The 128,244-nt window shown below is 58.4% G+C and overlaps 7 protein-coding genes and 1 non-coding gene across 17 annotated transcripts in view; 4 read left to right on the top strand and 4 right to left on the bottom strand.

Moving 5' to 3' along the window:
- Positions 1-11,744: 11,744 nt before the first annotated feature.
- Positions 11,745-16,632, top strand: LOC128918883 (transcription factor E2F2-like). Its single transcript, XM_054223681.1, is given in 7 exon segments — positions 11,745-12,006; positions 12,979-13,066; positions 14,101-14,320; positions 14,436-14,490; positions 14,492-14,595; positions 14,797-14,911; positions 15,181-16,632. Coding segments are annotated over 7 exon segments (1,119 nt in total). The 5' UTR covers positions 11,745-11,955; the 3' UTR covers positions 15,667-16,632.
- Positions 16,633-19,891: 3,259 nt separating this feature from the next.
- ASAP3 (ArfGAP with SH3 domain, ankyrin repeat and PH domain 3) lies at positions 19,892-40,246 on the top strand. Its single transcript, XM_054223985.1, has 26 exons — positions 19,892-20,241; positions 24,184-24,256; positions 24,646-24,791; positions 27,204-27,278; positions 27,629-27,678; positions 27,911-28,037; positions 30,391-30,476; positions 31,269-31,344; positions 31,471-31,557; positions 31,908-32,017; positions 32,916-32,985; positions 33,501-33,588; positions 34,005-34,053; positions 34,164-34,351; positions 34,488-34,621; positions 35,023-35,117; positions 35,417-35,597; positions 36,437-36,522; positions 36,647-36,762; positions 36,853-36,920; positions 37,099-37,206; positions 37,314-37,557; positions 37,657-37,945; positions 38,509-38,653; positions 38,877-38,999; positions 39,282-40,246. Exons 1-26 carry the CDS (start codon positions 20,116-20,118, stop codon positions 39,354-39,356), a joined length of 3,015 nt encoding a protein of 1,004 aa, XP_054079960.1. The 5' UTR covers positions 19,892-20,115; the 3' UTR covers positions 39,357-40,246.
- A 1,117-nt stretch (positions 40,247-41,363) lies between these two features.
- On the top strand, positions 41,364-49,146 carry TCEA3 (transcription elongation factor A3). Its single transcript, XM_054223994.1, has 14 exons — positions 41,364-41,526; positions 43,296-43,358; positions 43,500-43,605; positions 43,951-44,122; positions 44,419-44,487; positions 44,688-44,756; positions 44,874-44,954; positions 45,236-45,313; positions 45,429-45,583; positions 46,265-46,326; positions 47,268-47,417; positions 48,009-48,155; positions 48,265-48,336; positions 48,473-49,146. The coding sequence occupies exons 1-14, from the start codon at positions 41,458-41,460 to the stop codon at positions 48,479-48,481; spliced, it is 1,302 nt and encodes a 433-aa protein (XP_054079969.1). The 5' UTR covers positions 41,364-41,457; the 3' UTR covers positions 48,482-49,146.
- A 25,695-nt stretch (positions 49,147-74,841) lies between these two features.
- OPRD1 (opioid receptor delta 1) lies at positions 74,842-76,411 on the top strand. Its single transcript, XM_054223901.1, has 2 exons — positions 74,842-75,184; positions 75,879-76,411. The coding sequence occupies exons 1-2, from the start codon at positions 74,845-74,847 to the stop codon at positions 76,409-76,411; spliced, it is 873 nt and encodes a 290-aa protein (XP_054079876.1). The 5' UTR covers positions 74,842-74,844.
- A 2,968-nt stretch (positions 76,412-79,379) lies between these two features.
- On the bottom strand, positions 79,380-86,438 carry LOC128919024 (uncharacterized). Its single transcript, XM_054223971.1, has 3 exons — positions 85,655-86,438; positions 84,967-85,264; positions 79,380-79,581 (listed from the first exon to the last, which is right to left on the bottom strand). The coding sequence occupies exons 1-3, from the start codon at positions 86,436-86,438 to the stop codon at positions 79,380-79,382; spliced, it is 1,284 nt and encodes a 427-aa protein (XP_054079946.1).
- Positions 86,439-86,478: 40 nt separating this feature from the next.
- RCC1 (regulator of chromosome condensation 1) lies at positions 86,479-96,118 on the bottom strand. 2 transcript variants are annotated; one of them, XM_054223899.1, is made up of 12 exons: positions 96,067-96,118; positions 95,475-95,520; positions 94,759-94,824; positions 90,993-91,077; positions 90,697-90,884; positions 90,244-90,423; positions 90,060-90,156; positions 89,415-89,537; positions 89,044-89,199; positions 88,558-88,677; positions 87,966-88,118; positions 86,479-86,954 (listed from the first exon to the last, which is right to left on the bottom strand). In XM_054223899.1, the coding sequence occupies exons 4-12, from the start codon at positions 91,066-91,068 to the stop codon at positions 86,779-86,781; spliced, it is 1,269 nt and encodes a 422-aa protein (XP_054079874.1). In that variant the 5' UTR covers positions 91,069-91,077; positions 94,759-94,824; positions 95,475-95,520; positions 96,067-96,118; the 3' UTR covers positions 86,479-86,778. The 2 variants fall into 2 exon arrangements, with proteins under 2 accessions (XP_054079874.1, XP_054079875.1); XM_054223900.1 differs by lacking the exons at positions 94,759-94,824; positions 95,475-95,520; positions 96,067-96,118 and adding an exon at positions 91,750-91,794.
- Positions 95,651-95,855, bottom strand: LOC128919059 (small nucleolar RNA SNORA73 family). Its single transcript, XR_008469805.1, has one exon. It is a non-coding gene; the product is annotated as a small nucleolar RNA SNORA73 family (small nucleolar RNA).
- Positions 96,119-96,358: 240 nt separating the features above from the next.
- Positions 96,359-128,244, bottom strand: part of PHACTR4 (phosphatase and actin regulator 4) — an 80,811-nt gene continuing 48,925 nt past the window's right edge. For 7 of the 9 annotated variants that reach the window (XM_054223887.1, XM_054223893.1, XM_054223888.1 and 4 more), the window contains 12 exons: positions 111,771-111,947; positions 111,241-111,321; positions 107,908-108,072; positions 107,418-107,777; positions 103,415-104,006; positions 102,487-102,701; positions 101,866-102,016; positions 101,195-101,250; positions 100,257-100,318; positions 99,309-99,446; positions 98,538-98,614; positions 96,359-97,901 (listed from right to left, as the gene is read on the bottom strand). In XM_054223887.1, the coding sequence (XP_054079862.1) occupies positions 97,886-97,901; positions 98,538-98,614; positions 99,309-99,446; positions 100,257-100,318; positions 101,195-101,250; positions 101,866-102,016; positions 102,487-102,701; positions 103,415-104,006; positions 107,418-107,777; positions 107,908-108,072; positions 111,241-111,321; positions 111,771-111,947 (2,090 nt within the window). In that variant the 3' untranslated portion in view covers positions 96,359-97,885. Of the gene's footprint in view, positions 97,902-98,537; positions 98,615-99,308; positions 99,447-100,256; positions 100,319-101,194; positions 101,251-101,865; positions 102,017-102,486; positions 102,702-103,414; positions 104,007-107,417; positions 107,778-107,907; positions 108,073-111,240; positions 111,322-111,770; positions 111,948-120,439; positions 120,888-128,244 lie in introns of those variants that run through there. The other 2 variants (XM_054223886.1, XM_054223891.1) reach the window with 2 other exon arrangements.

The raw sequence follows: 128,244 nt of genomic DNA, 5'->3' as shown, positions 1-128,244 counted from the left end.
TACACACGTGTATATGCACTTACACACATGCCTACAGACACACACATGCCTACACACGCATGCGTATGTGCACGTACACACGTGTATATGCACCTGCATTTACACACGCGCCTACATGCTTGCACACATGTATGTGCACTTACACACATGTATATGTGCTTACACACATGCCTACAGAAACACACACGCCTACAGACACTTACACACGTGCCTACACTTACACACATGCCTATGTGCACTTACACACGTGCGTATGTGCACTTACACATGTGCCTACAGACACACACGTGTGTATATGCACTTACACACATGTCTACGTGCACTGACACACGCACATATGCACACCATGCATTTGCATGTGCATGCATGCCCCTGTACACACACACACACACGCTTACACACACATGCAGACATACATCCTCCAATGGCAGTATGTGCGTGCGCTTATGGGCCCACGCATACACGTATGCGCACATGCCTATGTGCACTTACATGCCTACAGACACTTACACACGTGTCTATGCACACTTACACACACATGCGTGCACTCACACACACATGCTTAGCACACGCGCAGACATGCAGACATACATACCCTCATGACAGTATGTGCGTGCACTTAGCGTGTGTGCGTGCACTTAGCGTGTGTGCGCACAAGCGCTCATGTGCACGTGCGTGCACGTATGCAGACATGCCTATGTGCACTTACACGCATGCCTACAGACCCTTACACATGTGCCTATGCGCACATACACACACGCGTGCACTGATGCACACACATGCATTTGCCACTCACACACACGCTTACGCACACATGCAGACATACGTGCCCCAACGAGGGTATGCACATGCGTGCACGTGCACGCTCTGGCAGACACACGTGTGCGCACACACACACACACAAGGCACCAGCCGTGCACGCGCTCCTCCAAAACACGCGTGTGCGCACGTCCACATGCACCGAGGCGCACGGGGCTGCAACGAGGGTGCAAGACGTGCACCCCCCCCCCAACAGGGACACATGCACACACGTGTGAACACACGCACACACACACACGCACCCCCCGATCCAGACAACAAGGACATGCATCCACACGCGTGCAAACGCACAGCACCCCAAATCCAAACACGCAGCCCCCCCCCCTGCACTCTGCTCCCCCGCCACCGCTCCCGGGTGCTCCCAGCCCTGGAAGGGGATCCCAGGGGACACCCCGCGGCCGTTCCAGCTCCTCCCAGCCCCAGTGACGGGTGCCGGGGGGCTGGAGCCCGGCCTGGCTCCGGGGGTGGGGATGAGTCAGGGCCGCGGGTGTATTTTGGGCTCAGCTGGGGACAGCACCCGAACCTCAGCCCCATCCTGCCCGGCACAGGGCGTTCCCGGCGCCCTCGACACCCCGCTCACGCCTCGCCCTGCTCCGGTTCCCACCCTGCCAATGAGTGGGGAAACTGAGGCACGCTCGGCATTTCCAAGGTGGGAAAGGGGCGAACAAAACCCCAGCCTCCCCCGCCACCCTCCCAGAGCCCCCCCAGATTTCCTTTGGCACCCTCCACCCCAGAAGCTCTTCATTCCCCAGCTGGGAGGGCTCATCCTGGTGGAGCTCAGCACCCTTTTGGCTGGAGCTCCTGGAGGTGCTGGGGGATTGGGGGGGGGGGGGGGGGCGCTATTCCTGCCCCCTCCCTTTAACAGGGAACAAACAGGGTTGTCCCCCCCTCATCCCACAGGTGGGGAAAGCAAAGCCCTCTCCTCATCCCCCTGCAGACCCCCCCAGCGTCCTGGCAGCCACCCCCCCAGTGCTCCTGCCAGCCCCTCGCCTTCCCTTTCCCACAGGTGACATGGGGGCTCTGTCCCACGGAGGGACGGGGGTTCCCCCACGCAGACCCAAAATTCGCGGGGGCTGGGGGGAGGCAAAGGCTGGAGCAGAGGAAGGAAGGCTCGTTACTGCTGGGTTTTAATTAACAGGGGGATTTGGGGCGTGGAGCTTTGTGATGGGCTTGGTCACCTGGAGAGACCTGAACCGCTGACACCCATGGGGACTCGGTGGTGCAGCCACAGGCTCTCGTGGGGATGGCCCTGGCCGCGGGTGAGGATGAGGTGGGTGATGGGGGAGCATCTGGGGGCTGGATGTGATGTGGGGAAGGTCATCCCGGTTGTGGGGCCGAATCAGCCGAGAAACCTGGTTCTTTAGCCACAAAAAATTGTGCCTTTGGGTCCCTGAGCTCCCTCCGTGCCTCAGTTTCCCCATTCATATAGGGGGAAGTGGCTGCAGCTCTAGGAAGCAAACTGGGACAGAGGAAGGGTGCTGCTGGGATAACTGGGAAAGGCTCATGGTGATACCGGCCCAGCCTGGCTCTGGGACACTGGCACGTGTCCCTTGTCCCCTCGCATTTCCCTGGCTGTATGGGGGCACTGAAGCCATCAATGTCCCCCTGGTTTTAAACTGGAGCCAAACCAGTTTGGGGAATGGAGTCCCCACTAACCTCTCTGCCTCCACAACGCTCCCCTGGTCCTTGCCCCCCTCCCATGTCCCCACCCCCCCCCCCCCCGCCCCGCGCCGGGGAGCAGCAGTGATGTCCCCGAGTCCCTCCTCCATCCCTCGGTCCTTGTGCTCCAGTGTCCTTTCCTTCATCCCTGCACCCCGTGTCCCCCTGTCCCTCCTCCGCCGTGTCCCTCCATCCCTGCGTCTCTCCATCCCACCCTCCCTCGCCGGCTCCGGCCCCGGCGGCCCGGGGATGCCGGCGCCGGGGTGGGGGGGGGCCGGGACAGTGCGGGGATGCCGGGGCCGGGCGGAGGGGGGACCGGGGCGGTGTTGGGCCCCGCAGCCGCGGCTCGCTGCTGCCGTCTCCAGGGCAGAGGAGGAAGAGCCCGGCTCGCCGCCGGGCCCGCCGACAAGGACCGGGACCTCCTCCGGTGCCACCCGCCGGGAAGGACCGGGACCTCCTCCGGTGTCTCCCCGGGAAGGACCGGGACGTCCTCCGGTGCCCCCTGGCAACGACCGGGACCTTCTCCGGTGCCACCCGCCGGGAAGGACCGGGACCTCCTTCGATGTCTCCCCGGGAAGGACCGGGACCTCCTTCGGTGTCCCCCCTGGGAAGGACCGGGACCTTTTCCGATACCCCCCAGGGAAGGACCTGGACCTCCTCTGGTCTTGGCCAACGGGGTCCACCACTGGCCACAGCACCTCCGGGACTGAGTGGTCACAGAGCCAGCAGCAGGACGGTCCTTTCCCACCACGTTGGTCCATCCCACCTCCCTGGCAGGCTCGGGGGTGCCGCGGGGGGCGGGGGGGGGAGGTTCAGCTCCCAGCAGGGAGGCTGAGGAGCTTGGCCAGACCCTGCTCATGCCAGGGACCCCTGGTGCTGGGGGCTGGAGGATGGAGGATGCTGAGCGCCTTTCCCAGTGTGGGGAAGGTGCTGGGACCCCCATCACTTTCTCCATGCAGATCTTCTCGGTGCCGGGCACCATCCTGTTTGACGAGTCTGTCCCAGCCCGTTTTGGTGACCTGAGTCTGGGTGACCCTGTACTCGCTCTTCACCTGCATCATGCTGGACGGCTGGTTGGACATCTATGAGACCTTCCAGTGAGCACACAGTGGGGTGTGAGCCCACCATGGGGCGGGGGCTCGGGGACGGCTGGGGCTGAGCCTCCTCTGGGAGGGATATGGGGTGCACGGGGGGCTCCTTCCCTGTGGATGCTGAGAGGATCCTCTGGGGCTTGGTGCTGGGGTGGTGGCCACCACCAACTGTCAGCCAGACGGTCCCTGTCCCCAACAAGGTTCTTCAGGGCAGACCCTGAAGAGGATGGCGGCCATTTACTTCATCATCTTCCTCACGAGCGAGGCCTTCATCTGTGCCAACCTGCTGGTGGACATGTGACATCCAGCCTGTGGGAATCCCCGTTCACCCATGCCAAGGAGGAGCAGAGGGAGCAGGAGCCCAACCGGGACGAGAGCCAGGGCCAGGCACCCAGGGCAGGCTGGCACTGCCGGCCTCCGAAATGGGGCAAGGGTGGACAGGGAAGCATCCGTCAAACCCACCCTGAAAGGTTCGGTGGTTCCCTGTAGGCATGGCCTCAGTGGAGAAGGGCTGCGTGGTTCTTCCTCCGCAGCCAAAAGCCAGGAGAATTTTGATAAAATGGGTGTTTCTTACAAAACCCCATGGATGGGAGGAGGCTGGAAGTGGAGGTTTTCCAGCAGTTCGAAGCTGGTTGTAGCAGAGATCTGCACTTTGCACCCACCAGCAGCATTTAAAGGCCGGGATTTCCATCTCCATAGGACTCTGAGCTTGGCTTGTTTGATGACAAGGGTTAGTCCTTTTGTCGCTGCGTTAACCCTTTCAGCCAAACGGTGGGGTGGCCAACACGAACCCTCAGCTCAGCCCGAAGGTGATGGGGGATGGAGCCTTCATGGACATCTCCCAGGACCCGTTCACCGGCAGCGAGCCAGGCAAGCTGAGCGAGGAGACCTCGCGTGAAGTCCATCGCCTCCTGGAAAGCAGCAAGGAGAACATCAGGGAGTACAAATAGATCCGTGAGGAGCTCGATGTGTAAGACCTACTGCAGACCTTCCTCTTTGCTGGCTTGGTCGTAGGGTGGGTGGGGTGGGATCAGCCCATTTATCCCTTGCCAAGGCAAAAGCTCTCCAGAGAGAGCTGTGTCTTTGGGTTGGGGGGTGGAAACTGGTGGACCTCCACCCGGAGGTATTGCTGAGTGACATATCAGCCTATGGCTTCTGGCATGGGAGAGGACTTTGCTGGTGGAAGGACGTGGCTGGAAAGCCTGGAGAAGTCTTGTTGAGCAGGTCTTAGGTACTGGAGGAGGAAGGATGCTCCTAACTCCTCCCTTGGCTGTTCCTCCAGCATAGGGGAGGAGGTGAGGGCCATTGGGTTCAACGTGGCGCAGGAAACACGAGCTGATTCAGCAGAAGATCTTCAACACCACCTTCTTGGACAGCCCATACCCCAGTGAGGTCACATTAATGATGTCTGGGGACATCGCCTCCAGTTTGTCCAACCTGCAGGAGGTAGGGGAACAACCTGCCAGCACCAGCCCCCAAAGCCCAAGCTCTCCCCACAACCTGATATCCCTGTCCCAAGGGTCACCCAGCCGAAGCCAGCCCAAGGCAGCCAAGCGACACGGATTTATCCGCCCCGCCGGGCACGGCGTTGTCTTTGTGCACTGAAATGGAGACAGCCGTTGCCTTCTCCCCCGTAGGGGAGAAGATGAAGGTCTGGGTGGGTTGAGCTGCCAAGTTCAGCCGTGCTCCTGGCAGAGGGACACGGTGCCCAGCCGCCCGGTGGCTTTACTGCTGCCAGGCTTTGTGTTCTGCCTCAAAGCCCTTGCCCGGTGGGAGGCACGCGTCTGTCCTGGATCGGAGGCTCCTGGCAAAATTTTTGTGTGTCATCCCCCAAGCTGAGTTGGAGTCCGGGGGTCTGGTGTCCATCCTGACCCACAGCTGAGGCGACAGTGCTGGGGCGTGTGTCTGTCCATCTGTCTGTCTTCCAGGAGGCTTCTTTGCAAGAAAATCCATCTCTGCAGCTGAACGTCCCCATCCCAGGCATGGACGTGAAGCTGCCTGATGCTGGAGGAGAGAACGATGGAGGAGAGAACGATGGGGAGGAGAACGATGGGGAGGAGAACGATGGAGGGGAGAACAATGGAGAGGACAACGATGGAGGGGAGAACGACGGAGGGGAGAACGATGGAGGGGAGAACGATGGGGGGGAGAACGATGGAGGGGAGAACGATGGGGGGGAGAACGATGGGGAGGAGAACGATGGAGGAGAGAACGATGGAGGGGAGAACAATGGAGGGGAGAACGATGGAGAGGAGAACAATGGAGGAGAGAAGATGGAGAGGAGAACGATGGAGGGGAACCAGGTGATGGAGAGGAACCAAACAATGGAGAGGAACCAGACAATAGAGAGGAACCAGGTGATGGAGAGGAACCAACCACTGTGGCTCGGTGGCCCCAGCAGGATTAAACAGTGTCTCAGCTGAGTGACTGCGGTGGCCTTTTACTGGTCCCAGTTAGTCTCGCAGTTGCCCTCACCCATTGCCTCGGTGCTTCCCGCCACTGCTGCACCCTGAAACACCCCGTGGGCCAAACGGGGGGCCCGGCACCCCCTCCTTCCTCCCCCCCCACCCCTTTGCCAGGCAGACCTGGAGCCCTCCAAGGACACGTGATGGGTGGCCGGTGGCTGGGACTGGGGGGCTAGTGGGTGGAGGGTTGGGCGAACTGGTGTGAGTGAGCCGGGGGCCAAATCTGATCACGCTGAGCCCCTCGGAGGTCCCTGCCCCCCCCCCCCCCCCCCCCACCAAACAGCACCGAGCCCTGCCCGCAGTGGGGGTGTGCTGCCAGGCAGCCTCTCGCTGGAGGACCCCAAAATATCGTGTCTCCCAAAATAGATGCAACCACCCCCCCCGAGAAGCTGGGGATGGGAATGGCGGCGGGGGGCGGTGGGGATGGGGGGGTCACAGTGCTGAGCCTGGAACCCACCAGATTGGGGGGAGGGGGGTGGTGCTTTTCAATAAGTAATTAATTAATTAAAAAATCAATCCCAGCCCCAGTGACGCCCCCATCCCAGCCCCCCAACAGGCCACGCCCACTTGATTTGCATACAGGCCCCCGCCTCCCCCCCGCCTCTGCGCGGCCCCTTTAAGGCCCCCCCCACCCCCGGCGCGGCGCCGCCGGCTGCCGCGGGAAGGGCGGGGCGGCGGCCAATCAGCGGGCGGCATTTTCCGCGGGAAATCCGAATTTCGCGGGACGGCGTTTGGCGCTTAAAAAAAAAAAAAAAAAAAAAAAAAAAGAAGACAGAGAAGAGAGAGAAAAAAAAAAAAAAAAAAAGAAGAAAAAATAAGGCGCGATCGGGGCCGGGCACGATCGGGCAGGAGCGGAGCCCGGTGGGGGGGGGCACCGGACCCAACCTGCCCCGGCCCCATCCGGCCCCAGTTTTGGGGCTAAAAACGCTTTTTCCGCCCGGTTTTGGTGGCGCCGCCGCGTTGCTTCTCTGCAGGTTTTTCCGGGGGGTGTGTGTTTTGGTTTTTTTTGGTTTTTTTTTTTTTTTTTTTTGGAAACCGGCGGGTGTCAGCGCCCGGCGGACGACACCCCCCCCCCCCCCGATCCCCCCCCAGAAAAATGCCGCCGCTGAGATTGTGACCTGGCTGGGGTGCTTCTGTCCCCCTCCCCAGGGCCGGGCTTCTCGGAAAGGACTTTGCAATGCTGCGGCTTCCCAGGGGAGTGTCCCCCGCCCCGGGGAGGGGGGGCACCGCCCTCCCTCCCCCCCCTCCCCACCACCACCCGAAGAAGGTCATGTCGGTGATGGGCTCTGTGGAGCGGGGGGCTTCCAGCCTGGGCAGCCCCCCGTTATCCACCGGCTCCTTCACCCAGGTCTACACGCCGGCGGCTGTCAGCGTCCCCGCTGCCCTGGGGGGGTGTCTTTATGCCACCCCCCAGGGTCCCCAGCTCAGGACCCTCCGCTCGGCCTCGGCGGGACGGCTGCAGGTAAGGTGTCTGCACCCCATCCCCTCCCCGGGCTTCGCCGCCGTGGGACGCGGGGCTGGGGGCTCCGTGGGGACTGGGGAGCAGGGGGGTGGGTGACCCCAGGATGCAGAGCCCCCCTCCCCTTCCAAATTTTGCGGCCGATATGGGGGGGGTCCGTACCCCCCCTCGGAGGTCCCTTTGGGGTGGGGGAGGGTAAGGTTTGAAATCAGAAGTCGCAGTGAAATGGCTCGTACGTTTCTCAACTTCCCTTCGCCCCTGCGGGCCTGCAAAGCTCCCGGCTTCCGCTTTTCAGCCTTTTTCGGCCTTTTTTACCCCCCACCCCCCCCACCCCTCTCTCCAGCTTGCAAACAGTCTGGGTCGTGCCTCCAAACCTGGCCGTGGCGCTGAGGCCCTTTGCAAAACCTCTTTTTGTATCAAGGGAACGGGTTTCATCATGTGGGTGGGGGGCACCGGCCCTTGCTCTGGGGCTGTGACCCCCCGGGGGTGACCCGTCACCCGGGGAGGTGGGGGGACACGGGGTTCAGCGCCGCTGCCCAAGCTTGGTTCCTGCCTGCGGTTACAGCCGGGCTTGCAATGCCTTTTTTTGGCTGGGGGGGGGGGGGGGGGGGGAATTTGAAGCAATCCCCATCCTCCATGGGACACCCCAAGGCTTTGAAGCAGGGACCCTGATGCTGGCACAGGGAGGGGGTTGGTGGCCCTGGCTGTGTCCCTGTCACCGAGCCAGGGGACAGGGCTGTGCTTGCAAAGCCTGGCACCTGCCGTCCCTAAACAGGGAAACTGAGGCCCAGGTCCGGTGTTGGCCCCGTGCCCAGCATCGGGGTGCAGGGGTGGCTCGGCCCAGCCCGGTTCTCATCCTGGGCCCCCCGCCGAGCCCCCGGCCGGTCGTTCCCGCTGGCAGCTGGCATTTAATTCCTGCCCGCCCCAACCCGGGCACGCATCCAGCCTTCACTGGGAGCCTCTGTTCTCCTCGGGTCCTGGGAGGCATCCCAGACCCCGCTAACTTCGATTTAGTTTTTTCAAGGCTTGATTTATTTATTTGTTCCCCCCCCTTTCCCCCATCTCTGACGCTCGGTGGCAGCTGGGGACATCGCGGTGGCTGGGGGAGAGGGGGTGTCCTTGCTCCCCCATCCGTGCGTCCCCCCCCACCCCGAGGCTGGCTGGGGCCGTTGCAAGCCCCATCCCGGGGGGCTCCGGGGCCACCTGTCTTTTCCCTGCTCTCTTTGTCTCCGAAACGCGTGAGATGATGAATCCTGCGCTGCCGGGGGCTGTTGTGGAGGGAGAGACCCGTGCTGCCACCCCCCCCCCCCCCCCCCCAAAAACACCTCACAAACTCACAGTCCTGTTTCTCTGCATCGCTGCGGGGCTGGTTTGGGGCTAGTGGCCTCTTTGGCATCACCACCATCATCATCGTCACCCACACAAGGCCCCAGCCAGGGAGGTGTTCAGGGTGCTCCTGCCCACAGCTGTTTCCTGAATGGGGTCTTGGGGGGCTCGTGTGGCACTTGGGGACATGAAGTGACACTTGGGGACAAGAGGGTTTGGGCTGGTGGCCTTTTTGACATTACCATCATCATCATCATCACCCATGCCAGGAGATGCTCAGTGTGCTCCCACCCACGACTGTCCCCTGAACGGGGTCCGGGTGAGCTCATGGGACGCTTGGGGACATGGAAGTGCTCCTGCATCCCCCTTGGTGGCTGGCAAGCGGTGTTCCGCTCTGTCCCCATCCCATTCCCTGATGCCGTGATCCCACTCCCGGTGCTGGAGATCCCATTTCCAACCCCGGTGCGATGACACTCCCAGCCCCAGCAGCTGGGCGCCCCCCCCCAACCCCTGCCCCCCAGTTTATGGGCACAACCTTTGTGTGCAGATCCGGGGCAATCAGATAATGAGCGTTTCCTCCCAATTCCTGGCCAGGGCAATTGCGGCCGCTCCCACTTGCTGGATTTGTGCCGTATAAATGCTCCAGGGTCACCTGGTGCAGTTGGAGGGAGCCCATCACCCCGCGTCCGGCCGCGGGAAAGCGGGATGCCTTGTCTCTCATGGTCGAAAACCATCTTGGATTTCCTTTAGTCTCTGATTTGAGGGTTCTGGAGCAGGAAAATGCATTTCCCCCCATGAACGTGTGTATTTCGGAGGGGTTTTATCCAGTGCCAATCCCACCCTGAGTATTTGCCCAGCTCCTGGCTCTATGGGGTCCCTATAGGGGCCATGGGGGCTCTATGGGGGCTCAGGGCTGCGAAGGATCCCCAGAGTGAGCGGAGTCCTGGCTCTCTGTGCCTCCTCTGTGCCGGGACGTTGGTGTTCAGAGTCCGCCGCGATTTCGGCATGAGCTGGCAGGCTGGGCTGCCCGTGCAAAGAGCACCCAGGGTGGCAGGAGGGTGGCAGCCCCTGTGGGTGCTGGGCTCTGGAGCCCTTCCCCAGCGGGAGAACCGCTCGGCAGCGCCACGGTTTCTGCTGGGGTGACCCAGGGTGATCCCGTCCCACTTTGATCCCGTCCCGCTTTGATCCCATCAAGGCTTTTTCTGCACGGGCTGGAGAGGGGATTTTTTTTTTTGGGGTGCAGGGAGTTGGGAGGAGGGGAAGGATGGGTGGGAAGGTGGTGGCTGTCATGTCACCCTCGGAGGCGTTTTACAGCCTCCAGCCCCTCTCTGCCGGAGAACATCTCATGCCAGGCCTTCCCCCTCCATCCATGCTGGGATGGGGCTGTCGGAGGGGATGGAGATGCTGGCTGCATCTCGGAGTGGTACCCAGCGTGGGGGTCCAGCCTCCCCCCCACCACAGGGAGGGCTCCCCATCCCACAGCCAGGGCTGGGCTCAGCCTCCCTCCCCGCCCCACGATGGCGCTGAAAACCCCTCTGACCCCCTAAATCTGGGGGTTCTGCGTCCCCCCGCTCCGTGCCCTGCCATCCCAAAGACAGGGAGGGGCGCATCTGGGGCGGGGGGGGAGCTGATCCAGGAGCCCCTTGGCATGAGCAGCATCCCTGGCGCGGTGGCACGATCCTGGGGTGCCCGGTGGCCCCCTGCCAGCTCCGGGTGCCCATTCCCGGGCACTGCGTTCCCACGCCCCGGGGAGGGCGGAGGGGCTGGCACAGGGCGGGGAGGGGGAAACCGGGGTGTGTAGTGGGGGTGCAGAAAGGCCGGGCAGGGCCCGGGCAAGCCCGGAGAAGGCAGCGGGTGCTGTTGAAAGGAAGCGTTGGCAGGAGGAACCCGCCGTGGCCCCCCCGGGGCTGCTCTGATGCTTGGGCTGGGTGCAGGGTGTAGCCCCTGGCGCCAGGGCTGGGCTGAGGGTGCTTGGCAGGCAGAGCTGGCAGGGGGCCCAGCCTGCCCTCCCCCCCCTCCACTTTACACCCCCCCCCCAGCAGGCTCCTGCCCTCCCCCAGGTGGGGGTCGAGCCTCCTTTCCCACCCTCAGCATCATAGCGGGGTCCCCCCCCTGGCCCCGCATCCTGGGAAGCAGTGGTTAGGGGCTGGCGAGCAGCGTGGGGGGGTCCTCGCAGTGCTCTGGGGGGGGGGTGCCGGGGGGGGTGTCGGGGTTTGGTCCCTGGCCCCCCCCCCCCACCCCCCCGGCCCCGTCTGCTCTGGTTTGTCCTGCCCCCCACCCCCCCCCCCGCCTCTCCCCAGCCCTGGCAGGGCGCTGGGAGCCCCTGGCTGTGCCCCGCTCAGCTGTTGTGTGCCTAATCCTGCCCAGCCAGGGGCGGGGGGGGCAGCAGCTGGGACACAGGAGGGACCCCCTTGTCCATTGTCCCTTCCTGGTGTGCCCCTGCCCGAACCCCCCGAGCTCCCCCGCTCCCCCCCCCCCGCCCCCAACCCTGAACGGCAGGGGGTCCCCCTTTGTCCCTTCCTCCACATGGGGACACCCCCTTGGTGGCCGTGGCTGTGGCCCTGGGGGGTGGGAGGTGGCTGGGGACACCAGGACCTGCCCTGGGTTGCTCCTGTGCCTCAGTTTCCCCATTGCTTGGGCAGCTGGGGTGCAGCCAACCCCCCCCCCCCCCCCCCGACATCAGTGGTGGGGACACAGCCATGGGTGTCTGGAGAAGCAAGGGTTTGGGTGCCAGCAGGAGGAGGGGGGGGGGCCCAGAGGATGCCCCCCCCTCCCCTCCTTGTCCCAAATGGTGCTGGCAGATGCTTTGGGGTCTGATGTGGGGCAGGTGTTTCCCATGGGCTCGGCGTTAACCGTTGGGGTGCCGGCAGCTCGGGGGCAGATCCGGGGGCGCGGGGCCGGGGATGGAGGCGCGTTCGCTGGGGAAAACCCGCTGGGGGAAAGGGAGGGAGGCAAGAGATTCCCACAGGAGCTTGGGACCAACCTGGCTCCCTGGGGGGGGCGGAAAACAGCCCCCGGCGCCTCTCCTCCCGCCGGCCCCCACGGGTGGGAACGCCGCCCAACCCTTCCCCGCAAAAGTGGGGTGCGCTCCCCTCCGGGAGCCACTGTCGGAGCCGAGCGCGGGGACCCGGGCACCATGCGGGACGTGCTGGGGGGGACCCTGTGGGACAGCCCGGCCTGGGAGCAGGTACTTGGAGTTGGGGGGGGGGACGGACGGAACGGGGCTGGGGCTGGGGGGGGGGGGGGGGCTGCTTTCTACTGCTGACCAAAGTCCCCCAGCTCATATGCAGGGGGGGGGTCCTGAGGGATTTGCACCTGTTGGGGGGGGTGTTGGTTTTCGTGACACCCCCCCCGGGTCCTCTCTGCATCTGCTTTGCTGCACCTCCCTCCCCCCCACCCCCCCCCTTCCCTTCATCTTTTCTCCCCAAGTGATGCTGGAGCTGGGGGGGGGGGGGAGGGAATGTCCCTTGGGGGCCATTTCAAAGGAGTCGCTTGCCCTGGCGAGGGGACAGCGTATGCGGGGACATGCCCCAGGACTGTGTGCCCCCCTCCCTCCCCCTTTCCCCCCCCCCAACTTCACCTCGCCCCAGTTTCCCTCCAGCTGGGTGCACGTGTCCGGGGCACCCACGGGTCCCCGGGGAGGGCTGAGCCCCAGCCCCAGGTGCGGCGGTAGCAGCTGGGTGCCCTCGGCTGCCTCCAACCATGGCGGGGGGGTGTGTGTTTGTGGGGTGAGGCGGGGGTGAAACCCTGCACCCCAACGATCCATCTGGGAGGGTGAGGATCCGGCCTGGGAGCTGCCGCCGCGTTCCCAAGGCTCAGCCCCACGGAGCCATGCCAGGAGCTAGTGGAGGAATCCCAGTGGGTTCCCCGCGGCTGCCGTGGGATCGCTGGGATGGGCTGGGGTGCTTTGGCGGAAGCGGGCAGGAAGCCATGGTGGGGGGGTGCCGGGACCCCCCCATCTCCTCCCCACCCATCTCCATCGCCCTCTCGGGTGTGGAGCCCTTCCCAGAAGGGGGGTGGTTTGCAACTTGATGAGTCTCTTGCAAGATCCACCCCCCCTCGCCAACCCTGGGCTGTGGCACCCCCGGGGGGGGGTCTGGGGGGGCTCAGGGAGGGTATCTGGCTCTTTCCCGATGTGGGGGTTTCTCTCCTTTTCCAGGCCAAGAGGAAGCTGGACCTGGAAGGCCCCGAATTTCGCATGCCCAAGGGGAAGGGCAGGACGCTGGTGCAGGTCCCCAGCCCCAGGAGTAAGTGGCGCTGGGAGAGATGTGGGGGGGGGGGGAAGCTGGGGGGGGGGACAGACCCCGTTTCTCTCCCCTCTTAATGCTGCTGCGATGTCCCCTCTAGCACCACCCAAAGTGACCCGAGGTGGCCCCGGCTCCTCAGCCCCTCCTTGCTTCTGCTCGGCAGCTCTTTGAGGTGGTTGAACTCACTGCGGCAGCAGAAAACTCCTGGGGGGGGTGAGGGGGGGGTATTTTTGGGTTATTTTCCCACCAGGTTAGGGATTGTACAGTGTTTAATGTCCCCAGCGGGTCCAGCCCTGTGTCACCACCATCCCATGGCCCAGGCTAAGGAGAAGGTGGGGAGGTCTCTCGTGTCTGGCCCCAAGTCACCTCCATCACGTGTCCCACACTAGGGAAAGGATGGGGGGAGTCTCTTGTCTCCACCCCCCTGTCACCTCCATCCCATGGCCCAGGCTAAGGAGAGGATGGTGGGGGTCTCTTGTGTCCAGCACCGTGTCACCTCTGTCCATGGCCCACCCTATGGAGAGGACAGGAAAGTCTCTTGTGTTCAGCACTGTGTCACCTCCACCACATGCCTATGCTAAGGAGCATATGGGGAGGTCTCTCGTGTCACCTCCATCACGTGTCCCACACTGAGGAGAGGATGGGGAGGTCTCTCGTGTCACCTCCATCCCATGTCCCACACTGAGGAGAGGATGGGGAGGTCTCTCACGTCACCTCCATCATGTGTCCCACACTGAGGAGAGGATGGGGAGGTCTCTCACGTCACCTCCATCATGTGTCCCACACCAAGAAGAGGATGGGGAGGTCTCTCGTGTCATCTCCAACACATGTCCCACACTAAGGAGTGGATGGGGAGGTCTCTCGTGTCACCTCCATCACGTGTCCCGCACTGAGGAGTGGATGTGGAGGTCTTTTGTGTCACCTCCATCACGTGTCCCACACTAAGGAGAGGATGGGGAGGTCTCTCATGTCACCTCCATCCCATGTCCCACACTAAGGAGAGGATGGGGGGGGGGTCTCTTGTTTCCCCGCAGCCCCCAAGTCTCCTGGGGAGAAGACCCGCTACGACACCTCGCTGGGGTTGCTTACCAAAAAATTCATCCGTTTGCTGAACGAGTCACCCGATGGCGTGGTGGATCTCAACCGGGCGGCCGAGGTGCTGGAGGTCCAGAAACGACGCATCTACGACATCACCAACGTGCTGGAGGGCATCCAGCTCATCCGCAAGAAGTCCAAGAACCACATCCAGTGGATGTAAGTGATGCTGGGGGGGATGGACATGGGACGTGGGGACGGGGCAAGGTGGGGGGACGGGTGGCTCGGGGACGTGTAAAGTGTGCTGTCACTCAGGTGCTGTCTCCACTGGCAGGGGGACGGGGATCTTTGAGGACGCGGCGGTGACGGAGAAGCAGCAGGCGCTGCGGGGGGGAGGTGGCCGAGCTGGCCAGGACGGAGAGGACGCTGGACCAGGTCCTGCAGGACTGTGCCTTGCAGTTCCACCAGCTGACCGATGATGAAGCCAACCAGAGATATCCTTGCTGGGGGAGATGGGGAGGGAGGACGGGGTGTTGGGGACAGGGGACAGGGTCTTGGGGACCCCTCTGAGCCACTTCTCCTCCAGTTGGCTTCCCCTGGGATGGGGCGGGATATTCGGAGGCTGCTGTTGGGATGGGGGGGTTGAGCCGTCCCACTCGCAGCCCCTCTTTTTCCTATACCTGGTCCCCGTCCACGCTGGCCTATGTCACCTACCAGGACCTCTGTGCCATCAGCAGCTTCCAGGAGCAGACGGTGATCGCCGTGAAGGCTCCTCCGGAGACGCAGCTGGAGGTGCCGGACTTCAGTGAGGTGCGTGCGGGGCCGGGACGGGGGTCGGTCCTGGGGTGCGGGTGCTGCTGTATCCGCGCCACCCTTGATGGCTTCATCTGGGGCATCCCAAGGGTGCAGCCCAGCATGGCCCTGGGGGGCTTTGGGGTGTCTCCGTGGGGCTGTTTGAGCCTGAGCTGGTCCTTTAGGGGTTGCGATACCCTGCCTGGACCCCACCCGGGTTGGGGGCAGTGGGGTGGGATATGGGTGCCCATCTGGGTGCCCCGCTGAGCCTTGCTCTGCCCCCCCAGGACAACCTCCAGCTCCACCTGAAGAGCACCAACGGCCCCATCGAGGTGTACCTCTGCCCGGAGGAGATCACGGAGGAGAGCCCCACCAAGGACCACGATGTCCCCCCCGCTGCCACCTCCCCACGGGACCACGCCATACCCCCTTCCCTGCCACACAGCCCCGGGACAGCCCCTCAGCCGCCCCACACCGCCCTGCAGAGCTGGGGGGGCACAGGATCCCCCTCCTCACCATCGTCTCTGCCTCTCGCTGTCCAAGGGGGGCCCAGTTCCTTGCTGGAGGTGGAAGCCGGTCTCCTGGGCTCGCCCCCACACCTCTTGCAGCAGACGGAGGACCAGCTGCCCTGCACCCCCTCCCACCTGGACTCAGGACCCTTCGTCACCTTCTCGCCCCCCCTGGAACAGGACGACTATCTCTGGGGGCTGGAGGGCGAGGGCATCAGTGACCTCTTCGAGGCGTACGACCTGGGGGACCTGCTGAAGCACTGAGCAACCCCCCCGCCCCCCACCTTGCCATTGTCCCCTCCGGTCATTTGTGTCCTGAGCGTGTGGGGTCTCTGCGGGGTGGCTGGAGAGCGTGGGGTGGGTTGGGGGGTGCTGGTTTTTTTGCAGGTGGTGGGGGAGGGCTTGTGTTGTCCACCCTGGGTGGCTTCTTCTCGCTCTCCTGGGTTGGTTGTCACCTGAGGGCTGTGTTTGTTACCTCGCTGGGCTCCGGGAGTGCCCTGGGGTGGTGTAAACCCCTGGGAAGGATCCGGCCAGGTCCCACCCCAGCTCCCCACCATAACCCCCCATGGCACTGGGGGTGGGTTAGGGGCACCCCTGGGTGGCAGAGAAACCCCTGCCCGGAATGGGACATGTCGGGGGGGGTGGTGGTGGCATGTTTTGGGACCACTCCCAGTTGCTCCCAGTTAGACTGGTTCTTCGGGGTCATGATGGGTCGTTTCCAGCGGTATTTCCCGCGCCCCCCAGCTGCGGCTGGCATCCAAAATCAGTGGCTCCGGCAAATCCCTGTCCAGGACACGGAGATGTATTTCTTGGGGGGCTGCAGCCCCTCTCCCCCAGTCTGTACCAGCTCCCTCCAGCCTCTCGGAGCTATCGGTACTGGCGGGGGGGGGTAATGAAACTGGAGTGTACTGGGAGGAGGGATGCTATCAACTGGTGGCTGGAGCATCACCTGTGGAGAGGGGCTTGGGAAGCAGCGCAGAACGAGCCCCTGGACACGGGGCTGGACGCGGCTTTTAATTGTGCCATTGCAAAATAGATGTAATTATTGCACTGTATTTATACGGGATCCCCCTTTTCGGCACAGCGCTGGCGAGGGGCGGGTTGGTATTTTGATTTTTAAGCGGGCGTATTTAAGTTGTCCTCCTTGGGGTTGGTTCTCCTGCGGTTTGGCTGGGAGGTGGCGTGGGTGGGAGTGTGTGTTTTGGCGTGGAAAAACTTGTGGCACTCGATGTTTTCTGCCTGGGAGGGGATGAAATAAAATGAAACTTTGGAGTTAGAAGGGGCTCTTTCCCTTTAAGCGGCGAAACGCTGGGGCGGTTTGGGAGGACTGAGGTGTTGGGCTGGTTTTGCTCCTGTTTTCAGCGTAAAAAAGCCTGGTTTGGGGCCTTTTAAGTGGCCAATCGGCTCTGGAGGAGCTGGTGGAGAAGGGAGTTGAGATGAATTTGTGGCTGGAGCGAGGGAAACGGGTCTGACCTGCTGCAGATCGGTGATTTCCAGCCCAAATCCGGCCGGGATGAGCCTTCGCCCGAGCTTGAGCCCCTTGGGCATGGGAAAAGCGCCGGAGTCGGGGCTGGGATGGGTTTGTGCACCCGGATTTGAGGGCAGGTTTGGAGGTTGCAGAGCGAGACCCCGGTGGGGCCGTGCCCATGGAGGGTCCCTTCCCTGGGGTACTGCCCCAGGTCACCGGCCCCTGCCAAGTCCTGCCGTGACACGGTGGTGACAACAGTGCTGGTGGCACGGTGATGGCTAGTGGTACCCAGTGATGGCCGGGGTATCTGGGGTACCCGCTGATGTCCGGTGGTACCCAGTGGTGACTGGTGGTCTCTGGGGTACCCAGTGATGGCCGGGGTATCTGGTGATGGATGGTGGTACCTGGTGATGTCCAGTGGTACCCAGTGGTGGCCGGGGTATCTGGTGGTCTCTGGGGTAGTCAGTGATGTCCGGTGGTACCCAGTGATGGTCGGAGTATCCGGTGATGGATGGTGGTACCTGGTGATGTCTGGGGTACCCGGTGATGATCGGTGGTACCCAGTGATGTCCAGTGGTACCTGGCGATGTCTGATGGCACCTGGGGTCACGACACATGTTGCAACGCTCATCTGGAGGGGCAGAAGAAGAGGAGGAGGAGGAGGAAGAAGAAAAGGAGGAGGAGGAGGAGGAAGAAGAAGAGGAAGAAGAGGAGGAGGAGGAGAACGCCGGGCCAGGTGAGCCGGGTGAGGGGCACAGACTGCTGTAGCCACGATCCTGTCCTCTGTCCCCCTGCGTGTCCCGGAGGAGCTGGGGGGTGTCCCCTGGTCGTGTCACCCCACCCCACCCCCGCAGTCCCCAAGCCCGCCAGGAGGTGGCAGGGCCACCCCAGCAAAGGGGCTGTCGCCAGCCCCGCGCCGGGAGGGACCCCGCGGTGCCCCCGGGAGAAGCGGGGTGTCTGGGGGGGTCTCGGTCCTGCCCGGGGGTGGGGGGGGCTGCAGGCGTTTGGGGGGGGTCCAGCCCGCCCCACACTGTCTCTGTCCTGGGCTGCCCCTGTGGCTGCTCTGCTGAGGCCAGTGTCGCCCCCCTGTGTCCCCCAAGGAGGCTCCGGGGGTGTCTGTCTGCTGGGGGGGCTCCTTCCCAGTGGGAACCCCCGAATTCCCCCCGTTCCCGTCCTGCCTGGGCTGCAGCCTCTTAACCCTGTGTCTGCCAGAGCCCTGCTGAGGGAGATGACCAGGGACCTCAGTGGGTGCTGGTCGTCCCCCCCCCCAAATTGGGGTGGGCAAATTGCACCCCAAGGCTAAACCGTGGGCACTTCTGCTTGCTGGTGCCGGGGGGACCGAATATTTAAAGTACAACCGTTCACCCTATGGCTCTTCCCATGTCCCTGTCCCCCCCCAGTGACACTGGATTAGAGCAGGGTTTGGCCTGGCTCCGCCAGATCAGGCACAAACCCGAGTTTTACTGACCCCCCCTCCAGGCTCAGTAAAAGGGACGGGGGTCTGTCACCCCCCGATCTACCCTGGATGAGGGTTGCTTGGTCTGGGAGGCGGGAGCGAGGGGCCTGGCGGGGGGGTTGCAAAGCAACCTCACACCCACGTCGTCCTCTCTCGTGGCAAACCAACCCCGCAGAGCACAGCTGAGGCTTTTTGTCCCTTTCTTTCCAGTTTGTCACCAGCCCCATCCCCATGGCGGGACGCGCTCGGCGTGTGCCCGGCCTCAGCGCCTGCCCGCGGAGCATCCGGGCTCCCCCATCCTCTGGGAATGGCAAATCACCAGGGAATGGGACATCAGAATCCAGCCCCTTGGACCTGCGAGGTGAGGGGCTGGGCGGCTGCAGAGGTCCCCTCTGTTGGGGTGACGTGGCCCCTGTGCTCCCCGGCTGTGCTTCCCGAGGGCTCCGGGAATCACTCCCTGCCTGAAGAGGGATCGTTTTCCTTTGGGGCCGAGGAAGGGCAGGATGGGGATGGCCACCAGTTATACCAGTGCTCTGGGCAGGGATTGGGTTTTTATCCCAAGCCATCCCTGCGTGCCCAAGGTGGCTTTGGGTGTCACCTCGCTCCCCTGCTCCTCTCCATCCCGCATCCCACCGGGACAGGAGGGGCCTGTCCGGTGCATTGTCACCCATCTCTGGGTGCTCGCCAGCCTGTCCCTGGGAGAGCTGGGTGCCGGGGCGAGGCTGGGGGGGTGCGGATCCGGTGGTACTCCGGGGTTTTCCCTTCCTCTTGCCCCCACACCCCGAGACCCTGCACCCCCCAGCTCCCGGCACTCACAGTGAGGGTCACCGGGGGGACAGAGTGGGGACCCCTGCCTGCGGGGTGTCCGGACTCCCCCATCTTCTGGGAGTGGCAAATCACCAGGGAATGGGACACCAGAACCCAGCTCCTTGGACCCGTGAGGTGAGGGGCTGGGTGGCCATCCATCGGCATGATTTGACCCCAGATGTGACACCTTCAGACACGGATGAGCTGAGGGCTCTGGGAATTGCTCCGTGCCCAAAGAGGGATTGTTCCCTCTGGTGCTAAGGAAGGGCAGGATAGGGACGGCCACCAGTTATACCAGTACTCTGGGCAGGGATTGGGTTTTTATCCCAAGCCATCCCTGCGTGCCCAAGGTGGCTTCGGGTGAGACCTCGCTCCCGGTCCCCCCAGCTCCTCTCCATCCCGCATCCCACGGGGACAGGAGGGACCTGTCCGGTGGATTGTCACCCAACTCTGGGTGCTCGCCAGCCTGTCCCTGGGAGAGCTGGGTGCCGGGGCGAGGCTGGGGGGGTGCGGATCCGGTGGTACTCCGGGGTTTTCCCTTCCTCTTGCCCCCGCACCCCGAGACTCCCGCACCCCGATACCCGGGACCCCGCATCCCCCACCTCCCGGTACGCGGGGTGAAGGTCACCGGGGGGGCGGAATGGGGGGTCTTGAGGGGGGGGACGCACACCACCGGGGCTGTTCGCCTTTAACGGGCGGGCGGGCGGGGCCTCCCACGTGACGGCGGCGGGGAGGGAGCGAGCGAGCGGGCGGGTGGAGGGAGAAAGTGTCCGGCGCGGCGCGGTGCGGGGCTCCCGGTGCGGGGCATGGGGCGCTGAGCCGGGCCTGGCCGGCACCCCCGGGGCGCTCCGCTGGGGAGCTCCCGGTGCCCTCCCGGTGCGCTCCGAGCGCCCTCCCGGTGCTCTCCCCGTTCGCCCCCTGGTGCGCTCCAAGCGAACTCCCGGTGCGGTTCCCGGTTGCCCCCGCCGTGTCCGCCCGCACCATGCCCGAGCAGCTCAGCGTGGCCGAATTCCTGGCCGTCACCGGCGAGGACCTCAGCTCCCCGGCCGCCGCCGCCTTCGCCTCCAAGATGCAGAAGTGCCGGGGGGCGGTGGGGGCTTTGGAGGAGGTGAGCGGGGATGGGGGCGGGAGGTGGTGGTGGTGGTGGTGGTGGGGGGGGGGGGGGGGGGTGTGTCGGCCTGCGCTCCCCGACTGGGAACACCCCCCGCACCCCGCGCTGGGGCAGCCCCTGGCACCCAGAGGTGCCCAGTGCCCACCCCGGGGGGGGATCTCCCTTGCTTGGACTTCTATTTATTGGGGTCCCCCCCCCCTCCCTTCGCCCCAAGACCTGGCGGGCACCCTAAGCTTTGAGTGGCCAGGGTGGCCGTTTGCATCCTCCGAGCAGCCCCAGCGTGTGCTTTTTCGAGGGCAAGGCCTGCAGAAATGGGCAAAACTCTCCTTTAAAGCCAACTTTGCCTCCAGTTCCTGGTGCTGCCCAGGGCCAGGCACCATGGGGTCGGGGGGGCGGGGGCCAGGGCATCCCCCCCGGGGCTGGGCAGAGCATCCACTGCTCCAACCGCTACCAAGGAGCCATCCCTGATGTGGTGTGGTGTCCCTTGGGGGGAGGGGGGGGGTCCCCCATGCGATTAAAGCCAGAGGGGTATTGGAGTATTTTTAGCCTCCCCCCCGAATCCCCGGCAGCGTTTGCGGGAAGGGCGGAGGTGGTGGGGTGCCTTCTTCGTCCCCCTTCTCCCGCCTGGAATAAAGGCGGTTTCCAGCTGGTCCCGTGGCTTTTGCCAACTCCTCTTAGCGAAGGAATGGCTTTGAAGGAGAGCCAGGGCTGGTGGGGAGCGTGGGGGCCCCAGGCGCCGGGGCTGCCGGGATCCCCGGGGGCAGCAGGATGGGGGTCCCCAGGCTGTAAATCTGGGGACGCACCATGGAGCATCCCTGTCCCTGCCAGCGCGTGCTGGCCACTGCCATGGATCTTCCTCTCAGCCGGGAATGGGGAGGCAGCTCCAGCCAGGAGGAAACAGCAGGAATTTCGTTTGGCTGCTCAGAGAGGCTGTGGTTAAGGGGGATGGGGATGGGGGGAGAGGCATCCCCTGGGCATGGCGGGGGTCTCTGCGGGGTTTGCTTAGGAAAGCTCTCAGTTGAGAGATCAGACTCGTGACTGCCACTGGGGCACAGGGCTGAGCCCCTCCCCAGTCCCACCGGAGGCTGCGGGGAACCCTCGTGGGGGCTGAACCGCTGCCAGGCCTTTGGCATCCCCGTGCTCCAGCGCGAGGGGAAGAGGGAAATCCAACCGAACCAGCCCCAGCCCCACGCCGCCCTCCGAGCCCTGATGGGGCGATAGCATCAGGCGAGGGAAATAAATGGCAGCGGCTTTGGTGAAGGCTGGGGAGTGGGAGAGACTCTCTGCGACCAAACTGAGCCGTCGTCTTCCCTGTTACCACCCCAGATCCCGGCTGGTCGGTGGCTTGGTGAGCAGGAGGGAGCGAGGATTCCTGGTCTTGCTCCAGTGGCTGCTGGGTGGGAAGGGGTGACCGTATCCCACCAGGTCCCCAAGAACAGGGCGCTGCCACCTTCGAGGCACGGCTGCGTGCACCCGTCTGGGAGCTGGTCCCGAATGGGGGGACAGGAGAGATGTGGGTGAGTGGGGTGAGGGCTGGAAGCTGAAGCTCGCCATTGGGGAAACATCAAGAGTTTGGCTCGGTTATGAGGCTGGAGCTGCTCCGTGCCTCAGTTTCCCTCCTGGGATCAAAGAGGGCCCTCCCCTCCCAGGGGTCTCGTGTGACTTTGGGATCCTTGGAGGTGCTGCAGAGGCAGAACCCAAAGTCTCTGGAGTGGGCTGGAATGTCGGATCCAGCCCTTGGTGGTTGGGACTGGGTGCTGGGTGCATGTCACACAAGACCATGCACCTCCGGGACGGGGCAGGGTGACATGGCAGAGGCCTCTGGCACGTTTGGTGGCAGAACTGGCAGCCGGGCTCCCAACTCACCCCATCACCATGTAAATAATACCGTGTCCCTGCCACGTGCTGCCCTTTGCACCCAGGACAGAGCCGCCAGCCCAGCCCCTGGCACCCGCGGCGGCTCCTTCGCCGGGCGGCACGAGCCGATGCGGGGGGGGGGGGGGGCGGAAGAATGGCCCCCATTGAGCATCCTGCGGGGGGTGGTGGTGGCGGCTGCCCGGGGTCCCCAGGCTGCCAGCCCATGTTGTCGTAGTGCAGGTGCGGATCCATCCCTTCCTCCATCCCTATGGGGAATCCCTCGTCTCCAAGCTGGGCTGGGAGGTGATGGGTGCTGTGGGGGCTCCAGACATCGCTGCCCTCGGCTCCGGAGGGCTGTCCCTGTGCAGCCAAGGCCTGTGTCCCCAGCAGCCAGCCCGGTACATCGGGGATGCCAGCGATGCCCGCAGCTGGGGCAGCACCGTGCAGTGATTTCCTCTGCATTTACCACTCCGGTGCCCGGCTCTGCCTGCCCCATCCCCACCAGCTGGTTTGCAGACCCCTTCCTGAAAGCCCCAGTGACTGTCCCCAGATCGTCCCCTGTCCCTGTGTTCAGCCTCCTGCGGCCGTGAGCTGACACTGGGGTGGGTTGCCCTATCCCGGGCACTTGGAGCAGCTTCTTCCCCTGCTTCCACTTTGCCTTGATGCATCCAAAGCATCTCAAGCTGCCTCAGTTTCCCTTTCCCAGGGCTACGCCAGGTTTGTGAGCCTGAGGCCACCAGGCATCCAGCCCCAGTGTCCCCCCCTGCCAAGGGAGGGGATGCCACTATCCCAGCCCACAGCTCCGGAGGGCCTGGGGCACCCAGATTTGGTGCAGAAGGGGGCTATGGAGCATCCCAACATCCTCCCCGTTGTAGATGCCTTGTGAGACCCTCCTCTGGGGGGAATTTGGCTCCTGCCTCAGCCTGCTCCCCTCCCAGCCAGCTCATCCCAGCCAAAGCTCGTCCGCAGCATCCCATCCAGCGAGGAGGGCCTCGGAGAGCGGCGCCGAAGCCAGGCTGACCCTGCTGTCAGGAAATCGGCCTTGACATCAGCCCGAAAACCTTCGGCGAGAGCGCGAGCGAGAGAGAGAGAGCCTCTTTATTGTAATTCCTCCGCGGTTTCATCCCTCGCCCTTCTTGCCGTTCACGCCCTCGAAATATTTCCAGCCTGTTATCATGCCTCTGGTACCTGCAGCCAAGCCGCCCTTAACCCTTTCCTGATGGCTGGGGCCGGCGTGTGTTTGGGCTACGATGCTCCGCGGGCAGCGCCGCGGGCAAGTTGGCATCGGGTTGAGTTTGCCCCGGTGCTCGGTGGGGGCAAGCGGGGGCTGCCTGCGTAGGGAGGGATGGAGCGAGGATGGGGGGGGACCAGGCTGGGGATGGTCCGAGCGCAGGATGCAGCTGTTGGGGGCTGCGGGAGGGAGGGGGGGGTCCACAGTGCCGGGGGCCACGGCCAAGACCCTGCATGGGCTGGGGGGTGGTTGTGGAGAGCCGTGTTTATGTGGGATTATGGGCGTTGATGCGGGATTGAGGTGATTTAGGTCCCTGTCGGGCATCGCGGCGGGTGGGTCCCGTTTTTGGCTCTGCCGTGGACCCCTGCGAGGAGCTGGGCACCCTCGGAGGTCTCTGGCCTGGCCCCGCGCTGTGGGGACGTGTGGTGGGGTGGCGGGGACGGGCTGGGGTATTTGTGCTACGTGATGCTTTGTCCCTTCCTTGGTTGAAAGAACCCCTGAGAGATGCGGGGAGGCATTTTCCATGGTTGCTGGAAGCTGCTGGGATCCTGGCCGAGCCTCTCGCCCCCCTGCTACCCTCTTGCTCGAACCCGCCTCTCCGGGGACAGCCAAAGCCCGGCCTGGCAGCCAAAGCCGCGGGGACCACAGGCCTGGCAGGGGACGGGCTGGATACTCCGGTGTCCCTGGGATGCCTCCGGCTCCTCTCCCAGCCCCGGGAGCTTGGCCGTTGCCCCGCACATCTGCATGGCAGAGCAGCCGCCTTTTCCAAGGGCCAGCTGGGCTGGGGGGAGCGGCGGCGGCGCTTGGCAGGGCTAACGAGCTCCGTTTGTTTTCTTTCTTCGCTTTCGCAGAGCCTGGATGGGGACCAAGCCGTACTCCAGAGGATCAGGAAATATGTGAAAGCCATTCACGTCTCCGGGCTCAGTGAGTTGTGCTTCGAGAGCTGATGGGCAGCCCTGGGCCACCGGGGTCTGTGATGGTCCCGTCCTCCGCCAACGCTGGTCACGTCTGTCCCTGGGGTGATGCAGCCGGACGGTTGGGTGGCCATGGGTGCTGGCCAGCTAGCCAGCCAGCCTGGGCAACGTGATAGGGTGCCCACAACTGGCTTGAAAAGGGGTAAAAAGGGAAATCAAGACCCTTTGGGAGGTTGGTTGGGCACGGCGCTGCTGTCCTGCAGCAGGATCAGCCCAGCTCTGCTACGGAGGGATGGGGAGATGGGTGCTGGGTGCTGGTGGGACCTCATGATGGGACCGTCTCCATGGACGGGGTGCTGCAGGGCCACCCGTGTCCCTCACCGGTGTCCCCCCGCGCAGCCCATGTGGAGAACGAGGAGCAGTACAGCGAAGCCCTGGAGAACTTCGGCAACAACCACCTCTCCCAGAACAACCACGAGCTCTCCACCGGCTTCCTCAACCTGGCCGTCTTCACCCGCGAGGTCACGGCGCTCTTCAAGAACCTGGTGAGCCGCCCCGTGTTCCTCCGGCACGCTACTGGCATCGGGGGGAGGCTTTAACCCCCCCAAGAGATGGGATCATGGGGTTCACGGCGTCTCCAGTGCAGCCTCAGGCTGTTCTCTGCACCCGGCTATTGCCAAGCTGGGGAAAATCTCCAGGATCCATCTGGATTTGGACAAACCACCCGGTGCAGTCCCCCTCCTCCTAGTTTAGCTGCCCTCCACCACAGCTGGGAATCCCCAGCTCCCATCCCAGGCTCGGGAACACGCTCCTGGTGCTCCCAGACCATCCGATACCCCCGTTGCTGGATTTACAGCTCATTCCCAGCTCCGCTGGAGACGCCGACGCCGGGGATCCGATGGGCGGTTGGGTCTGCTATTTTCTTTTTTCCCTTTCTTTCTCTCTAATTTTTTTTTCTTTTTTTTTTTTTTTTTTTTTTTTTTTGCATCAATTGCATCTCTGATCTCGCTTGCCAAGAAGTAAATCAAAGCCATGCCGAGCTGCGCAGCGGGGCCTTGGGGAGCCGCGGCCGCGCGGGAAGCAGGCAGGGCAGGCAGAGAGCAGGCAGGACAGGCAAGGAGGGCGGGCAGGCAGAGGGCGGGCAGGCAGCAGGTAGAGGGTGGTCAGGCAGAGAGCAGGCAGGACTGGCAAGGAGGGCGGGCAGGCAGAGGGCGGGCAGGCAGCAGGTAGAGGGTGGTCAGGCAGAGAGCAGGCAGGACTGGCAGGCAGAGAGTAGGCAGAGGCTGGGCAGACAGGCAGGCAGGGGGCAGGCAGGCAGAGAGCAGGCAGGACAGTCAGAAGGTGGGCAGGCAGAGGGCAGGCAGGACAGGCAAGGAGGGCAGGCAGGCAGGCAGGGCAGGCAGAGAGCAGGCAGGCAGAGGCTGGGCAGACAGGCAGGGCAAGCAGGGGGCAGGCAGGCAGAGAGCAGGCAGGACAGGCAGAGGGTGGGCAGGCAGACGGCAGGCAGAGAGCAGGCAGGACGGGCAGAGGGTGGGCAGGCAGACGGCAGGCAGAGAGCAGGCAGGCAGGCAGACGGCAGGCAGGGGGCAGTTAGGCAGACAGCAGGCAGAGGGCAGGCAGGCAGAGGGCAAGCAGACAGGCAGGGCTGGCTATGAGCCGCACCGGCAGCACCTTCCCCACCACGGGAATGGCTCTGGTGGAGAAGTCGGTTCCCGGAGGGAGCTGGGTCTGTGCACACCCACAAAGCCTTTTTGGGGGGGGGTGGGGGGGGGTATGTCCCATGCCGCTGGCCCCCTCTTGCATCCCTTTCGAATCCCCCCTCCACGGCGTGTTTTTGGCCGCTGGCCCTGCTTAAGGAGGAGATTGATTTCTGCTGCCCTTCCCCCAGCAAGAATTTCAGATTTCGGCGTCTTCCTTTCCCAGTTACCCCAGTCTGGGCCTCCCCACTCCTCCCTTTCCCTACTGTCCCAGCCCGGCTGGACCCCCGCGCTCCGGGGGGGACTCTGCGGGAACCGTCCCCCCCCCGATGGAGGAGTCGGACCGGTTCCCGGGGGAGGGCAGCACAGGTCCCCCCACCTCCTGCCCCATGTGCTGCTGGCGTGGGAACAGCCACCACCATGTCCCCCCTCTGTCCCCGGAGCGGCGTTACATGCCGGGACCATCGACTGGATCCAAAAAGCCAGGTTTCCCCTCCTGGAGTCCCCCCTGAGCTGTCGGAAGCGGGGTGCCCTGTCACCCCGGAGCTGTTGGAATGGGGATGCCCTGTCCCCCTCCTTGTTCAGGGCTGGTCCTGTGCCCCACAGCTGGGTTTCTCCCCAGGGTTAAAACCCCTCAGGAGCCTTTAAAATAAATCTGGGTGTGTGTGTGGGGGGTCCCACGTGGGTGCTGGAGCTGCTCTAACAGCACTAAAATGGGATGCTGCCCCCGGGGGCGCATGGAGGGACGCGGGGACCAGAGCAAGGTCCCGTGTCCCCATCACAGACCCCTGCATGGTGCTGGTGGGGACGGCGATGGCCGCGTTACTGTCCCCAAACCCCAGAAAAGGGGCTTGGGGGGAAAAGAAAGACATTTTGAGAACCCCCCTTTGCATTGTGGGGGGGCTCTTTGTATCACGGGGCCGTGGAGGGGCCGGTGGCATCGCCGGGTGCTGTAGGGGGACGGGGACAGGGACGGGGTGGCGATGGCGAAGCAGGGGAACAGCTTTGGTTTTGGCAGCCGCGGCGCTGATGTGGTTTGTGGGAAGGGCCCCGCGTCAGACATCTTGCAGCCAGCTTCGACAAGCCCCAGCCTGCCCCGTGCCTGGATCCGGCCCCGCTTCCAGCCTCTTTAACCCTTCCCGGGGCAGCGATGGAGCTGGGAGGGGGACCCCAGCGCTGGGAAGGACCTGGGGCTCTGGCTCCATGACCTGCCCTGAGGTGGGGACCCCCGTCGGGTAACCCCGTCTCTGCCCTTCGCAGGTGCAGAACCTGAATAACATCGTCTCCTTCCCCCTGGACAGCCTGCTGAAGGGGCAGCTGAAGGAGGGCCGCCTGGTGAGTCCCCCTCCAGCGCTGTCCCCAGGGGCTCCGAGCCTGCAGGTCACCCATTTGGGGACATATTGCAGCAAGACCCCCCCGTTAGGGGCTCAGCTTGTGCCCATGGCCAGGAGAAGGAAGGAGCAAATCCCTGAGGCCGGGAGGCAGCAGCGAGGGCTGGAAGGGACTGGAGCAAGGGGTGAAGACCCAGTGGGGACGTCCCTTGTCCCCGAGGAGCGGTGTCCCCTCCCCAAGGAGCAGGGCAGGGTGCAGTGATGCAAAGCCCTTGGCTGTGGGACACTGCTTCGGTGCCACCGGGTCTTTCGCTATCCCTGACGGTTGCCATCCCCTCTCTCCTTTTGCCGCAGGACTCCAAGAAGCAGATCGAAAAGGCCTGGAAGGATTACGAGACCAAAGTGTAAGGAACCCCCTGCCTCCGGCAAAATCCGCCTAATCCCGCTCTGCACAAAGGTGTTTTGTCCCGGGGCTGGAGCCGGGCACCTATTGGTGCCAGTTTGCCGTCGGGTGGGCTCCGGTCCAGCCTTCCCCAGCTAGAGAGGGTCTGGAGATGTTCCTCCTGATCCCATTCCCGCCATGGGACACCCCTCAGAGCAGGGTTGTCCCCAGCCCATCGCCATCCCGTCCCGCAGGGGGAAGATGGAGAAGGAGAAGGAGCGCGCCCGCTTGGCGGGGGTCATCCAGGCGGAGCCGTCGGCGGCGGAGGTGGCCGAGGACATGCAGAAGGAGCGGCGGCTCTTCCAGCTCCACATGTGCGAGGTAGGGGCTGTGCCGGGGCGGGGAAGGGACGGACGGGGACCGTTCAGCCTCAGGAGGTCACAGGGGGCCGCTCCGCTCAGAGCAGCGTGGGGGTGTCAGCCTGTCCCTGTCCCCACCACCAAAGCAGCCCCACGGGGCTGCGGTGCTGGGCCCTCGGTTGTCCCCATCCCATCGTGTCCCTGCACGGTCCCGGCTCAGGGACGCCCCATTCCCGAGTTGAGGACCCTGCGGGATGTGAATGGCACCCGTGGGTTACCCTGCAGCGAGGCACCCGGGGCTTGCACCCGCGTCCTCCCAACCCCGCTCCCACCCCTCCACTGCAAAGCCAGAATGTTTGGGGCAAAAAGTGAGCTTTTTGGATAACGTCCCCGAGGTTGGCTTTGCGGTTTCACCCTATTCTCAAAACTGTTCTTGGTTTTGGTTAGGGGGGGCTCACAAGTGGCCCCAGATCCCCCCCTGCTCCTATCCCAGGGGTCCGTGCTCAGGAGGTGAGGTGGGAATAGGTGAAGGATGGAGACCCAGTGTCAGCCCCCCGCAGCGAAGAGGGGACCCAGCCATCCCGGCTCCGGACATCCCAGCCGCCCCCTAAACCCCTTGAGAGTGACACAGACCAGGGGACAAGCCCTCAGTGAGTTGTCCCGGGGGTTTCCCATGTCCCCGAGGGCCCGGCAGCAGCGTCGGAGCCCGATGCCGCCCCACGTATTCCCCCTCCGGCAAAGGGCAGGGGGTGCGGGGAGGAGGCTGCGCCCGCCGCAGCGGGGCCGGGGAGCTGGGACCCGGCCAGATGAGTCACTGCCTTGAATAGCACCACTATGAAACAAATAACAGCACATGGAAAAGCAGGAGCTGCAGCCCGGCCGGGGAGGGGCCGCTGAAAAGCGGCTTCGTGTGTGTGCCCCGGCGTGCAGGAGAGCTGCTGCTTTCCCGGGGATCCTGCTTGGAAATGGTTGGGAGTGGGGGGGTGGGATGCAGCTCTTTGAAGGGGCCGGCCAGGGCTGGGGGGTGCGTGTCGTACGTAGGTTTGTAGGTGGATGGTGTTTGCTGCTTCCTGGGGTGGGGGCGCGATCCGATTTCGCCCCAGGGGTGATCATGGAATGGTTTGGGTTGGAAGGGACCTTAAAGGCCACCCAGTGCCACCCCCCTGCCCTGGGCAGGGACACCTCCCACCAGCCCAGGTTGCTCCAAGCCCCGTCCAACCTGGCCTTGAACCCCTCCAGGGATGGGGCAGCCACAGCTTCTCTGGGCAACCTGGGCCAGTGATGGGAGGGGGTTGTTGCATCTCCCCATCGTGGGCCATCTCACACCCCCAGGGGTGAATGGAGGCAGCTGGACCCGGACCCTTTGCTTGTGGGTCTCAGCGTGGGTGGCAGCGCAGGGAAGTCCCACGGGAGCCTGGCACACGTGGCCTTTTCCAGTTGGGACTTTGTTCAGGGGGTGCAGTCGGTGCCTGGACACCCCGGCGCTCCGGCTTGGATGCTACGTTGGCTTTGTGCCTTCAGCGTGGAGCGATTTCCCAACCCTGCCCAGCCCAGGTGACCCCTCGCTGGACAGAGGTGCCCAGAGTGCCCAGGGCGCCAGGAGGCTCCATCCCGGGGGCTCTATCCCGCCGTGGTCCTTCCCCACCATGGAAAACTCAGGGCTGCCTTCCCCTCCCCTCTCTTCCCGCTCCAAACCATCCTCCGGCAGCTGCGCCTGGAGAGGAGCTCGCAGGGGGAAAATTTTTTCCCCTCCGCCTTATTTTGCCGGGGGTGAGCAAGGCTCCGTGTATTTTCTGCCTGCAGCTGATGGATGGGTTTGATGGAGCAAGCTGCGATTTCCCATCCCATGGGATACCTCCGCCAGGACTGTGGACCTCCGGGGCTGATGCGCTACAGGCGCTTGCTGCTTAAAATCTGATTTTTTTTATTTTTTTTTTTTTTGGGGGGGAGCAAAGGGGTCATATCTTAAAAAACATTTGAGCTGGTTTGTTGGGTTTTTTTGTTTTGTGTTTTTTTTTTTTCTTTTTCTTTTCTTCGCGAGCTGCCTTGGGCCTTGGTTGTTTATTAACTCCAGAAGGAATGAGCAGCGGGAGAAGCATGCTCGGCTGGAAACCCCGGGGCCATGCCTCGGTCCTTGAACTTGCTGGGGCTTGGAGGGTTTCCAGAGCCAGGTTTTTCTGAGGGTGGTCCCCAGCGAGCTGCCTTCGAATCCCAACGTCGTGACTCGACTTCTTGAAACCCAGCCAGCGTTTTAACCCTCCTCCCCGCGCGGGGAAGGGAAGGCGAGGGCCGAGCAGGCCCTTGCTCTTTCCTCTGGGATACTTTCGGCCGTGCCTGGTCTCCATCACTTAACCGGGTGTCTTCTCCTCTTCCAGTACCTGCTGAAAGCCAGCGAATCTCAGATGAAGCAGGGACCAGATTTCCTGCAGAGCCTCATCAAGTTTTTCCACGCTCAGCACAAGTAGGTCCCACCTGGGTCTAAGGGGGCTCATCCCCGGGGTCGGTTGTCACCCATGGGAGGTCCCACGAGGGACCTTCTCCCATCCCAGCTCGACAAAGCTGTTGATGAAGAAGCTGGGCAGATCCTGTCGCTCTCTTGTTGCATCCAAGGAGTCGAAACGTGCTTTGTTGGCTTGAGGAGCTGTAAACGTGTCTGTGGGGGCTGGGGGAAGGGGGTTGGCTTGGGATATATCCGATGATTTGGTTTCTGGATAGATTTCCAGGGATGAGTTCAGCCGAGCGGCTCCGCTGTTAGCCGTGGGGCTCGTAACGAGAGTGGTTTGGAGCAAGGGATTAACATCCCCCTAGCCTTTCCCATTGCTCCCTGAGGCTGGAGTAGCAGCGTGGCGGTGTCGTGTCATCTCCTCCAGCTCTCGAGTGGGGAAACTGAGGCAGGGAGGGGGCAGTTGGCCAAGAATACGACCTCGACTGGGGCTGTGACCCAGAGATCTCCAGGATCTGGCTTCTAGCAGGGCTGGTCCCCAGTGAGATGAGCTTGCGTTGAACAAGGGGCCAATCCTGGATCCCAGACACCCCAAATATTTGGGGTATCCAGACCCCATCGGCTGGGCTTGGCCCCTCCAGGGGTCTCTCTAGGTCCCGGGAGCAGAGGAACCATAAAGCAAGAGCAGCTTTGCCGGGGGGTTGCTATGGTCTCCTGCCACGTTTTCTCTGAAAAAAACCCCACCTCTTTTTTATTTTTTTTCCTCCGTCCTCCCCATCTGCATCTCAATCACGTTAAATAAATGCCCAGTTTCTTCCAAGACGGCTGGAAGGCTGCCCAGAACCTCTACCCCTTCATTGAGAAGCTCGCTGTCTCCCTCCACGCGGTAAGTCCCCCAGGCTGCCATCCAGCGTCGCTCAGACGTGTCCCCCGAGACGCCACCCGCCCCGTGCCGGTCCCTGAGAACGCCCGCATTCGGCGCAGCGGTGAGGGCAGCTGCCTCCCTTTCCAGCTCCACCAAGCGCAAGAGGAGGAGGTGAAGCAGCTCACGCAGACCCGCGATTCCCTCCGCAGCATCCTCCAGCTGGAGAGCAAGGAGGTGAGACCCCGGGATGGGCAGGGGAGAGCCGGGAAGGAGGGTCGGGAGGGTGCTGGCTGCTATGGAGGGGTGAGAGCCCCGGGTTTAGCTTGGGGATGGGGAGCAGCTGGAAAAGGGGAGCTGGGGACCAAAGGGGACATCCATGGGAGTGGAGCAGGAGAGCTGGGAGATGCTCGGAGGCTGGGAAGGGACGGGGGTCTCTGGCATTCTGCTGGGCGCTGCACCCATGTAAGGATGAGGTCACTTGGGGGCAGCACCCACTTCTGCACCTCTCACTTTGCTTTTTAAATGTTTGTGGTTTTTTTTGTTTTGTTTGTTTGTTTTTTTTTTTTTCCCCCGGGTGAGCTCAGGAAAACCTGAGTAGGAAGAATTCCGGTAGCGGCTACAGCATCCACCAGCACCAAGGGAACAAGCAGTACGGGACAGAGAAGTCGGGATTTCTGTACAAGAAGAGCGATGGGTGAGGATGGGTGTTATTTGCCCAGAGAGCTCCCAGCTCCATCCCAGTGTTGCTGTGGGCTGGGAGAGCACCATGCTCATGGGAGGCCCCAGAGCTGGGACATCCCAAGATGGAACTGTTTGGGTGAGGATTTTGGTCGCTGTTAGCCAGGTCTTTGGGTGCAATTGGTCCCGTCTGATCTTGAGCATCCATCGATACTTGGAGAATAGGATTTTTCCCCAGGCTGGAGGAGACCTGAGAGCTGGTGGTCAGGGTTTGGTGGGTCTCCAACTGCAGCTGGGGAAGGAGGAGGTTTGGAGGTGGTGCAGGGGACCTTCCCCCAGGATGGTTTGGTGTCATTGGCCCATTTCTTATGTGAAGGCCCCCAACAGGCTCTGGTACCTGGGATGCTTCTCCCGTGATGCTCTCCGGGGTGGCTGGCTGGGCACAGTGGCTGGTGCTGCGTGGGTGTAGTGTCCTCGCATACGGGTCTCCAGGAACAGTGCCAAGTTCACCCTGAAGAGCTGTGTGCTGTGTGTGCTGTGGGAGGGAAAGAAATTCCTTGTTTCTTGGGCATGGAGGGAGAAAGGATCCCGGTGGGATCATCTAGGGTGAAAAATAAAGCCCTCAGAGCCCCAAAGAGAAGGTCTTCACCTTCTCAGTGGACCTCTGGGTGTTGGGCACCAGGTTTTGAGCATGTGCTTTGCCGAACTGGGGCTACAGTGATGCTGTAGCCAGCACGGCCCATGGCCAGCCCCCCCCAGCAGGACATTTCGTGCTCTCCGAGTTACAGGAAGCACAACCCCACATCCAGAAAGCCATCAGGCCGAGGGCTGCCGTGGCTGGTTTGGGAGGCGGAGGGATGTGGGTGATCAGGGCTGTGCAACGCGTCCTCACTCCTCCTCTTCTTCCTCCTCAGAATCCGCAAAGTCTGGCAGAAGAGGAAGTGCGGCGTGAAGTATGGCTGCCTGACCATCTCCCACAGCACGGTGAGGAGAGCCGGGGGGACTGCAGCCCTGACCCTTGAAGTCACCCTTTGAGCGTTGGTTTCCATTGGATTTCGGGTTTAGTTTTGCCCAAACTGGTCGCGAATCTTCCTGGCTTAAAATTTAGTATGAGCTGGGACTAAATGGGCTATAAATATAAATACGAGCTAAATGGGCTCCCCCATGTTTGCTAGGTGTCAATGGGAGGGGACGGTGGGTTTGGCCGGGGCAGCGAGATGGGTCTTGAGGTTCCAGACAAGGCCAAAAGGGGCCGGGGTGGTTTGGGAGGTGGGTGCTGCCCCCTGGCGGTGGAGGCTGCGAACTGCAGCGGGGACAGAGGACACGGCTCGGGGGCGTCGAGTTCTGCAAAGGGTCAGAGAGGGTCCCACTCGCCTGGTTGTCCCAAGAGGGACCGTGGTTGTTGTCCCGCCGGAGTTGCCATCGGAGGTACGCGCTTGGTGATGCGCGTCTCACCCCTTTCCCAGTCCTTCAACCTGCTTCACCCTCACACCCTGCAGATAAACCGTCCCCCCGTCAAGCTGAACCTCCTCACCTGCCAAGTGCGACCCCACGCCGAGGAGAAGAAATGCTTTGACCTGGTGACGCGTGAGTGCCTGGAGCGGGATGCCAGGGCTGGGGTGGGCGGGTTTGACCTGGAGGCGGCCGAGCTGCGGGTGGGAACTCCCTTTTTGGAGGCGAGCATCCCGAGTGGGTTTTTCCAGTGGCTGGCTGGCCTTCCACCAGCCCTGACATGGCACCTGGGCACCCTTTGCCCTTTTGATCCATCTCTGGGCATCTCCCTGCCTGCTTTTATGGAGGAAACCGACCTCTCCAAGGAGATCTAGCAAGCTCAAAGACAAAAAGAGGTCGCAACAGGGCTTGCGTGATGGAAGAGTGACGTGCAGGGATTTAATTTTAGTTTAAAGCAGCCCCTTTGGAGTAATTTCAGCCCCTTCCTGTGGTCTTTGGGCATCCCTTAATCCCCCTCCCTCACCTTCTCCCCGCTCTCCCCATCCCTGCAGACAACAGGACGTATCACTTCCAAGCGGAGGATGAACAGGAGTGTGTTGTGTAAGTGCCGCAGCCCATCCCCACTCCTTACGGTGCCAGATCCTTCTCTTCCTTCCCCATCCTCCTTCTCCTCCTCTTTCTCCTCCTGATGGGGGCTCCCTCCTGCCCAGGTGGGTCTCGGTGTTGCAGAACAGCAAGGACGAAGCCCTGAGCAACGCCTTCAAGGGGGAGCCCAACGGCGGCGGGGCGGCGGCGGGCGGCGGGGCGGACGGCGGCGTGCAGGAGCTCACCAAGCTGGTCATCAGCGAGGTGAAGAACATGCCGGGAAACAAGCAGTGTTGTGACTGCGGGGCCCCGGGTAGGTCAGGGCTTGGGGTGTCCCCCCCTCCGCTTCCCCGTCCAGGCGTGGGTTGGGTACCCGGGGAGGGGGGCGGTTGCAGCGTCCCGCGGGGCTGGGTGGGGATGCTGAGCCCTGGCATCGCTCCCCCCTGCAGACCCTACGTGGCTCTCCACCAACCTGGGCATCCTGACGTGTATCGAGTGCTCCGGCATCCATCGGGAACTGGGCGTGCATTATTCCCGCATCCAGTCCCTCACCCTGGATGTCCTCAGCACCTCCGAGCTGCTGGTAAGTGTCTCCCCGAGATCTTGCCCCCACCGGGAATCGCCCTCTGGCTCCCAGACCTCCTGAGGTGCAGAGTTTATCCCTCCTCTTCCATCCCGTCTGTGCCCAGTTTGCTCCAGCACTCGCAAACTTGCCTCAGTTTCCCCAGTGGCAGTTTGCAGCCCCCAGCATGGGGGTCCGGGTGAATGGGGGGGACGCTGGCAGCCCCCCAGGACCTACTCCTTGTTAAAACAGACTTCTGCCGTGAAAAAACAGCATCCCCAGGGAGATGCTGCTCTGGGAAGGTCCTGGGTGGATCCGGTGGATTCCTTCCGGGTGCCTCCAGGATGGGGATAGGGATCTGGCTGGGGCGGGGTGAGCGTGGCCACGGGGGCTCGTCTCCCTCCGTCCCTCTCTCGCCGCAGCTGGCCGTCAGCGTCGGGAACACCCGCTTTAACGAGATCATGGAGGCCGTGCTGCCCGCGCAGGACTGCCCCAAGCCCTCGGCCAGCAGCGATATGTGAGTTGGCCACTGGCCGCGGGGGCTCAGGGTGGGCCGGGAGGAGGAGGAGTGCACGGTGCATGGTCTGTCCTTGTCCCCGCGCCACCGCCCATCAGCTCTGAGACAGCCCGGGGATGGGAGAGATGGGGATGCTGGTGTCATCGCCTGGATTTTGGTGGGGACCTGCAGCTTTTTTGGAGATTTCTCCCCGATCCCGAGGCTTCGGGAGGAGACAGGAGCCCCCGGCTGTGGTGGGCGCTGGAGCGGGTATGGTCTCCATGCCCAGTCAAGCCGATGCCATGCCGCCCTTCCCACAGGGCCGCCCGCAAGGAGTACATCGTGGCCAAGTATATGGAGCGACGCTACGTGCAGAAAAGCGGCCGCGATGATCCCCACCGCCTCTGGGAAGCCATTCGTGCCCGCGACCTGCTGGCCCTGCTCCAGGCCTTCGCCGAGGGGCACGATCTGGCCAAGCCCCTGGCCAGCCCCGAGGGCCAGGTGAGCCCCACGCCGCCGTGGCCATCCCGCTCCCTCTGCCCGGCAGCATAAATGGATTTTCCCCCTCTGGGTGCCCATGGTCAGGGTTTTGGGTGGAGATCTGCCCTTGAGAAGATGAGCATCCTCGGGTCCAGCTCTTCCCTTCCCCCCATCTTGGGGGAGATGAAGCATCCTTGGGTCCAGGTGTCCTTTCCTTTTGTCTTGGGGTTGATGAGCATCCTCAGGTCCAGCTCTCTTCTCCCCTTCATCCTGGGGGAGATGAAGCATTCCTCAGGTCTAGCGCTCCTTTCCCTTTGTCTTGGGGGAGATGAAGCATCCTCAGGTCCAGCTCTCTTCTCCCCTTCGTCCTGGGGGAGACAAGGCGTCCTTGGGTCCAGCTCTCCTTTCCCTTTGTCTTCAGGGAGATGAGCATCCTCAGATCTATCTCTCTTCACCCCTCCATCTTGGTGGGGATGAAGCATCCTTGGTTCCACTCCCCCTTTCCCTTTGTCTTGGGGTTGACGAGCATCCTCAGATCCATCTCTCTTCAGCCCTCCATCTTGGTGGGGATGAAGCATCCTTGGTTCCACCCCCCCTTTCCCTTTGTCTTGGGGTTGATGAGCATCCTCAGGTCCAGCTCTCTTCTCCCCTCCATCCTGGGGGAGATAAGGCATCCTTGGGTCCAGCTCTCCTTCCCCTTTGTCTTGGGGGAGATGAAGCATCCTCGGGTCCAGCTCTCCTCTCCCCTCCATCTTGGTGGGGATGAAGCATCCTCGGGTCCAGCTCTCTTCTCTCCTCCATCTCATGGGAGATGAGCACCCTCAGGTTCAGCTCTCCTCTCCCCTCCCATCTCACGGCAGGACCCGGGCGAGCTGGCGCTGCACATGGCCGTACGCCACGCCGACAGATCATCCCTTCCTCTGGTGGACTTCATCATCCAGAACGGGTGCGTCCCCAGCTGCCGGCGGTGTCCCCTGCCCGCTTTCCTGCGGGAGGAGCGTGCGCGAGCGCGAGGGACTGATGCTTGTGTGCTCTTGAGCCTTGAATTTCATGCCGGTGGCCCTGCGCAGGGGGACGCTGGACCGGGTGACGCAGGATGGGAACACGGCTTTGCACTACGGCGCGCTCTACAACCAGCCCAACTGCCTCAAGCTGCTCCTGAAGGGCAAAGCCAGCTTCTCCATGGGTACGGGGCTGGGATGGGAGGGTTTGGGGGAGCTCTGGTGGGAGCGGAGAGACTGTAACCTGGATCCGTCCCCTTTTGTCCCTCGGGCAGTGAACGCGGCGGGCGAGACGGCTTTGGACGTGGCTAGGAGGCTCAAGCACACGGAGTGTGAAGAGCTGGTAGGTGGGATGGAGGGATGGGGGAGATGCTCGGGCTGGGGAGAGGGGACCAAAGCGCCAGGGGAGGGCTGGCACGGAGGCGGGGGGCTCCTGGCACCTGTCCGTCCCCCCCCTGACCTGCCCCTGTCCGTCCCCCCCATCCCGTGCTGAGACCCCTCTGACCTGCCCCGTCCCGCAGCTGGAGCAGGCGCAGGCGGGGAAGCTCTCCCTGCAGATCCACGTCGAATACGACTGGGAGCCCCCCCAGGAGTTCCCCTACGACAGCGAGGACGAGCTGGAGGAGAAGGTACCCGTGGGACGGTGGCAGGGGGGACACCCCCCATCCCCAGCGAGGGGTCCAGACCCTGTTGGGGGGGGGGGTGGGCAGCCCTGGAACCGGGTGTCTGCCCCCAGGTGAGCCCCCTGCAGCGTTCCTTCAAGGGCACGTCGCCGCTGGCCGCCAGCCCCCCGCCCGCCTGTCCCCAGACCCGCTGGAGCTGCATGGGGATGGACATCACCAACAAGACCTACGAGAGCATCCTGGTGCCCTCACGCCCCGCGCCCCGCCGGGCCCACAGCGAGGAGATCCCCCCGCCGCTGCCCCTCAAAAACCCCACGCGGGGCGGCTCCCGCCCCAAACCCGGCCACAGCCCCACCGGTGAGGCGGTGTCGAGGGGGGGATGTCACCCGTGGTGGGGCTGTCCCTTCACCCAGACACCAGGTTTATTGTCCCCATCGTGTGTGTGTCCCCCCGCAGAGCGCCCCGAGCTCCCCCGGCAGGCGTCGGAGCCGCACTTCCCTGGACCAGCGGAGGCTCCGGCACCGCGCAGCCTCCCCTCTGCCGGCAGCACCGGCACCCTGGATGGCCCCCCCGGACCCCCAGCACCCACTACCCGCAGCCCTACCGAGAGCCGGCGGGCAGCGTACTGGGAGACCCGCTCGGAGACAGAGAGCAGCGGCACACGGCGGGGGCCGGAGCTGAGCCCCCCGCCCGGGCAGCCCCCACCAGGCAGCACGGCCCCCGACATCCCCCCCGTCAAGTTCAGGTAGGGACACCCCCCCGTCCAGCCTGGGGGTGCACTGGGTGTTGGGGGAGGGGGTCATTGCGTGGTGCTGGCGGGTCAGCTTCAACCCCTGCTGGGTTGTTCCCCCCCCTCCCTGGGATAGGGAACCTCAAATTGTCCCTGGGGGGCATGGAGCAAAGGGGTCCCCACCCTGAGCTGAAGTCCCCAAGGGAGTCGATGCTGGCCCTGGGATGCGGGAGGGGACAAGGGCAATCGCAGGGGTGCTGGGTTGTCCCTGGAGAAGGGGACTCAGATTATTTGGGGGTGACACCAAGACTGGGACCCCCTGCAAGTTGTCAAATATATATATATATATTTTTTTTTTCTCTCTTTTTGGAAATTGTGGTCAATGGGCTCGTTTAAGGGAGGGTGGGTGCTGGGGCCCTTCTCCATCAGCAGGCTGTGGGTGGCATCTTGGTCCCTTGGGTCCCATGGAGGGGGGGGCCCTAACCCCACTGAGACCTTGTGGGAAGGGGGACGGGCGGGGGAAGACGCCAGCAGAGAGGGGGTGACGCTGTCCCCTCTGTCCCCACTGTCCCCGGCAGCTCGGAGAGCACCCGCTCGTACCGGCGCATCAGCGGCGTGGTGGGCAAAGCAGGGTCGGCCGTGTCCCCCCAGAGCCCTGGTGGCCCCGAGGACCCTGCGCAGAGCAAGGTGCCCCCCGTGCCCATGCCCAGGAGGTTTGCTCCGGTAGGTGCCACGACTCGGGGGCGGGGAGGGGGGGGGGGTGTGGGGTGGGGGTGTCTCAGAGGGGCTGCGATGACGGGGGCGGGGGGGGGTCACCCTCTGCATCCCCAAGCATCCCAGCTCCCCTTATCCTGGGGTGGCAGATGGAGGGATCAGGGGTGTCACATCCCTGTACCCACCTTGGGGGGGGTCTTTCACCCCCTTTCCCCCCCCCACACCTTTGCAGGCCAAGGGGAGGCAGAAGCGGGTGAAGGCGGTGGCTGACTGCAAGGGGGACAAAGCGCGGGAGCTGACCTTCTCTAAGGGAGAGGTGATCGTGGTGACGCGGGAGGAGGATGAGCAGAGCTGGGTGAGTGTCACCTGGGGTCCCAACCCTGGTCCCTTCCCTGTCCCCCCCCCTTCCGCCCAGTTCTCTTCTGGAGGAGGCTGGGTCTTCACAGGGGGCACGGACGGGTGCCCCCTGCCCTGTCTGTGCATAGAGGAGGGAGGGGGAGGCTCCCACTGATGTGTCACCATCTCTGAATCCCTCTGGGAATTTGGGAATCAGCCCCAAAGCTTCTCCCCTGCCTCAGATGGGACTCCTGACATCCCCCCCCCGCCCCCACCTTGGGCTCCTTCTCTGCCCCTCCAGGTCGGCTTCATCGAGGGCGACGGCTCCCGCACTGGAGTCTTCCCAGCCAGCTTCGTCCACCTCTTGCAAGACTGATGGCGTGGCGGTGGCCCTTTTTGTCCCTGTCCCCTCAGCTGGGACCCAAGGCAGCTCCCCACTGGCCAGCGGGTGCTCGGGTGCAGCCCCAGCCCTGGGGGGGCTCGGCAGAGCCAGGCCACGAGGGACATGTACCCGGGACCTCGGTGTGGGACCATCCAGCCCGGCTGGACACTGCCCTCTAAGGGGGCTCGGAGACCCCCCCCCCCTCATTGAGAAGACCGTCCATGGATGGCGGCTGCGGGGAGCTGAAGGGCTGCCGCCTGCCCTGTGGGTAGGGCAGAGAACGCACACGCTCGCTGCACCAGTGGGCTGAGGTTTCTGTGCTGGCCCCCGGTGTCCCCTGTTCCTGTGGGCTCTGCCCATCCCTGGGGCTTTCCTCTCCCCTGTCTGCAAGGACTTGGGGATGGCGGAGCCGCACTGGCTGCCCCCCACCCTCCTCTGCCGGGGGGCCATGGACGCCCCCCTCCCCGGCCTGGGGGGAGCGGGGCTGGGGGGCAGCCGTGTACCCCCTGGCCGCATCCTCTACCCCAACTGTGAAGCCTTTGGGATGGGCAGGGAATAGGAAAGGGCTTTTATTGACCTCGCCTGGGGGGGGGCTGGAGGGTCTCTGGCCCTATCCCCCCCCCTCCTCCAGGCTCTGGGAGCTGCCTGGGCTGGGGAGGATTGGGGATACTTCAAAGCTTCCCCAAAACTAGTAGCGAAATGCCATTCCCTGATTTTTTTTGGGGGGCGGGGGGTGTTCAGGTGGCCCTGCAGAGCCACTGCCCCATGTCCCTCGCCTGGGGTGGGTGCTGGATCACTGCCCCAGCCCCGGGGGGGTCTCCGTGGGGGGGATTTCGCAGCTTTTTCTGGGACCAATGTCTCCCTCATGCCAGCGTCCCTCACGAGACACCTACCCCCATGCCCCCCCCCACCTCCAAATTACCCTCTCCCCCTTTTTTGTTTGTGCGTCAAATGTTTCATCTCAAAACCAGCCTTTTTTTTTTATTATTATTATAAATGTTTTCTGTCTCTGGTTTCTAATAAAGCCATCAGTTTTGTAAGTGCTTGAGAGCGTGTTTGGGGGGGGGGCGGGGGCACAGCCCCTGCCCTGGCGCTGGCAGGCCCCAGCCCGGGTGATGCTGGTGCCGTGCTCCGGAGCCTCCCAGGCACCGGGATCTCCGTGACCTGCTGTTGCCCATCGGGAATGTCACCCTGGGCTTTGGGGGTGTCGCGTGGTGGTGTGGGGGGGCGGGGGGGATGATGCTCTTTTGGGTGGGTGCAGCAGGTTGGGTTTTGGGGCACCCTCCCTGCGTGCCGGCATGGATCCCGCCCGGCACAGAGCGGGATGCTCACCCTGCGGCCACCCCTGGCGGGACAGGCGAGGGGGGCTCGCTTGCTGTCACCCACCCCATCCCCACTGCCCGGGGATGGCACCCCTCCCTTTTCCCCCCCTATCCTGCTGGTCCTTGGGGGGGCTCCTGGCTGTTCCCGGGGCTTAAAAAGCCGCGGGAGGTGTTGGGGGTGTCATTTGTCACCGCAGCTTGTTCCCCCGAGGAACTCGCTACCGCCGGACACCGGCTTCGGAAAGGGGGACACCCTTGGGACCCGCAGAGCTTGCACCGGGCGGCATCGCACCCCTCGGGAATCCCCGGCAAAGCCGTCCCGCTAGGAAAACCATGGTCCCCGGCCCTCTCCCGGCCAACACCGGGCTCCATCCCCGGGGCATCCGGCACCCCGACACCCACCGGGGTCCCCTCCGGCGGGGGCGGCCGTGCCTCCCGCTGCACCCCGCTGCACGCCTCCCCCCCCCATCCACCCCAGCTCCTGCACTCGTGGCCCTGCCCGGCGCTCTCGACTATATTTAGCCCTTCCCCGTGCTATTTGGCCTGCCTGGCAGGAGTTTATAACTGGCCGGGACGGCCCCACCTCCTTTCTGCTTTCTCTCCTTTTCCCTTCCCTTTCTTTTCCCCACGTCTCCGCTCCTTTCCGTCCCGTCCACCCCTTCGCACCCGGCCGCTCTCCCACCCCCCCCCAGACCCCCCGCCCCCCATGAGCTCTGTCTGCCGCCGCTTTGGTTTCGCTCCACCGACCGCCGAAGCCCGGCCGAGCCGCCGGCATGGGGCCCGCTGAGGAACTGGTCCGGATTGCCAAGAAATTGGATAAGATGGTGGCCAGGAAGAGCACGGTAAGGTGGCCGAGTCCCTCGGGGCGGGTGTGCACGCGTGTGGGTGTTTGCACACGCATGCACGTTTACACGCGTGTGCATGTTTGCACACATGTGCAGGCGTGTTCGGACGTTGCAGCGTGGCTCGGGACAGGGGAGGGAGGGGAAGCGGTGGTGGTGGTGGGGGGGGGATTGCTCTTCACCCCCTCCCCTCTTGTTGCTGGTGGTCCCGGGGGGGGGCTGAGCTGGTCCGGAGGGTGCTGAACACCTACAGGTGCCACCAGCACCCCAGGGTGCCGTCGGCCACCCCAGCCTGCCCTTGCAACGTCAGAGATAGCACCCAGAGGTATTTTATTTTGCCTCCGATTTGGGGCTCTCCTGCACCCCGTTGCTCCCAGCCGTTGGGATCTGGGGACAAGGCTGGGGGGTGTGTGCGTGTGTGTGTGTGTGTGTGTGTGTCAGTCCCAGGGGTGGCAGCTCTGGGCACCCCTCGGCGGTGCGAGACCGCGGGCAAACGTGGGTGACAGGTGCTTGGCCACCAGCCCGGCCACCAACACCCGATCAGGGCCGGTGCCACAGGCTCAGCCCCGTGCAAGAGAAAACTCCCCGGGGGGGGTGGTGTGTGTGTGTGTCTGGCTTGGGGGGGGGGGGCACGACCCCCCGCCATAGACCCAGACGCAGCCCTGCCTGTTGCACAAGCGCGTGCAAGCGTGCAAAGGGAGGGGAGGGGGCCAAGTGATGGTTCCCGGGTGGCTTTGGCCATGGCGAGCCAGGGGGGGAGCCAGGATCTGGCCCCCCCGGCCACCCTTTGCGCCAGGTGAGGATCCATCCGGGGATCCTGGCGATCCGGTGACGTGTGGGCGAGCGGAGCTGAGCCCGGCCCTTAAAGTTAATATTTCACCATTTCCACCGGCCTTTGCCCCGACAAGGTGCAGGCTCCCAGGGGCGGGGGGGGCGGGGGGAGCAGTGCTGCCGTCCCCCCCAGATCTGGTGGCTTTTTGGGATGCCAACGCTTGGAATAAAATCAGAGCCCGTGGGAGCTACATGGGCTCTGGTCCCCGCTGGGAATTACCCCGGGGACAACGGGCCTGATCCTGCCCGGTCCTCCTGCTCCGCACCCCCGTGCCTGCACTTCGGGGTGGGGGACAGAGTCAGGGTCCCGCCGCGGCGTGGGGACGTCCCCCGCAGCCACCGCTCGCGGAGGACACGTATGGGGAGGGCCTGAGCCATGGTGGGACGGGGGGCCCAGCTTGGCGTGGGGCAGTGTCCCTGCAAGGGGGATACCTGCGAGCTGGCGTCCGCTACTGGAGCTCTAAAAATAGAGGAGGAGGAGGAGGAGGAGGAGGAGGGCTCCGTGCTGGGGCTATGTTTAGCCCTGCAGCCGCTGCGCACCCAGGGTTAGGCTGAAACCCTGCGGGTGCGTGTCCCACAGACCCTCGTACCCCTGTGTGGGGACATGCGGGTGTCCCCTGGCCGTCCCCAGCTCCCAGCAGCCCGAGGTTTCCTTCTGGAGGGATTTTTCCCAAGCTTTAAGGGAAGCTCCTGCCTCCCAGCCAGGAGCCGTGACCCTGCACCGGGATGATCCGGCCGGATTTGGGGTTTTTCCAGGAGTGCCTCGCCGCGGAGGGTCAGGCGTTCCCCGGGGCTGCTTTGTGTCCCCTCGGGGTGCCCTCCCTGGCGCTGCCCGGCGCTGGCGAGAGGAGAGGGGTGGATGCGGGCTGCTGCGGCGTAGCCCCCCCTTCAATCCTCTTCAGCTTCTCAAGGACCCCCGTGACCTCTCCCCGCTCTAGGAAGGGGCGCTGGATCTGCTCAAGTCCCTCACCGGCTACACCATGACCATCCAGCTGCTCCAGGTGAGGGGGGTCTGGGTGGGGGGCAGCAGCTGCTGGAGGGGGAACACCCCACGGGGTGGCTCGTCTTATCCCCCCCCACCCCCCCCACCCCAGCACCAGCCGGCACACCCCTAAGGACAAATCCCTGCCGTCCGTCCCTAGACCACGCGGATCGGGGTGGCCGTCAACTCGGTGAGGAAACACTGCTCGGATGAAGAGGTGGTGGCCTCGGCCAAAATCCTCATCAAGAACTGGAAGCGGCTGCTGGGTGAGCGATGCCGGGGAGAGGCAGGAATCCCCACCCCCCCCCCCCCCCCCGGGCCCAATCCTCCCAGCACCCCAAACCCCGGATGCTCTCCGGGGGGGTCAGTGGGGGGGGGGATCAGTCCCAAGTTGGGACGTTCAGGCTCCTGTGCCACCGCAGCCACCGTAACCCAGTCCTGCCAGGCGATGCGCGGACTCGATGGGTTTTCCAAGCGCTCGTTTTCGCTCCGGGATGGAGTGGTGTAAATCAGTGTGAGCTCCCCCCGCAAGAGCCAAGCATCCTCCCAGCCGTCCCCCCAGCCAGGTTCTGGTAGGTGCCATATCTGTGACACCCAGCTCTTTCCCCCAGAGTCCTCCACCACCCTGAAGAAGGAGAAAGATGTAGACGGGAAGAAAGAGAAGGACACGGATGGGGACAAGGAGAAGAAGGAGAAGAGGCTGGATTTTCCCAGCTGCCCCAACGAAGGGGCGAAGCACCCCAAGAGCCCAGCCGAGAAGCACAGGGAGAAGCACAAGGAGAGGTGGGGGCTCCTGCCCGCTCTTGGGGGGGCACCAACCCCATGGCCAAGGCATCAGTGGGGCTGATAGGAGACCACCCTCCTTATAAATTGTTTGCTTTATCCATCTCTGCCTGTCCAGGGGTGCCGGCAGCACCGCTGGAGAACCGACACCAGGGCAGCTTTTGGAGAGGGGAGGGAGAAATGGCATTTTTTTTTTTTTTTTTTTTTCTTTTCACTTCTTTAATGTTATTTATTCCCTGGGCGAGGGCTGTTTCGATGGGGCTCATCTGACCCTGCCCCGCTCCCTTTGTCCCTAGGAAGCCCAGCAAGTCCGGCTCTCATGCCGCCACCCCCCGGGGCCACCCTGCTGACTCCAACCCGGAGAGGTACGCGCCGAAGGGCACACGGATCCTCACGCCGGGCACTGCCAGCCTGGGGGGGCTGCTGGGGCTTGGGGTGGGTCTTGGCCGGGGATGGGGGGTGCAGATGGGCAGGCAGGATCCGGCTCACCAGGTCACAGTGGGGGGATGCTGGGGCCAGGCTCCCTGAGAGCATCTCTCCTTTCTTCTGGGCTTCTGCGCTGAAGAGAGTCCAGCAACGGCCGGAGCCCCACTGCGTCCTCGAAGAAGCCACCTCTGGATGGCAAGAAGGAGAGGTGGGTGCCTGGGCTGGATGGGATGGGAGATGTCGGACCCCAGCCCCACGCTGGGCTGTGGATGGGGGTCTGGACCCATCCTATCGCCGCTCTCTGACGTGGGGCTCGTCCTGCCAGGAGAGACTCTGCCGACTCGAGGTCCTCCACCACCTCGGCCATCTCCTCTTCCTCTCCGCAGAAGAGACCATCAGGGGAGAGGTAAGGAGGGGATGTCCCCGGGCAGCCTGCGGAGGCTTTGGGGATCCCCTTTGGGGACCGTGGGACCCACAGCTGGGGTGGGTAGAGGTGGCTGGGAGCCCTGATCCTGCCATGGGCACCAGGACATTGTCCTTGAGGAGCAAATCCTCCCCCGGGGAAGATTCCTGTTGGCTTCCGAGCGCTCGCGTTGATGTGCTGGTGCCTGAGGTCAGGCCACCTTTCTCTGCCCCCTGTCCTGTCTCTGGTGTCACCCCCACCGTCCCCCTCCGTGCCACCCCCAGGGGAGCCTCCGTGGGCACCAGCCCCTCGCCAGCTCCCACCGGCTCCCGGAGAAACTCCAGCGACAGCAAGGAGGAGAGGTAGGAGAGACCCATCCCACCGCTATGGGACCCCCGGCAGGTCCCTGGGGCTGTGCCAGGACCCCGGCGCCTGCCTGTCCTCCCCCCTGCCACCCCCCGCCGTGTGTCCCTGCAGAGCCAACAGCAGCAAGGCCAAAGCGGAGCCGCCGCGGACCCCCACCAGCCCCACCTTCTCACCCAGCCCCTGCTTCCTGGCCCCCTGCTATCTCACGGGGGACTCGGTGCGGGACAAGTGCATCGAGATGCTGACGGCCGCCCTCCGCATGGACGGTGAGTGGGGCCGGGGGGGGCTGCTGGAGCTGGGGGATGCTGGGGCTTGTGTGGGGTGGGGGGTAGAGGGGGGGGCGGTGCAGGAGCTGGCTGCCCTGAGCAACCAGGCAACTTTAAGCCCTGGTTTCATCACACGTGGCAAAACAGGGAGGAAAGAAGCTTCCAAGCCTACGTTGAGCCATGGGGTCGCAGCACGGCCCCGGCCAACCCCCCCCGCCCCTTCCCCACACTGGGTTATTCAAAGGGGCAGCAGGAAACCCATCATCTCCTCCCTAAGCTACTGGCCCGAACTGGGCTGTTTCTCCAATGGGATAGCCCTAAGGGAAGCAACCCTACAATAACAAGCCAGGCTCGGCGTCCTGGGGCACCCACAGCCCTGCGACAGCCCCTGGACCTACAAACAAACGGCAGCTGTAGCTCGTGGCTCAGTGTTCAACCCCAAAAACGAAAGAAAAGGCGGTTGGAGGGGTCCCCGGTAAGGGGTTGGATGTGGAGATGAGGGTCCTTGTGAGGTTCAAGATGGGTAAAAATAGGTTTGGTAGAGACGGGGTGCCTGGGACAAGTTGAGGGGGGGAAAGGTGAGATTTTTTTTGGGGGGGGGGGGGGGGAGTTTCTCGATGCACGGTGAGACCCGGCTGGTTTCACGCCCGAAAGTCACCCCTCGGCCTCTCCGCCCTTTAGACGACTACAAAGAGTTTGGCGTCAACTGCGAGAAGATGGCGTCGGAGATCGAAGACCATATCCTTTTGGGGGGGGCTGGGAGTCCCCAGGCTCCATCCCCTGGCGGGGGACACACACGTGGGCTGAAGAGCGGTGGTGGGGACAGGACGGAGGGTGGTGGGGACAAGGACGGAGGGTGACGGGCTCTGCTGTCCCGGTTGCCTGCAGAGGGAGCCCAGACCCCGGTTAGAGGCTGATGCTGAGCATCTCCTGGGCACCTGCCTTAGTCTGGGGGGGGTCTGTGTGTCCCCCCCCCACCCCTGCTTAGGGACCTGCCTCCGTCCCTGCAGACATAAACCCCAAACCCGGACCAGGTCTCTCTTTTGAGCCTGCTGTGGGTGCCCGTGTCTCTTACCAGCCCCGTGCCCAGGCTGTGCGACGCTGGCAGGGATGGAGCCCCCTCCGTTCACCCCCAACTCAAGGCTTGGGGGTCTCCTGGCAGCCCCCCCCCAAGACCGGGACCAGTCCCAAGGTGGTTTGCGCTTCGATTTTTGGTTCATCCCACACTCTGGCCATGTGTGCCCACGGCCTCATGGGACCACCCCCCCCCCCCCGAAGCTGCCACCTCATCCCATCCGCCCGCATCCGTGCAGGCAGCTGGTGGCTTTTTGGCCAGCCTGGGAGGAGGAGAGCGGGCTGAGCCCCCCCCCCACACCGTGAACTCAGCACAGGACTTGGGCATGGTCCCTGACCGCCTTTGGGTGTCACAGCCGGGAAATGCGAAGTTGTTTTCCACCCCACATCCCAAGTTGTGCTTCGTCACCCAAGGAGGGGGAGACCCCCCCCCAAAGATGGTGCCCCAGGGAGCAAAACCCTGTTGAGATCGGCCACCTCCACATGCACGTGGGCACTGGCCCTGGTGACAATCCGCACCACCGAGCCCAGAGCAGCAACGGGTGCCCACGGGGGCCGCCGTCCTCCCCACCTTGCCCCCTTGATTCCTTGACGGAACCCCCCACATATCTTCCAGGAGCTGAAGAGCACGGACATGAAGTATCGCAACCGGGTGCGGAGCAGGATCAGCAACCTGAAGGACCCCAAGAACCCCAGCCTGCGCAGGAACGTGCTGTGTGGGGCCATCCCGCCCAGCCTCATCGCCCGCATGACTGCCGAGGTGGGCAGCGGGGTGGGGGGGGGCACGGGGCTGGCTCTTGTGGACCATGTCCATGCCCATCAGTGTCCGTTCTTGGTGCCCAAGGGCTGGCTGGGTCTTGGCTTGCTGGTGTCCACGCTGGATTTGTCCCAACATCTCCCCATCCCACCTTGGGGCTGGCTGGAGCGCGAGAAGCATCAGAGCAGGGGTGCGTCAGCAGGGGGGTGGCAGCCAAAAAAGATCCGGGCACTGCCTGGCGCCCCCCCCCCCCGCCCCAGAGCCCTGTGACACCCCCCCCACCCATCATAGAGCTGGGCGGGGGGTGTCACACTGTCAGGAGCCAGGCTTGAGAGTCCTCTTCTCAACCACGGTCCCCAAATCCGGCGGCTGGGAGCCCAGTTCCCTCCGTGGGGAGCCAGGTCCCTGCAGGCAGCAGTTGCAGGTTGAGGATGGGGTGATTTTTTTTCATCCGGATGGGCCGGAGCCCTCCACCAAGAACAGAGAGAAGGATCAGTCCTGGTCCTGGAGACGATGGGGAGGGTGCTGGACCGCGGTGGCTTGCACCCCATGCCGGCTTGGCTGCTGACGCTGCCGGGCCGGTGCCGGTGGCAGGAGATGGCCAGTGATGAGCTGAAGAAGCTGAGGAACGCCATGACCCAGGAGGCCATCCGGGAGCACCAGATGGCCAAGACGGGCGGCACCGTCACCGACCTCTTCCAGTGCGGCAAGTGCAAGAAGAAGAACTGCACCTACAACCAGGTCAGCCCCGAAAAGCCCCCCGGGGCTCCCCCCTCCCTGTCCCCAGGGGACCCCGACTCGGGGGACGCCGGAGGGGTCTCCGCTGACCCCGCCACCTGCTCCATCCTAGGTGCAGACGCGCAGCGCCGATGAGCCCATGACGACATTCGTGCTGTGCAACGAATGTGGGAACCGCTGGAAGGTCTGTGCCCAGCCTGGGGTTGCTCGGGGTGTCCCAACCCTCTCCCAGCCCCGGGGGGTTGGCAGAGCCCCCCAGAATGGTGCCGGGGGGCTGGGTGAGGGCTCACCGCTTGCCCCCGGCTCTGCTTCTCCTGCAGTTCTGCTGACGGTGCCCGGCGACAGGCCTGGAGGGGACACGGTGCAAGACGGGATGCTGTGACGGCCACATCAGGCAGCCGGGGTGGGGAGGGAGGGTGACGGGGTGGCACTGGTCCCCGCGTCCTGGCTCCCTGCTTCCTTGCACTGGGCTCCCTCGAACATCCCCGGGAGCCGGGCTCCGGCGACAGGTGGGTTTGCTCAGGAAGACCCCGGTGAATTCAAGCGGTTCCTCCCTGTAAACACCTTCCCTTTGCTTGGGGTGTGCTGGGAGCCCACTGGGAACGGACTGGGAGACCGGCCTGAACGTGCCCTTCCCTGGAGAAAAACTGGACTTGGACAATTTGGGGACAGGAGGGGCATTGCCCCGTGGATGTGGGGCTGTGCCACCGTCCTGGGGGCCGGGGGTGAGAAAGGGCCGGGTTTTACCCCCAAATACGCTCTTCTTGACCTAAGCGCGCGCAGTGGGAGGCCACGGAGGCAGGCAGGGTGGTCGCAGCGGTGTCTGGATGCCGGAGGGATGCCACCGCGTCCCTCCGCTCTGTGACACGCGGATCTGGCTTGAGGGCACTGTGTCCCTAGGAAAGAAGGAGGGATGGGGGGGAGGCGGGAAAGGAGTAGGGAAAAACTCTCCAGCCAGAGCAATAAAGGTGTGAACAGCCTCTGCGGCGTAGTCTGCTTTCTGAAGGGGGGATTGGGACCCCCGCCTTGGTTCGTACCCCCCCCAGCTCAAGCTTTGCGGTCCTCCAAGACCCCCCAAGCCAGCTCCACACGTGTCTTCAACCCACCAGCCCCCAGCTTGGGCTGTAATGGTGGCTTGATGCCCAGCCATCGCCTACCTGGTGATTAAAAACCTTTAATTAAGGCCAGAGACGACTCCCCGGCTGGGTCTGGATGCTGGAGGCTGTCCCGCATGGCAGGGCAGCACCTCCACCGACAGCCGGGAGGGTTTTCCAGGGAAAGGGCATCGGGGACGGGCCCGGGAGGTGCGCCTTTGGCTACAGGAGGTGCAGGACGGAGCCTGGTGGCACCGAGCCCGTCCCTCACGGCCACCAGCTTCTCCCAGCAGCTCCGTTTGGCAGCAGCGAGACGTGACGGGGACGCAGGTAAGGTCGCGGTGACCGCGGGTGACCGCGGATGGGGGATGAGGGTGCTCCCGCGCCTGCGTCAGCCGACAGGCAGGAGCGGAGGAGGACGGTGGAGCTGTCGAATTAACCAATCGTTAATTATTTAATCTGGGGCTGAAGTGTGTATTTGTTGCCCAGGCCGAGCTCAGGGCAGTTTGCGCCCGCATTCGGGTGCCAACCCCTCAGTCCCTGGGGGTCTCCCGGCAGCCCAGGGAAGGGTCGGACACCCCCGAGAGTCCGCTTTGGGCGGCGGTGCTCGTTAGCACGCCGAAGTCATTAATAAGCCTGCCAGGCAATTATTTACACTTGCAAAGCGCGTGTGGCTGCAATTAAGGAATATAGTGGCTTGTGGGGGATGAATAAAACATCGGGGTGACCTTGTGCGGCGCGGGGAGGGCAGGACGGGCAGCGCCGCGCCAGCAGCACGGGGGGCCGGGGCTCGCGTCCTGTCCCCCGGGTGCAATTGGGCATGTTTGGGTGGGATACGGCCAAAACGGGGGGATTTGGACCTCTATTTTTTTGCAGTCCGGTCCAGCAATCCCGGAGGGAGCCTGCTCCCATGTCGTGATGGAGCTCCTGCCAGCCCCATGCGTCCGCCTGTCCCTCAGGGGACATGTCCCCCAAGGGAAATGTCACCCTGTGCACCCTTCCTGAGAAATCCCAGAGGAGGAAAGGGAGCAGGGAAGGAAACTGGAGAGCTGGGCGCTGCTGGAGGCCCCCCCACCACCTATGCAAGGGTGTCCCACCCCGGCCCTGGGAGGGTTTTCCCACCCCGCCTGGGGCCAGGGGAGCTCCTGGCCCTGAAGGATGCTCTGGGCTCTGGGTGGGGATGCAGGATCCGGCCCCCTGCAGCCTGGTGGGTGGGTGGGTGTCACTGGGGCTGGGAATAACGAGGGGCTCTCTGGCATCCAGCAGTTTCCAGGGGTTGAAACGGGCTCTAGGTGGCTCTTGGGGACAGTCCCCAGGGCTGAGCCTCCACCCCGCTCCACGGGGAAGGCACAAACACGTGCGTAGGTGTTACAAAAACCCGCTTCCCGAATTTCCAATCCCCAAACTGGGATGGCTGACGGCACTCAGGGTCTGGCCGAGCCCCCCGGCAGATCCCACCATCCCCTCCCCAGCCGTCAGCCCCGCGGGCGCCGTGTTCCTGGGGCTTTCCCCTCTCATCTCCGCAGGTGACGGTCCCCTCATCTCCTCCGCATCCCCCAGCCTGGCCAGCGCTCAGCCCGGGAGCTCTCTCTTGAACTTTAGGGGAAGCAGGCACTTCAATTCTGATTTTTCAGCAGCTCTCGAGAGGTGAAGCCATGGCTTCAAGCGGCAAATGCTAACGCTGCTTCCCACCCCTGCCCGCGCAGCCCCTGCGGGCAGGGAGGCTCAGACAAGAGCCCTCAGGAGCTCTGGGGCTCTGTCGCAGCCCCGGGCTGAGCCGAGCTCCACCTGGGGCTGTTCGTGACTTCGCAATGATGCAGACACCCGTTCGTCCCTGCTAGGGGTGGCTTTATCCCCCCCACCCCCGCCCCGGGGCTCCAGGGTCTGGATGCTCCGAAGCTTCATCAGCGGCCGGCGCCTGTCCCTGCATGAGACGCTGAATCCTCCGTGTGAGGGAGGCGTTATTTTCAACCTGCAATGCTTTAAATGCTTTAAAGAACCCCACGGTGTGCCTCCCCCCGCCCCCTGGCCGTGTCCCCCATGCTGCCGCGGTGATGGGGACACCCACCACCGGTGCCACCAGCACCCATCCCCTCCCCATGGCCTGCCCTGAGCCACCCCCAGGGGACACGGCTGTCCCACAGGCGTGGAATCCAGCACGCAGACACCTGAGCATCCACGGTTTGCTTTGCCATCCTGGCTCACGCGGGGCCCGAACCGCCCCCCCAGCCCCGCGTCCCAGCCCCCCGACTCGTCCCGCGGCGTGGGGCTTCGCGGCTGCCCTTCTCCCCCGCATTTTTTCCAGCCTTGACAAAAAAAAAAAGAAAAAAGAAAAAAAAAAAGAAAAAAAATCAGCCATTTGCTGTTCAGCGGTTTCCGTGGCAACCCCATTTCCCCATCCTCTCGCTCCATGTCTCGCTAACCCCCTCCCTGGCCCCAGTTGCTGGGCCCCAAAGCGTGGTGGCGGGTCCCTATCCGCGGGGATGGAGCGGGAGGTGGTGGATCCTGTTGTGCCCGACTCGGGACGGCTGGTCTTTGGGGGGGGGACCCTTTTCCAAGGCTTGCCGAGCGCCTGGATGTCTTGGAAGGGGGATGGAGCGACTGGCGGTGAATCGTGTCGGAATTGAACTAAATTAATGCGATTCCAGAGCTGGCTTTTACCCCTCCATGCGGGTCCCCGTGCCCTACTGCCCGGGGCAGTGGGACCCCCCCTTTCTCTACATCGAGCAGGGGTTGGGCCCCTCTGGACCCTCTTTGGGGAGATGCTGTGGCTGCATGCCCCCCCCCCCCGAGCCCCCAGGAGGCTGGCGGTGTTTTGGGGGCTACTTCTGGCCCATGGGAGCATCTCTGGATCCATCAAGGAAGGCTGTGCGTGCCCTGGGCTGCGGCGTCGCAATTTAATGCATGTCAGGATGGCTGAGCACGTGTCCCTCGCCAGTTTTGTGTCCGGGGTGAGGAACTAGGGGGGTGATGGAGGGACGGGGGGCGGGGGGGGGGCACGCACAACGACCTGTCACCGAGGCCTGGGCTGGGGCATCCAGTGCGGTGCTGAGCGCCGGGCTCATCCTGCACCATCAAGGGCTTGCAGAAAAGCCCTGACACGGGACACGAAGGGCTGCGTTCGACGGGAGCCTGACCCTCGTTAGGGCTGCCCCACAATTAGCCGTCAGGTCCTGACGTCCCCCGAGCCAGCCCGCCGGCTCGCATCCCTCGCGGCGGCTGGAAACCCGAGTGGTATTTAGCCGTAGCTTCATCAGCTGTTTTGTTTTCTCTCTCTCCTTAAAGGTCAGGAGGCTCTGCCTGATGTTCCCGCTGCAGAGCCGTGGGGATCGACTCCTCTGGTCACCGGCACCGGGGCAGAGCAGCTTGTCCAAGTGACAACCTTACTCCTTACCCAGCATCGCGGGAGCCGCCCGTGCCCCCAGCTTTTAGCCCTGTGGTATAATCCCGCTTCGTCCTCCTTCACTTCAGGGCTGCTCGAATGTGCAGCGGGGGAAGAAAATGTCCGTTCAATAGATTAAACTGCCCCTCCGCTTGCTCCAAGCCCCGGGGGATGAGCAGAAGAGACGCCCGAAGAAAGGATTTGCCCTCAAAAATCAGAACAAACCTGCCAAAGCCCGCTGCGAGGGCAGAGGGAAAACCTGAGACAGCACCGGCAGCCTCTGCGATAAAAACTGGATGCCCAAGGTGAAGAACAGACCCCAAACCCCTCATCCCAGCTTCCCAAGCCCCCGTTTGCAGTGACGGCCACTTCCCCAAGGGAGTATCCCCCCCTTCTTGTAGCCAGAAGGACTCACAGATGTGATTTCCACACCTCCAGCTCCTCGCTTGGCGCTAACGGCCTCGAAAACCACGCGCAAGATTTATCGGCATGACCTGCTTCGCCATTGGCAGTAGATAGGATTCGGCTCTCCTGGGAAAAACCCGCCGGCGCAGAGCCACATCGCTCCCACCTTCCCATCGGGGCTGCTCCGAGGGGTGACGTCCCCGAGGTGATGCTCGGTGTGCGTGGGGGGGGGGGACCATGCCCGGTGTGGGGGGACAGTGGAAGGGGCCAGCCCTGCTCAGGAATTGAGCTGATTCGCTTTAAAAAGCAGGAAAACGCAGCGCTGGTGGGTTTTTCGGGGGGGGGCGAAAATGATGCTGAGGGTGCTGAGCACGGTGGGGGGAGCCCAGAAAACTCCCCGTTCCCCCGTGAACTGGGAAAGCTGGGAAAGGCACCCACTGCGCCCCCCCAATACAGAGCATTGCTGAGCTCAGGGACACCAACAGCTATTCCCCAAATCCCAAATAGCCCCCAATCCGAGCAGACCCCTCTCCAGCCCGTGACTTGAAGCCAGATGAAAGCAAGAGCTACGGACACCCTCGATTTTTTTCGGGGGACAACGTCTGCTGCATCTCCTTCGAGCCGTGGCTCGGTCGGAGCCTTTCAAGCTGCTCTGCTGGTGGGCTTTTGGGGGGCTTTTTGTTTTAATTAAACCCCAAAGCTCTGGTTTTCCTGAGCGCGAGGTGCATAGGAGGATGGGATGTGCGGGAATTTGGGCTGGATCCCCCCGGGTACCAGTTTGTTAAAGGACGCGGAGGGGTGGTGGGTTCCCTAAATACTTGGAGGAGCCTGGTAGGGGTGTACAGGGCAATCAGAGCAGGATTCCCCCCCCCCGCCCCCCAAAATACAGAAATATTGCTAAAATAGGCAGAGGCCCAGCCCGCCTCTTCCCCGGCCGAGCCAAAATACTGGGAATAAAGCCGTGGATTTGGCCTGACTGGATATTGGGGTTTCTTTTCCTGCAAAACAAGGCGGGGGGGGTGGTGGGGTGGTGGAAATAATTCGGTTTGTCACCTGCAACGTTCGCGATCCACGGGAGGGAAACGGTTCATTGCGTTGTAGGGGTGCCCCGCCTCATCCCCCAGCCTCCCCATAGGCTTTTTGACGCTTAAATGCATCAAACGAGGCCAAAGCGGACCCCAGACCTTTGCTTCTAAAATGAAACGCGTCGCACGGAAAGTTACAGAATATATACTTTTCCCGAAAGAAAAAAAAACGTGCCCTTTGGTTTCCCGGCCAAAGAGGTTTGCTGAGTCTGCAGAGCACTTTCATCTCAGCCTTCCTAAAATCACAGCACTTGGCAGAGACTTTCATTTTCCCCTTGCCTTCGCCGAACGGGCGGAGGAGGAAGAACTGAGCAAAGATTCCCCCATTAAAAGCAAAAAGCAAAAAAAAAAAAAAACCCAGAAAAATCAATCTTTCTCGACATTCAGCTGGAGCCAGGTATTCTCTTCCCTCTCGGGGCCAGGACGGAGGAGATGCCGGGGAAAACACCTCGAGAAACGCTATAAACCCACCCCCACCATCTCCCCCGGCTCCCCTAGTCCACATGAATTCCCATCCCTGTGCTTCCCACATCAGCAAGTCGACCTAAATATTAACGGAGAGAGGGAAAAAAAAAAACAAAAACCAAAAAAAAACCCCAAACCACATTGGCTTTTTTCGCCTGACGCTTCTTTTTCTCCCCGCCAGGAGCTCTCGGGCACTCGGCAATTAGGAGCGGCAGATTAATCTTTAGTGATATAATGAAGTGCCACGCGGCTTGAGGACGGGGCCGGCGAGCAGGGGCGGTTTCTCCTCTGAATTAGCGCGGTTTGGGTGCGGGCAGAGCACCCAGGGTGGGAGGGAGGTGGGAAAGCGGAAGGGGCTGGGGAGGGGTGCGGGCGCTCAGCGGGATGCCCGAGGCTCATCCCCCTCCCCTGGTCCTCCGCATCCCACCGCGTGGAGCGGCCAGGGTTTGGGCTGCTGAAGAAAAACCATCTTTGCGCATTTTCTAACCCCGATTTCCTTGGCTGCGGCACGCCCGAAGCATCTTTCCACCTTTTTTTTTTGCAGTGTCCCGGTGTGTCCTGTCCACGCGCAACCCCCGGCCGACGGTTTTCTCGAGCAAAAAGTGCCCCAGGGTGGCAGGTTGGGGCTGTGCCCAAGCCCTGGTTCGCCCCAGCCATGTCTGTGCCTCCTTTCTCCAAGGTCCCCGCGAGCTGGAAAGCCGAGAGTGCCTGGCACTGAAGGCCGCATTCTTCCAACGAGCCGCCTTGTCTTTCCAAAGTGAAAATATAAATAGCTCGTCCTGTAACGAAGTGATTACCCAGGAGCCGTGCCACCACCGCCAGCCGCTCTTAGCAAACCCATTACCTGCAGCAGCCAATTTACTCCCGAGTCTGGCAGGGTCAGCAACCGTCAGGGAAGCAAATGCTAATTAATTGCACTCTGCAAAGCAGCCTGGCCGAGCGCGGCGTGCAATTAGTGAGTTAACTGCAACCGCCCCTGCGCCGGGCTTGGGGCTGAAGGGGCGACCGAGCTGCCGTCGGCCGTGCTGGGCAGGGACCAACTTCAGCTCTGCAGCAATGACTAGGGGTGAGGACAATAACTTTGTGTTGGGGACATGTGTGTCATGTCGTAAATGTGGGATGTGTCACCCGTCCTGGTCCAGCACCCGTCTCGGTCCAGCACCCGTCTCCATCCCGAACTGTGCCCTCATCACTCATCCCCATCTCCATCCCGAGCTGCCCCCTCATCACCACCCTGGTCCAGCATCCATCGCCATCCTGAGCTGTGCCCTCATCTCTCGTCCTGGTCCAACACCCGTCTCCATCCTGAGTTGTCTCCTCATCACTTGTCCTGGTCCATCACCCGTCTCCATCCTGAGTTGTCCCCTCATCACTCATCCTGGTCCAACGCCCATCTCCATCCTGAGCTGTCCCCTCATCACTCATCCCCGTCTACATTCCGAGCTGTCCCCTTGTCACCACTCCGGTCCAGCACCCGTCTCCATCCCAAGTTGTCCCCTCATCACTTGTCTTGGTCCAACACAAGTCTCCATCCAAAGCTGTCCCCTCATCACCACCCTGGTCCAGCGCCCATCTCCATCCCAAGCTGTCCCCTCATCACCCACCCCAGTCCAACGCCCATCTCCATCCTGAGCTATGCCCTCATCACTTGTCCCCATCTCCATCCCTTGCTGTCCCCTCCATCAAGGGGACGTGCTCCCTCTGCCCAGCCATTTTGCAGGTAAACGTGATATTTCCTCAGGGCGGGAGAACTGCTCAGACTGTAAAAACTCCTGGTGATGGGCGATGCGGAGCCCTGGGAGGAATCATGCGCTAATGCCCTTACACTGCTGCCGCGGTGAGTCATCCAGGCCCTCGGAGGATCCCGGCTGCGCTTGGATACGGAGGAAGGTAGAAGCACAAGGCGAGAGAAGCACAAGAAACAATCGTTTCGCTCATAAGATATCTTGGCTACAGCGAAGCAAAAATGTCCCCTTGCCATCCACCCACGGCTCCGGTCCCAAGGCCACGGGGAGGAGGGGATTTAGTGCTTGCTGTTGGGTGGGCAAGGAGAGAGGCTCGTTTAGCAGAGAAGTGGGAGCACTTAGCCTGGGAACACTTCAAGTCATTAGCGGAGCACAATTATTAGTGTTTTTCTTCCCCCCAGTAGCTGGTATCTCTTTGCGGGCAGGAGGAGGAGGGGTCTCTCCATCAGGCGGGTTGGAAAAATCCACCCTGGGGTTGGGAATCAGGTTGGAGCAACCCCCTGAAGGTGGTTATGGGCAGACGCTGCCTCCCTTCACCCGTGGCAGCATCCCTGCTCCCGGTCCCTCGGCCGCATCTCTGCCAGCTCCGGCATCGATGGGGACAGGAGGGTCCCCATCTCCTGGGGACCACGGCCACCCCCGACCGAGCTTTGCTCCCTGCTGTGCCGTGGGAGATGCACAGCCGCGTTTTTGCACGGGAAAGGAGAGTTAAAAACCCAAACAACCCCCCCAAAAAACCCCCAATCCCTTAAATCAACAGCACTGTGGCTAAGCCAACACCTCCGTGCACCGGGGCTGCTTCCCGAAGGCCGAGCTGGGGAGCGAGAAGGGTTTTACACATCAAAAACAACTTTTCCCCCCCCACACAAAAAAACCTGCTGCAGCCAAAAACTTGGCGGGGAGGGTGGGAAAAAAGTCTGTTTCCAGCCTGCTTTCCTCTCCTCCGTCAATAAACATCTCCTATCGGCAGAGCGCTTCCTCCAGCCCAAGGGTTTCGTTAGGCATCGGTCATTTAATATTGCTTTTAAATACTTGTGTTTGGCTCTCAGCCGCTTCACCTGGCTCTGAGCGGGGACGCTGGCATTTTGCGTTTGGAAAATGTATGTCTATATTTAGGTGGGCAGACAGATAGATACGGAAGAAGAGCTGTTCCAACCATTAAACTGCCACTTTCAATTTTTCCTTATTACTATTCTCTGCTTAGCCGCGGGCTGGGCTGGCCAACAGCTCCCCGGGGACGGGCGCGCTGGGACCCGCAGGTTTGCAGCCCTAAATGGGGTCTCCAGCAAAAAGCAACCCCCCCCCGACCCCATCACCAGAGGAGAAATCATCCCCCCAAATGTCTTCCCAAGGCTGTGGCGTGCAGGAAGGGGACAGGGACGTGGCCAGGGGGGGTCAACGGAGCTGAGTCTGTCCCCGGCTTCATGCCGGGCTGCGATGGCTTTGGGGAGGAAGAGTGGGAGCGGGGAGGGAGGAAGATGTCGCACACCTGCGAGATGCTGCGGTGGGGGAGGAGGGGGGGGATTTTTGTGCCTTTCAGGAGAAGAAAGAAAAGTGGCGGTGGGGAGAGAAATCACCTTCTGGGATCAGCCGTCGCAGGTTTGGCAGGCTGGAGGAGGGGGAGCTGCCTTGGAAGCTGGGAGAAGCAGGAACAGGCGACGGCTGAGCGCAGGAGCCTTCGCCGGCACTGCTCCTCTTCCTCCCGCCCCTGCCCTCGCCCAGCCCCACACCGGCTCCGCAGTGCCGGCAGCTCACCCTCGGGATGGCCAAAACCCCTGATCGGGGGTGCCCAGCGTCCCGCCAGGGCCTTGGTCGTGCTCCCACGCTGGGCTCTGGCTCTGCCAGAGGTTTCCTCCAAGACCCATCACTGATGGGATTCAACTTGTAGTTTAAGCCACCATCGGCGCGGACGTGTCTGGGTATCTCCTCTTTGCTAGTAAAGACAAAACCAGGGGTGCCAGTGCCCCCCGAGGACCCTCCATCCCAGACCTCTCTGGCATTCCCACCCCTTTTCTCTGGATAACACCCGCTGGCTTCGCTGGGAGCAGCCGTTATTCCCTCCCAGCCCATGTCACTTCATCCTTGCAACCAAGGCCACCCGTTCAAGTGGTTGAGCCCAGACGGACACCAGCAGCATCAGTCGTGACCACAGAAGAGCCATGCCATCTCCCCGGTCTCCGGAGGCTCCCGGGACTGGCCGATGGACCGGGAACGCTGGCAGCAGCTCTGTCCCACGGCATGGCATCGCTCCGGGCATCAGCGTGGGAAGCAGGTGGCCATCTTGGAAAAATATGGTATTGGGCAGCCACCATCTGTGTCCTTTTGGGTGGAGGAGGTGCTGCGCGCCCCGGGTGCTCTCCCGAGGCCAGCGGGACAAGCCAGGACAGATGGCAGCCGGCATCTCATTTTATCAGGCTGGGAAGCAAAGCAAAGCACAATCCTTGGTGCTGGCAAAGGGCTGGAGAAGGGACCAGCTGGGGTGTCATCACCGCGAACACCGAGGTGCGTCTTCTGCAGCTCTCCGGTGAGGGTGGGAAGGTTCATCACCTCATTTGAAGCTTTGAAGGCAGGTTCTTGCCTTCTGCTCCTCGCCAGGTGCTTGCACGTGCTCACAACACCCGGGAAAGGAGAATGCACGGGTGTCACCATGAGAAATAAGGCAAGGCCTGACCTTACAGCTGTGTGTTCGACACCCAGCGGAGCTGGAGGGACCGGTGCCGCAGCCACGGAGCTTCCCGTATGTCCCACTGGTGGTTGCGGTTCTCAAGGAAGAGGCTGGTCACCTCCAAAGCCCCAAACTACAGCAATTTATTTGAAGACACAGGCAGGGTTGGCACCTCCAGCCAGATGCTTTCAGCCCTCGGCAGCCATCGGGGATATGTGCGTGGTGGTCCCTGCGTCTACGTTGCTGGGGGCGCTCGGGGGCTGAAATGCCCCCTAATTTAGGGGGGGGATGTTTCAAAAGAAAAGACCCAACCAACAAGTGATGTTGGATCTTCTGCTGGAGATGTTCTCTGGACAAGGTAGGGATGAGCGGGTTGGAAAGCCAGTGGCTGGCTGGTGGCCACAAGGCTTTGCTTGGGGGCCACAAGGCTTGCGGGGCGATGGAAGCGGTTCCCAGACTCCAGTTCCCATCCGTCGCTGCGTCCAGGCTGGAACTCCCCCAGCCGGCGAGATCTCCCTGGGAGCTTGGTAGGATTTTGTATACAGATTTGTAAATATTGCATCCCTTTCACTATTTCCTTTTTATTTAATTATTAACGTTTCATTAAATAGAGCGAAAGGACGGGAAGGTTTCGCTCTGTTTAGAAAACGAATGTTACTGCCGTAAGACCGTAATTTTGTTGCCGGTTTTTCCTGAATGCGTTGCAGCGGCGGTTTTCCGTAAAAGAAAACAGTGCAGGACTGGATATTGTGCGAAAAGTGCTGCGACTCCTCAAATCCTACGGGACAATTTGAAGCCGGCAACCGCCGGACAACTTCCATTTTTGAGGCCACACCTGGGAAGAGTGAAGAAAGGTCGTTTTGAGGCTGCCGTGCCTAGGAAAGCCCAGCGCCCCACGGCTAGTGGGGCGACGAAAGCAGTTCCCAGAGAGCAGAAGACCAGGTCTCAGTTTTCCCTCCTGGAATCTTCACCCTGGGAGCGATCCCCAGATGTTTGCGATTTTTCCGGCCGGGGCTGCGGCGAGTGGAGGAGGTGGGTTTGAGGCTGCCGTGCCTAGGAAAGCCCGGCACCCCACGGCTAGTGGGGCGATGAAAGCGGTTCCCGGAGAGCATGGGAACAAGCCACAGTTTTCCCTCTTGGCATCCCTCCAGGTCCGAACCACCCAAATCCCCGTCCTTCAGCCCAAACGCAAACCTTAGCCAAACCCTCCTGTGCTTTTTCCATCGGTTTTCCACCCTGAGGAGGTTTCCTCTCCTCTCCCAACCCCAAACCAACCCATCCCACGGACATTTGGAGGAGCGTGAAGGAGTAGAGGGGAGATGCAAACTCTGTGCCCGGAGCAGGAGGCACCAAAACGGTGTCGGGGGAGAGGAGCCGGGCTGCGCCCTGCGATTCGGCGCAGTCGGAGAGCAGCAGGACGGCAGCTGGGCGAGCGCTGACCTGGATTCACAACATCAAAGACGACACCGGCTTCCTCCCTGCTCGCTGCAGAGCCCTTGGAGGCGGCGAATCGATGGGCTGAACGCCCACGTGTCTGTCCGTCCCATCCCGCTCCCGGCACCCGCTCCGCGGTGGATGTGCCGGTGGCGGCTCGGCTGTGGGGACCATGGGCCATGGCAGGAGCATCCCGTCTGCTCCAGGAGCTGTGGCAGGAAGCTAAAAAGTTGCAGAAAAAGTAAATACTTTATATGCCGAGAAGGAAAATGGCCTCCTCCGTGACCAGGGTGGTCCAAGGTGGCCCAGGGGGTCTAACTCTGGTCCTGCTGGTACGGCAACAGGCGCCGGCAAATCCTGTCAGACCTGTGGGAGACGGACAAACGGACCTTATTCCCTTAGGGAACCTGGCTGTAAAACTCCTTCCTGTCCCTTGGTAGTGCAACACGTATGTCTGCACACACGCACATGCGCGTGGGGCCCTCCTCCCTCCAGCACGTCATCACTAGCCATGGGCACCAGGACACGCGGTCCCCACGTCACGACCAGCCCCAGGCACCAGGACACACGGTCCCCATGTCACAAGCAAGGACAGGCACCAGGACACCCAGTCCCCATGCCACCACCAGCCACAGGCACCAGGATACATGGTCCCCGTGTCACCACCAGCCCCGGGCACCAGAACACGAAATGTCCCCATGTCACCACTAGCCACAGGCACCAGGATACATGGTCCCTGTGTCACGACCAGCCCCAGGTACCAGGACACACAATGTCCCCATGTCACCACTAGCCACAGGCACCAGGATACATGGCTCCTGTGTCACCACCAGCCCCAGGCACCAGGATGCATGGTCCCCGTGTCACGACCAAGCACAGGCACCAGGACACACAACGTTCCCATGTCACAACCAAGGACAGGCACGAGGACACAATGTCCCCATGTCACCACCAGCCCCAGGCACCAGGATACACGGTCCCTGTGTCACAACCAAGGACAGGCACCAGGACACACAGTCCCCATGTCCCATCCCCAAGGGACCTGCTCCCTGCCCAGGAAAAGCCGGCCCCAGCCCCGCTGGGGAGCCCAGTGCTCACGTTGACACCAATTCCCTCCAGCAGCAGCTCAAAGCTTTATTTTTTCCCACCACAGCTCCGTCTCGGAGCAGCATCCCGCCTGGATCCCCCCCCCACTCCCCCCTCCCCAAGATGGTTCATTTATGAGATGACTCACAGGTTGTTAACGCTCCCGAGGCGCCTCGGATGGAAAGCGGTGATGCCACCTCCGAGAGCCAGCCGTGGTGGGAGAGGGGGGGACAGCCCGGCCTCCACAGCTCCCCGAAATCCGGGGAGACGCTGCCAGTTCCCAATCAATGCTCCATTGTCAGTCGAAGGCGGCACCGAGCGGGGGTGTGAAAATACCGAAATAAGCAACAATCAGGGGAAAAAAAGGCTCCTGTGGGGACTGAGTCCCCCGGGGCTGGGGTACGGTGCAGCGTCCTCGGCTGCCAGCACGGCTCAGGGGACGCTGGCGGTGTCTGTGAGCCATACGCTGGCCCCGTCCCCGGCCCTGCTGTGGGGCCAGGCGCCAGCTGGGGTGAAGGAAAAGGGCTCGGTAACCCCTCAAATAAAATAATCGGCTTGGAGGCATTTTTCAAGGAAAGGGGATGAACCAGCGGATGCACCCACCCTGTATTTGTGAGGACCCTCGGTGCGCCCAGCCCCGGGTGGGAGCAGGGGGCTCGGGGCAGGCTGGCATTGGCTGGGGACAGTCTCCCTCTGTGCCCTGGGGACACCGAGAACATCTCGGGGGATGCTGGTGGCATCACCCTCCCGCCTCGCCCAGGACACCGCTGATCTCCGGGAATGGGTTCGGTGCCGGCAAAGTGCCCAGCTGAGATTTCCCATCCAACCTCCCGAGGCGGCTCCGAGCCCCCGGCCGTCTCCCAGCGCCGTGCAAACACCCTGCCCTTGGAGACAGCCTCCCCGCGCACAATGCCGAGGAAATAATGCTGCAGAAAACGTGCCCCCCCCCCCCCCCCCGCCCCTCGCCATTCAGCCACGCATAATGGCGAGGCAGAGAAGAATCTCATCTAATTTTAACTCCCCTGACGGCCGGGCTTTGTTCTTTCCCAGCAGCTGCCCCACAAGGTATGAAAACACTCGGATCTGTTGACGTGGGAAAATAAAACACACAAATCAGCCCATTTTCCTCTTCAAGGCCAATTTACTTGGAGCTGTCAGTGGAGGGGTGGGGGGAAGCGATGGGAGCCGGGGGGAGCAGCCTGGACCCGCAGCTCGGTGGGTACCAGTGAGGTTGGGCTGATGTTCGTGGAACATCTGCTCCATTCGCTCCCTTTCTTGGGAGCCCCAAAACATCTCAGACCTACAGAAAACAGGGCGACCTTTTCTGTTGCAGTTCCCCGAGGTGTGATTCTGCACATCCTTCTAATCAAGGGAAAGAGGGTGCAAACAGAGGCCCCCCCGCCCCCAAAAGTGGTTCATCACAAGCTGGGCTCCATCCAGGTGGTTCCTCATAGATGCAGTGGGAGAGACAGAAATCCTCCGGGCACAGACATCCATCCATCCCGCCTGAAGGGGCTGAGTTAGGATGGGGTGGAACAGGTCCTGAAGAAGTATAATGGCAGCTCAGGGGGAGCAGGTGGTGGGGTTGGTAAATCCCATCTGGTACATCAGTTGCGTTAGGGAATGGGTGGGTGGACGGGTGGATGGATGGATGGAAGGTTGGATGGATGGATGGTTGGTTGGACGAATGAATGGAAGGTTGGATGGAAGGATGGATGGATGGATGGGTGGATGGGTGGATGGATGGATGGATGGATGGATGGATGGATGGATGGATGGATGGAAGGAAGGTTGGATGGATGGAAGGTTGGATGGATGGACGGATAGAAGGTTGGATGGAATGATGGATGGATGGATGGATGGATGGATGGATGGATGGATGGATAGAAGGTTGGATGGAATGATGGATGGATGGATGGATGGATGGATGGATGGATGGATGGATGGATGGATGGAAGGCTGGTTGGATTGAAGGATGGATGGACAGACAGACGGATGGAAGGTTGGATGGATGAATGGATGGATGGACTCCTGTTTGGGTCACCCGTATGGGTCCGCTCTCACCACCACGTAACCTGGTCCCTGCCTCTCACTGAGTCTGGTCCCAGCACGTATCCCATCCCCAGGATGCTCGAAGGGACACCGGGGTCTGTGGGGACCATGTGTCTCCGGCCTGGCCACACTCAGTCCCGACCTGGCAGCTTCATTAATCACGGGGGATTCGTTAGAGCACTTCCCCGCCGCTCCTCGTGCCTTGCTTTCAAAGCAGTTTCCCTGCGGGAGCCCATTTGGCCTCTGGCTCGGGGCCCAGGGTCCATCCCTGGGGGGGGTGTCTCAGTGCAGAGCTCCCCCCCAGCCCTCCCGCAGCACCCACAGGGTGCAAACACCACCCTGCTCTTTTTACATGTTGGTGGATTTTTTTTTTTTTTTTTTTCTGCCGGATGAGGCAGCCTGGATTTCCAGCCTTGTGGGAGCCTGGATTCCGTCTCCAACTTGCCATCTTTGACCTGGAAAACCCCGGCGGCTCGGCCTCCAGCCGTCCCGGCGAGGCTCCTCCTGCAGCAGCAGGAGCTATTTTAGCTCGCTCTGCTCTGCCCAGGTTGCTGTCTGCCTCGCTTAGCCCAGCTGCCTCCTCGCCTGACGATCCCCCTCCCGGCTCCTCTTACGCATCCCGCTATTTTTAGGCTTCGCCCGCAGACCCCGGCGATGGGTTCGCAGCGCGGAAGGCAGACGGCTTCGCCGAGCGGAAGGGAAAGGAGCTGGTGGGCTCGACGGGAGCCGTTCCCTCCCCGTACCACGTTCCCTGGCCATACCACATCCCTTCCCCGAACCACGTTCCCTCCTTCCCCGCAGAAAAGGGGCTGCCTTCGCTACCGGGAGCAAAGCCGTGCGACTGAAGTCCCTCTCCCGGCAGGGTGCAGATGAGAGCGCCAGGAAACTTTCCGAGTTGATTTTTTTTTTTGACTTCTGGTGCTGTGAGTTTGTCGAGGGGTTTATTCGTTGGCTGCCACCCCCCCCCCGGGGGTTGTTTTGGCTCCTCTTCCGCACCCGGGGATGCGACCCTCCGTCTACCACCGGCCCCACAAAATGCTTTTGTCGAGGGGAAGCGGAAAAGCAGGCAAGGAGGTGGAGAAAAAAGGTGATGTGTCCTTGCCCGCAGGTACCGTCCAGCACCGGGTCACGCCAGAGCGCTAGGAAGGGTCACGGGCAACGACAGGACGAGGATGCGGCACCCGCCGTGGCATTTCAGCCCGTCCCCATCCCCGCAGGATCGATCGGAGACGCGGAGCTCCGGGTCTGAGCCGTGTTTGCTTTAAAGGCAAACGGAATAACCTCCTTGTGCAGCTTCGGCGGGCGAGAAAGCGGCACACGAGCTGCAAGGCCCATACGGCCGACCGCTCCTCTTGCCAAATGCAACCCTCAGCCCCACTGGAAGCCGTTGCACCCGGCTGCCCCAGCGTCGCTTCTTCCAATTTGGGGCAAAAATGCAGTAAAAAGGAAACTCAAACACCGGGGAAGGGGGAATAAAAGGCGTAGCTTCCCCTTCTGTGTGTCACAGCCCTGAACTTGTCACAGGCAGGACTCAAGCTGGCTGCCAAACTTATATTTAAATTCTATTTATATATATATAAATAAATATAATTTATGCATATATAGTTATAGATAGACATATTCTTGTAGTTCTATACCCAGCAGAGCTGCCCTGGTGATCTGACTCCCCACTTCCCGCCTTCCATGGCCACCGGAGCCCCGATGCGAGGCTCTCTGCGACGGGACAAGGTGAGCGGCACATAAGGAGGCTCGGTGTCCTCCCGAGTTCCCAAAAATCTTCCGGGAGAGATCGTCTCCCACCGTTTCCTCTTCCGTTAACCTCCAGAGATTCCCGTGGATTTTGACCCGAGTCCCGCCGGAGCAGATTCACGGCTCCTGCGTGTTGTTTTTTACGGCCATTTTAATTAAAACCAATAAATTCCGCAGGGGAAGAGGGTCTTCCCATGGTGAAATACGCCCCGTCGAGTTTGCAGCCTCTGAATAAATCAAAACGCCGCTGTTAGCAACCGAGGCTGTAAATCGCAACCCCCCCCCCTCTCCGGATGGACCCCAGCTCCCCGGGCCGATGAGCACCATGAATTTTCCTCCTCGACAGCCCGAGCATCGCTCTCGCCTCCTCGGTTTGATTTAACGCAGGGGTTGGTTGGAGGGGGGGGGGGGAGAGGCAGCATCCCCCCCCCCCCCCGTTATCCAGATTGCGGAGGAGAAAATACGAGCTCAGGCGATGCTACGGAGAACTTCCTAAGAGGAGCAATCCCCACAGCGGAGCAGGGCTCCAGCCAAGATGAAGTGGCACCGGTAAAACCCGGGGTGCAGAGAAGCCCCGGCTCCCACCGGCGATGGGTGAGGACCTGCAGGAGCCATCGCTTCCCTTCGCCTGCCCCGTGCGCAGTCCTCGGGCTCCGCACACCCCAACGGGGCGATGCTCTCCCCTCCGATGGGACCTCCCTGCCTCAGTTTCCCTGATTTTGAGAGCTACATCCACGGCGGTCACCCGGCTCTTCAGGCGGAGCGGCAACTGAATGCAGGCGGATAAACAGCAAAGCCCTTTAAAGATTTTTCCATTTGTTTTATGTATCCGCTGGGTTTATTTTTAACATTCCAGCTGGAAAAAAATAAATAAATGCCCAAGCTGAGCCGAGAGGCTGCGTTTGCTGGAATCTGCCAGGATGATTAGCCCTTTGCAGCTAACTCCTTGGAAAAGGGTCAGTGCGGGGTCTCTGGCTGTGCCAGGAACCAAGCGAAGGGATGAGCCCCTTCCCAGGGAGCTTCTCAACCATGCTAAAAGCTATTTCACACTCCCCGACCCGGCATTTTCCTCCCGCCGGGAGCGATGGGCAGCCGGACTGCGTCAGAGCTGCGCACAGCAGAGACGCAGCACCTTGCTCAGGGCCTGGGAAGCTGCTTTCACCCTGGGAAGGTGATTAAACCCTGATTCCCGAAGGACACGCACGTGCCGGATGCAGCCCTCTGCCCCGCTCTGGCTTTCCGTGCCTCCTTGGGATGGAAACCCATCCCGGGGGGTGAAACAGCCGGAGAAGCTGCGGCATCCCATCAGGATGCAAAGCGCAGGACCCAGGGCAGATACAGCACGTTAAAACCATCCCTGTGCTCCAAATTCCCGCCCGTGCCCATCCCACCATCCCTTCGGGATGAAGCTGGGACGGCTGCCACCGAAACCCTCGTTCCGTGACAGGCAAAAACCCACCACCACAGCGTCTTTGCTGCCTCCTCGGTCAGCGGCCCAGGAGCTGTTTACCATCTGAACCATCGGATGAATGAAAAGCCATTAATTCCCTCCGAGGTGGTTTTATGAGGCTCTTGATGAAATATCTGGATGCTTCGACACTGCGGGAGTTTTATGCCGGCAGAGCGCTGCGCAGCCTGAAAACCCCATCTCCAGGGTTGAACCAGCTGCTGGCCTTCCCTGCATGTCCAGTGTCCCCTGCTCCGTCCCTCTTGAGCCAAAAGCACCCAAAATTGCAGCAAAACCTCCTGTCTGGCCGAGACAGCTCTGTCCCAGGGCACAGGGTAAGGAATTAGTCCACCCCCAAAGCAATGAGGCGATGGAGGCACCCCAAACCTGGCTTCCCGCCGGGTCTCTGGGAAAAATAAGGCTCCTGCTTTGCAGACTCTGAAAAAGGGGCGACCTGCTGGGGGGGGTCCTGCCCCAAGGAGGCGGTGGGGGGGTGACCCTCAGCATCCCACAAGCCCACCTCTGCCAAGCAGGCGGTGCTGATGGGTCCCTGTTTGCGCCCCCACCCTGCAGCATCCCCCTAAATCCCTCACCCTGCAGCAGCATCCCTCCTTATCCCCCCCAGCATCCCTCCAAAGCCCCCCCAGCATTGCTTCCCAAGTCCCTCTTCAGCATCCCCCCCCCCAACCCCTCACCCCACAGCAACCCCCCCGATTTCCCCCACTGCCTCATCAAATCTGCCCCTCAGCTTCCCTCCAAAGCTCCCCCCCAAAAACAGCATCCCTCCCAGTCCCCCCCCAAGCCCCCACCCCACAGCTTCCCTCCCGAATCCCCCGGCAACATCCCCCCAAACCTCCTCAGCATCCCCCAAATCCATCCCGCACCCTCACACCCCCCCCCAGCACATAGGGGGAGAGAAGGAGGGGAGGGGGGGAAACGCACAGGGCAGGGGTGGCGTGGATTGGAGAGACCCCAGCTTTGCTCTGGGGACAAGAGGGCTGTTTGTCGTGTCCCGTCCCGTCCCCCCCCCCCCCAGGCTTCTTCCAGACAAAGAAAACCCGAAACAGCCATAGCGCCGACATACATCACCCCCCGCCCCGCAAGCGCCCAGGGACCCCCGGGATGTTCGCCCCCCCCAGCCCTCGCCGGCTCCGGGGGAGGGCGGCAGACAGGGACCATTGCCGCGGGGGGGGGGCAGGCAGGGACTGGGGCGGGGAAGGCAGGGATGGAGGGGGGAGAAGCAGGGCTGGAGAGGGGGGTGTTGGTAGGGACCTGGAGGGTGGGAAGGGGGGGGGTGTCAGGCAGGGGCTGGGAAGGCAGGGACCGGGGAGGGGGGGGGCGGGGAGACAGCGAGAGGCAGGTGGGGACCTGGGGGGAAAAAGGCAGGAGGGAGCGGAGGGATGGGGGGAGGCAGGCAGGCATGGGGGGGGGGGAGGGGGGCGCAGGCAGCGACGGGGAGGAGGCAGAGACCCGGGGGGGCGTGTGACAAGGACCTGTCGCGGGGAGAAAGGCAGACACGGACCGAGGGGAGGTGGGGGGGGACAGCTAGGGAGCAGCGGGGAGGAGGCAGGGGGTGTAGGCAGGGAGCTGCCGGTGGGAGGCAGGCAGGGGTGGTGGCAGGGGGGCGGGCAGGGCCGCCCCCGACCCCACGTGGCTCGGGGGACACGCCGGGTTTATAAGGCGCCCCCGGCCGCTGGGGGGTGGGGGGGTGCGGGAGGCGGCGGCGCTGGGCGGGAGCGGGACTCGAACCCGCGGCGCTCGGATGCGTGAGGTTGCCGCGGCGGGGCCAGGGCCGGCCGCGGGCCATGGAGCTGCCCACGGAGCTGCCCACGGCGGCCGGTACCGCCTGGGGCAACGGCACCGGCTGGGTCCCCCTGCCCGGCCACGGGGCCAATGACACGGGGCCTCAGCGGGCCAAGAACGCCACCTCCATCCTCATCGCCATCGTCATCACCGCCCTCTACTCCGTGGTGTGCGTGGTGGGGCTGCTGGGCAACGTCCTGGTCATGTACGGCATCGTCAGGTGAGAGCGGGGCGTCCCGCAGGCACCCCACGCCGGAGGGGGCGAGAAGGGGGAGCGAGGGGGTGTCTGGGGTTGGGGGGGGGAAGCGTGTGCAAGAGGGGAGCGTGCGCTGGGGGTGAGTGAATGTGCACCGAGGTGAGCGTGCGTCGAGTGTGAGACGGCAGCCGGAGTCACTGCGCACCGGGGGTGAGTGTGCGCCAGGACTGGGTGTGCACCGGGGGTGAGCGTGCACCGGGGGGTGAGTGTGCACCGGGGGGTGAGTGTGCACCGGGGGTGAGCGTGCACCCGGGGGTGAGCGTGCACTACGTGCAAGAAGTGAGATGGCAGCAGAAGCGAGCGTGCACCGGGGGTGAGACGGCGGCAGGAGCAAGGGTGGGCATGCACCGGGTGCTCGTGAGCAGGTAGCACCGGGATGGGTGTAGCGGAGGGGTGTGATGTGCGCGAACAGCGTGTGTGTGAACACACACACACACACACACGTGTGCGGAGGATGTCCAGGTGCTGTGCGAGAGGTAAAAAGCAAAGACTGTGCGCGGAGCAGCACGCGAGTGGGCATTTGGGGGGGGGGGGGAAGCTGGGGGACACACCCCGACCCCGGCATCCGCGCGTTCCTCACCCCTGCGTGAGGACCTGGGGGAAGAGGAGCTGCAGGGCTGGTCACGCCGTGGTTTGGGAGAGGTGACGGGCTGGGGGATGGTTATTTCCAACACCCAAATGCCACCGCTAAGAGCTGCCCTGTTCGCGGGGAGGCTCCCGAGTCCCCGAGCACCCACCCCGCCGCCGGGGGAGAGGGGCTGGTGGGATCCCACTTGTACCTACCCCCCCTCCATCGCCGCGACCTGAGATGCTCAGGGCACGAATTACCGGCCCCAGCCCATTCCCGGCCCCGCTGCGAGCTCGTGTTCGTGCCTTCGGCATCTCCCGCAGCCGCTGACTCCTGCCTTTCTCTAACAAAGAGCAGGAGCCCGCATCGCCCAGCCCCACCTCACACCGCGCCCGAGCCATCCTCAGCACCCCCCCGCCAAGCTCCTAGTACCAACCGCCACAGCGCAGAGACCCCCCCTCACGTCCCAGGGGACCCCGAACCCCGCTTTGGCTCCGTCCGGCATCACAGGGGGAAAGCAGGCGCCGGGGCTGGTGGAGGCACCTCTGCTGAGGCTTTCCCTGGGCAGGGAGGGGGGTTCTGCTGGGTTTTGACACCCCGGGACAAGCTGCAGGACACCAATGCCCCCCCTTTTGGCAGACGGGGCAGGGTGAGACGCTGCTGCGTCCAGGCCAGCGCTTCTGCCGGGGGGCAAAAGATCCTGCCCGTAGGAAGAGCCCCTTTATCCGAGCCGTTGGTTGATCCTCTCTGGGTCAGATGGGTTAACGTGGCCAGGGCTCGAGTTAATACGGGCCAATAAAGCCAAATCTCGCAGACCACCACCAGGGCCCCCCACTGTGGTCCCCAGACCCCCCACCCCGGACCACTGCGGGATGGCAGCGGAGCGGGAGCTGCGCTCACCATCTACACCCCGCTGTCGATGGGGCAGAGCCTTCACCACCCCCGGCCCGGCAGGACGGAGCGGTCGTCTGGCCCCCTCAACGCACCCCATCCCACACCCGAGGTGGCTTGTCCTGGGGGGGGGGGGGAGGGGCCGGGGAGAATTCATGGTGTAAATCCCAATTCCCATCACCCCAGGAATTGCTGTAACCCCAGCCCAGAGCCAAAACCCCAGGGCCAAATCAAAACCTGTGGCTGGATTTAGGCAAAACCCCCCCGCACACACACCCCCGCCTCCCCAAATCCTCATTTTTTTAACCATTTCCATTCCCCCCCCACTTCCCCCCGGCGCTTGCAGTCCGTAAGGGTCATTACAGGAGGGTCAGCACAGCCCGGCAACTGCCTGCGCACGAAACAAATGCGGTGACTCACCGCGGGGGAAGGAAACCAGCCTGAAACGTGCCCACCAGCCCCGCTGGGCTGCCCATCACCCTTGCGTCTGGCTCCCCCCTTGCCGGGTAGCTCCGCTACCGTGTATTTTTAACCATGGGAGAGGGTGGGTGGCAGGGCGGGGGTGTCGCTCCCGGACTCTACCTGATGCCAGAGGGGATTTTTCATCGACTCGAAGCGGCTTCAGTAAAAAAAAAAATAAAAAAATAATCGGCCCTAGACTGAAAAAGCAAATGAAGGTAATTGTCGCAGAGGCATACGCCACGTACGGTGTCACGGTGAAGGATGAGCGTTATTAGACCCCCTCCAGCTGGTGCTGCTCTCGGAGAAGAGGGAAGGCATTTCGAAGAGAAGGTTTTAACGTGCAAACAACGTCCTCCCTATTTAACTCACCGACGTCGCCTTGGAAAGCCTGACTCTGCAGCATCCCCGCATCCCGCCACCGGCGTTTCCAGCCCCCCGTTTTCCAACCCACCGGCTGATACTGGAATTAAATGCGTCTTAATTGAACGGAATTAAATGCCGTCCTCCGAGCCGCTGGGGCCGTGGGGAGCCACAGAGCCCGGCATGTGCCTTTGTCCCTTGCGTGGCCGAGACCAGCTGGAGTTTGTCAGGTGTTCGCTGGCAGAGCTGCTCCACGTTGGTTTGGGCTGGGACCGGTTCAGCGCCGCTGGGGAAACCCGTATCCATGTGGGATAGGGCTGTGAAATGGGATGGGCTCGGGTTCAGACCTCCCTGCCGGGGAGATGCTGGGAATCTGCCTTGCGGCCCTGGGGGATGTCTCCTGGTGTCACCTCCCGCCGCCGCCAGCCTGCGGGCACAGCTGGAGCGCGTCCTGCGGGGCTCGGGGACCTCGGCGTCCCCGGGGGATGCTGAGGATGCCGCAGAGGCCGTGGGTGCCAGGGAGCGGGTACACACAGGACCCTGTGCCGTGGCCCCGGCTGAGCTCCCCAAAGGGACACCTCGGACACCCAGCACCCCGAGAGCCGAGCACAGCCCGGACCCAAAGCCCCCAGGGAGCTCAGCCAACCCCCCCACCCCCAGCACCCTCCGACAGCCCTGACGGCGACCGGCATTGCAATTACCGCTGCATCGTCGTCAGACGCTTTTAAAAAACACCCCTGGAAGCCAATTCGCAGCTGCGAGCTCAGGCTTGCGAGCGCCCACGGCCCCGCAGAGCCCATCAGCCCCCCGCCAGCCCCCCCCAGGGGCTGCCAGGGCGTCCCTTCGCTGGGCGCAGGCTTCGTTCAACGGGACTCTTTAAACCCAAGGCTTAAAGCTTTTTAGCGTCTCCAAGAGTTTTGCAAGGGGTTTCTTTCGCTTATTTATTTCCACCCCCCCCGGAGAGGTTTGGCGAGCTAAGGGGGAACGCAGACGCCGGCATCGCCGCCGGGATGCCGGGATGCGGAGCCGCCCTGCGCTCGCTCCGTCCCTTCGAGCATCATCCTTCCCTCACACACCTCCCAGATCGTTTCGTTCAAGGGCGTAACTTCCCAATCAAGGCACCGGCTTAATTGCGATGGGTTTGGCGATGGGTTTGGCAGCCCCCGGCAGCTCCATCAGCAGGAGCGGCCGGTTGGCTCTGCTGCGGTGGGATAAACCTGGAGCGACGGCTTCATTTGTAGTTCTGGCGGGGAGGGGGGTCACCACGATGGACCCCCCCACCCACCCACCCCATGCAGTGGGTTTGACCCTCAGCCCAGTCCTGGAGGGGGTCAAATCCTGCCCCAAAACCCCAGCTCCGGGGGATAAATTAAGTCATCCTCATCATCCCAGTCATCCTCATCATCCCGGTTCATCCCCATCATCCCGGTTCATCCCCATCGCTGCTTTGCCCCCACCAGTACAGCCCCATCCTGCCCCAGGGAGGGGGCTACAGCCCCGGCCCCCCTCCCCCCGCCATCTCTCAGGGGGTTGGGGACACGTTTACCCCGCACGGCCGAGCACGGCGTGAATAAGGGATTTTTTTTTCCCCACTTTACTCGAAAAGCAGAGATCAAAGAAGTGTGAATCTACCCGAAACAACTATTTTTTTATTTTTTTTTTTAAAACTAGGTGAGGCAAAAACCTGACAATAACACAAATTCTCAGGTTGTTGTTTAACCTGGAATGAAACTTTTTTCTAAGAGACGCCTTCGCAAAAGAGCTCGGAACATAACGCTGAAGAGAACTGAAAAGGGCTTTTCAAGGAAAAGACTTTTTTTTTTTTTAATGCCATATTTAAAATTTAAAAAAAAAAAAAAAAACCAACCCAAAAAACCGAGTTCAACTCAAATATTTCCACCCTCGGGCAAGGGGCTGCCATTTGCAGCCGAGGTGGATGGGGAGGGGACGCCGTTGGAGCTGGGTGCCACCCCAGCTGCTGTTTTACCCCCAAGAGAGATGGGGTTTGCAGCCTCCGTCTCCTGGCTCTACCGTGTCTTTCCCCCCCCCGACCCCCGTCGGCACGCTCTCCTGACCCTCCTGACATGGAGAAATGGATAAAACGAAGGGAATTGATGTTATCGGCAAGCCCAGGAATGCTTTTCCGACGCCAACCCGCTCTCCTGGTCTCCAGCTTGGGTGGAAGAGCATCAACCACCCGAGATCGGAGGCGTTCGATGCCCTCACCCCAATTTACTCCACGTACCCCGTCACGCCATGGGATTCTGCCGGCCGGACCAGTATCTTTTCATCTGGCAACCAAGGGGTTGTCTCCCCCCATGCACCGGGGCCGAATTCAGCCCCTCCTCTGTTGAGGACCCCCACCCCGGGGATGCTACGGGCAGGTTTCGCCAGGCACGGAGAGGCTTGTCTTCAAACCGACGCTTTTGGTAATTAATGAGGGTGCATCTAAATGAGCTCGGGGCTGCGGGGAATGCACCGGCTGGATGGGAGCACACGGGGAGGGTTGGAGCCGCTGGCGTAGCCCTGACTTCAGCCTCGCAAACAACCTGGCGGGGAGGGGGAGAGGGCTGCAGAGCCCCCACCCCAACCCCAAAGTGTTGTCCGTTGGGGACCCCCAACAGCCCCGTTGGGAGCAGGGATGAGCTTCCATTTCAAACCAGATGTGCCATTCAAGGCATCACCTTGAGCAACACCTGCAGGGCTGGATGCCCCGAGGACATAGAACCATAGAATCCCAGAATGGTTTGGGTTGGAAGGGACCTTAAAGCCCACCCAGTGCCACCCCCTGCCCTGGGCAGGGACACCTCCCACCAGCCCAGGTTGCTCCAAGCCCCGGCCAACCTGGCCTTGAACCCCTCCAGGGACGCACCCATCCCCAGCACCCACCAAAACGATGCCTCATCCCTTCAAGGAAGGGTTTTTGGCACCCAGGACCAGGCGTTTCTCTTACCGGGATGCGATGAGGACCAGAGCCGGCGTGCCAGCCACGGGTGGCCGCAGCCCTTGACGAACACCCCGGGGGACGCGGCACCGTACCCCGAGCCACGTGGCGTGGCCGAGGCAGCCAGGCTTCCCCAAAGGCTCTGGAGCTCCAGCCTGGCTAATTGGGCTGCTTCCAGATGGCCTGTTTCCGGGGGTAATCGATCCAATTTCTGCAAGTAAACTCGACAGGGAAGCAAGCTAGATAATCACAATTTACTGGGTGGAAAATCAGATATAAAGGAGGTTTCAGGAGGTAAAAGGACATTGTGCAACTGATTCGGGGAAATGGAGTAAATCGATTTAATTAGAGAAGCGACTCCTCTGAAAATTTCTGCAGATTTCCTTTGAATAAAGGCAGCCACGGGAATGAGTGTCCTCTCCCTGGTCAGGTAAGGGATAGCTGCTTCAGCAGGTTCTAAGCCACGTTCTGCAGGTGCTGGATAAGGTCTCATGTGTACGTGTGACCCCCTGCTCAGGCACCAGGACTTCAACACACACTAAAACCATGCACGAACCCAAGTCCTTTCTCAACGTGCTCCTTGGGGTCCATCCAAAAAGCTGCTGAGCACGGCCACGCTGCAGAAGGGCACGTTGCAAGCATGTACCTTTGCCCACCGAGGGTGATGGCACCTTGCGAGCAGCCAAGGAAAGCCAGGCGGTGTCCCCTCCTCATCACTTTGACTGCCCGCACACATACTTGGCCATGGTAAGCCAGCCCTGACCGTCTGGCCTTCTCTGCCACCCCCAGGTACACCAAGATGAAGACAGCCACCAACATCTACATCTTCAACCTGGCCCTGGCAGACGCGCTGGCCACCAGCACGCTGCCCTTCCAGAGCGCCAAGTACTTGATGGAGACCTGGCCCTTCGGGGAGCTGCTCTGCAAAGTCGTGCTCTCCATTGACTACTACAACATGTTCACCAGTATCTTCACCCTCACCATGATGAGCGTGGACCGCTACATCGCCGTGTGCCACCCAGTTAAGGCCCTGGATTTCCGCACGCCAGCCAAGGCCAAGATCATCAATGTCTGCATCTGGGTGCTCTCCTCCCTCATCGGCGTGCCCATCATGGCCATGGCGGTCACCAAGTCAAAAGGCAAGTGGCTTCTGGGGAAAGGTCCCCTCCTGTCCCATCTGTGACCCTCCTGGCAAACCCTGATTCTGCAGCAGGTTTGAGCTCGGGGATGGGCACACCTCCGTGCGGCCGTAACCATGCCCTGCCATGGAAAATCCTCACGGTGTTATTTTCCATCTTGGCTGCAGAGGTTGGAAACCGTCCCAGAAACTGTCTTCCCGCTTCCCCATCTCCAGTCCAACCAGTGCCTCTCCCCAGCTCCTGGCACGCAAATCACGTGCATAAAACCACCCCCAATGGTGATGCAGAGTCCCCGGCTGGCCCACACTAAGGTCTGCAGCTCCCGTGTGAGGACACCAGCCCTTGGCTGCTAGGAAAGCTCTGGGCATCTTGAGGAAGTGGACAGGTTTCAGTGGAAGGTGACATGGGGACATGTCCACCACAGGGGTGGGGAGGGGACAGCGTAGGGATGGCCCAGGAGGCTCTGCAGGGAGCAAGTCCCTGGGTCACTGCACCCACTACATCCCATCGGCACCCCAAGGGCAGGGGGCTGGTGGCACAAAGCGCCTGGGGAATCTCTCCAAAGAGCTGGTGGGTGGGCATGGGTCTCCTTGTGTTTTTATCAAGCACGGACATGCCCCAGCCATGACCAAGCAGACGGTATTCATGGCAGACACTCCACCAGCTCCCTCTTTGATTGTCCTCTCTCCCACAGATGGGATGGTGCTGTGCACGCTCCAGTTTCCCGATCCTCCCATCTACTGGGACACCGTGACCAAGATCTGCGTCTTCATCTTCGCCTTCATGGTCCCCATCTTGGTCATCACCATCTGCTACGGGCTGATGATCCTTCGCCTGAAGAGTGTCCGCCTCCTCTCAGGCTCCAAGGAGAAGGACCGCAACCTGCGGCGCATCACGCGCATGGTGCTGGTGGTGGTGGCAGCCTTCATCATCTGCTGGACGCCCATCCACATCTTCGTCATCGTCTGGACGCTGGTGGATATAGATAAGAAGAACCCCTACGTGGTGGCCAGCCTGCATTTCTGCATCGCCCTGGGTTATACCAACAGCAGCCTCAACCCCGTCCTTTACGCTTTCCTGGATGAAAATTTCAAGAGGTGTTTCCGAGAGTTTTGCCTGCCTTTCCGAGCCCGCGTGGACCAGAACAGCTTCTCCCGCGCCAGAAACACCACGCGGGAGCGCATCTCCACCTGCACCCCTTCTGAAGCCCGCAACAAGCCGGCATGACTAGACGTGGGCAGCCTCCAAGGGGGCTGCCGGGGCCACGGAGGGGACGACCTGCACTCAGAAGTGACCCAGGTCACCACCACGGAGCTCTAGCAGAGCGGTGGCCTCAAAGACTTTTTCATCTCGGAGAACCAAGGATGGGGGAACATCCCATGACCCAAGTCATGTAGGGAGAGGACCAAAAGGAGAAGCAACCTGGGCAGAGCTGCTCTGCTGCTGCTCCCACCGCGACTGGGGAGATCCGACGGCCCCATACACCCACCAAGGGCTGTCACCCTCCGACACGTGGCTGTCAGCAAAGCCCAGGCATCCTGGGACACCACGGTTGCAATGACCATGTGCTTCTCCTCCTGCATGGGCCAAGACGGCATCGCAGTCTGAACAAGGGGCGAAACGCTCCCACGGCAGAAGGGGACTGTGTCGGGGGGCGATGCCACGTCATGGGACCTCACTCCATCCCCCTCTGAGCTGTGTCCAAAAACCAGACGGAGACGGGAAGAGAAAACGATGCCGCTTCAGAGACAGTGTTATCAAAGAGCTCCACATCCATAGGAAAAATTTTACTGGAGTCCTTCAAACCGGGACTGGCCCCCGAGGACAACTTCCTACTCTTGAAGTCATTACTGTATTATTTAGAGACCTCTGACCGCAGCCAGGGCAACCCTAGACATGGATGTGATGCTGGGGATGCGGCCAGGGGACCGGTGGGGAGCGGGGCGCGTCCCAAGCTCACCCCGCGTCCACGTGCCGATGCCAAATTCCCCAGGCCCAGCATCCGTCAGGGTGGCAGGGAACCGCTCCTCACCCTTCTGCCTCCAATGCCATTAAGCCCGAGAAAGATCTCGTTACGGGAGCAATTTGTAGGGACCTGAGGAGTTCCTCGCGGCGCTAAAGCAATTAGGATGGACTAACGGGCGGCGCTGCGAGGACTCTCCCTCCCCTACCCGTTGGGTGAAGGACGAGCAGCCGCACTGCCCAGAACTCCTGTCGCAAAGCCAAAAAGGAGAGGATTTTTTAACTTTTTTTTTTTTTTTTTTTTTTTAGTAGAAGATGGGAAAAACATCACCATCATTTCATAATTCCCCAAGCAGGGCCAGAGGTCGTGCAAGCACTGAGAAAGGACCCACGGCCCGCAGGAGGCAGAGATTCGGGGATTTGGTGCTCGGCGCTCACCTGGATGGAGCAACCATCCTTCCGAAGAAGCGGCCGAGCTCCAAGGCAGAACATCCTGCAGGAACCACCAGCCGGCGACCTCTGGACCGCGTTATCTGCTGCTAAACGATGACTGATGGGTCCTCCCAACCTTCCGCTCCCTGAATTCCTCCCCACCGGCATCCGGCAGCCGCGACTTTCCCTTCCTCTCACCTTCCCACCATGGCCGGGAGGTCAACCAAGCTGAGGAGGAGGAGGCTCGGAGGGAGCGGTAATAGCATTTAGTGGACAAATTGATGCAGCTGGAGGAAGCAGGCGAGCACCGGGCTGCACCTGGGGCTGGTGGGCTGGCTGGGGAGCCTGGGTCGCGTCTCTGGTTTTTCCAGTTGCATCAATTAAGCCTAATCAAAGCCATTACCTCTCCTTACCAGCCCTACCTTTCTCCGGAGCCTGTGGAAATTGCAGCCTCCCCGGTAGGAAGGCAGCGGCCGCCGAGGCAGCCAAACCCCGTTTCTTTTTTCAAATGAACCGAAAAGGGTGAAATTGCCCATTCGGATCTCAAATCAATCGCCGCTGGAGCGCGCGAGCGATCCTCCTCGTCTGCCCGCACCGTGTCCGCCCCCCTCTCGCTCGGCGTTGCATCAGCCCAGACATCTCCATCTCCCACCCAGGGCTCCTTGGGATCCCTTTGCAGGCACTGATGGGAGTCCTGGACCACCGGCAGAGCCACACATGGTCTCCTCGTCTCCTGCTGCCACAAGCATGGCTGCTCATGGAGCATCGGGTGCGGGAGGGTGAGCAGGATCAGCTCCAGGGCAGGAGTTGTGGAAAAAACCCCAGGGTCCCACGAGACTGAGCTTCAGCTCCATGAGAAGAGAGACTAAGGTGTCCAGAAGGAGCTGGAGACCATCCTTCAGCTTCTCACCTCCACCCAACCTGGGGGGAAAACCCTCAGGTGGGAAAGGCTCTTGGTTTAGAGCCGCTTCATGGCGAGGTCCCTGCAAGGGTGGGACGTCCCAGCAGAGGTGGGATGTCCTGACAATGTCCCAGCAGGGGTAGGATGTCCCAGCAGGGGTGGGATGTCCCTGCAGGGGTTGGATGTCCTGGGAAGGATGGGATGTCCCAGCAGGGGTGGGATGTCCCTGCAGGGGTTGGATGTCCTGGGAAGGATGGGATGTCCCAGCAGGGGTGGGATGTTCCGGCAGGGGTGGGATGTCCTGGGAAGGATGGGATGTCCCAGCAGGGGTGGGATGTCCCGGCAGCGCTGGGATGTCATGACAAGGGTGGGATGTCCGGACAAAGGTGGGATGTCCCACGCTGTGGACCAGGACACCTTGGGTTTCACTCCAGGCTTCAGCATGAAGCTGAATTCCAGCTTGATATCTCGATTTTTGGGGGGTAACCCCCCCAAAAATGTCATGACCCAAAATCACCGATCTCTTTAACCCGGCTCCTCTGCCCCAGCGCAGCCCCTTCTGGGACGTGTTGGGGGGACCGAGCCACGAGTGCTGGGGGCTGCACGGACTCCGCGGGCAGCTCGGCCCCCCCCACCTCCAAAGCTCAACCACCTCCATTTCCCATCCCTACGGGATCCATCCATCCCGGGGAGCCCTGCCTGCCAAATTCCCAGCCTGCTGGGAGACGTGCCTGCAACGGCCTTAAAGCGCGTTAAAAGGCTTCAAGTCATGATTTTTTTAAACGCGGCCGCGCTCGGGCAGAGCTGGGAGCCCAGGATGCGGCGAGGAACGTGGCTTTTCTTAGCTTAGGTTTTGCTGAATAGGAAAAAAAAAAAACCCAACAAAAAAAGAGAATATTCCTAGGGAAAAGAGGACGCTGATGGCAAACGCCACACCAGAACCTTCCCAACGCCACGGACCCAGAGCATCACCCGCCTGCCCGTTCCAGCTGCATCCCGGCAGGCGCCCGAGGGCTGGTCCAGCTTCTCCCCGCAACAGGCACCCACCCGAAAAACCAGTTCCACCAGTCCCTGGTTCGGGCTGGGAAACTGGGGTCGAATCCTGACCCAGGGAAACATCACCGGGAGTTTGTGTCTGCCCCCGGGGCAGAGCCGCGCCGCGGCTGGGATGCTCGGAGGGCGCTCTGCGCACTTATATATAGATCTATATATCCCTGTATATCTCTCTCTGTCTGTAGCTGTATGAAATCAAATTGACCCCATCCCACCCCCCCCCGCTATAGCAGCGCCCCCCCCCCCCAGCTACCCTGCGTGTGATGGAGCCGGGGACCTCGCAAAGCGCTTCAGCCAATATTTCCAGCTCCAGCCCTCGTGATTTTGGGCTTTCGATGGCATTTCTGTACGGGAGCCGCGCTTTCTAAAAAAAAAAATAAATAAAATAAATAAGAGATCGCAAGCGGTTTCCAGCTCTCCTTCGACTCCCAGGCACTGAAAACGAGCCGGGTCCTGCTCCGGGTGGTGTTTTGGGGAGAGGATCTACCTTTCAATTCAAGTTTTAAAAACTCTCCCGTGTTGGGAAAAGCCACTTTCCTGAAATCCCGAGGTTATTTTGCGAGCCCCGGTAACCAAAAAGCCTTTGCACCGCACCGGTGGCTATTCCAGGCGTCCCTCTGCTGCCGGTCATCAAGATAGAGTTTTATTTTAATAGCCCAGCAGCTCAAACGCCGGCCCAAATTAAGTTTGTAATTTAAATGCAAATGAGGATTTAGTGCAAAAGCAATGGAAAAGGGTATCGGAGCCTGTAACTCCGCTCCCGCTAAACGAGGCCTTTGGATTTTTCAAGTCCTTATCGTTTCTGCCGCCTCGGTTCGCGAAACGCTCTGCGAGTTCCCAAAGAACGGGAAAACCCTAAAGAGCACGGGCTGGATGCGAAAAGCAGATTTCCAGGCGGGAGGTGATTTTTAGCAGGGGCGGCGTCGCTCCGGCATCGCTCCGAAACCCCTCTGCCGTCATCCGGCGCCCTCGGAAAACGACGCCGGGCACCGGCTCCAGCGATTTCACAGCCCAGTTAAACCAGCAGCCGGCCCGGCTGAATAATGCAGCGACACGGGAGCAGCCACGCACCCACAAGCTATTTCCAGGGACCGTCTTCGCAGCCTGATAACACATTTCCTACCGCAGGAAACAGTCTGGTTTGTTTTCCACCCCCCCCCCCCTTTTTTAATTAATCCACCAAATAACGAACCCTAATGTAACAGGCTTTCTTCTCACACTTGTGATTAATTACGAAGCCGCCTCTTTCTTTGTCTGCGCCGCGCGCGGGTCGAGGCTGACTTTGTAATTGCGGAATTACGCGCGTGGAAAGGAGTAAATCTGGCTTTCCCGGCGAGGACGCGGGCGATATCTCCCCCCTCCCTCGCTGCGGAGCGGCCTGGGCTGGATTCAGGCTCTCAGCCCTGAAGAGACGCTTCTTGACTTGCAATTCATCATTTAAAAAGAGAAAAAAAACCCCAACAAACCAAAAACCCAAACACTATGAATAATTCCTAGGGCTTTTTTTTTTTTTTTTTTCCCCACCCCCCCCTTCCCCCTCATCTCCTTTCGTCCTTACAAATTCGGCTCAAATGGGCTGTTTAATGCCCCCCCCGGCCCCGCAAGCGGGGATGGGGAGGGATGCGGAGCCCAGGGACCGGCTGGGGGGGGGAGTGGGGGGGGTGGTTGGTGTCCCCTGGGAGCACCGGGGTTCCCCTTCCCCAGCTCCGGAGGGATGATGGCCTGAGCCGGGTAAACCGTTTTCTCTTATTTTTGGGCTGTTAATGGAGAAAAACCAGGAGTCCGGCAGTTTTTGGGAAGGGACGGAGCTCCACGCAGCGCTATTTCAACCCAAATCCCACTTCCGAAACACTCAACGCTCTCCTCTACCAGGAGCCACACCGGAGCATCGCGCACCCCAGTGAGACTGGGATGTACTGGTCACGTACTGGTCAGGTTCCCGGCCTTAACGACGAGATTCAGGGAGGTGGGGAGACCCCGGTGCCAAGGGGGGGGCCAACCCCTCTCCTTTGCTTACAGACCCACCATTAACGACCCGCGCCACCCGACGAGCTGCAGCGGGCTGATTAATTAGCCGGTTCCCGCTAATTTCCCCGCTTTCCCAGGGAAACCCCCCCCGCCTCCCCCCCCAGGCCCTGCCAGGGGGGAACTCGGCAACAATTAAAGCTCCTTTGCTCTTTGAGGCAGGAAAAGGAGGACAAGAAATCAACTCAAATGTCTCCCAAACCCTCTCGAAGACGCAATTCCCTCCCGGCAGATCCCGCAGGAACATCGCAGAGGTAGATTTTTTTTTTTTTTTTTGGCATCCCAAAAAGCAACATGTTAAAAAACAAGGGGAAAAAAAAAACAAACGACCCACCCATGGCTCAAACAACACGCCGAGTGCTGTTATTTCGGGGACAAAAGAGCCTCACAACGCCGGAGCTCATCCGCCGCGGATGCTGAAAGCCCCAAATCCCACGTTCCCATTTTTGTCTGTCAATTAAAAGCCTTTTACACACTTGGAATAGCAACAGATGGGGACCGGGAATGCGGGATCGGAGCCACCAACCCGGGGACTCCCCCCGGCAATGGGAAAGGGTCCGGTTGTGCCAGTGGTGGGAAACCCGGCAACCGGACGCTGGCACAGATGGGACCTCCCCCCCCCCAAAACCCCCCCACGGGACCCAAATTCCTCCTCCTCCTCCCCAAAAACGTCACCACCTGGTCCCGATGGTGCAAAACCCTCATTAATAAGACATTTCCCTTTCTTCAATTAAGCTGTTTTCCTTCGCCCACCCTCTCCCCGCTGCGCGGGGGCTTATCCTTCCCCCAACTTCCAGCGGCTTCCCATTGAAGTGTCACTCCGGCTCCCAAGACAACACCGGCTGATTCATCAGCTCCGCATATTTTAAACCCTATTGTTCTCCCCAGATCTGTTTTTCCCTCTTTCTTGAAAACACCGGCGGGCTCCCTACCCACCAGGGGATGTCTTCCCCTTCCCAGGAGCAGGACCGCTCCCTTGAGGACGGACGGATGGGAACGATCCCATCCCATTTGGGAACTATCAGGGTTTTGTCCCCAGCTGCAGGTGATGGAGGAGGGAATTGCGTCGGGCTCCTGGCAGGATCCGGCCCCAGGGGGGGACCGCGCAGGACGGTCCCACCAGCCTGGTCCCTGCTCGCGCTGCAAGAAATTACCCCAATCTGGGGGACGGATGCCAAAATCTGCCCGTGCTAAGGGGACGGGGAGCAACTGGGAGCACTGGGACGGGGGCTCCCGGCTTGCAGGGCAATCTGGGGAAGAGGTGGAGGTTGGCAGGTGTCCCTGCCCCGGCGTCGGTGTTACCCAGAAGGGACAAACCGTCCCTTGGCCAAGAGGCTGGATGGGTGTTTGCTCTGGGAGGTTGTCAATGGTGCCCGGGAGCGGACCCCGGCCACTGCGAGAGGCTCCCAGCTCACCGGCAGCCGAGGAAATAAGGAAAAATCCCACTCAGCAGAAGCGGGGAGGAATCCTATCCACCCACCCGGCATTTTGCCCTGTGCCACAAGGTGCTGCGCCCCGATGGGGACACCTCGCTTTGGAGGGACGGGAGCTTCTTGGTGCAAGCAGGCCAGGATCACCGGGGAAAACCTCCCCGCGTACCAACTCAGCCCCTTGAACCAGCTTTTCTTGGTTCGGTTTTGCACCGTGAACCTCTTCCCTGTCCAAGGGTGGGACGGAGAAGGAGGGATGGGGAAGAGCCGCCCCCAGCTCACGGTGTGGGAGAAGCTGGGAGCGGAGCCGGACCCACCGGGGACACCAGCCCCAGGGACCAGCAGCCAAAGGGGCGACGAGGAGGCGACGGCCAAACCCCAGCCAGCCCCGGGTTTGCACCGGGGAGGTTCCAAAGCCAAACCCATTGGTGCCAGGCTGGAGGTCCCTTGGGTCCCTCCCCAGATCCCCCGCACATCCCCTTCCTCTCCGTGCTGCCAGCAACGCCTGGCGGGGGGCTCCAGCCCTTATCAGAGCAAGTTTTATCCTTCCTAAAATAATTTTCCATGGGGTTTTGAACAGGACACCACCTCTACAGAGCCCTTACCCTCTTTGGCAGCTGCGCTATCCAGGAATTGCGCCGAAACCCACACTTCAGACTCCCCAAATCCAGCTGAACCGACAACTTAACCCATCTGCATCCAACCCCAACCCAAAACCCGGAGCCGCCTCCTTCACTCGGGCACCCGGCAGAAAAAGAAGCTGCTCTTCCAAGCCCAGCAAGCCACCGTGGCTCGTCAGCATCGCCCCGCTGCCAGAGTCGTCCCACATCTCCCTTTATTAAGTCTCTCTGCGTTTTTTAGCTATAAATAGGCCGGCGAGGTTCAAAGCGAAGGGCGCGAAGACGCGTGAAAAGCAGCGGCCGCAGCGGGACTTTGCAGAGCCGTCGGTGTCACGGCGGCATCGATGGGCTCGGAAAAAGGGTGGCAAAGTAACTCAGGGGGAGGTGCCTTTTTCTTTTTTCTTTTCTTTTTTTTTTTTTCCCCTGGAAGGGCTATAAAAATATCAGTGCTGTTTTGGGAAATAAGACATTTAACACCGAGCTTGTCGCTGGGAATCAGGCCCGAGACGACGAGCAATTTTGCCCATCCAGCACCCGCGGACGGAGGAGCATCAAACGGAGGGTGACGGTCCCCAGGGGGCCCCATTAGCCACGACATCAGCGAACACTCACCCATGGCTCAGCCCGCGGTGGTGGCAAATTACAGGCTCCATCTTTGGCAATAAAATACGCCGCCATGGGTCCACATCCCACCTTCAGGCTTACACGGAAAATAAAAAAGCCCTTTGCAAGGCCAACAGCGCACCAAACGCAAACCCGGCCTTTAGTGGCGGGTGCCCGCAGCACCCCCAGCCTCCTGCTGGACCCCCACCGGCTCTGCGCTGAGGCCGTATCTCATTGCACGTCAAAAATCATCCTTTCCCAGCCCAAAAGACGCGGGAGCAATGGAGATGAGAGGCTGCGGGAGCCCGAGCTGCCCCCGGTCCCCAGCAACCTCCTGCCCAAAGCCTATCCCCAGCTAAAAGCTCATTAAGGAACCTGCTCCCTCCTAAACTAATTAAGAGTAAACAGACAGTGGTGGGGGATGGGTCCGGTCACACCAGGGTACAGAATTTTGCTCCGTCAGTGCCAGGACACACACGCGCATCCGGCTCGGCTCCAATGGAGTCACCATGAGTGCCCAGCCCGGTGGCAGGGATGTGCCAAGTCACCTTCCAGCCGTGCTGGTGGCCTCAGCCGTGTCTCTGGAGGCCCAAATGTGCCAGGAATAGGGGGTCCCGTGGGGACAGGGAGGGTCCCACGGGGACCGTCCCCCGTCTCCCTGCCCCACGTCCCCCAGTCCAGTGGCCCAGGTGTCCCCAGCGCCTTCTCCTGCTGCCATCCCGCGGCCATGTCCCACAACTGCACATGTCCGCCCACGGATGGCACTTAGACGGGGCTGTGGCCACGCTGGGACCGCGCCAGCATCCAAGGGTGGCCCCTGCAAAGCAGGCACCCATCTCGGCCCGTCCCCACGCCCCGTGGCAACAGAGGACTTGGCCCCACGCCGCGGTGGCCACGGCAGCCCCTTGGCCACGGGTGGCAGGAGGCCAAGGCGTCCCCGGTCCGTCCCCATCTCCCCCCAAGCACCGGCCGAAGGGTGCCGAGCCTCTGCTCAGCCCTGGGGTCCCTCGGCGCAGATGCCAAAGCTCAGGCGGCAGCGCGGCTCCCCTGGCAGCTTGGGAAGAGGAACGTGGCAGGGCTCATGGAGAGAGGTGGCAGGAGGGGACACCGAGCAGCCCTTTCCTGGCCTCAGACATGATCCCCGTCCCCCCCCGGCTTCCAGGAGGGCTGCCCGCCCCTCCACGCCACAGGAAAACCCCGGGTTTATCAAAACTCATTTATTCCAAATGTTAAAAGATAACAGTTTTCTTCCTCTCTTCCTCAATTAATCAACCAAAATACTTTACATTTTCTCTTTAAAAAAAAAAAAAAAAAAAATTCAACCTATTCTGAGCCCCAGCCCCGCCCCACCCCCCACCCCGCACACACCTCCCGCTTCCCCCTATTGCTATAACTTAACAGGTAAAATCTAATCGTCGCACACCCCCTTTCTCAGTCCAGGTACCTGGAAGGCAGCACGGAAAGAGAAGATGGGGGCAAGGCCGGGCGCAGGGAACGAGAGCAGCTGGACCGAGAGCGGAGGCGATGGGGAGGGAGTCCCGTTGTTTGGAGCAATTCCATGCATAGCTGGGTTTTGGTTGTCTTCTCAGCGAGGCGCCTAACAGCAAATGAAGCTCTTTCCTCAGCGAAGAGAAAAAAAAAAATAAAAAAATCGTGAAAATAACAAAAGTTCTCACCCGTGGGATGGATTTTGTTGGGTTTCCGAAGGCAATGGGAAAGAACAAGAGTGGCCGGGACTGCAAAAAGCAGCGCCGGAGGCGGCTGCTCCAGGCGGAAGGACGCGGGGGAACCTGCTCCCGGCCCCGCTGCCTGGGGGATTCTGGCTCAGATAAATAAGCGGTGATGGGAGGGGGGAGGCAGGAGCCCCCCTCTTCCAGCAGCCCCAGCTCTGTACGTAGCGCAGGACGGGCATCGTCCAGCAGCGTTCCCCCTCCTTGCGGGCTCTCGGCCGCCCGGGAGCATCTCCCCACTGCAGCCATGAGCGTCGGGTGCAGGAGAGAACCCCCCCCCCCCGAGAGTTTCTGCTGGACTGAGATCTCACCCGGAACAAGCCCCAGTGGGGTTTGCTGGGCGGCAGCAGCCAAATCCAAGTCGGAGGTAAAGATGTTCAGGGTAAGGAGATGGGGGCAGCACCCAAAGACGGGGGGAACACGGGGATGGCAGAAAGCCCGATGCCCAAACCCTTTTGTGTAGTGAAGAATGAGGCCCTCAGCTTCGCCGAGAAACATTAAAAAAAACACCCAAACCGAACAAGAAGTGGAAAACCCATCCGGCCACAGCACTGAGATCAGGTTAGGACCAAGCCGATCCGGGGGAGCTGACAGAGCACCAGGCACCACGGGAAGACAGACACGCGCTCGCAGGGAGAAATCATGAGCATCCCTGAAGAGCCCTGCTCCAGCCACGCAGACGCTCCCGGGGTCCGGCTCCGGGAGCCCCCCCCCGCCCTCCCCACCACCATCGGCGGGAGACCAGAGCTGGAAACCGGTCGCCCGACCCGGGTGGAAGGTGGGGGTGTGTGCACGGGTCCCGCGATCCCGCTGGGCTCGGCTGCGCGGCGTCGCTTCATCAACTCTGCTCCTTGTCCTTGACCAGCAGCACCGTGTGTTGGCCGCCGCTGGACACGGCCAGGACCGTGCGGTTTTCCAGCTGTTTGCCCGTCATCTCCACGGGGCTCCAGACGTCGTCCTCCTCTCCCGTGCCCAGCTGGTAGTTGGTGCCCATGCCCCAGGCAAACGCTCGTCCTGAAATGGAGGTGAGGCAAGTTTTGACTTCGAAGTGGTTGCACAATGGGGTGGGGACTGAACACCTCTCTTATGGAGAAAGGCTGAGGGATTTGGGTCTCTGGAAAAAAAGACGACTGAAGGGGGATCTTTTCAATGCTGATAAATACTGAAAGGGTGGGTGTCAGGAGGGTGCCAGGCTCTTCTCAGTGGTGCCCGGGGACAGGACAAGGGGTAACGGGCACAAACTGGAACATGGGAAGTTCCACCTCAACATGAGGAGGAACTTCTTTGCTGTGAGGGTGGCAGAGCCCTGGCACAGGCTGCCCAGAGAGGTGGGGGGAGTCTCCGTCTCTGGAGACATCCCAAACCCGCCTGGACGCGTTCCTGTGCCACCTGCTGTGGGTGACCCTGCTCTGGCAGGGGGTTGGACGGGATGATCTCCAGAGGGCCCTTCCAACCCCTGCCAGTCTGGGATTCTGTGACCCATCAGCCAAACCCAAGGGGACTTCGCACCCCAGCAGGGGGATGAGCAATGGGTGACAGAGACGCAGGCAGAAGGAAGAGGAGCAGCGCTTGCAACTCAGAGAGGGGTTTCGTCACGCAACCAAGGCAGCGTTTTGTCCCCAGGGAGAAAACCAGATCCACCAGCCCACTGCAAACCCTCCTCCCCACAGCCGTGGGATGCTGCACACAAGCATGCCCAGCACAAGGGCACAGGGGTCTCACAGCAGCGGAGTTCAGGGTGCAGAGAAGGGACCGGCAGGCCAACGACCCCCTCCCGGTCAACACCCTGTTACCAACCCTTCTGCCAAGGGCCCACAAAAATATTTGAGCAGCTGCTGCCCAGCTGCCCCCCAGGCCAGGTGCTCAATCAGTGCCAGGACCTGGCTCCCGTCCCAACCCAGCCAGCAGCGTGTGATGAAGCTGTGTGGGGCCAGATGGATCCAGGGGGGCCAGGATGGAGGGATGAGGGGTGGGGAAGGTACACAGGGTGGCATTCCCAAGCCCACGGAGGCCTGCGGCACTCACCGTCACTGCTGACGGCGTAGCCGACCGATGCACCACACGCAACGGAAGAGATGCTGGGGAGCTCCGGGATGACCGTGGGCGTGCTCTTCTCCTCCGCCCCTGCCCCGAGGCCCAGCCGGCCGTACTCGGCCCTGCCCAGGCTGTAGGCTTTACCTGGAGCACGACAGACGCACAGGAGAGGTGACTCGAGGGGGGCAGAAGACCACAGCAGGCCGTAGCTGGACCCTCTCCCCCTGGTGTGACTCCTGGAGGAGCGTCGCTCCTCCCTACCACACCCTAGATCCCAACCAGGGGGTGCAGGGTGGGATAGAGACCCCCGAGCTCCCCAAAATCCACAGGGTGGGTGGGTGCCTGGACAGACTATTGAGCCTGTGAGAGCAGAGGTCACAAGCGACTCCAGGTTCCTGCCATCCTCCCCTGCCCCTCTTTGCTGCAAATTCACACCACTCTTGTTGCCTTGAACACCGAGGTTGGAGGGCTCCAGCACGTCACCCTCACCCCAACACCTCCCCATCTGGGACAAAAGCCATGGGGAGTCCCCCGCCATCCCGGTTTGTGTGACACCCAGCCCACCCGTCACGCCGGTGCTCACCCTCCGAGTCGACGCACACCGTGTGGTGCTGCCCACCGGAGAACCCGACCCAGGACTTGGTGGAGTTCTTGAAGCACGTCAGGTTCTGCGGGGAGAAGCAGGGCTCGGTGCCCTGGGTCCCTGCGGGGTGGGACACACAATCCCAGGCAGATCAGGTCAGCGGGTACAGACAGCCCAGGCCAGGCGCCAGCACCGAGCCATCCACCCCAGGGCTCACCCCACCAGAGACTAACACAGCACCCTAAACCCCCAAAATCAAATTTCTGCTCAAACCCATGAGCTGCAGGGGCTGGGACCTAAACCCAGAGCTATGCGATGTGACCCCCCACCCCAGTTTCCAGCTCCAGTGTGTCCAGCGGGTGCTTGGTGTTCAGATTCAGGGTGCCCAGCAGTGTCTCCCGAGCAGGCCAGGGCAGCACGGGACCGGGGAGTCTGCAACGGGACCGAAGCAGGCAGGAGATGTGGAGGGACATAAGTAAAACTCACCCAGCTGGTGGTAATTGGAGAGGCCGAATCCATAGATGTGTCCCTCCTGCGTGACGGCGAAGGTGAAGTAAGCCCCGCAAAAAGCATCCTGGAAGCGCATTTTGCCTCTGTTGCCTTTGCCTCTGACAGGGACGCGCTGGGGGACTAGCAGGCGCTCTGCGGGCAGGAGACAAGGTGTCACACGAGGCCTAATGATTTACACCCTTTTCATCCCCCCCTTAGATCCAGCTTACTGAATCCAAGCAAGCGATTTACACACAAGCCCTTGTGCAGCAGGGGAAGAGACTGGGTCTCTCTGCTCCTCTGCAAAGCGCAGAGGTGGGACCGAAGGACACAGCACCCACGCGCCTCCGAGCACCAAAGCGACTCACGCAGCCCTTTCCTTCCTCCTCGGTTGGCAAAAAGCGCAGGCACTCTCCCCAGCTGGCCCTGCTCGCCGCAGCCGCACGTGAAGAGGTCACCGTCCACCGTCAGCATCACTAAGTGGTCATTCCCTGGGAGGAGATGGAGGGAAGAGTGAAGCAGGAGTCACGCTCCAGGAAGCCAGCAAGACCCCGGGGCTGCGAACCCACATGTAAACCCCGGCTGTCCCAGCTTTCTAGAGTTCGGTGGGGATACCTTGATGGCAGCTTCTGGCACAACTTAAAACAGGAGGATCTCCCTCTTCCTGATCCCAGTTCCCCATCTGAAACTCCAAAGAAGTTTCTGGACAAGTTCACCAGCTGTTCTGCTCAGCTTCCCCAAGTCTAGAAGAGGGCGAGCGCTTTGACCCTGCGGGGTCGCGGTTAGGGCGCTCTTGTGAGGCATTTTTCATCAGATTGGGTCAAATATTAACAATATTGTTGGGGCTAGACACAAGGTCTGTTCTCTCAAGAGCCAGATGAGAGCAAGCACAGCCTTGTACCTGGCTCAGAGCAGCCAAGGGGGGAGGAAAAGGACATGGACCTTCTGGACCTTCACCTCCTCCCGAGCATTGCAACACGCCCGACCCGCGCGCACCCCAGGACCTTGCTCACCTGAGACAATTTTAATGACGGGTGCACTGAGCTGGAGCTGCAGAGGAATGGAGCTCGTCTTCATGGGCTCCAGCAAGCCGATCACCCCGTTGTTATCCTGGGTGGAAAGAAGACACGGGGACATGAGTCACAAAGGCAGCAACCACCATCAGCAGAGCTTCCAGTGTCCCAGAAATCAACGTACCCGGAAAGAGCCCCAGACAAACACCCTGCCGTCCTCTGTCAGCGCGGCTGTGTGACTGTCCCCCGCAGAGACCTGCACCACCTTTTCCTGCAGCTCCACCAGCCCCGGTGTGGTCTCCGACCCTTCTGCCGAGGTGTCGCGCCCGAGGGCGCCTTCATCGTTGCAGCCAAAGGTGTAAATCTGCAGATACGAGAGCGAGACAGTCAGGATGGGATCCGGAGGGGCAACAGGTTGAGTGTGAAGCTGGGGGACAGAGACCCAGCAGGCTGAACTATCCCTTTGACCCCATAAAATTTTGTGATCCATGGCATGGAGACCACACTCATCCCCAGAGCTGGAGTGAATGTGGACAGAGCAGGGTCTGATTCAGACCCTCTTGCTCCAGAACACGTCCCAGAGCTTGCAGGGAAGCGCGGCTCAGCCTCCCCATGCTCCCCTCAATGCTGCACTCACTTTTCCCGTCTGGCTAAGGCACACCGTGTGCATCCCTCCGGCTTCCACCTGCACCACCATCTCCGGCAGCGTCACCAGGGCCGGCTTCTTCCTCTCCATCACGTCCTCCCCCAGGCCCAGCTGGCCGACATCCCCCTGCCCCAGCGTCAGCACCAGGCCGGGCTGCGTGCGGTGGGATGAGTGGCAGACTGCGGGGCAGAAAAATAACAGATATAACATACCGGGGGGAAAACAACCCTTCCATTAAAGCTGGTCCCCGGGAATGGGGAGGGAAAACTGATGGGGATTTTTCTTACCTTTAATCTTCTTCTGTCCAGGAGAGTCGTCTTCTGGCACCGGGCTCTTCTTTGCAGTGCGTTTCCCTGGCATCATGCCTCGAACCTGAACACCAAAGACACCCTGTTAGGGGCTTTGCTGGAGAGTCATGGCACGGTGAGCAGTTCTTTGGGGTCTTTTTCTCCCTTCCTTGGCTTTAAAATCACCTCGGATCACCTGAGGGGGCGGCGACTGAGGATTCAAGCACCGAGCTCCCACTTTTAGAAAAACGTAGGGTTTTTTTCCTTGGGTTTTTTTATCCACGGTCCCCACTCTCAGGCAGACCTGAACCTCCGTCGGGTGACGGCACCCGGAGAATGCGGCCAGGCCAGGCCGGGGAGGGCCCCAACCCCCGCCTGCTCTCCCCATACAGGAACACGGTGCCGCGGGGGGGGGCGGGGGAAGGACGACCCCGCGACCCCCCCCGTGTCCCCCATCCCAGGGACGGAGCCGTGTCGCCAGGCGGGGTGTCCCAGCCCCACGGCCCCCCATGGACCCGCCTCACCGAGCCCCCCCCTCCTCCCCTTCCCGCCGTTTGAATTCCCCGCCCCACGTGTGGCCGCACAGGCCCCGCCGCCCGGCCCGGCCTTCCCGCCCGCTCGCCGCGGGGACCGGCCGCACCGAGGGCGGGCCGAAGCTCAGGGGGAGACCCCCCCCCCACACCTCTCCCCGTCCCCCGGTTTCCCCAGCCCCCCCCGGTTCCTCCCCGTCGCCCCCGGGACCGCGCCGCTCACCCACCTCCGCTCCGCCGCCGCGCTCCCGCAGCGCGCATGCGCCCAGAGAGGCAGCGCCCGCTCTCCCCCCCCCCCCCCCTCGGCCGGGCACAGCGCGCCCCCTGCCGGCCGGGAGGACCGAACCGCCCCCCTTCGGGCGGGGGAGAGACCTGCCACCCAAAAAATCAGATATTTAACCCAAGGAGAGACTAATTGGGTGCTGATAACGATGCAGGATAGTTATCAGCAAAATCCGGTACGTGCACGCTCTCTGGTCTGGTAGACAGGGCCATAACAGCGATACCATCTAATGGAGGCTGTTATTCAGCTATTTGATGAACTTAACAATACTAATTTATTATTCTAACAGGTTGCCCAGAGAGGTGCGATATATCCCATCCCTGGAAACATCCATGGTCAGGTTGGACGAGGCTCTGAGCAACCTGATCTACCTGAAAACGTCCCCGCTCACAGACTAAGTGGCCTTTAAAAGTCCCTTCCGAGCCAAAACATTCTGCGATTTAACTTATTTACGCCCCATTCGATCTGTTTGGATTGGTTTGTACAAAAGCCAGAAGTTCGGTCGCTAGGACGTACTCTGAAGCCCACCGATTCGGCGTAGTTAACGGAGAGGGCGAGTTGATTTCACACTGGGAATTTTTCAAAGCACCTACAGTAGCCTTTCGAACCATTTCCAGCGTAGCAGAGATGTTCCCAACAGCCTTCTCCATCTCTGAATGTCTAATTGTGGAAATAACGAATGCAGGAGACTAAAAGCATCTTGTTTAGGATATAAAAGGGTTTTAGTAGGTGTTCCTGCCCATGGGTCACCACCACCCGTGCTGTGAACCACCGCGGCGCTGGCAGAAACGGCACCAACTGCTGGGTTTTGAAGAGAAACTGAGTTTCATAAAGCACGTTTGACCCAACTGAACTGTTCAACAGGGTCAAACATCGTTTGGACAGCAAGTTTCCCAGTTGCGGTCAGAACCCGACCATGACTTTGCCCGTTGCGTGGAACTGAGACTGATGAATTTATAGTATTTTTGGCATCTGTGCCAAATGTTTTAAGTAAGGTTCCAGGATTCTGTTTATTTGAAAAGTGCCATTTGTCAGCAAAGATTCATCTTCAAGAGTTGCAAGGACTCCTCAGAGTCCAGTTATTGCAATTTTCTGGTCCTCATAATGATGACAATTATCTTAAGCCAAAAGCCCTATTTATTTGGCTTCCCATGGGGTTCGCTGATTGAGGGCACACCCCGCAGACCACCGGGTTCCTCCCCATTGTGGCCCTCCATCCTCATCTGCTACACACCACTCCACCATCAACCCACCATTTCAACTGGAAACACACTTTTATTCTCCTGCTCCTGTAGCCAGTGGCCCAGGTGTCCAGGAAACACGCCCAGAGGGACACAACTCTAGCACGTGGATCAGGAACAATCTGGGCATGAACACACACTTTCATTAACGGACCCCTTCCCTTTGGTATTCAGGATATCTTAGGATCACGGAACGGTCTGGGATGGAAGGAACCTTAAAGCCCACCCAGTGGCACCCCCTGCCCTGGGCAGGGACACCTCCCACCAGCCCAGGTTGCTCCAAGCCCCATCCAACCTGGCCTTGAACCCCTCCAGGGATGGGGCAGCCACAGCTTCTCTGGGCAACCTGGGCCAGGGGCTCACCGCCCTCACAGCCAAGAATTTCTTCCCAATATCTCATCTAAATCTCTCCTCTTTCAGCATAAAACCCTTCCCCTTTGCCTTGCTGCTCCCATCCCCGATCCAAAGTCCCTCCCCAGCTTTTCTGGAGCCCCTTTAAGGGACTGGAAGGGGCTCCAAGGTCTCCCCAGAGCCTTCTCTTCTCCAGGCTGAACAATATCCAGCCAACTGCTGGGGGCTGGCAGAAAGTAACCCATTAACGGGTGTTTTAACCCTTTATTTAAGCAGAACCTTCTCAGAAGGCTGCTGACGCCACCAGCATTGTTCTTTTGCAGAGGAGCAGCGCCCCCCACCCCAGCAAACCCGGGGTACAGACCACATTAACTGCTCTGGGTTTAGCCCACAATGGCCAACATAAAGGTTCATCGGCCAGGAGATGATCCAAAACTACACCAAAGGCATCACCTCCTCCTAATCCAGCCCAAGCAGCTATTACCACGAGTACAAAGTGGGCTTCTGCACCTCTCACCACCACATTCCTAAGAGGACAGACAATTAACCTTCTTTGGTTATGTGGGAATAGTGGGAATCCCACTTCTGACTAAGTGAGAGGCACCTACAGGAGTACCTGAGATTTCTTTCACATTCCGTGACTAACCAAGCAAATCACTCACAAAGAAACACACACCAAGCCAAAAAGAAGTAAAGTTTATTTAGTTCTCTACTGCAGCTATAGGTTTACAATCAGTCAATACTTAAAGGCGTTATTTGAAGTAACACAGATGTACAAATTCCTGCTCTCGCCCACATCCTATGAACAACCCCCGGTATTAAGTTTCCCCTGGAACATCCTCGCCATCAGGCGATCGCATCAGGCCAATTCATGTCTTCCCCGGCAGCTGGCATCAAGGGTGGCCCCACTGCTGGGCGGATGCGGGTCTGCAGCCCAGCGGGCGGCAAGTCTGAGTCCACACGTGGCTTCTTTTTCTTACACTCTTCTTTCACCCCGGGCTCCCACTCTTTGAGAGCACCCCAAAGGCAGCTCCTTCCTGGTAGGCCAGGCCACTCGAGTCCTGCCCGTGACTCTGCGGTGCCTTTCGGGCATCTACATCTTAAAGTCATCACAGCCCCATGGCTCTGTCTGCATCTCTCGTGTGTAGCTCACCCCAGGCCCTGCTGCATTGCACCACAAAATTCAGCAGCAACACAACCCATCATGCAACCGAGCCTTTTCTTCTGATACACAGGGATCTTCTCCTGCTTCCAGCCGTTTCATATCTCTGTGGCTACATTCTGACTACGCATAACACATGAACTGACCCTTAGTTATCACCTCTATTTATTATTTGGGCCGGTAGTCTCCATATACTCACCCTCTCCCACTAGACACATCGATTCTCTTCAGCTGTTAGCATCTCATCACAAACACTCATCAATATCTGCAACAATTTAGAAAAAAATAAAGAAAGCTTACTACTTGGCAAGAAGCACATGACGTTATCAGGTACGCGATGAGGTAAAGTCCAGCCACATGTTCCCAGTTCTAGAGCAAGTGTGACATCTGCCTACCACGTGCTTTCCCCCAAAATCACCCCAGTGCTCGGTATTGATGATACATTCCTCTTTACAAGGGGTAAAAGTCTGCTGGCACCCATTAACACACAAGAACGGGTAATTACAGGGGTCTAAGCCTCCGTGACTTTCTACTAACTTTGTTTCTGCTCTTTCCCCAATTAACGAGTCGTACAAATTAGGCCTCAAAACTAATCAAACAAATATCATTCACCTCCACTTCACTCTCCCCCTTTAAGAGAATTCAGGAATCCGCTTCTTTCCCCCCTCCATCCAGAGCCCAAAAATATCTTAAAAGCTAGGGAACATCTAAGGTAAGTTTTCGCTGTTGAACAACGCTTATGAAGTCTGCATCGCTATACAATTACTTAAATCCGATCTAATTCAGTTTCCGTAAGCCACTTAGAAATACTTCAAGCTTTATTGAAGCATAAACCGAAGAGAAACGCATAATTATTTAAGCAGAACCTTAAAAGCACAGTTAAGAATATGACACGATCAGTGCAGTATTACTCACCTTCCAAATCAGCGCTCCACTCACTTCCAACTTCTCAAGTTTAGAACTGGAAATACAAAGAAAAAAAGGATTTTAAGCAATTGCCGGGAATTTCTCCTCTAATCCCCCCCCGCCCCGTGCAGAGCGGCACATGTCTCCCCATGTCCCCCCGCCCCCGAAGCCATTTTGGGTGGCAGAGCTGTTTCCTGCATGGTTTGTCTCCCCCGTCAGGGCCCGAGGGCTCGGGGAAGCAGTAGGAATATGCAGGCTGCAGGCCCGAGGCCCGGCTTGCTCTCCAACGTCGTGGAACGGGACTATACGTCATGGGCCCGAAGGCCTACGCTCCCCTGCGCCACACGGACAGAGCCGAGAGAGAGCGACTTCTCCGGATATCCACGTTGGGTCGAGGTTTTAAACCGCCGTAGCCCCCTTCACCCCCCACCAAACCCCCCACTCGCCCCCTCAGCAGCGACGATCAGTAGCGCGGAAAGAGGGACACGGTGTGCCCGCAGCCGGCCTCGGGGTGTGGAGACCCCACGCCAGCAAGCAGGGCAGAAGGAGAAGACGAAGGAAAGCGCGAAGGCCGCAGCCCCGGCGCCCCCTTCGCACCCACCTGAAGCCACCACCGCCGCCGCCCGCGGAAAAAGAGACCGAGCTCTCGCGCGTCGCGGTATTTATAGAGCGGGCGGGGGCGGGGCTAAGGGAGCATGCGCAGTGAGAAAGGGGCGGGGCTAAGGGGCGCCTGCGCATTGTAGTCCCTGGGGGGTGGCGGAGTTGGCGCGCGCGCGGTAGGAAGGGCGGGAAAGGCGCGCGCCGTCGCTGAGGCCTCCCCCTCTCCCCCCCCCCCCCCAAATCCTTCTGTTAAATGCCTTTAAAAACACGACCACGCAAGCAGGGCTGTTGGCTTTTTTTTAAAAAAAATCCTAAAATACTTTTATTCAATAATTAAAATCTGTTGATGAGGAGACTGATATACAATGCAATCATTTAGTCTACAGGCTGTACAAGGGGAAGCTGTGAGGGGAGACCCGCCGCCATCTCCAGGGCTGGCCATGGCAGCGGGGCGAGGGCAGGCCCCGGGGGGGACCCCGTCCGCCTGGTGTTGGCACGGCCTGGGGGGAGTGGTGGCACAGCCAGGCCCATCCCGAGGGAGGAAGGAGACAGGTTTGTGAACAAGGCAAGTCCTCTCCATTCCCACACGCCTCCGTTGTCCTCCCTTCTTCACGTGAAGTGGCATCTCACACAGGGGTTACGTCTGTGCATGATACAGCAGTGGCCAATAACAGAATTCTTTAATAAAAACACCACGTTTAGGAAGAACCAATATGAGACCATCCTCAGAAGAGAAAGAATATCTTTTAAGGTCACTTTTTAAACCCCCTTCTTCCCCTCCCACCCACACAGTGAAATTATCAAGTTTCCAGTATGTTTAGCTGTAAAAATGAGAAAAGGCAAGTTTCACTCCCATTTGGGAGAGTAAAAAACATCTGAGAGGAAGCCAGAATAAAAAGAATTGACTACTCTCACAGCTTCCCCAAATTAAAAAGTTTTAAAAAGGCAACAGTCTTTTCCTGGTTCTGTAATTTGTTAAACAAGCCTAGATATCCCGAGACGAGCTCTGTTAACATCACAGCAAGTGTGAGGGAATGGTGAGGGAATGTTTTATAACATTTAAGTTCTGGTTTTTTCCTCTGTTTTTTTTTTTTTTAAATTTTTTTTTTTTACAAAAAGATGCAGCATATGTTAATATCTATACAATTCCCTTCCAGGACAACAAACCGTTGGTCAGTAGTGATTCAAGGACATTAAGGACATGACAGAGCCGCAAGCAAAACCAAAAAAATTACGAGTCGCATGTCAGTTGTCTGCCAGGTCAGCGTCTGCGCAGGGTTCTCTGTACACAGCTAATATACACACGTGCTTCCAAGCACATCCACTCGCCATTCCTCAGCTTTCCAACACTAGAGCTGCCTTGGTTTGTGGTTTTTTTTTTGTTTTTTTGTTGTTTTTTTTTTTTACCCCCCCCTCCTCTAGGTAAAGGAGGAGGAAACGAAGGAGTTGCATCCCCCAAAAGGAGTATGTACAGCTGAGAACTGGACCTGTCCCGGCTGGGAAAGGGAGCCGGGGAAGGGAACCCTTGGTTCACACGTGCATGGTCTCCTGGCAGGGACGCTGGCGCCGGAGCAGAGACGTATTGCTGAGCCGTGCGAGGTATAGTGTTCAGTTCCAGCCTGATGGCACTCGAGACGTGTTTGTTCCAGTGAAATGCTACATTCAGACAGGATTCCCCTTCCCTGGCCGAAAGCCCTTTTCTGGATATGTTTTGAAGGCAAACCTTGGAAGAGCCGAGGTTCCACCCTCTCTGTATTGCCTAGGAGAGGGACGCAGAGAACTTCCAGTCCTCTTGGGTCTCTTGCTCCCTTCTTGGAAGATTATGGTCGATGGTACCTAAAAAAGCCAAGTGAAAAAAAAGCAAGCGTCACCCTTGGGACTCGGGTTAAATGGTTACTGAGGCGCTACAGATGGCCAAAAAGAGTAAACTGCGTTATCTCTAACACTGAGGGCTGAGAGTTCAATGCCAAACAATTTCACCTCTGCCTTAGAAAGCTCTTCTGCTCTGCAAACACTCAGCCACAGAGAGCAACTGTTGCAGGGAGAAATAATCACTTGGGATCCACAGATTACTTCACAGATAACATCTGAGCTAACTACCAAGGGGTTTTGTGGCCCTGGCTCCTGCTGCGCATGTCTCTAGCCCCAGAAAAGCGCACTCCAGCTGCAAGGTCGCACTGGTTTCAGATACACCTCAGATCAGCCACTGGTCACTTTGAGTTTCCAGGATCAAAGCCCCAGTTTAAAGGAAGAACAACCCACTTCATGTCTGGTACTCCTCCAGTCACCCCCCCCCACCAAGGCAGGAAGGGACATTCAATCCACAACTGCTGCACAGGTTGGGTTTTTTTTGTTTGTTTGTTTGTTTGTTTGTTTTTTTAAAGTTTTTAACATTTTGCCTCTCAGCACTATGCCTGCAGCGCAGCTCTCCCAACAAGATCGAAACCAAGGGAGTAACGTGTTCTCACTCACCTCGTGAACTGCTTGCTGTCCTCGTGGACTTCCATTTCACAGCTCTTAAACTCATTCAGCTCCTTCCGGATGGCAGCCTACACAAAGGGAGAGAGGTCTTTTTTTATCTCCTGCTAAGACAAATATATTAATTACCCTCTTGCCCAACTCAAGTGAGCTCAGACACGGCAAGAAGGTGCTGTACCTCCAACAGCCCTGCTCAGGGCTGATCTGTACCACCTTTCAGCGGTGAAGAGAGTTTTGATATGCAGGGCTGAGTCCCACAGCCCCTCTGGTGAAGGTCGGAGCCCAGACTGCAGCAGCCACCCCAGCTTTCGCAGTCCGTTCACACTCGGCTGAGTTCAGTCTGCCCCGCTTCCTCCCCGCTGAGGGCTGGGCCGTCCCCACAAGCGGTCAGGGAAGACAAAACCAGTTTGCTTCCCTGCCATCTTCTCGCCTGGGCCTGCCTCAGCCTGCGAGGAACAGCACTCCTGACCAACGAACGCCCTGCACTGGGCACCCTCTGGTATCACGCAGGAGCTGAGGCAGAGGGCACGCCGCCATACGGACCGTGCCCGCTTGGGCTCCACATCACTACAGAGGGGGCAGCAGGCAGGGCCGGGTACAGCACAGGGGGGTGAAGGGACACTGATGGTGCTTGGTGGGTGGCAGAGGGGAAGATGAAGAAATGAAGCAAAAGGAACAGAGCAAATCTCGGCTCACACCCTTTTGCATGGGACACCCCAACCTAGCTGCTCTCCCCGCACCTGGGGACAGGGCACTCCCTGTTACCTTGTCAGCCGGTGTTAGCTTCGTCCACGGCTTATCCGCTCGCCGGTCATAGTCTTGAGCATCTGTTACTTCCACGTATTCGTTAAACCTCAGGATCTTCCTGGCCTGCAGCTCCGCCACTGTAGGCCTTTGGCTAAGCTGAACACCAGCAAGAACAAAGAAAGTTAGTTTGTGCCTTGTCCACAAAGCAGCGCAGGACTAACCATCCCGAGCAAAACTAAAACCAGTTCCCTCACTGGGCCTGAACCAGAGACACTACTAGGTCCTGCTCACAGCCTGCAAGGGAATAAAGCAAACCCTCTTACAGACAGCGTCGTTTCCTTTGGATCACGAGGCCAGGCTAGGGCAGAACCGAGGCCACATGGCGAAGGAGAAGGAAGATACCGAGGTGTTTAGTAACAGCCATCAGAAGAGTGAGCCTTGCGTGACACCCCTAAACCAAGCAAGCCCATTCCCCGCTTCAGCAATGGCAATACTCACAGGCCCTTGGGAAGCTTTTCCCAGCCACGATGAACAACCACAAGTAACTTGGACGTAATAGCTAAAAGCAGCTGTTGCTCTGCTCAGCCTCTCCCACACTGCTGTTACTTTAGAAACGGATTTTGGGGAGCCTGGTGTGAGAGTGGTGGCCACTGAAGTGCTGTGTTACAACAGCCGGACCAGCACCAGCAAACCTTTCAAGTGCCAGATGCCAAATTTAGTTCTCATCTAGCTTGTTACGCTTGATGCCAGCTCAGATCTATCACCGACAAACGTGGCTGCAGTGCCAACGGCTCACCGTTGGTGACAGTCCACGTTCCAAAGTCACTGCAGTCAGAGGGCACTGGGGACACTTACACAATAGCCCCGTGACTTCACCCACAGCAAGGTACCTACGATGTGCTCATAGCCACCACCATCCCCGCCAGCTCTGCCAGATGGCCATCACAGCACGGAGGCCAGCAGTACCTTTCTGGTGAGCCTGCGTTTGATCTCTCGCTTCTCAGCTTGACGGTCAGCTTCATTTTTCGCTGCCAAGGGAAAAGAAGAAAGACATTTTTCCTGTAAGCATCACAGGCTTTGAAAAGCGCTTTCTGGACTCGAACGCAGGAGAGTATCGAGCTGTATCAGATTATCTACATATCTGAAAGCTCATTGTGGCGTGTCTGCACTTATTACAGGCAGAGAGCGTGGTCCAACTCAATGCCCTGACTCACCGAGCACCCCCCGGCTGGCAGTGGCAATGTGGGCCTTTGCACAGCAGGAATGAGTCATTCCCTCCAGCCCTGGCTATGTTAAAGATTAATGGCCATATTGTCGAAATACATCCAAGCCACTCTGCAGATCGCTCCTCCCCAAAGCTATTATACTAATAGTTTAAAGAGAATAGCAGGGCAGATAAATATTCTAAATGGAAACTTCCTGAACTGGTATTTCCCTTTCCTCAAGATGTTTATTTAAAACTTTTGCAGAGCAAGGTATGGCCAAGAGAAACACCATTGACTGAGCAACGAACTGCTGCTTTTCAGATCATGCAAGACAATGCTGTAACGTCTGTCCCACAAACAAAAGTCCAGCCCAAACAAAAAAGAGCTTTAACGGTCCTTGCTTTTAATATCAGAGTTGTAACCAGTTCACATACTGATACCCTGAGGTGTCAGGCAGGGGATGGGTGGCCTTTCTAGAATAGGATGCTTTGAGCTGTATTGCTTGGTTTTATCCAGAGCTGGTTTCTGATGGTAACGAAGTACTGGGAAAAAATAATGGAACTGCTTCACTACCATGATACAACCAAAGCAGACTCCTCCCATCACTACATTTCAAGCAGATTCCAGGTACACCTGGACTAAGGTGTTAAAAGGCAAACTTATTTTATTACTTAGGACCACCAGAGAAGCACTACTCACGTTGAAGTATGTTCCTCTGCTCCAGTTCTTCTGCTGTCGGTCTCTGACTCAGTCGCCTGAAGAAAAGGCGTAACGTTTTATCAGCGGGGGACGAAGAATACGGCTGCCTGGTTTCAGTGCACTGGGAAGCCTCCTCAACACCCCTCACTCACCAGCGGAGACTGCTGCCCCTTTTTGCACTCTCCTCCGCTCAAACAGCTGGTCACCCACAGGCACAGGGTTGGAAAGCGCGACGGCCTCTCAAAAGCTCAGAGGCACCTTCGCAGGGAACTCCAGGAATGGCAGAGCCTGGACTATCAGCAGCCCCAGCTTAATCCACCCCCTAACGCATCAGCACCCAGGCTGCATCTGTCCACATCTTTATACACCGTCCATATTTTACAGTGGGAACATTCCAGTAATCCTTGAGATTTTCCCCTCCCAGTCCATTTAACATCTGGAAACAGGGGCCTGTCAGGGGATATTGCTCAACTCCAAGGAAGAACTTCCAACTTTTATAACCGAGGGGGAAAAGCAACACTTAGCCTCCTAGCCCCGATCCAGCAGCAGTGCCCAAGCACCCATTGCATTCCAGCACAGGCTGCTTAGATGAGGCAGCAGCTTTGTCCAATCCCACCCCTCACACGCCATGCCAAGGGCTCAAACGTAACACCCTCCTCCATTCCTCGTACCTGATCAGCGTCGTCCCAATCTGGTGCCGAATTTCGTTCCACTCCTCCTTGCTCTTCCGAGGGAAGACAATCTTCTCCTCCTGTGGCGTGGTTGCGTTCCCCAGCTTTATAGCTAGCGTGTCTTTCCTCTTCACTTTGTTAGCCAGCGTGCCTGCGGGGAGGAAGAGAAACGGGATGCGACTGAAGACGGCGGTGCCCTGAGCACAGCGATATCGGCCACGTGTCCCTGGCAGTTGTGCTCTCCCCTGGGGCTTGCTTTCCCAGCTCTGCACTACAGCTCCCTAGCTAGCCAGAGCCAGTCACGACGGCAACAGCCAGCATTTCTGCGTGATGCCCACATGCTCACCTAATGCTATCCCAACCTGAAGGGCTGGGACAGCACAAGCTATTGCAGGAGCCATCTGCAACTGGAGTGGATGCATCTCAGCAGGTGAGCATACAGGTTTGGCTGGAGAGCCTTTGAAAAAGCGAGGGAGAGGACATGTGGTACATCATGAAACCAAGAACCAGCTGCTTTGAAGCACTGTGTGAACTAGCTCTTTGATCCAGATCTCAATACAGCCAGGCACAAGTTCAGCAGAGAAAAAAAAAAAGCAGCCAGCTGCAATGTCAAAGCCTTACTGTTATGGCTTTCATCTTCTTCCTCATCCTCATCATCTTTGTACAGGATGGGTCCCTCCGAGTCAGAGTCGCTCATCCCTTCCTCTCCTTCCTGCTCCTCTGGCAGGACCTGGGGCACCAGTTTTGGGATGACTGTGACATCTCCAATATACACACGAGGGCCCGAATTCTGCTCTTCTTCCTGGTCATCTTCTTCCTCTTCCTCATCGTCTGGACTAACGAGAAGCACACTATTACATCTCTTAACACATGCCACAGTGTCCTGGGGAATACCCCTGAGACCAACACCGTATTATCTCTCCTCAGCTCATAGAATGCAAGTCTGTGGGGAGCCCAGGAAACAGAGATGCAAGAGCAGCTTCACGATCCTGCACCGTCCCCTCTCTCCAAAGCACAGGGGAGCTCTGGCAGAGGAAATGCCAGAGGCAGGTTCTTTGCAGAACCAAACAGCCCTCTCCCCCTCCCTAGTCTGGGATTTACAGGTTCAACTCTGTTATAATACAAGACAGTCCTTTTCCCACTTCTGGTTTGCAAAATGAAAGGCTAAGGAAGGCCACAAATGGATGAAATCCAGGACCTTGTTTTGTCTTGGTGCAATTAAAGACAGGCCTGGATTCCTGGCATCAGCCTGTGTTTGTAGTCTGGAACCCATTTCCCTTTGTGAGCAATAAAATCCCAGAACCAGGTTTAATTTCATGGGGAATCGTGCACTGGCCCCCTAAGAGGCTGAAACACAGATTCAGCCAACAGGCAAAGTGGTTTCTAGGCTGTTGCAAAAACCAGCAAAGAAGCCAGCCCTGCCCACAGCCCTCGTCACCATCACAGCTTTGTGGCCAGAAGCGGGGAATATGACACCCACATTTTAGAGCCCAGTGTGACCCACACCACTGTTAGGTGTTTACTACACAAATGCACAGGAGGTACTCACACTTTCAGCATCTCAATGGTGACAGGCAGGGACCTCGTCCTGCCCAGGGTGCCACTGTCTTCTCCAAAGCCATCATTCTCAAAGAGCAGTGAGTGAGCCCTGTGTGACCCCTCGGCAGGAGGGGTGGCAGGCAGAGGACTCGCCAGAGCCTGCTGAATACGGATGTGCAACGGGATTTGGGGCAGGCGAGGCAGCACGTGAGGTTCGACGAACCCTTGCTCTGCCATCCTCTTCGACGTTTCCAGGGACCTGAAGTCTTCAGGAGGAGGAAGAGGAGTCGTTGTTGTCTCTTTGGGTAGGTCCAGGGAGCGTGGAGGGTCCAAGACAGGGGTGGAGGCAGGCAAGGGCGTACGTGGAGGCTCCGGGGGTATGTGCGTGGGCAGCGGCGGTGAAGGCGAGGGTGGTGGGTAAGCAGAGGTCATGTGCATCGGTACTGGTGCAGGGCGGTTAGCTGTCACTGTCCTGTCATTCGGGGGCTTGGAAGTGGTAGCTACCTCTGATGTGTTGTTAGGCAGGATGCCTCTCTTCGGTGGGAGAGGAGGGGAAGGCTTGGACAAGCCTGTACCACTGTTCATTGCTTGAGAAAGTTCAGCTGAACATAAAAAAAAAACCACAAAACCACAACATCATAAAAGCCACTATATTTAACCGGGCATTTTCCAGATATCCTTCACCAGTGCGGAATAAGCACGGCAAAGCACTCAGAGCTTTGGACCAAGCGATCTCTGCTGCTTTTCTGCTAGAACGCGGTGCCAGAAATAACCAGGTTGCAAGCCTCTAGTTTGTCCTTCCGGCAGCAAAGGTAAAACTTGGGAGAGCAGCCATAAAGAAGCAGGCTGGGAGAGGTCCGTGCATCCTGCTGCTTTGGAGAGAGAGAAAGAGCAGCAGCCCTCAAGTGACGGCAGATGGAGCTCACCCCGACCAGCGCACTGCCTCAGCCAAGGAATGCAGGTATGTAGGGCACTTTATGGCTATATTTACAGCATCAGTTTGCAAAGGAATTTGAGACATCCAGGACACCTCAGACTCCAGTTGTGTTAACAACTCCCTTGCACATTAAAAAAACCTTTTGGGAAGTCGCTCTCGAAGGCAAAAGTCAGAAGTGCAAGCAGCAACGTGCTCTCTCCCTTTCCATTCACCTGCCAGACCCAGCCTAAGAACACCTTGCTGCCAGCAGCTCCTGCCTGTTTGAGGATAAGGTTCTGCTGTACTCCTTCTGCGCTCTGTTCCTCAAGCCCCATATAAACGTCTCTGCTACTATAAAATAACTAGAAAACTTCCAAAAATATTTAAGAGCCTTGAGTCTACACAGAGTTTGTCTGCTGTGCGGTGGAGGAGAGAGGGAGAAATAGAAAACATGTCGTATCACAGAAAATGCCTGTGGCAGGCAGGTCTCAGGTTCCTCAAACACCCTTTGGTTCCTAGGGAAGAAGTTGCACCAGTGAAGACTGCTCTCGCTTTAGCAGTTTGTAGCCTTTAACATTCATGTATCAATGGCTTGTAGGGCTTGGAAAGGTTTTGCCCACCTGCCTGAAGAGGATCAGGTTTCCTGTACGTTTCAGCTGGAGCGGGTGATGGTCACACAGCGGTGGCCCCAGGACGGGTCTGGGAGGAATCCGCAGTACCAAACACCACAAGAGGGTGCTGCAAGCGGGGAGTGTTTCACCGAGATAAAGCAGCATAACTGGAGAGAGGTGGGCACATTTTTGGGATGTTTAGCATTTTCAGACTTTCCCCTTGTAGATTAAGGGCCAGATTGTGCGAAACACCGAGTGCCCTCAGCTCCCATCAACTTCAGCCCAGAGGTATTCCAGTATCTCCTCAGCAGCGCCCAAAGCCTGGCAGGACCAGGCGCGAGTAAGGACAGGCAGATTTTGAAAGGGACCGAGTAGCTGGCAGAAGGGAGAGGAGACAGAGGAGGACTGGGCGCCGCTCAGAGCATCCTCCCGAGCCAGCCTGTCTCCCTTCAGTGCGATAAACGCAGGCACAGCCCCTTGTGACATGCCACTGCGGCCGGATCCGGTGCTCTAGCACAGGCTGCAGCAACTGTGGCTCCTGAAACCCAGCAGCGGCACCGAGCACCATTTGCACTGCTTGGTTTTGGTTTTTTTTTTCAAGCTGATGCCAATTAAATTCCCAGTCCCCAAAAGCAAGTGTTTCAATCTGATGCTGATTAAATTCCCACTCCCCAAAAGTAAGTGATTCCTGAGCCTTATTTTCAGCTACTGCATCAGACACCAGAACTGCTCAGAGAATGAACACAAGGGAACATCTTCACGACAGAACAAAGGGGCGATCTGCACATTGAGTCCTCCCTTGCCTTAGGTTATAATAGCAGCAGCAGCACAAGAACTAACACATGCCCGAGTCAGAGCATGCATCAAAGACCTGTGGAGAGCTCGCCAAGCCAATTCCGCTGCTGCTGTTGATCCACAGCAACAAAACAAGGCTGGCACAGCAACGCCTGCACGCGTGCTGCAGTTACAGCTCCGTTGTGCTGGATGCAGGGCACTGCAGAGCTGCAAAGCCTCTCTCTGCATCTGCATTCTCAACCAGGAGACAAAAGAGGGGCTGGCTGCTCTCCTCTCCTCCCCTCCACACCCCCGCAGCCGCAGGTGCGCCGAGCCCGGCCCCGTGGTGTCGCCCGACAGGCTGGGTCTCAACATAGATTTGATAGAGTGTTGTCTTCAGCCACATTTTTTGTTCCGCAAGTACCTCCTGCAATTAGCGCTGGGGCATTTCAAATACCATCTGTGATGTGTGCAAGCAGCTTAAGGAAAACAAGAAAGTATTTCATCGAGTGCTCAGGCATGGTCAGACTAATCAAGCTGGTCTGGCATACAGGAGTGTTTAATACCATATCAAGGTCGCTTGCAAAACCTGCTAGAGCAAGGAGAAGCCCCAAGCAGAACAAGAGATGCAGTTTGTACCGAAAGCAGCGGCCCAGGCTCCTTCAGATGGTAACCTGCACCCGATCTAAGCTCCTGCCACTGCCTCCCAAACCACACCTGGGTAACGCCTCCAGTTTCTGCGATAACAGCGCAGACCTGTCGGATTCATCTTCCCAGGAACCTCCCTCCTGATCTGTACTAGCCTCTGCTAATCCAGCGCAAAGATTAGCAGGTGGTCTGTGAAATATCAACAGCCCATCGACTGGATGGAAGTCATCTCATTTACTCCAGCAGTGTTGCATCTTTAAGACCTCTAAAGAGAGTAAGGACTCATTCAGCTTTAAGAAACGCTCCGCAGACCTTCTGCTTAAAAAAGTTACAGAGATAAAGACATTTAATTCCTTAAGTGGGAAGACTCAGCTCAAATTACAGTTGAGCTGATTTATCCATGGGACAAGACTTCAGGACAAGACTAATATGGCAATGCGCTGGCCACAGACCTTAGGGAAGGTGCCTAAGTATAACCAGAGAAGTCTGAATTACCCCTGCCAGCTGCTGGCGCCTCTGCCCAAAGTGGAAACCACATGGCCCAACAACGACAGCCATAACGGACCTTGTTTGGTGTGATGTGGATTTTTTGGTTTTGCTTTTTTCAAAGACCAGCTCAAAGTATCAATTCTCACTGACCATAGTCTTGCAAAGCAAAAAAAAAAAAAAAATCTCATACACCATCCACCAGCTGCCCACAGCTGAAACCCATCCCTCAGTGAATCATCAGCATTCAAAGGCGCTGCCTTATGGCTGACAGAGAAATGCCATCCCCTCTTCCTCGCGCCATCCCGCCTCCTGCCAAAAGCAGGCAGAGATTCCCTCCTGCAGGTAGCTGTTGGAAACACGCACGTCTGACAGATTGGATGGCTTACGGCAGAAGACTCCAGTAATTACACTGTTCTCAGCACACGTGTGCCCTGGCAGATCTTCTGAGTCCAAACTGGACTGTATTCAGGGAAGGTGGTCACACATTCATTATACAACATGTGCTACATCATACTAAAAGTTGTCCTTTATGAACGGTACCCAGGGTACAAAAACCAGCTTACGGAGGCACTTACCTATTACTGAGTTGCTATTTCTGTTGACAGGTTTGGGAGGAGGGACGGGCGGCTGTTTGGCAGGAGCTGTACTGGTTGTACTCGTGGGAGCAGTAGTGTTGGCACTGGCAAGAGCTGGGGGCAGAGTCCTGGGGGCTGGGGAAGGGGCAGCTGTGGAATTGACTGTCTTTGCCACAACAGGGGCTGTGGTGGAGGGTGCAGTTTTTGCAGCGCTGCTGACAGGCGTTGGATCCTTTGCCTGTGCTTCGTTTGCCTCCTGAGAAGTGGAGGGAGGTCTTTTTGGAGGAAGCAGAGGCTGTCTGGGAACATGTGGCTCCTGAGGTGGTTCCGGTTCAGGCCCAGAGTGGCTGCTGGATGAGCCTGAAAAGTGAGACACCTCAGTTTAAGAGACTGGGAGACCCAGAATGGGGTGGGAAGAATCAGAAGAGAATCCAAAACTGGTCCTGGGAGAACGTGAAGCAACCAATTTTGTACACATCTGGTTTCTTACCCTGCCTTTTCTTTGGTTCCTCAGCTGGAACAATCTTCCTAAGGCTGGATGGCTTTGTGGCCTCTTCCTCCTGGCTGGCCAGGTTACAAACCCCAGGACCACCGATCGGGACTGTGTGGCCATTCTTCAGTGCGGGCGGGTTGAGCTTGTCTGGTTCTTCAGCATCTGCAAGGGGACGGGAGGGGAAGGAAGCAAACAGAAAACACTCAGAAAGCAGGAGACGGAGGAGACACGGCTGAGCTGATCGAACTGCCATCGATCCGCATCAGCTTCTCTCTGGCTTCCGAAACAGCTGGTCTTCAGTCTACCTTCTGCACAGGAGAGCACAGCAACACCAGCTAGCTGAAGCTGAGAGCCCTTGATTTCATTAGCAACAAGCAAAACAGTACAGCCCCGTATCCCATCAAGTGTTTTTCTTCTTCAGCAGCCTCAATCTACCACCTTGTTTAGAAAGAATGCTACTGCGTTGAAAAGGAGTATGCCCAACGCTGTGCCACAGCCCAAGGAAGCTGCCATCGCAGTTAAAAGCCTCTAGCAGTTTCTGTATCTACCCACCATTACGGAGTATTCCCAAATTCTCTGCTGCGATACAAATTCCAACACTGGCCAAGTAATCTACTGGATGTGCACTATTAGGTTTTGGTAAAGTCTTAACATTAGTTTAAGCACCTCTATTTTCTTTCTGTTTCTACCCTGAATTTGGCACAAAAATCACTGCTCTAATCAAAACATCCCACAGCAAAGGTATATTTCCTCACTTCTTTACCTTTGTTTTAATCAGAGGTAGTGATACATCTCCAGAATCTGATGTAGCTCATCTTGACTATTTCTACTTTTACAGGTGGAGTTTCCCAAATGTTTGAAGATCTCTTTTTGGGAAAAACCACTATCCTCTTTTCAGCCCATGCTTTTGAGAGCACTTAAAGCCCTAGTCACAATGAGGAAATACTCAACCACTCTCTGCCTCTAATCGCCCCGACAGAACAAACTCTTCATAACACTATTCCCCAAATCAGAGTTAGCATCCACTCTAAAGGGGCCCATTTTGACTGCTTTCTGACTCAAGAAAACTTGAGTAGATACGTCCTCAATTTGATTAAAAAATCCTTAGCATTTCCAGGCTACCATCTCTCGAGCAGTTGCAGTGTATGGTAGCATGGGCCCCCCAGGCGTTAGACCCCACCATGCTCTGTCGCTCTGATTTTTGTTGATTTATTCTTTATTCCACTGCCGCCTTTACCTCTCTTCTCCCCACCCCCCGCCAAGGTACTACCCTCCCCTTCCCTAACCTGGTGTTATTCAGAAGCTGAAAGCAAAGACGCCAAGAAGCCAAAAGTTCCCCCTGCTTTCTTTTCTGGAAAAAAAAAAAAAAAATAAAAAAAAATAGCCTTGGTTCCTGAGAGGAGCTGGAAGACGGCGCTGCCTCACTTCACTTGCTTTGCCGCCCTTCCCCGCAACGCAGGAAGCGCAGACAGCAACAAGAGGGAGTTTCCTCCCCAGTCAGGGCTGAAACTCAAGAGATGAGCTGGGGCTTTTTGTGGCAGCAATCGCCTCTGTCTAGCTGGAGTTTTCAGCCAGGAGACAGGAACAGTACGATCTAGCTTTCCTGATCATTCAAACCTTGCGTGCCCTTCTCCGGCACACACAGAATGCTCCTGCCGGCCTCCTCACACCACATTACTCTCGACTTCAGTTCCAGTGACCTCATTCAAGGTCACAGTCCAACGCGATCGTCTTTCCTTACTGTGAGCCCAGCACAACCTGCTGACCACCAGCCCAGAGAGCAGCAAGGTCTCCTCTCCCGGCTGCGCCGGGTTTGAAAGCCCTTGCTATACCGCTGCCCCACCTCCTCACTCACTCCTCTCAAAGGGTTTCCAGCTTTTTTTTCCCCCCTTAAGAACTTGCCTAAGAAAATTAACTGACCTTGTAAGTTTTAAAATTGCAAGCAAATACAATAACCTACCACCACCGTCTTATGACTGCCCAAGTGTCTTAAACTCAGAGAAGGGATTAAGATAATGCGCTTTCTAATCTAACCCTCCTGACAATACTGACTGCTCCCTCGTACCTTGGGTTTGCACTTTGTCCAGATTATAGCCATCTTCTGTTTCTTAAGCCAGATCAGATGACTCAAAGCAGAAAATAATTCCATCCCTCCGCCACGCTCCTGTTACACCCTAGCAGTTTGGAAGATCTCTCCTCTGTCATCTCTGCTTGTAAGTTTGTTACCCAAAGCCTTTGATCTCTCTTCCACAGTTTCATCCTGTGAGCTCATGCACTTTTGTACCCCAGTGAACTCTTCCTCCAGCCCACCATTTACACCCTTGGGTAGCTGCAGATGGCTTTCATTACACTATAGCCGCGAACAACTGCGTTAAGACTTTTCCTCTCAGTTTTGGTTTCAGTGGTTTGGTCTGAAAACCACTTTTTCACCTCCACTTTTCCACCTCTACTTTTCCACTTTGCGTCTTTCTTAGAAGAACCCTGAGATTTGCATGAGGTGAAGGCTGTCTCTGCAGAACGCCTTTTGGGGTGCAATTTTAACATCGCTCTAAGCCAAAGACCAGGCTGCCACCCAGACGGGGTGGGCTGCTCTCCCACCACACGTTCCTGGCCCCTCCCCTTGTAGCCACATCACCCAACACGCAGCCAGGTGACTAGATGGTGAAGTGATCTGCCTGAAGAGCTATCTTCGCAGGATGGCCCCAACCCAGAGGCATCAGGGATGACAGAAGAGATAAGACAACTTTGACAGCAGGGCATGACTAACTATGACACCATACCATGAAGCATCTCGCCTATAACTTTTTGAGGAAATGCCCCTACCCAGGCAGCTCCAAAGTTAACAATCGGTTTCTTTTTCCAAGCCGAAGGCCTGCGAACCTCAGCTCCGAGGTCAGCGCCTCTCCCGCGATGGTGACAGCACGGTCTGGAGCTGGCAAGCGCAAGTGTGACAGAGGAGGTTATCAGGACAAGACAAGGTGGCCGGAGAGGGACACGTACAAGGAGGACAGGATAGGAAGTGACACACAGAACACCCCTTCCCTCCCCGCTGGCAGCAGACAGGAAGATGTCTAGGACAGGCATTGCTCCTTCTCAGCAACATCTTCCTAACTGAGCGGGCTGCCTTCCTTGCCAGGTGCAAAAGTCAGACGAGGGAGGCTATTGAAGAGGGCAAGACAAACAGACAGGAACTACTTTAGCAAAGAGCCATCAAATTTGTCTCCCAAAAAACCAAATGGTTGCAAGGGTGAGGTTTTGCCAGAGGAAGATCAGCTACACAGAACACAGACAGGAGGAGGAGGAGGAGGAGAAGTTCATTTGCAGACTCACCCTGCTCAGGGTCTTCCAACAGAACCCCTCTTTTTACCAGCTCCTCTCTTGGCTTTCGCATAGAAATCTTTCGTTCTAAAACTGATATTAAATTGAAAAAAAGCACTCAGAAAACAGGGTAAGCTAGAAGTTCAAGAAGATACTTTTTTTTTTTAAAGGGATCCTCTGGAGGAAATAAAAGGGCTTCAAATTTCACTGTTTTTGTGTGGATTAAGAGGAGGGAGGAGGGAACTGCACGTTCAGGCCTGTGCTTCACACTAGATTGGTGATCGTGGAGCAAACCCTCCCTCCCCACAGCTGCTTGGGGAGGTTCCTCGCAAGAAAGGAATTTGTTTGTCTGAAACTACTGCTCCATGGCAAGGTGTTTCTGGAGAGACTGCAGGTGCCGGCCCATCACCAAAGTCACATTTTGGTTCTTACACGTGTCAGCACTCAGGCTTGTGACAGCAAGCCCTTCTCACTAGCCAGGTGGCTAATGGCAGGTTTCTCAAGCAGAGGAAGGGACTCCCACCCAGCCCCGATTACTCTACCTTCCGAAGTCTCCTTAAATTTGTCACTGCTTTTCTTTTTCCTCCACTTCCAGGGTTTGAAGATCTTGCCAAAGCTTGAGAACTTGCTTTTCCTCTTTGTAGGAGGCGTGGTGTCACCCGCTTCCAAAACGTCTACCCCCATGCTGGCATCAGTTGGGGGGTGATCCACCTCTTCGGCTGTACGGAAAACAATAAAGAAGTCACCTTTGTGCTGCGGATAGCTGCTGCCATCTCCCCCCAGCCTGCCCCTTGTACACTGGGAAACGGTGGCGCACGTTCATGCAAAGAAGGTAGCAAGACTCCATGCCTTCACGTAACCCGTCAGCATTTCACGTTAGCTGGGGGAGAGACGAGAGTGGGGTTTCCAATGTTAACAGTGCAAAGGGTAACCGATAAGAGGCTTTCCCATGAAACGGGGATTAGTTTAAATTTGCAGTGTCGCGGCTTCGCCCGAGGAACACGAGTCACTTTGCTGCAGCTTCTCATCCTCAGTTGGAAGCAAGTGGTGCTAGACACAAGTAATTGCATGAACACAAATACCTTCCAGACTGCAGAGACGACTTCCATGACTGTCTACACACACTGAAACTACCAGCCCCATTACAACAGCTGCATGTGCTAGAACTTAGCCTCTCTGATTTTCCCCTCTATAAATAAGGCCGGCAAAGCTGGCCAAGAGCAACAACTACACAGGAAAGCAACACAATGCAAGCCCGCACTCCACCTACTGTACTCGATGTCTCTGGAGAACAACACAAGAAGGACACGGAGGCGGGAAGGGACAGGCAAAAAAAAACCCCCCAACTTGCTGCAACAAAAAAAAGCTCAAAAAGAAACAACTTGGGACGCAGAACCAGAGCATGAAACGCTAAGCTGGTGACTGTCAGTTCTGGCTTGCCTGGTGCGGCTGCTTTCTGGGTATTTGATGAAACATAAGGGAACACTTACAATCAGCAGAATCTAGCAATGCCTGCAAAAAAATAAAAATCAGAGCGCACACAACCTAAGTGAAGCCAGCTGGTGGCCTGCTTCGCGGTCTTAATTTACAGACCGAGAATCCCTTGGCTTCAGCACTGCAAAAGACAGGAGCACCCAAGCTGCGTCGCAGAACTCCGTGAAAACACGCAATGTCGAGAACAGAGCCTCGAGATTTCCTACAGCCCTACGACATGCTCCTGCCAAACACCGCATACCGCAGGCTGAGGTGCCGTGTTACAAATTGCACTTGCGCGTCTTATTTTTGAGCCTCCAAGTCAAATGTTATGGAGTTTGCAAGCCTTCTGGGATCGCAAAAGACCTTTTAGTCAACTTCAGACAAGTCTGTATGACGCGCCTGCAGAAAAGACAATACCCTGTAGGCCGCGCAGAAAGTTCAGCCAAAAATCCCGTCTCCTGAGGCAAAGAGATTGGGAAAGGAATTTTAGGGGAAAGCCATTTTGCACATAGGACAAAGAGCTAATAACGTATCTGCTGTATCCTACAAACATCCACCAAGGATACAGACCCAGATGTGGGAAAGTGGATTCCCGCTGACATGGGGAAGGGCAGATTCAGGACCGGGGGGGCGGGGAACAAAACATCACAACAAACCCAAACAGGAAAAAAAAATGAGTTGTTTGGTGGAGCTCTACCTGCAACCCTGTACTGGTTCCCAGCATGAGATTTCAGACCCCAGGAAGCGTCAAGCACGGGGAGCCCCAGCCCCAGGCTCCCAAGCAGCCGTCTGGGCTGGGGACAGGCCATCACTGCGCAACACCGCAGGACTGACAGACCCCAATCTTTCAGTCTGAGCACAAGTGAAATGGAAAATCACTGTATAATAGGGAAGAGAAGAGCAGAGGCCATGCTAGCAGCACAAGGGAAACCGGAGGGTATCTCAGCAGGAGGATCTAGATCACATATGAGAAGTGCCGTCTTTCACCAAATGACGGAGGACGAGGAAAACCAGCCCAGGACTCCGGTTTACCGAGAGGCTGGAGTGGCAAGAAAGGACCACTGTGCTAACCAGCAGGAAGAAAAAGGCTAATTGTGGCCATTTCAGACTTTACCTAAAAATGCATGACCCTTCCAGCTCTGTCCAGGTTTCTCTCCTCTCGCTCCAATTAGGAGAGTGACAAGCATTCCCCTGCCACAGTCGTCTCAGAGCAGCCAGGGACTCCAGATTTCAAACAATGGTGGCTGATGAGGTTTTTCTGTTTGGTTGGTTTTGGGTTTTTTTGGGTTTTTTTTGGTTTTTTTTGTTTTTTTTTTTTTTTTTTTTTTAAAATCAGCCACCTAACAGAAAGCTCACTCAGAACCAGAGAAAAGCTGATGCCAGCCAACATTTATTTGAAAAAGCAAGATCAATTCAGCATCTGAACTGCTTCTTAAAAAAAAAAAATCTGGCTTCATAACAGGAGAGAAATTGGGTGGAAAGTAACATACAAGATGTCAGCACCGATCTGTGATTTTCTGCGTCTCTATTCTGCGATTTTCTGCTGGGAGGGAGGGAGGGAGGAAGTGGGGACAAAAAAAGTGGCATTTCAAGCTCCCAGAAACCCAAGAGAAATTGTCTGGATGTTTAGAGGCACTTTCTTCAGAGACTAGAACATTAGCCCTGGAGTTGTACATGTAATTTTAAAAAGCAGTATTCACTTTGTTCAATAGAGCGTTCCCAAAGTTTACCAGGCAGGCAAGAGCGCTTGCCAGGCACAAGCTGTGGATTGAATTTGGATCCCAAATGCCAGGCAAAGGCATTTCCCTCACCTTCCCCAGGAGCAGGAACAGCGCTGAAGGCAGTCGTACCAAGCTCACTTCATACATACCCCTTCCCTGAATCGCTCCGAGGAATGTAACTTATGTGCTCTCTGCCACCCAAGGTGTCAGAGTGCTGCACTAAGCAAAATAAGTTATTAAAAGAAAACTCAACCATCAGGTCCGCGGATTAATGACCGGAGACCTCATCAAGCTGCGATGTCTCCATTTCCAATTAGAGGGAGAGTGACAAGCATTCCCCTGCCACAGTGGCCTCCGAGCAGCCAGGGAGGAAGAGTGGACATGAAAGGATGAGCCGAAACTGCAGGAGACACACGATACCCCCAACGCAGGAGCAGCTGAAAGCGGGAAGGGTGGGGGAGAGCCCACGTGCGAGTTTTACTCCAGGCGGATGAAGCTCTTTCAGCAGCTCCCGCAGTCCAGGTCTGCCTGTCAAATCAAATACCATCTCAGGGTGGAGTTTCACACCCGGTGCCTCACTGCCACTAATTGCAATCACGCAGGTTAACACAAAAGCTGGGTTTCACAATGACATTCAGCATCGATATTGAATAACTCGGTTCGTGCTTCCCTGCCGTGCCGCTCCATCCGCCATGCCACTGACTGCTTGTAGGCTCGTGCTGTGCATCAGGTCTCGTCCAACATGAACAAACTCGGTTTTCATGTTTTATAATCAGTTCCTTGTCTAAAAACAGCGATGGAAGAGGGGGAGACAGGCAAACCATGTATCCCTTCGTAGCATAAAAGCACAATCCAAATAATTTTCACCACCCTTTTTGCTCTGTGTAGAATAAAACTCAATACACGTTACTAAATGGTGAGAACATCCCAAGACAGGGTGATACCGATGCCATGAAAGCGATTTCTCCCCCTGATACAAAATGGGATTCGTTCTGTCCAGTTCTGCAGCGCAGGCTGCTCCCAGGAGGGCTTGCAGTGCCTGGATCCCTTCCACAGCACTCTTCCTTTTACCATCCCTAATTACCAGACGGACATAGACATTTAAAATAGCCTGTTGTGATGCAATTATGAATTGCATTTAGTGCTAATTAGTAGGTGGATCTGCAGCTGTAGGTGTGCTTTACTGATCTGTATTTTAAATAACCTCATTGTTCAGTGATTGTTCACATTAGATAGCGCTCACACTCCCTTGCAAAAGGGCCTTCCCTTCCATTCACAGCCCATTTCCAGCTCAAACTTCCATGAAATGGTGCAGCGAGGACATTTCTGGCCCAAGTTGCCTTCACTGCGAAGGGAGCAGCAAGGTGGATTCTCTGCGCCTCCTCTTGTTCCGCTCTACAAGGTACAGGAGGGTCCCAAAGCTGCTTCGCAAGGCAAGGCAGAAATCCCTCCTTACCCCAGTCATGCACGGGGAAACTGCTAAGGAACCACAGCACAGTGCCTGGGGAACGGAACGGGAAAAAAAAAAAAAAAGAAAAAAAAAAAAAAGAGGAACTGGACTTGAAGGGAAGGGTGAGAAGCATCAGGGAGCTGATGCCCTTGCCCGACCTGTCCCTTGCTTGGCACCAAGGCTACTTACCTGCACGGCAAGTCCGTGTCCAAGAGAACGGCCTCACCTCCACTGCGGTGCCAGGCTGGAAAACCCATTTCAAATCTATGAAAAAGGTTAAGCGAGGTCACACAGGCCTAGGTGAACCCAGCAGAGTCCTCATTAGAAGGTCAAGAGCTTACCAATAAAGCAGGTCTCTGTTGTGTCCCCATGCCAAAGCATGACCTTGTTTAACCTTTCTGCAAGAACTCCATGAATCACCCACTTCAGAGAAGTGACCCTGAAGCAGGGAGGGCGCCGCAGAGCCCACCCTGGCACCAGCACGCCATGCTTAATGCCACGACCTGCTCCAGAGCCCTGGCTGAGAACAACTCCAGAACAAAAGATCTACTCCAACCTCAGCACATCATCCTAGGCAAGCGTGGGTGCTTCTCCTGGAGATGTCCTGGAGCACCCGACCTCGGACAGACCCCCAGGACCCAGTGGGTCTGGGGAGGGAGCGATGCCCTGGCATCCCTACCAGAGCCTGCTGCCGTTTCAGCTCTTCTCTCTAAAACACTTAAGACACCCCAATCCTGTTCCATCAAAACAAGCAGGTGAATTTGAGCTGTTGAAACAGCAGATTTTGTGTTAACCCAAAATGTTTAGACTGAAATAGTCTAGGGAAATGTCACAAAATTGGCACAGCCTAGAGACACAAGGCGGCAGAAAGCTCCAGCAGTGCCAAGCAGCCAGGGATGCAGTTCTCCACCAGTACGCCTGGCCAGCTGGTCCTTCAAACCCTCCCCCTGCAGACAGCTACACACATTTACTCAACTCTTGCCGTTAAAATGCTGACAGAAAACGCTCTTCTCCCACCGCACCTTGTGTTAGGTGCAAACCATTGTGCAACAACACGGGTGGTGTTGAGCTGTAATGTTGGTTTTTTCCCCCCCAGAGAAGAGAAACCATTTCCAGTGGAAGAAGCCGGAGACTCGCAGTTGGTCTCCGAGCTCATCACGCAGTCGGCAAGTGGCTGCGGTGCTGCATGTGTCATCCGCTCCCAAAGCTTTTGTCAGGCTTGGGGCTGTCATTCCTATTAAAGACGCTAAAGCTTTCACTTCTACTGCTGCTCTCAATGGCTCAAACCCGCAGAGCCAGGATCCGCGGGGTCAATTAAAAATACCACACGTGTTCACATCATTGCCATCCACACGGGACACTCGCAAGAGCAAGCAGCCATTCTAGCTGACCTTTAGGAAATACCAACGTATAAATGTAATGCTTTAATGGTCACACCGTGGTCCCAGGGAGGAAAAGCCATCGTGTGAACACAGATAATTAACCCCCACCTTCAGAAATGAAGCCCCCAGAATACCCTTTTGTACAGCAATGCACCACCAGCCTTGAAAAAGGCACAGTAGAGACTTCAGGTACCAACATGAACAAACAAAAACGCATTTATTTCACAAAGGATCATCTCTCACAGGGAAGATCCCTGCAACAGAGCGCGGCACCTCTGACGCACAGGATTAAAAAACAAAAATTAAACCCAGGCTGCATCTAGTGTACATCATCACAGGATTAGTCCTGGTGAATTTTTAAACCGTTTTAACTCGGGCCCCACACCATCAAAAGCCAGCATGGCTATGGAGAAGTTTTGTTTTGTTTTGTTTTTAACTGGCACACCATTACATAAGCTAAAAAAATCACTTCAAGATTCAAGTTCAAGACCCTAACAAAGCAAGGCTGAAGGTTACAAAGAAATCAAAGAATTGCATCCCAGATGCTGACAATTCGTATTATATTGCTACATGCCTGGGAGGGAAACTACTGATTTCTCCAGTGTTCATGAAGAAAACGGCACAATCCTTTAAGGATGAAGGGTCAGGAGCCCCAGGACAGGACTGAAGACTGAAGTTGTTCAGAACAGACTGAGAACATGCGGCTTTTCTCCCCGAAATATCTCTGCAGGCATCCAAGAGCTGGTGGAGCAAACTAACTCCAGAAGAAGACGGGTCTCAGCACTGCCGGCACCACAACAGGCTCTTCGCCCCAGTCCTTTTCAGAAGTGTAAGATCTGTTAAATTTGATCTTCATTAAGAGACACCCTCCCAAAGGAATCAAGAAAGCCTCAGTATTTTGCTTTGACACAGGGCTCACACAGCATGTAAATCATGAGCTTGAGCCAGATTCTTTCCATCTGCAAACCCCACTTGACTCAGAACCTGATCCAGCTCTTATCGTAGTAGTTACTACAGATTTTCCACAAATCCCACGAGTTTCTGTTCCCGAGGAGCTCACCGGGCTTTTCTGTCTCACAGTCATAGCCCCAAGGCTCGCAGACAGACAGAACTGCAGCAGCGAGACTACACTCCAGCAAAACACAGCGTAAACGCTTAGCTGAGAGCTAAAAAGCACTCAGACAAATTAGGTGCTTCAATGCCACGGCAGCAACTCGGAACACTTCTGCTTAATCACCTTTATTTTCCTAAGTCACGCACACACCTGAAGTTCTGCTATCACAAAAGCCCCAGAAGGTGCATCAAGAAGCTTCTGCTGAGAACGTGGCTGCTCATTAGACACCCGACGTTTGGCAGCTTTGGCGTATTTTGCCGTACAGCCTGGACCTAAGGCTAGAGCAGGACCGACTGCCTCGCGACACCGAGCCTGTGCGGGATCCTCACCGGCTCACGCTGTGGGACCGCAACAAACCCTCCCGTTGCCAAAACACTGTTGATGCACAGGCCGGAGAATAATTCAGCTCCCTCCTCTTTGGCTTTGTTGTGCCGGGCAGAGCAGTTAAGAATCCAAAAAAGCTTTCAAGCAAACAGCTACAACTCAGGAAAAAAAAAAAAACAAACCGGCAAACAAAGAGTCTTTTGAGGGAAATGCTGTTAAGGTTGAAGTATCAAAAAAAAGCACTTTAGGTAAATGTTTCTAGCTTCCTATAACAGCTTTAAAAACTTCATGTGCATTTCCTGAATGGTCCAAGCAAGACGTGAATCCTGACCTTAAAGCAATAAAAGACTGTGGTCACAAAACAGCCTCAAACAGTCCCAGCCCTCAGTTTCCCTGTTTTTTGTACGTTTCTGATCACTATAATCTTCACTAGACTTTTATTTTCAACAGCATCCTGCCAAAGTTAATGCGAGAACCATCTCTTCAAGTCCACAGTTTGTTCAGTGGGAGCTACACAAGCTGTGCCATCAGAAGAGACTGCAGATAGCAAATGACCAGTTGAGGAAACACCGGGTCTCCTGGCCTCCGGTCTCCGGCAAAGGACAACGCCGTTACACCAAGTGAGCCCGCTCCCCTAAAAATTACCACCGTCTCCGGTGCTTGATGAAAGAAAGAGCCCAAGACTGAACAGGTCGGTTTCTAACAGCACATAAACCCAAGGAGATGCTGCTGTTAATCTCCACCGACGCTACGAAGACGACTGAAGTTTTACTTCTCCCTTCCACTCTCTCAATACCACTTATTTTTAGCGGCTCTCGAACAAGACAAGCTGGAGTGAACTGGGGGTGGGGAAGAGAGAATCACTGGTTTAATCCAAGCCCTAAAAATACTTGGTAGGTTCAAAGTTGTAAAAGCGAAAGAGAATGAAAAAAAATACTCTGTATCTCAGGGTGCTCTCTCCATGTGCAAATGTCAAGTGTTTCTCTAAAAATCAGATAATTCCACTTTACAGATGAGAGTAAGCAACTCAGCCCAGACAGCTGACAGCGAGTCGGGATGAGATAAAAGGGAAGAGCGAGATGTGTAAAGTCCCCTTCTTATAGTCAGGGCACGGCAGTCCCAGCGCTGGGAACAGCACCCAAGACAGACACCTGGAAACACCACTGAGCTACGCACCGCGCTCTGGAAGTGGTGCTACTTCCAAGACTTAAAGCAAGGTTGTGTTTACACAGCCTGCCAGTTACTCAGATACCTCGCAGAGTAGAGAGAGAAAACAAGCAGGAAGATATCTGCCAAGCCCTTTCTCCCCCCAAAACTACCACAGCTGCCCCAAAAAGCTGGGTGACATCCCGCACAAGGAGGTGATTTTGGGCAGCTTTGGTCCGGGCAGACTATCGGGGATGGCTCCTACCCCACTCCGGTGAATTTTACCGCTGTCCAAGCGCTTTGCAAAGCTTGCATCTCCTCAACCTGGCCATGCAAGACAGAGGCTATCCCTAAAAACTGCAGCTTGGAGAATGTCCAAAGATCAGCAGAACACGTTAACACTGTGAGTGCATGTGACATGAGTAAGAAAAAGGAAGGAAATGGAGTTATTTCTCTGGTTTCTCTTCCCAGCTCCCAAGCCGGGCGCAGGTTACACAAGCCCCGCATTCCACTCCTCCCGACTCCTCCGTTTCACCTGCAATCCTGCCCCGCCGCAGCCCCAAAGTTTCCTCCGTCTCCCTTGCCCTCCATTACTCACCAAAAGCAGCTGGATTTACCGGTCTCGAGAAGTGCGGCTGCCCCATTAGATTCTTTTCTAAGCAGCTCCCCAGGAGCAGGCGGGAGGGGGAGAGAGGGGAAAAAAAAAAAGTCTACCCTGAGAGAGCACTTTAGTCCTTTAAAATGATAAATCCACGCTTCGGACTGGGAAAGAGCCCGGCGAGCGAGGCGGCTGCCAACTCTCAGGCAACGGCATGAGTGTCCGACGGTCCAGCGCAGGTCCTGTGCTCCCCGTACCCCATGGTCGGGCACTTGATTCTCATAAATAGGCGTCCGTGCCAGCTCCCTTCACGCAGGAATGCCTGTCATTCCAGAGCGGAGCTGGCTAGGGCCGAAGCTCAGGAAGGGGAGGAGACAGCCAGCCACGCTCCAGCCACTTAGCTGCATAATCCAAATCATCAACACGCCTCGCTCCTTCCCCGCATCAAGTTTAGGGAGAAGAGAGACAAGCTGGGAGCGAGGAGAGGGGGAAAGCGGGGTGTTTTGCTCAAGGAAGGGCTTGGAGAAAGCACGCACGCCAACGCACGGAGGGGTTTCACCTCCCAAATGGGATCAAGGAGGTAAGAGCGTACCCGAGCCTGTAAAATACAGACCGAGGTGGCCGTCAATGAGAAAGCGCGGTACTCTAACTGTTGTAGCAGCTGCGCTATCCTCAGAGTAAAGGGAATTTCAAAAAGAGTGCCTGAACTGATCTGCATCTAGCCAGATGTCTAAGAAAAAATACAATTTCACAGCAAATCCTCTCTCCACTAAAGTTACCAGGAAGAAGGTAGGAGCAGGGAGCGTGTCTTCTCATTCAATTTAAACATAAGAAGGAAAATAAGAGTTCGTTTTTCATTTGTATATCACAACTTGACGGTTAAGGTAACAAATATCCCCCTCAACGTTTGCATCACAATAAGAAAGATCTCCAGAGTTTAAATATGTCCACTTGGATTCTTTAATTCTTCATGAAAATTTGTGTTAGGAGTTCAGTGAATGTACATATAATTTCCAACCCCTGTACACCACACCACAGAGGAGTGGGGGGAAAAAAAGCCTTTAAACATCCAGAAGCTTAATCTCAACTCAGGGGAAAAGGAAAAACCATTTTCAAAAACATACAGGAATTTGCTGCAGCATCACACCAGTGACTAACCAGGAACTCGAACCCGTCTGACACATCCAGGTTTGTTCTCTCCGCTGTAGGAAAAAGGAGTTTTAAACACACCAAGATTTGCTGCAGCCCTCGAGGTCCCTGCCCTTGTCAGGCCAAGCAGCCGCAGTACTTTAAAAAAAAAAAATTGCTGAATGTTACTCAGGCAGCCAGGAAGAGTTCAGGACGAGCTCGCTACTGCAGCAGTCCCAGTAGTAAAAATCTGCTATTCTGGGAAACAACAAAATCCAAGATTGTCAATTTGGGCTGGTGCAGCTGGGAGCAATCAATGCTGCGCGTTAGTCAGAACAGACACCCGAAGCGACCGCCCGCTTCCCAGCCACGGAGATCGCCGCTCACAACCGCACGTCGCAGTGGGAGGCAGTTTTGCAGCCAACAGACCCTAGAAAAGGGAAGGGGTGGTTTTGAGATCTAGTAAAACTCCACCTAAGCCACAAACACACCTGGAAGACGCTGATGCTCTTGGTTCTTCCACTAACGTGCTAGACATGCCATCCAGACACCTTGGAAAATCCACTCCTCCTTTCTGAAGCACAGCTATAAAAACACAGGAGGAAGCGGGACGCCTCTGCACCTTCCGCCCCTACCAGCACCCGCTCATCCTTAACCCCCCAGGTCCTCGGCACACCTAACTTGTCCTTCACCTGCCGGCTGAGCACATGACCGCTATCCCCATGGACAGCACGAGCAGGTGGAGGAGCAAGGGATCAGCAGACCCACGGGGGCGGAGGAGCAAATAGCACTCTCCTCCCTCGCGCGGAACATATGGACGTTCCCGAAAGCATTGCTCTTCTCCACCTCCCACCACCAGACATCTCCGTGCCCGTTTCTGTCTGGTCAGCCAGAGCAGTCAGTCTTCCGAGTACTTTTGATTTTCATTGTGGGCAATTACCATCCTGATTCACAGGCATGCTCCACCTCATTGAAGACTCTCTGCTTTGAAACAAAGAAAAAGCCATTTTCAAGCCATTTAAATACGCTGCCATCTGGCAGGGACCCACAAAGTTTGGAGATAGAGGCTGGAAGACTCCTCCAAGTCTGTAAATCAGCTGTCCAGCTTGGACCGAGGTCTGGAAAAAATATCCCTGCATCTGGGAATGCTACAGAATGCTAAACACTGTATCTAGACTTGCCTGACTTCCAAGGAGATTAAAGCCATTGCATTTTATATTGCATTTGCTGTGAATTAAGAGTGCACAAAGCTCTGCTGCAGAACAGATGACGCAGGGGAGGTTGTTAAAGAACAGCAGCACAATCATGTGCCTGACCCTTTATTTCTGCATTAGTAAAACATGCAACATTAGCTTAAATTTCAATGAAAGAGATTTAAACTAGTACATCTAAATTCACAGCAGCTGCAGTCCAAGCACACGCATGACAGTTACGTGGGCTCTGGTGCTGCGCGGTAACTCACTGGGCTGTGAAGAGACGATCGTGCAATAAAGCACTCTGGATCATCGATCAGGCCTCACAAACCATCACAAAGAGATTAAGACGACTATTTGGCAAAGGCACTTGTAATAAAGTTTGTACCAGAAGCACTAATATTTGCTTCCAACATGCAGGGATGCTCAAGGAGCAGAGCTACAAATCTGCATCAGTTCTCATTGCATCTGGGTTTAGACTTCAAACATCAGCCACAACTCTCTCCTCTTTGGGGCAGAAAGAGCCAAAACCCTTCCGGAATCACAGAATGGTTTGGGTCGGAAACAACCTTAAAGATCCTCTAGTTCCACCCCCTGCCCTGGGCAGGGACACCTCCCACCAGCCCAGGTTGCTCCAAGCCCCGGCCAACCTGGCCTTGAACCCCTCCAGGGATGGGGCAGCCACAGCTTCTCTGGGCAACCTGGGCCAGGGGCTCACCACCCTCACAGCCAAGAATTTCTTCCTCAGATCTCATCTAAATCTCCCCTCTCTTGGTTTAAAACCATTCCCCCTCGTCCTATGGCTCCCCTCCCTGCTCCAGAGTCCCTCCCCAGCTTTCCTGGAGCCCCTTTAGGGACTGGAAGGGGCTGGAAGGTCTCCCCGGAGCCTTCTCTTCTCCAGGCTGAACCCCCCCAGCTCTCTCAGCCTGTCCCCACAGCAGAGGGGCTCCAGCCCTCCCAGCATCTCCGGGGCCTCCTCTGGACCCTCGCAAAGAGGAACGACAAAATGCAAAGAACAACAGAAATCCAAATCAAAAGTAACACTAACGTCATTTCTAGGTGGACTCGTGGCCAGAAGAAAAACCTGCCCGTCCATCCTTCAGTTCCAGCTCCGCTGAGGAAAGTGGAAATTCTGTACCAGCAGACACAATGCGAAAAAATGTTTCTGTCTCACTCCAGCCCGAGGACAGAGCATAAGAGCAACCATACTTACTGTGCTCTTAAATAACCCTTTTCATTCATAGCGCTTTGTTTCACAGCTGGGGAAAAACATGGGACAAAGCAACCTGTCCCTGTTCCCCGCCAGCTCCCGTGCAGAGCACCCACGCTCAGGGTTTAGCGTCCTTTAAGGCTGCTTCAGCTCTACCAACAGCAGCGAGACAAAACGTCAGCCCCCAAACAACTGCACATTGAGGGTAAAGGAAAATCCATGTTTCGAGCAACAAAATGTCTGAAATTCCCGTAATAATGCAGAAGGGCCACCTGACACAGCAGCAACTAGAAGAAACTGGAGCAAAGCCTTTACTCCTCAGGGACAGGTGACCTTTTTGAGAAGGAAGAACTTGAAATAGCAAAGAGCTTTCTACGGGAACGCAAAAAGGGATATGGCTGACAGGCCTTTGAATATTTTCTGCTAAAAATGCAGTAACCAAGAAATGCCAGTTACATGAAAGTTTTACAGGATTTCAGGAGAGTCAGATGGCTGAAATAAAACAACAAGAGGACTGGTGACGGGCAGTAAACGCCCCAGAAGTGGGGTACATCGCTTTCCTCTGAAGTTTCATTTCCTCTCCATCCAGAGCAGCATCCCATTAAAACCCCGGCATTCAAATGTTAATAGTCTGTTTATATACATTGTAAAAGGAACTCTTCTGGCTTGTTTCACTTTAAAATCTAATGAAACCCATAATGAGCACAAATATTAGCTCCTCTAATAAAGGCACTGTTGTTCACATTTCAGTTCACACCAACGTGAAACACCGCATTCATCTACGGTGACTCAAACATTTATGTTCCATGATTCAGCCACGGGAACATTAAAAAGGACTCTTGCGTTATCCCATCCATGCAGATGGAGCTGTCTATTTAAAACCAGCGATACTGGGCGTTTTCCTTTAGAGTCCATCAGCAGAAGAGTCAGCAGGAGCTACAGGATGTTCCAGGCTCTTTCCTTGCTGGACATGTACCCACCTGAAATACTAACAGGGGCCCATGGTACCTGCCAACACCAGGAGGGCTGGGCAGGGAGGAGGAGGAGAAGTGGCAGCCCCACAACTCTGGATGAGTCTCACCACAATCTGTTTGCTAGCAATCCTCAGCAGCTTTGGCAGAACAAGGAGAATATGGAAAAAAAAAAAAAAAAAAATATATATATATATATATATGTAACAGCTCTGGCCACCTACAAAGCTGACCATTTCTGGGCTGTGCTCCGAAAGGGACCATGTGGAAGAGTTATTAAGTAGGAGAGCAGCCCAAGGGGAAGCCAGCGGGTAGGAAGCCGGGCAGTCGATCTGAAAGGTCGCAAGGCAACACAACGTGACGCTCTTCCTCTCTCCTCGTGTGGTATTAAAAGTCAGCCCGATACCCGGTGTGGAAATGGAAAATGGTTTATTTATAAGCCAGCTGGCATCGCATTGTTTAGGTTCTGTAGGCTTTGATGAAAGGGCGCTGGTTCGGATGAGACAGACAAGTGAGGTAACTGCTCCTGAGCCACATGATTTCCTCCGCGCTTCCTGTGACATTTCCAAGAGGGAAACTCCTATTTCCCACAGCATTCCAGTCCCCTTGTCCCCAACAATTCGCCAGCACGGCCATAGCAGCTGCTCGATCTCAGAAAGCAAGATCTACCCCAGCAGAGCTACCACACCAGGGACTGCCCTGCTGCCACCATGTATGTGCTGGTGGTGGGGAAAGTGAGCGACCCATGTCCTAGAGCAGCCCAGATGTTGACCCGGGATGGAGCACAGCTGGAGGAAGAGCGTTGCTCCGGGCTCAGCAGCAGCCTCTGCCAACGAGCTGACTGACAGCACGTCCAGCCTCACGTTTAGAAGAGGAAAATAAAGCTGAGGACATGCTCCTGGAAAGCCTCGTGATCACAGCGGGTGGCTGGAACACAAGGAAATCGCTTAATCGTCACAAGGACCAGGCTAAAGAAAACTGCGTAGTAGGTCTTGGGGCCAAGAGGAGCTTAAGGCCAAACATCCCCCAGCCTTGTTTTCCAGCAGAAGATGTGCAACTTTCAATGAGAACGCATTTCAGCTAGTACTGAGAACGTATCATCTTCCATGCCTCCTCACCATTCACTATAATTACAACACATGCTAAACATTGTCTTGTTTACTAGTGAGGGAAGGCAAAGGAATGTCATCCTGACAAAATTAAAGATTCAGTCACATCTTGGCTAACTCCATCACCGCAGTGATTCACAGCTATGCCATCTTGAGGCAAGGGAACCTCCAAAGCTGACAAACTACTTTTTGGAGCACCTTGAAGCAGCAATAAAAGAAACACTGGTCAGAAGCCAAAGGAAGCACAGATATAGGACACATTCCAGCAAGGCATCAGGCATCAGCAAAGCATCAGCATATTCCCAACAGTGAAGCGCTCAGAGGCAGGATACCCATCTGCCACTTCCAGCTATGTTATTAGGAACACATTAAGCAAAAACACAGAGGAGAAAATTACATTAATTATTCCATTGTTTAGGGAAGAAATAGGCATGGCATTTAGCTTAACTCTTATTTAACCCTCTCCTTCAGCAAAAAAAATTAAGACACTCAGAAGAGCCCATAAACTAACACCACCTAAGGCTTCCCACTGCAAAACACTGGAGATAAAGAATGACAAAACTACCAGAGCTTCAGCACGAATCAAAAATACACCCCTCGCCTTTCAAACCACTACCCGGCACGTGCTTTTAGGACTGGCACAGCACAAGGACACAGTGCTATTCCTAAGCGAGCGGCTGCAGTACAGATGTGTTTGACAGACACATCCTCTGTCTGTGTTAACTACCTCACGGGACAAACCTAAGATTTTACAGCTTAATACAGATATTATTCAAAATAACCGAGTCCTTTGGTTGAAGTAAATCCGTCTATGCCACCTATAAAACTGATGGGACAAACACTACACTGGAGATTGCGAGTTAACAGCAAGAACAGCAGTAAATATTAAACCTCTAAAATAAGATTAAATTGAAGTTAACCCTCAGAGGTAGCACTATATTTAACTCTAGTCTGCAATGTACAGGTCAAGGTCCACAGGCTAGTATCTCTGCTCTGATTCATTAAAAGACTAATGAGCCCAAATTTCTCTTCCTACCTCTAATCCTTCAAGATGACAAACTACGTCTTGAGCTGAAAGCCTCTCTGCCCACATGCTAGCTGAAAAGAAAGGCGGCAGGATTTCTCTGTACGAGTCTTACTTCCTCTTTCTAGCGTTTCACAAAAATCTCAGCAAGCGCACTCGCTCTTCAGAGCCGAAGATGAAACTGCAGCAAAAGATTTTAGCGTTCCCTCTGCCACCCCGAAGGGCTCACCGCAGGCACGCCGCACCAATCAGCCAAATTATCCTTCAACACCTAGAGTTCCTCAGTCTGAAGTTACATTTTTTCCAAATTACTGCACGAAGGCCAGGCAGTGCCAGGGCATCCTACCACCATCCTTCACTCACTTGGCTCTGCCCAGGGAGACTTACAAAAGCGCCTTGGTTTAGCTTTTGGGGAACACCCAACTTCCCCACCGCACCTGCTCTGCTTTAATTATTGACTAGGCTAGAAGCTCCTTATTAAAATGCAAGGCAAGTTTGGCACACAATCTCAGCTTCTGATCTTCTCGAGCAGATATATTTGGAAGAGAAGCCCAGATTCCCTGCCCCGGTTCAGAAATTAAAAGAAACGGCAGATAGATTTGGCTTAAGGCACTTAAATTCAGCACGAAAAACGCTTTTTTGCACCCATGCAACTGAAAACTCCCATAAAATCTGAAATTTTAAACCATAACTTCGGATTCACACACAAACAACAGGTTTAAAAGCTTCCTTCAAGCGTGTTGTGTTTTTACAAGCCATTTCTACCGGAGTGAATCTAACAGGTAATTACAGGTTTGACCTCCGTCTATTGCACAAATATGCCTTTTGAAACAATGTGGATAAATATTTGCCCAATACAAGAAGACAGCTCCAAGAGGAACCATTCCAGTTTATCAACTTTGTGATTCATGTTGATACAAGCTTTATTCGCTATTTAAGGAACAAGATAACGCTTAGGAAGTTCATCTAGCCAAATACGTTTCATAGATCGACCGTGGACCACCCTAAACGGTGGCACATCCAGACCACGGGGCACACCCAGACAAGAGCCACCAGCATGACAGTGAGTGAACCTCAACCTCAACCCTCCAAATATTTACCATTGCTCAACCACCACGCTGTCTCCAAGCAGCGGCGAAGCTTAAGATTGAAACCCGCCGAGTAAAAGAT

The sequence above is a fragment of the Rissa tridactyla genome, chromosome 18 (genome assembly GCF_028500815.1).
Source record: "Rissa tridactyla isolate bRisTri1 chromosome 18, bRisTri1.patW.cur.20221130, whole genome shotgun sequence".
Taxonomy (NCBI): Eukaryota; Metazoa; Chordata; class Aves; order Charadriiformes; family Laridae; genus Rissa; species Rissa tridactyla.
This window is presented reverse-complemented; position numbering and strand designations above follow the sequence as displayed.

Bases quoted from the DNA above. Each gene is read 5' to 3' on its own strand.
- OPRD1 (XM_054223901.1), top strand. From the start codon at position 74,845: ATGAAGACAGCCACCAACATCTACATCTTCAACCTGGCCCTGGCAGAC. The intron at 75,185-75,878 runs GCAAGTGGCTTC...TCTCTCCCACAG, and splicing joins GGCGGTCACCAAGTCAAAAG to ATGGGATGGTGCTGTGCACG.
- RCC1 (XM_054223899.1), bottom strand. From the start codon at position 91,068: ATGATGCCAGGGAAACGCACTGCAAAGAAGAGCCCGGTGCCAGAAGAC. The intron at 90,885-90,992 runs GTAAGAAAAATC...TCTGCCCCGCAG, and splicing joins TGGACAGAAGAAGATTAAAG to TCTGCCACTCATCCCACCGC. The intron at 88,119-88,557 runs GTGAGCACCGGC...GTCGTGCTCCAG, and splicing joins GGTGTGCGTCGACTCGGAGG to GTAAAGCCTACAGCCTGGGC.
- ASAP3 (XM_054223985.1), top strand. From the start codon at position 20,116: ATGCCCGAGCAGCTCAGCGTGGCCGAATTCCTGGCCGTCACCGGCGAG. The intron at 24,792-27,203 runs GTGAGCCGCCCC...TGCCCTTCGCAG, and splicing joins CGGCGCTCTTCAAGAACCTG to GTGCAGAACCTGAATAACAT. The intron at 36,921-37,098 runs GTAGGTGGGATG...CCCGTCCCGCAG, and splicing joins ACACGGAGTGTGAAGAGCTG to CTGGAGCAGGCGCAGGCGGG.
- LOC128919024 (XM_054223971.1), bottom strand. From the start codon at position 86,438: ATGTTTCTCGGCGAAGCTGAGGGCCTCATTCTTCACTACACAAAAGGG. The intron at 85,265-85,654 runs GTACCTGGACTG...CCTCTTCCCAAG, and splicing joins CTTTCCGTGCTGCCTTCCAG to CTGCCAGGGGAGCCGCGCTG. The intron at 79,582-84,966 runs GTGGGCGGACAT...TCCCTGGGTCAG, and splicing joins GCCCCGTCTAAGTGCCATCC to GATTCGACCCCAGTTTCCCA.
- TCEA3 (XM_054223994.1), top strand. From the start codon at position 41,458: ATGGGGCCCGCTGAGGAACTGGTCCGGATTGCCAAGAAATTGGATAAG. The intron at 45,584-46,264 runs GTGAGTGGGGCC...TCCGCCCTTTAG, and splicing joins GGCCGCCCTCCGCATGGACG to ACGACTACAAAGAGTTTGGC. The intron at 48,156-48,264 runs GTCAGCCCCGAA...GCTCCATCCTAG, and splicing joins AGAACTGCACCTACAACCAG to GTGCAGACGCGCAGCGCCGA.